This window comes from Epinephelus lanceolatus, chromosome 24 (genome assembly GCF_041903045.1).
Source record: "Epinephelus lanceolatus isolate andai-2023 chromosome 24, ASM4190304v1, whole genome shotgun sequence".
NCBI lineage: Eukaryota > Metazoa > Chordata > Actinopteri > Perciformes > Serranidae > Epinephelus > Epinephelus lanceolatus.
The window spans coordinates 4,953,600-5,075,495 of record NC_135757.1 but is presented as its reverse complement, the minus strand read 5'-3'; the positions used below and the strand labels follow the sequence as shown (position 1 = coordinate 5,075,495).

General features: G+C 41.6%; 1 protein-coding gene across 2 annotated transcripts; it reads right to left on the bottom strand.

Annotated features, from left to right (window-relative positions):
* Positions 1-8,224: 8,224 nt before the first annotated feature.
* On the bottom strand, positions 8,225-78,848 carry LOC117250046 (activin receptor type-2A). Of its 2 annotated transcripts, XM_033616012.2 has the most exons (12): positions 77,888-78,848; positions 48,047-48,254; positions 44,624-44,754; positions 41,244-41,398; positions 29,148-29,171; positions 20,002-20,145; positions 18,431-18,574; positions 11,368-11,513; positions 11,155-11,269; positions 10,487-10,625; positions 10,264-10,394; positions 8,225-8,788 (listed from the first exon to the last, which is right to left on the bottom strand). In XM_033616012.2, the coding sequence occupies exons 1-12, from the start codon at positions 77,940-77,942 to the stop codon at positions 8,594-8,596; spliced, it is 1,587 nt and encodes a 528-aa protein (XP_033471903.1). In that variant the 5' UTR covers positions 77,943-78,848; the 3' UTR covers positions 8,225-8,593. The 2 variants fall into 2 exon arrangements, with proteins under 2 accessions (XP_033471903.1, XP_033471904.1); XM_033616013.2 differs by lacking the exon at positions 29,148-29,171.
* Between the last annotated feature and the right edge of the window lie 43,048 nt (positions 78,849-121,896).

Below are 121,896 nucleotides of genomic sequence, written 5' to 3'. Positions count from 1 at the left end.
GATCAACCCGATTGAAGGACAAGTGTGATTCTGTCAATGGAAAGAAAGAAAAACAAACATCCACAATCTAAAAACACATTTATTTACATCACGTGGATCACTTCAGCTGATAAAAACCACGGCCGAGTCACAACGCTGATCAGGGATCAGTTTAGTCTCCTCTGTGATGATGTATCCAAGGTTTCTGGAGGGTTTCTCTGCTATAATACTTTCCTCTAATTCACTGAGAGATCAGAGGTCGGCGTGAAAACCCCTGCAGCTGGTAAAAACTCACTCTAGCGGGATGCTTCCAGTTTCAAATTCCAGTCTTCCGTTTCCTGTCCTACTTTCACATCTTTTAGTCAGTAACACAAAATGTACAGTCACATGTATCAGGAGTAAAGAAACAACAATTTTATTTTACACAACCCACTGAAGCTTCGTGACCAAATTAAAAATGATCAGTTTCTTCCAGCCTTAAAAAAAACAAAAAACAGAAACCATGTGAGCATCATCGTCGTCAGAGGCCGCGTTGGCAGATCCTGGATCAGCGCTGCGACTCGAGAGCCTTGAGAAATGTGGGGTCAAAAACGCTTGTAGTGTTTTTGGATTTTCTGTAGAAATTTCAGGGCCTGGCCACCAGACGGGACAGTCTTGGCGGCGAGGTCATTGGAGTTCAATGTTTCCTCTAAAATTCTTATCAACAGTGGGAAAAGGAGGAGATTGAGATGCTGGAATGAAATACCTGTAGTGGGTGATTGCATTTTCACATGTGGAGTATTGCAACTGATCTTCAAGAGCTTTAGGGAGTCTTCAAATTTCAACTGTGAGGGGACCCGAGTGGGCGCCCTGTGGGACGCCCTAGTAGTTTTGTTCTGCCAAGGAACCCTTAAGTGCTTTCTTGGATGCCTTACAAAGTACTCCAATGAGCCTCTAGCTTTTAGCTTACACAAAGCTCAACTTAAAGTCATTTTCCGCATCGTGAAGGAGGAGTTTTTACGCAGCCGGGTCGAGCCTGGCTGCAGTCAAAACACAAGAAAAGTATAAATGAATGTAGAGGAAACACTGAAGTTCAACACGCACTTATAAAGATTCAGCTCAGAGTATATAGTTGATACAGGTATTTATGTTCTCATGTCTGTACAGATCCTAGACTGCTTAAAATAGTGGGGGCAACAAGACACAAATGTTTCACTGGTAGTTTATATGCACAGCAATGTGAGGTGCTGGGCTAGAGGAAGTCGAGGTAGAAAAACGTAAAGCCTGCACGCTGAGGAAACCCATTCATGCGCCTTTAAAACAACAATGTCAGGACCATGTTTAGATTGAGCTGAGTCCGAATAGTTTTACTAAGATAGTGGGGAAGCAACAAGGTTTGATTGGACTGACAAAATGGTTGCCAAGATTGTCTCCAATCGCCTAAGGCAAGCGTTTTAGACGAAGACCAACAGAGCATGGACTCACTTGGAGCTTACGTTGGCCAGAAGCAAAAGTTGTCCCTTATTTTGGTACAGTAGGACTGTGAAGTTCAAATCCTACCTGGGAGCTTTACAATTAAAGGAATAGTTTGGATCTTTTGAAGTGGGGTTGTACGAGGTATTTATCCATCGTCAGTGTATTACATACCGCAAAAACGTGTCGGCACACCCCTAGTTTGGAGAAACAGCAGTTTCAGACACAGAAGCTAAGCAATGTACTAAAAGCTGTTGCATCACCAGACTCCATTGACAAAAACAGTGATTTAACATGGGACATGATGTAACAGCTTTGGCTCCCCTGTGGAAATCGCTGTCTGACAGAACGGTTAAGAGGTGAAAATATCGCATACACTTAATCTGATATTGATTTTTTAGGTGTCTAAAATACATTTTACTGCTGCTTTGAGTGGCCGTCATGTAGCACCCGCCCACGGCGTAATTCACCATTGTTCCCAGACTCTGGATCTAGAGTCAACTTGGAGGGTAGGGTGTTTTACCTTAACTCCAGACCCTACGTTCGGAGGATATATAACGGACCAGATGTCTTAGTTAGTTGGACCCAAGAGCACTGGCGTGCAAGTGGGTGTGTCAAGCTTGTGGTAACGGTCCCGACTGTCCTTGGGTCTAGAAGGGAAGACCCAAGGACAGTCATTCCCGATGACATTGCTTCAGCAAGACCCACTACCTGCATCAGGGTAGTATCCTCACGGTGCCTGGGGTATTCACCTGAGGGGTGGGCCGAATGTTAGGAACTCTACAGGATGCAGTTAAGTGCGTTTGTTGAGTCTTGTGCAAAGGTCGTGTTGGCTTTTGGCGCGGAGAAGCACAAGATAAGATGGCGTGAGTAACTATGACTCTCTAAAAGTAGCGTACACTTAAACTGATATTGATTTTTAGGTGGCTAAAATATGTCTTACCGTGTCGGTACTGCCTGCTTCTACAAACTGGGGCGTGCCGACTGACATCTACTGTAGGTAATACACTGACGATGAGTAAGTACCTCACAGAACCTCACTTAAAAAAATCCAAACTATACCACAACAAAATAAAGCACAAAATTTGCCTGTACTGTTCTGTCTCTCTGGTTGGACCATAAGATTAACCTGCTAGTTGATTGCCCTTAGAGCAGGTACTGGTTCACGTCTTCAGCAGGCTGAACTGAAAGGCGCATGAATGGATCTCAGAGTGCATCGGCTTTACTAGTTTCTACGGCGACAGGGCACAATCACACGAAACCAGCCAAACCCAGAGCCCCCTAAAGTTACACAGGGCCGGGCTCAATCCACCAAAGTACACACAATACTGGAATCCAGGAGTCTGAAGAACATTCATTCTCGGTCGTTTTTGTCCATAGACTGAATAGAAAGAAGCACGTTACAGTTTATATCTTTTCTTTTTGAATTAATGAAAGTATTTCCTGAATTACAACTGAACACCCACCCCCCAACCCCCCCTAACAACAACAACAACAACCATAAATCGTGCCAACTCTTACAACTTTATTCCGAGTTGCACCTGAGCTCCGATCCCCAAAACCTCAGGCCTGTAAATTAAAAAATAAATACAACATATCAATATGCAAGGTCACGGATTAAAAAAAGAAAAAAAAAAAAAAATTAAAATGCTACAAGTTATTTGTGTGTGTGTATATTGAAAGTCACTCCTGCAGCTGATCCTACAGAGGTGTAGGGTAATTTGCGGCACTGGTTGCATATAACTTGCTAGAACTTAGAAAAGCATAGTACTGAATCCCTGAATGGTATTTGTCGGTTTGGGTCGGTTTCTCAGGCGCACGTTTAAACTCAAGCTGTTTAACACTGAAGATGTTCCACCGTCTACCTACAGTACTGGGAGGTGACCGCCAACCAAACGCTGACACTGTTTTTTTTTTGCTGTGGCTGACAAGTTCGTCGACTCTATCAACCAATTTGGCAACCAACATTTGGAGGCTGTTTTTAAGATGTACTTGGCTGCAGAAATACTGATGAGTTTTACAATTTTGGACACAAACTCGGGGACACAAGTGGTAATACTGGTGTTTTTCCTTTGCGTTATCGCTGGTTATCAAATTGTCTTCCAGATCGAGGCGCACTCCACTGCCTTTTTTGTTGAAGCCTGCCCCGATCAGACAGAGACTGATTTTGACTAACTTTGGAGCGCAAGATCAGGGTTCGACTCCCGGTCAGGGCGGGGCAACACATATCCAGTGTGGACCCTTAGACGAGGTTCTTAATGCTGCTAGCCTACCTCAGAATGACTGAAAACGCAAATGCAAGAGTCATATCGGCCTTGGATGTCGCCCAGGTCAGCAAGGTCTGTGTCAGGTGTTGAGGAACCGGGGTTTTTAATTGTCTGCTGCCGTGGTTCAGGCTTGGAAACTGCAGATTCACATAGGGTCAGATCTGATCTTTTGGGACGAATCAAAGCTTCATCATGGGATCCTCAGACAGAGGAGAAATCATTGGAAGTCCAACCAGCAAGTCCAGGAGCTTCCTGGATCATGGCTGGTTTGAGGCTTATTTTAGGATGAGTCGGGACAGTCTGGCTATTGGCTGTGAATCGTCGGGCCTAATTACAGTTGGTACAACGTTAGAAAGTAGTCGAGGCTACAGTTTGTTCAGTTATATCTTGGATTTTGCCTGGCAGGGCGCAATGAACATGAGTTGATAGCTTAGCACAAACCATGTACTTTACCACCTCTTAATTCATCTGATCGGTCAATGGTAAAAAACGGCAGTGACGTCCGGCGCTTTTCCGTTCTGAGTAAAATTCTTTTTTCAACTCGAGGCGTCCTCCAAAAGTAGTGCAAAAGCAGTAAGCAAAACGCTGCCAAAACATGCTCTGTCTGATCAGGGCCTAACAGAAAATCTTCACAAAAGATAAAGCATCATGGTAAAAATTATGACACCTCTTTTTAGCCTTATTTTCCATCTTGTCAGTCTCGAACTTGACAGGAAATACGGGAGTTTACTCCAAGAAATAATCCCCCCCAAACCAGAACTTTTTGAAGGAATTTTTTACATTTTAAAATTAAAAAAAGAACCTTGTGATGATTTTGGTTTATTTGCCACACTTTCTACCCCGAAGAGATCCCTGCGAGTGAGGTAGTGCTTATTGAAGGGCTGCTGGAGTTTGCAGTACTGATCGTCCCTGACTGTTTACGCTTCACGAGGACCTTCGACGATGGCTGTTCTGAATCGGAAACAAAAAACAGCAGCAGCAAAAGGAAGCAATATTGATGCAAATATTGAACTCGTGCTACAAATAACAAGATGGCTTTGACTTCCTTCAGGTTTGCTGTGTTGTTGCAGTAGTCTCGTCTCGTCTTTCAGAGGTCGAGCAGGAAGCAAACAAGGAACTTTTGTTTGAGCTCTTATAGTTCCTGTGATATTTGGTGGTAAACTGCCTTTTGTTCGTCACATCAGCTGTTAGTTTTCGTCTAGTTTGGCCCTGTAAAGTCTGAAAAATACTGTTGTTACAAAACTGGAACTAATACAGCATGTATGGCAGAGTAGTTGGGGTACATGTAAGTGCTCAACAAATATTTAGCTCAATTATAGACTTGATGTTTGCTGTGCAGAATGAGGATTTGCTTTGACTCCCCTGTCCAGAATAATCACAAATCAATTTCATGTTCCTTTGCTCTTATTTCATCATGTACTACAGTACAACGTTAGCTTAAAATGCTAACCCTGTTAAAAAGAACTCATAATTATGAATCACCCTGAATGTGAAATGGTTCTGTAGAAAGAAGCTTTCTTCGTGTTTTACTCATTTCCAAACGCAGCGCTTGATTTTAAAACGCTTGATTTTAAACTGCCTCCTGTGAAACCGTCCCAAAGCTTGAGGAGAGACTGCAGGTCTGCCGGCACCAGTGTTCAATGTCCCTCAGAAGAAATAAAGACTCAAAAATGTCGCTGTTGCCTTCGCAACAACGACAGATACATCCGTTTTGCCTGACATCTACAAGAGTAACTAATGTGGATACGTAAAAATGGCACCAGGATGAAAGAGAAGAAAGAGAGAGGCCTCGTCTCGACTCGTCTGACTGCAGTTAGCCACGCTGACACTAATTTCAGCTCTGCGTGGGGAAGATAAAACTGCACCTGAGCGGCAGATTATCTTTTTTATTTTACTGATTTTGTGAAAACTGTTGAATCTGAAGAGCAAGTTGCATCTAACTCTGAAGGAGGACATCGACATTTTGATTTAGACGTCAGTATCCGTTCAATCTCCTACATGTGAACGTGATTTTTATTTTATTTAATATACTATTTAAAATAGGTAAAATCTTAGTTCGTTGTGCAGCTGCGTGTAATCTATTGCTTCGCTCAGAGCCTTCTTTTCTCGCTGTCACTCTGTTTATCGTAAGACGGCTGCTGCAGAGCTAACTGTTAGCTTCACAGGGTTAACGGGTTTAACGAGAGAGTCGAGCAGTGTTGGTGTCAGTTTGTTGGGACTGTTAAAAAACTCAGTGTTGGATGTTAGCCACTGCTGTTGAATTAGCTCAGACGTTAAACTGACGACGAGAGCAGCTCTGGAGAGGGTCCGTCAGTGCTGCGTCTCACCTGCGTAACAGCAGCAACAGAAAGTTTGCTGGTTTTTCTCTTATGTTTACTTTGAATTCATGGTTTAATCAGCTCATTGAAGCCTGATCGTTCAATAAATAAGTTTAAATTCCTGTTCTTGCGTTAATATTTTATTTCAGAGTACTCTTTAATAATTTGAGTACTTGAATATCGTAGTTACTTTAAGAGATTAGACCGGAGTTTAAGCCGCAACTAATGATTATTTTCATTATCAATTCATCTGTCATGATTTTGTTGATGAACAGGTAAATCGTTTTGTCACAAGCCCAAAGTGACGTTTTCAAGTGGTGTTTTATCCGACAAACAGTCAAAAAAAACCAAAGCCATTAATTTTATTGTCATATCACAAAGGAAAGCGTTAAATTCTTGCATTTAAGAAGCACAAAACCAGCAAACATTTGGTTTTATTGCTTAAAAAATTTGAAATTACTAAAAAATGTATTCAGTTATTAACGAAGCCGCCAATTAATTTACTTCTCAATCGACGAATCAATCGATCACATGAGGAAAATAAGTCGTGTGGAGTAATGTTGGGCCGACATTTTAGTTTACAAAAGTGGAAACACTAGTTGGGTTTCCATCCACTACAGTTATGCTAATATTGGGAGTTGGTTCTTTAAGACGAATGATGCTACGTCATCATTTATTATCTATTAGCTGAATCTGTTTCCATTGTATTTAGCTGCATTTACCTGTTAACGTTACAATACACCAACTTTTCCACCTTCCCAAGCAACTGCAATCCAATTCTTGGCTTTTCTGCTCACGTTTTTGTATGTGCAAATTGAAAATGTGCATAAAAACAGGTGCGTGGAAACACCTGCTGCAGCTAACCTGCTCTCAGTCACAGAATTAAATAAACACCTGTAAAGAGACGGGCAAGGTTCAATTAAAAGCTGATTACAGACTGTTTTCGAGCATGAGAGCACGGCTAAACCGTCACAAGTCGAGACGAGGCGAGGAAGAGAGAAAGAGGAAGCGTGAGAATCAGCAAGAGAGAGGAGGTACTCCAGTCTGAGACAGGTGTGGATGAGGAAGAGGAGGATGTGAGGAGGTGGTGAGTAGCAAAGATTCCTGAGGTGTATCAAAAGAGAGCAGAAACTCTTGATAGTAATCCAAAAAAAAAGAGATGTGTGCAATCAAATCAAAAGCAAGCTGGCTCAGCTAAATACAGGTATAAATCCGAATCAGGGCTGGGTACCACCGGGAAAAAACTGCACTTCAAATCTCCTAAAATAAACATGTCAGGTGATCTACTTGTTAATCTGCTTTTTCACAAAAGAGTTTGACGACCTCGCAGCATGTGTGTGAATTGAGTTAGTCGGTACCCAGCGCTAATCCGGAGAGATATAAATACAAATATTCTGTATATCCAGATCTCACGGCCAAAATGAGTCTTGTCAGCGATAGGTATTATTACTCCGTTGACAGTTGACACGGCAAACCAAAAACGGAAACTTTAAAAGACAACTTCATCATGGAGGGGGGGGGGACGCTTTTTTTTTTCTTCCCATTATCAGAAGAGAAATAAACAACAACAAGGATTATTATTCAGTCGTGAAATCATAAAGACTGAGAAAGGGGAGGAAAAAGGGAGAAACACTTGGTGTGTGTATGGCCATGTGTATCGAGGCTTTGCTGACTACATTACCCATGAGCGTCACGGCTGACAGCAGGTTGTTTGGGTGTCATGGAGAGCCGAGGTTGTGAGCTATGACTGTGATACAGGGAGAGGGACTAATTTAAACTGTGTCCATCTGAACTGAGGTATACCTGGTTGAAGGAGGTTTATGGTTTTTTTTAAATCGTCGTAATGCTTGAAAATGGACCCCCCCCTCCCCCCTTCCCCCTCACCCCTTTAAAATAAGCTTGATTACCAAGTTGTCTGGGTCCATAATACACTATGTACAGCAGCATTACACTATAAACATTCAGAAGCCGTTGCTTATTGGCAGAACGATAGTCGTTTCTTCAGAAAAAACGCACACGAGAAAACAGCAAATGTAGAGAGCCAGGTGCTCGTCTTTTTTCTTTTTTTTCTGTTTTGTTTTTTACACTAAAATGCACTGTGAGATTTCTCCGCCGGGTCTTCTCTCTCCGTAGAAAAACCGAGCACAACAGGTCGCCCTCCTGTGTGTGTGTGTGTGTGTGTGTGTGTGTGTGTATGTATAAAAAAACAATACATGATAAAAGTGTTGAGTGTCGTCGTCGTCCCAGCATGTCAGCACTGTCACTGTCGTTAATCCTGAATCGTTTTGCTCGGGATGAGAGAGTTGTTTTTAAAATGTTAAAATCCTCAGGCACACATATCAAAATGAGGTGGATATCGACCGATGTGGTGAGGTGGGCGCAGGGGGTTTCCTGAACGCGAGTAGCGGCCCGCACTTAAAAGAAAAAAACAAAAAGGAGATAAAAACGGAAAGAAGGAACAACAACAACAGAAAAAAAAAAAACACAACGCCAACCAACCAGGGTCGGCTGCTCATCCCCCTCGTGTTGATCCGTGTTTCTGCTGGCTCATCCGGCGGCGGACGGTCGGCCGGCCGATCATAAGCTGGACTCCTTGGGCGGGAGGTCCACGTTGGTCACCATGGTGACGACGGTGACGATCTCCTCGGGGCCGATGACGGGGGCTTGGCGCTGCATTTGACCGATGCGCTCCTCGACGCAGCCGGCAGACAGGCGAGCCTCGGCCTCGTGGTCCCAGCAGTCCTCGATGGTTTCGCAGAGCATGGCCAGACCCTGAGAGACAGAGCAGAGGGTCAACGTCACCGCCTGACAGAGCGGCACGAGGTCCTATTTTGTTGGTTTGGGCTTAAAGATATTTTCTGGGGATGCAAAATGACTACATGATTTATTCTCCTCAACATCTTCCTCCACGACACTGCCTTAAAAAGATATCAAATACAAATCTGTTTGCACCACCTGATCTTAACTGTTACTGGATTTTACATCGGTTGCACCACCCAACCTGGTCTGAAATACGCTCTGTCTCGGTCTCAGCAGTGCAGGCGTTGCTCAGACATTCGTTCACGAGGTCTTTACAGGGAGCCGAATTAGAGGCCGTACACATGCCGTGTCTTTAAACGCCTGGAAAACGCGAAATCGGGCGCTACCTTTTTCTTTTAGCCAGCTTTCAGGAGAGCGGCAGCAGGTTGCTTCTGAGGTTGCTAAGTAGCCTTAACAAGCACCGCATCATAGCCTGTTTACCTGAAATCCTGAGTGCAGAGCTGATCTTCCAGTGAGCGCTATTTGTAAGTGTGTATCAGGCGCAGCTGTCGCTCTGACGTTTGAGCGCACTTGCCACGCGTCTACATTAAAAACAAAGAATTTGAGGGTGCAAAAACACAGCATGTGTACAGCCTCTTATCCACAAAGGTCTCTACCTCTCCGAAAGAAATGGTGATTTAAACCAGTAAAAACACTGAATACAGCAGTTTTATGTTAAAACTCAGTGTTTCTCTGATGCTGTTGGGCTGGTTTTGGAACGGCTGTTAGCCCAGTTCCCGATAATGTGCGCTCGTTCTTTCCTCCGATAACTCAAGATCCAGATGTTCAGGAGATTTTTACTGAAAGCCGAATTATCCAGAGAGGTTTCTTCCTCTTAAAAACGAATGGACCGGGTGATTGAAGCCAGTAAGAACGCTGAATTCAACACTTGCACTTTAAAAATCGCTGTTTCTCTAATGCTGTTCAGCATGGCAGTGGCTGTAGCTAAGCTGTCGCTAACGTTAGCTCAGCTTGTTTCTCTGATAACTTCAGATCCAGATGTCCAAAGACTAAAATCCATCACACGGCTAAAACATATACTTAAAAAGGAGCAACAACGATGTGGCTTCAAACTGGACAAAAAGTCCATTTATGACACGCTATGGCAACAAAATAACACCGGTTGTGTCCTCAGTTCAACTTACAGATTTCTCTGGGTTTGAATATTGTTGGAAGCACTGGCGATAATGTAGGTACGCAATTCGACACGACATACAACGTTAGTCTGGTCGATTTAAGACATTTTAATACAGACGAGTTATATCTTTAAATCTAGGTGCTGCAACTGGTGAAACTGTTAGGTCGGACTTGGAACACCACGTTACAGTCGACTCAGTTGTTGGTGCAACCTGATTATATGACTCAAAATTAAACAGATTATTTAAGTGAATCAAACCAGTGACCGTCCAGCTCGACAGCAACAACTAACGAGTCCTCTCGTTGCTCACCGGATGTTTCTGCCAGCAGTCTCGCAGAACGGGCCGCAGCTTCTTATGAACCACGACCTCCTGCATGTCCTCCAGAGACGGATGCTGACCCACCTCCTCCTCAAACGGGAGCATGTACTCGTCCACTGGGCCTGTTGTGCACAACCACGTGTCCAAAAATTACAAGTAATCTGGAGTTACATACAGTGTGCGTTAATGAGGACGAATTGTTTCTCTGCCTTACCATCAGCGGCAGTGCATCGCGCCGCCAGCTCCCAGAGGACGAGGCCGAACGCGTACATGTCGATACGCAGGAAGGAGTCGCGCTGGAAGTTGATGGCTCCCTCCAGGACCTCAGGAGCCATGTAGCGCCGCGTCCCCACCTACAAAGGCAGCAGTGTAAACGGTCAAAGGTCAGCAGCGGGACATGAGCAGAAAATCAAGCACAGGCAGCGAGGAGGAGGAGGAAACTCATGACACACTTCACAGATGGGCTGACACGGCGAAAAGGGATGCGTGTCATCGAGGGGTGTGTTACTGCTTAGTCGGCAGATACATCAAGCTGTGTGTCATGTAAGCTGATCCCTGTGTGACACGGAGCTGGTGAACTGGGAGGTTAAAAGTGTTTGAACCACATTATCCTGATGTTTCTCTCCTACACATCGTCACCTACAGATGTTTGCAGCTACTTAGACATATTTTACACACCTTTGAGGCCAGTGTGAGAACAGAACAAGTCCAGATTGCTGATTTGTGGCCCACGCTGCCACCCTAAGGCGCTGTCAGGTACTTCCACAAGTCAATATTTATAATGGTGACTCAGTAATATTCCCTACAGCACACAGGAGCATGTGGATGCCAGTTAAACCAACCTACAAAGGCAGGAAACATAACTTTATCTGTAAACCGTACCTGTCCGTGTGTGTCCCCCGCAGATTTCCCCGCCTCAAACTTCAGGGCAAGGCCGAAGTCAGCTATGCAGGCTGTCAGATTATTCTTCAGCAGCACGTTCTTACTCTTAATGTCCCTGAGAGACAGAAACAAACAAGGGAAACACCTTCAGTCTAACACATCTCTGACGGTACAACGCCAGGAGGTGTTACAATGATCCCAAGCTATCGCAACCTGTGAGCGATGGAGGGCTTGTGTCCGTCCTTGTGTCCCGGGATGTCTTCATGGAGGTACGCGAGGCCGCGGGCTGCCGTCTGACTGATGTGGCAGAGCTCGTTCCACGACACCACGTTGGCCTTCAGGTAGTCTGTCATCGAGCCCTGGGGAATGATGGGAAAAGATGTGTGAATAAGTTTCTCTTTTTTTATTCCTTCATGTTTTTTTTTTAAATAATTTTCTTTCTTGAAATTTTTAGGGCACACATGAATCATCCGTTCAGCGTCAAAGTTTTAAAGCCTATTTCTAAATAGCCTTCTTAAAGCCTATGACTCAATGCATGGAGTGACTGAAAGAGAATTAAAGTGACTATAAAAATTAAATAAAAAAGACATAATAAAATAAATAGATGAATAATAGTAACACCAGCAATACTAATGACAATAATTAATATAGAAAAGGACATATATAAAAATAAATAAAAATCTAATAAGTAATAAAATAAACAAAAGTAATAATAATAAATATAGAAAAATATATATAAAAATAATAAATGAAAATTAAATAATCAATAAAGAGAATTAAATAGAAAGATGGTAGCAGTGATACAAAGAATCGAAGTAATAAAATAAATAGAATAAATAATAGTAAGAATAAATATAGAAGATAAATAAAATATAATAATAAATAAAGAGAAAAAAATAGAAAGATGGTAGCAGTAATACAAAAAATCTAAGTAATAAAATAAATAAATAAAAGTAATAATGATAATAAATATAGACAAAGATATATATAAATAAAATAAAATTAATTAATAAATAAAGAGAATAAAACAGAGAGATGGTAATAGTGATGCAAAAAAATCTAAGCAATAAAATAAATAAATAAAAGCAATGATAATAATAAATATAGACAAAGATATATATACAGTACAGGCCAAAAGTTTGGACACACCTTCTCATTCAATGCGTTTTCTTTATTTTCATGACTATTTACATTGTAGATTCTCACTGAAGGCATCAAAACTATGAATGAACACGTGGAGTTATGTACTTAACAAAAAAAGGTGAAATAACTGAAAACATGTTTTATATTCTAGTTTCTTCAAAATAGCCACCCTTTGCTCTGATTACTGCTTTGCACACTCTTGGCATTCTCTCCATGAGCTTCAAGAGGTAGTCACCTGAAATGGTTTCCACTTCACAGGTGTGCCTTATCAGGGTTAATTAGTGGAATTTCTTGCTTTATCAATGGGGTTGGGACCATCAGTTGTGTTGTGCAGAAGTCAGGTTAATACACAGCCGACAGCCCTATTGGACAACTGTTAAAATTCATATTATGGCAAGAACCAATCAGCTAACTAAAGAAAAACCAGTGGCCATCATTACTTTAAGAAATGAAGGTCAGTCAGTCCGGAAAATTGCAAAAACTTTAAATGTGTACCCAAGTGGAGTCGCAAAAACCATCAAGCGCTACAACGAAACTGGCACACATGAGGACCGACCCAGGAAAGGAAGACCAAGAGTCACCTCTGCTTCTGAGGATAAGTTCATCCGAGTCACCAGCCTCAGAAATGGCAAGTTAACAGCAGCTCAGATCAGAGACCAGATGAATGCCACACAGAGTTCTAGCAGCAGACCCATCTCTAGAACAACTGTTAAGAGGAGACTGCGCGAATCAGGCCTTCATGATCAAATAGCTGCTAGGAAACCACTGCTAAGGAGAGGCAACAAGCAGAAGAGATTTGTTTGGGCCAAGAAACACAAGGAATGGACACTAGACCAGTGGAAATCTGTGCTTTGGTCTGATGAGTCCAAATTTGAGATCTTTGGTTCCAACCGCCGTGTCTTTGTGAGACGCAGAAAAGGTGAACGGATGGATTCCACATGCCTGGTTCCCACTGTGAAGCATGGAGGAGGAGGTGTGATGGTGTGGGGGTGTTTTGCTGGTGACACTGTTGGGGATTTATTCAAAATTGAAGGCACACTGAACCAGCATGGCTACCACAGCATCCTGCAGCGACATGCCATCCCATCCGGTTTGCGTTTAGTTGGACGATCATTTATTTTTCAACAGGACAATGACCCCAAACACACCTCCAGGCTGTGTAAGGGCTATTTGACCAAGAAGGAGAGTGATGGAGTGCTGCGGCAGATGACCTGGCCTCCACAGTCACCGGACCTGAACCCAATCCAGATGATTTGGGGTGAGCTGGACCGCAGAGTGAAGGCAAAGGGGCCAACAAGTGCTAAACACCTCTGGGAACTCCTTCAAGACTGTTGGAAAACCATTTCAGGTGACTACCTCTTGAAGCTCATGGAGAGAATGCCAAGAGTGTGCAAAGCAGTAATCAGAGCAAAGGGTGGCTATTTTGAAGAAACTAGAATATAAAACATGTTTTCAGTTATTTCACCTTTTTTTGTTAAGTACATAACTCCACATGTGTTCATTCATAGTTTTGATGCCTTCAGTGAGAATCTACAATGTAAATAGTCATGAAAATAAAGAAAACGCATTGAATGAGAAGGTGTGTCCAAACTTTTGGCCTGTACTGTATATATGTAAATAAAAAAAGTAAATAAAATAAAATAATAAAGAGAATAAAATAGAGAGATGTAATAGTGATGCAAAAACAAAGTCAAAAATAAGTAATTAAAAACACATAAAAATACAATAAAATAAAAATAAAATGATATAAAGAAACTACAAAAATAATTACTTAATAATAAAATAAAATAAATAAATAATAACAATAGCAATAATAATTAAAAGTAGAGTCATAAATGAAATAAAATGATACAATAGAAATACAAAAAAATCAAAGTAAAAAAAATAATAATTATAAATAAATAAATGATAGTAAAACAGAGATATGGTATCCATGATAGAAGAAATCTAAGTTAAAAAAAAAAATTAAACATAAATAAATAATAATAATAAAGGGATGAATAAAAAAATATTACTGAAGTAAAACAGAGGTATTTGTGACAGAAGAAATCTCAGTTTAAAAAAAATCTAAAAAAAATAAAAACTGTTTAGAGTAAATAAAAGAAACAACACAGGACAAGAGAGAAAATTTACAAAACCATACTTTTTCTAAAAGGAACGGTATATTTTAAAATGTACATCCTTTTTGTATCCGTTTTCTATATTCATCAAATATATTTAAGTACTTGTTTTCTTCCTACATCTAGAAATGTAGTTGATGATACCCAAAAAGGTGATTTAGTAAGTATATAACAACTGCTCCACAACATAAAAGTGATGGCTGGAGCAGGCACCGTTTCCATGGTAACAGCAAATGGATGGAAAGCCACTAAAGCATGTGGGTAGAAATATTTTCCACAAGGGGCTTCACAATAAAAGCCTCGACAGGAACACATAGCCACAGTTTGCTTGATTGCGTTCAGCACTGAAAATTTAACGTTGATTATCACATTAATTTTTTTTCTTTAAATTGATTCTGGACTTTCAGTGAAGGGTGACAGATAAATTTACGACCTGCTGAGTGTCCTCTTAAAACCACAGTGGCGTCCTGTGGCCCTCCGCTGTCAGCGAGCCAGCTGCCTGCACATTCGTTGTCCCTGGTGAATAATGGCGCTCTGATATATGCGATTCATTTATCTGCTTGTTGTTGTGGTGTTTGATCGCTGTTCTTTAATCTCTGTTTATCAAGGGAGGGTTTGCTGAGAGTTGCTCAAATTTCCTGATAGTTTTGTGCTATGATACCTCACAGAGATTCATCTTTCATCACCTGACAGAAAAACGGGTTATATTTGTTTTAAATGTTGTAAGACAGAAAAGAGATTTCAACACTTATGTCCAAGCTGCATCTGCTTCTTATCCTTTATGCATCTTTGTTCTTGCGTAATGTATGTCAATATGATACAAGGTCACTTCTGGCAAGGCCAAAGACAGATGTAGTTGCTGGAGTCACCACTAGAGGGCAGGCAGCTCCAACAGATGCAGCGAAAACATTCAATCTGATCACCTCAGTTGTTCTGTTTTTGGGTAGATGCTTTCCAGTATGCATGTGTTTACACCTGGGTTTGTTCAAGGGTTTCAACACTGTGTTAATGTCTCTTAAATTGTTAAAATACAACTGACTAATTAGGCGATATCCCTTTAAATAGACATGAATTGGCTGATATTAATATGCAAACACAGTCCAAGATATGACAGATTTAAGCACAGGGAGTTTCGGAGGTGGCTCACATCCTCTAAAGCAAGCCGCTGCACGCTACGGATACAGATGCACCAAACACCGAGGCATAAATCAGCTGTCAAGGAGCTCTGCAATCACCATTCCAGCTGTGTTGCACCGGCGAAGGTTCAGCCCAGACTGACGCGGCCAACATTTTGACACCTGCTCTCGAAAAATGGCAGGAAGGAAAAGCGATTTGTAGGTTAAAGTTTAAGTAATGTATCCTCTCAAGACTTCTGCTTTCAGAGTAATTACAGTGCATGCTTGACAGGGCACTAAACCGTGTTTCTGATATATTGCCGGCGCTATGACCTTTCCTAAAACTCCTTAAAAACTAATTTCTTCTACTTGGAGAGCGTCTACAAATCGGAGGAGCACTTGGGTTAAGTGGCATGCTAAGGGTTGTATTGTTGGGTTAAAGCGTCACCGCCACGCCCACAACCTTTAATTTTTCAACCTTTATTCACGCAGGGAGGGTCTCTTAAGTGCGGTGATTTAAATTCTTGGCCTGGCTGGGAAATGTAAGCAAGCGGAGCGTACGAGAATCGCTCTCCACTTCGTCGGTAATGACCCTCAAAACACAGAGGCACTTTAAGGCCCAAATGTTACATTGAGGGCAAGTGAAGCACAACGGGGCGAACACAGCACGCCTTCTCTGGAAAAACAAGGCTTATAGAGGAAAGAAAAACATCATGGACGCGTACATATGCAGCACGTATATTGTAATTATGGACTGGCTCCTGAGGCAGCACACAGAATCAGTACAATGTGGAGGTTTCACGCATGTTTCCAACTTTTACAACTTTGTTAGCCGCCTGTCCTCCAGGCTTTAAAAACCATCTACAACATGAGACGATCTAAGACGATGATACACCTGTTTACATGGACACAAACAACCTGGTTATTCGGAGACTGATCAGCCAAAACATTCAAACCACTGAATAACGCTGATTGTTCTGCTGGGAAACCTTTGGTTCTGGCATTCATGTGGATACCACCTGACATGTTCCACCCACTCAAACACCTTTCCAGCTCAAGGTGTCGCCCCAATCTGCTCAAGGATTTTTGTGATGTGCCGGTACCCCAGATGTACCCCTAATCCAAGGTGGTGCCTCCTTGGATCGGTCTTGAACCCTCGACACAGGATCTCTGGGAGTGTCCTGCAGTGTCTGGCACCAGTGCGTTGGCGGCCACAGATGCTCATTCAGATTGGGATCTGGGGAGTTCGGAGGCCAGGTTGACACTTGTGAGGTCTTTGTCACATTCCTTGGGCCGTTCCTGAGTGATGTTTGCAGTGTGGCATTGTGCATTATCCTGCTGGGGGGCCACTGCCACTGGGGAGTACTGTTGCCATGAGGGGGGGGTAATTGGTCTGCGACTGTGTTTGAGTGGGTGGAAGATGTTTGGTGGTATCCACATGAACGCCAGAACCAAAGGATTGCATGCAGCGCCCCTTCTTCCCAGACGGTCAGTTCAACATCTGTCTGGTTAGCATGAGCTAACGCAGCAGCAGTGGTTAACCGCAGACACTGAGACGTGAAACGATCCCAAATCGGCTCAACTCCATACTTAAACAAGTTAATAATTGTAAGGTAACATTCGGCATACGATGCTAACAGTTAGCCCTGTCATTGAGTGTGTGCAGGCGGATTCTCAACGGTAGTGTTGTGTCGTTCGCGAACGAATCGTTCAAAAGAACGAATCTGTTGAGTGAATGTACTGAACTGAATCACTTCCGGAACTGATTCGTTCATTTCTCAGTTCAGTTGAGCTCAGCAGCAAATGTGTAGGCCGGGATTGGAACTGCCGATTCGGTCCGTGCGAACGATGAATCACTCGCGAGTTGCGAGGCAGCCAGAGTGCAGGGAGGGACTGCAGTGACGAATCACTTGGTGAACAACGTAACCCTGATCCCTGAGTGATTCAAATCATTTCTTCTCAGGGATACACTTTCATAGGGACCGTTTTCTCCAAGCTAACGGCTAATGTAGCCAGGAGTCAGGCCACATGAACACAATCACACACCTCCCCACTGTTTTAACAGACTTAGTTTCCAGATAAACAAACTTAAAACGTTAGGCTGGCCAGTAATGAGACTCACCAGTGCAGGGCAGATGCAGCAGCAGCTCAGCTGTGTATCAGTTCAGTGAGTCGGACTAGGCAGTACACAGTCAGGGCTCCTCCTACCAAGCACTGAACGATTTGGTGACCGAATCTTTTGACCGAATCTTCTTAATGAACTGATTCTAGTGATTCAGTAACATCTAAAGAACTGCTTTGCCCATCACTACTCAACGCCAAAACACAACAGCAACAAATGCCTTGCGTGCAGAAAACACGCCCCTATCATTTTCAATGTACAGCCCCACGGCACTTCACACCATCGTCCTATTTCCAGCCTCGCCACCTCCGGAATTAAACCCTTGAAATCTGGAGCGACATCACTTTCCATGTGCTGTTTTCAGATACCTTTTGTAAGTATTGAAACCTTTGAACAAGCAAATTGGTGCAATTTCTTTCAGAATAATGGGGAAAAAGGCAACGAGCAACTTATTAAGAAATGTCCCACAAATCCTCAGCCTCGTGTTGAGGTGGTTAAAGTAAATCTATTCATGTAAAAATGGGTGAATACAGTCATTAAATTTCATCTTGCTACAGCAGAAAAGAGTCATGCTTTGCTTTGCTGTTACCACAAAGCTCATTAAAGCATTTTGTTTCCTGCGTCGTGTAAAACGTTCCTCTCACAGCGCTTGTTAAAAGTCCGTGTCCAACACCTCAAAACTGAGAATTTCTTATAAAACAAAAAATGACTCAATAAATCAAAGGAATAAATTTAGCAGGTTGCTGGTGGTGAAGCTCCAGCCCGGACAGCGTTACCTTGTCGTGGTAGGCGGTGATGAGCCACAGCTCCAGGTCCAGGTTGTTGTTCCTCTTCTCTGCGCCGATAAAGTGGAGGATGTTGTCGTGCTTCATGCCGCTCACGCTGAAGATCTCATACTCGTTCTGCCAAGAGAGCTTGTCCTGGAGAGACGGAGAGAGGCAGATGCAGATGTTATTACTGTCATAGAGTCACCCAGTTTGCAAAATAATCAAGTATAGCTTGTTGGGATGTAACGTCACTGTTTGGTTCATTCCCCGGTTCAGAGGTCGTGACTCATGGGAGAAAAGTATTGCATAAAGAAACACTTTACCAAAAGGCAACAGGTCTAAAAAGCATCTCTTGTGATATAAAACTGAAAACACCGAAGTAGGGAGGAGAGTTTCGATGAGTTCCACCTTGGCCATATTTAAACATTCAAAGCCCATCAAGGGTATGCCGAAACACCGTCCTCGTTTTAGACGCAACACTTTCTCTGATGCAGCTACCGACTACCGGGAATCTGAAAACAGGTCTTCCAGCTCTGACACTGCATTTGTGACGTTAGTTCGGAACACGTTCTCACCACAAACGAACCGCACCAGAGTTCGTTTGTAACTGGACCGGACCACCTCTTCAAGAAGGTCTCGGTCCGGTTGTTTTGGTGGCACACCTGCCCTGACAAACCGCACTGAGTGGGCAAACGAACTTGCAATGATGCGAGCGCACTAAAGAACTACACATGGCACACCTACATCCTGCCCTCATCATCAACACGATCTGCATCTCCAGATACTTGACTTTAATTGGTTTGTAGACTATCCTCTCGTATCCTCTCAGAAAAGGGTCGGAGTCTGAGTTTATGAAGTCGTCTTTTCCTCTCCCCATGTGGTACCGCTGCTCATTTCGTTATGCTGCATTGTTCGTGGACACACTGAAACCTACGCTGTACATCTACCACCCCTTGACAGCTTTACTGCTTATTTCTCCTCTGCTCTGATCGCCAACACCTGTCAGCTCACACACACACGACTCACCACTTGGCAATCACCTGCACAGACCTCCTGTAATTGGTGCAAAAGTCCGATTGCACCATTTTAAAGGGTGTACGCCAGCCAAAGGACAAAATAAAAGTTAATGACTTATTACTTCACTTTAATGCACAAATACATGATCCATTACTGCTGATAAAGAATTTATTACAACTTAAAAACCCCTGAAAGTAAGAGTTAAAGAAAGAAGTACCAACAGACACGTTTTTAAAGACCACTGGCCTTTTTTTCAGGCCAGGTGTGAAGTTATGACTACTTGTGATGTGCGTGACACACCGCTGGGTGATTTAAAAGGCAGCTGATAGCAGTTAGCAGCTAACTCAATGTCCACAAGTTCAGTTTTCACACCACAAATGAACCAAACTGTGGCTCAGTTTGATCCACACCAAGGCCACCTCTTTCTGTCGGACCAAGGTTCACACCTGTAATTTTGGTCCACAAGTGAGGCAGGTGTGAAAGGGCGTTAAATCTACGAGCCTTTCGTTTGTCTTTATCATCCACACATTTCACAGAAGAGCTCAGAAGTCAAAATATAATACCTGAATGGGGAAGATCTTAACGGCGACAAATTCGTTCAGCAGCTGCGCCTTCCACACGCACCCAAAGCGCCCTCTGGCTTTCACCTCGATCAGCTGCAGCGGCTTGTGCCCCAAAATAGGGGACGGGGGTGACGGCCCGGGATCCTGTAGAGAGAGGGCAGAGCAAAAAGACAAGAGGACAGTGTTATTCTTTCTTCCTTTTTTTTTTTTTTTTTTGCAGGGCATTAAAATAGCATTGGCTTATACTGAAGGTGACCGGGCTTTTGGCTCAGCGACAACGTGCCTGAGGAGCTTAGGCCAGCAGAATCACTATCATCTTCACATCTTAAATCACATCTCACATTTATAGACTCGCTTTTATGTGATGATGTTGTCTTTAAATATTTTTCTCTTGCAAACGTACTGTTGTTTTTTTTTTTTTGCTTTATTTGTTTTATGGCTCTGTTGTTTGTTTTATCTGATTGTTAAAGCACTTTGGGAAGTCTGGTTTAGGAAGTGTTTAAGTTTAGCCATATTGTTATTGCTCTGAAGTTTTTTTGGCAGCGGGGACGCAACATAGCGAGCAGGGTTTGGACTCATTCCTTTTAAATTCGATTAAACCCCTCAGGGCTGCATTTGCTTGAGTTTACAGAAGCGGGATGGTGACTGGAGGGTTGCCAGTTTGAATCCAATGAGCCGCTGAGGAAAACTAGGCGAGGAAAGATCCAAAAACCTCGACTACCGCTGAGCAAGGCACATGGATACAAGACTTTAACATGAATAAATATGAAGCAGACTTATCCACATACATAAATGGTTAAATTAAAACACTGTGATGAACCCTGACAGGTCAAACCTCATGCGTGCGCTGTGTGTTCACGCTAATCCCGTATAAACAAAAGTGAAAGCAAGGAAGCCAAGTGTTCCAAATCCAAAGTAGGTTAAACACAGCTGGTGATCGGGATTAAGCTGATCACTTTCACATGTGACTTCACAGAGAAGGACAGAGTGCTAGCGAGGATAGAGAGGAACACAGAGGCAGAACGAGCGGGGGGAAGGTTAAAAAGAAGCATGCAGTGAGGGAGTCACATTTCCAAGGGATAAAAGGTAGAGGAGAAAGACTAGCACATGACTGATGGCCTTTGATGAAACTAGATATGCTGCTGTAAAATCTCGACTTTACTTCCATGCCTCTGCGTCGCTGTTGTCAGTAAAAAAGAAAGAGCTTTCCCCCTGCAACGCCATCGACGTTCATGTTTTTACTTGAACCGAGGGCTTACAAAGGTGCTCGATAAGCCGGAGCAAGTTTCAAGACCCTGAGGCCCACACAGGATCCACTCAAACACCGTGATAATATATCAAAAGCACTTGTCAATCCCAGTCTGGTTTCTTTTTTTTAACTTCCCATAAAATGCCCCATTTGGTGTGCCACTGATACGAGCCAAAGACAAGACAGAAACAACCCTCACACCGACGAGTTCTCTTTGGCTGTGTGAGGTATAAAAAGTACATGTCTGCACGCGCACGCACACACACACACACACACACACACACACACACACACACACAGGTACTTAATTTACTGTCAAGGTTTTGGCACACACCCTCTCTTAAAGACAAACACTGGAGATATCCAAGTGTTTTAACCGCCTGCCCTGACAAGATTATTGTGGCAACAGGAGCAAACTGTACATCATTTGGGAGCATTTATGGGTTTGATTTTTATCAATTTGAAACTTTACACCTGTGAACTTGTGGCCTTTGGTTTGACTGTAAGAGAAAAATGGCTGGGATGCAGTGAATCTTTACACTTCAATTGGTGTAATTCACCAAACAGAAGCCATAAAGACCGACTGTTGTGTCGCCTCACGTCAACCTTGTCTCGGCCAAAAAGCTGCACTTGAACACACCACAAAGACGACAGCTAACAGCCAACTAGCATGCATGTTCTGCGAAATAACTCTCCATACCAGAAGGCGGCAATAGTCTGTATTTTTCATTAAAAAAATCGAAGCTGGAAGAGCGACAGAACAAATTTAAGTGATATTTACCGTGTGTTATTAACCGTTTCGCTAAAGAGCTCAATGTCTATAAAAATCATCTTGACTTTAGCTGTTTGTTTACTTTTCTCACTTCTGTTTCTTTTCTCATGTGCTGAGCTGAACTGCCAATCACTGACCGACAGGCTACACCGATTTCAACAAGTTGAACTGGTCGAAAAAAGCAAACAAGGGCCAACAATGAATGGTAAAATGGACTTGAACCTGTACATCACCTTTCTAGTCTTCTGATCGCTCAAAGCGCTTTTACACTCCAGAGGTACATTCGCCTATTCACACACACTGGTGGCCGAGGCTACCGTACAAGGTGCCACCTTCTTCTCAGTTTAAACACACTCACACACCAAAGACACAGCCACTGGTAGCAATTTGGGGTTCAGTATCTTTCCCAAGGATGCTTCTACATGCAGACTAGAGGAGCCAGGGATCGACCCTAACAGATGCTCACCGACGGCCCGACATGGACAACCAGCCAACCGCCGGCTTGGTGTTAAAACGGTCGCTCGCACAAACATAGGTAATCACCACTCACCACACACGCATCTCTCTGTGTCGCCACTTCAGACTCAAGAAAACAACTAATTTTTCCGAGGCCAACATTCAGTCATTAGTTTGTCTTTAACTTCGGCCACATCTTGGTTTACATTAAGTTCCTTACTAAGTGTGCTTCCAGCCAAAGCGGTGGCGGTGGCGTTGTTGTTGCTGCCGTACTTTCTGTACTCTTTTGGGCTAGTTTCTGTCCTGGTGATTAACGTGAGCTGTGAACGTGGAGCCTATTTTGTTTGTTCTTTTTAGTGATTCATTTCATACTTCTGTCAGTGTTATTTCTGTCTTAGGTTCTGCACTCTTAACACCGAAGCCATTGGTGATCCTGCGCAGTGTCCACTCCAAGCTAGCAAGCTGAAAAATTGTAATCCAGTAGCAATCTGTTTCCTACACCGGGCGTGAGAATGGTTACAGCAGGGTATAAAGCAGCAAACGTTCGTCATTCTACTTTGTTTTCAAGATGGATAAGACATAAACTCAACCATGTCGTCTACGCTGTCTCGACTTGAAGCTTCCGTGTCCTAAAATCCTTCGCGATCCCATTCCCCATCTTAAACAGTTTGAAAATAGTTTGAAAGTTGTTTCTGTAGTCAGTAACAGACAAATTAAACGGACAAAACATGAGGCACAGACAAATGCAGATCAAGTTTTGTGAACTGCCCTGCTGATATAGTTTGCTTGTTTTACATAAATATGTAGTGTATTACCAATAAGTTGTATAATATTAGTTTAATTTGAGAGCTGCTAGCATAGGCTGGAGACTTGTAATCTTGTAAATATCTAATACTTTATTTACACTGTGTTAATGCTCCCTGGGGCTGATGAAGTTTCATCCCATCTAATCTGTTTTTGAGGTTGTACTAGTACACATCACTGTGGTAGCAGATTAACAAGCTTTGTAGGAATAAAGGAAAAACACTTTTGTTTTTTTTGGTTAAAAAAAAAGAAAAACAAGGAGCAGGGTGTCTGTGTCTTTCACGAGCTGCCTGGCAGCGCAAGAGGGGGAATAGAGGATTCGAGTGGCAACGGCCGTGTTTACTTAAAGCCCTCTCCCTCTAACAGAGAGCTGCGAGGCAGACCTGCTGTCTCTGTGCGCTGCTTTCACACTGAACGCCAGCCAAATGACGGGGAAAATTACCCACGACGGTGCAGAGGTTGGATTACAGCTCGAGCGGCCCGAGCAGCCCCAAAGTTGGCACCTTGGAAAACATCTTCAGGAACACATTGTGCTGAGGAAAACAACGAATGTATAGTTTCACAGGAAGGTTTCTCTATGTCTGTTTTCAATGCTGTTTTGTATATATGAGAATGGACTTTCACCAAGGAGGAGGAGCTGAATTAAAATAAAATGCTGGTGCCTTATTTGTTCTGCTGGGATTAAGGTGAATATGGGTGGTTTTAATATTGTCAAGTTTATAGTACTCCATTTATCTCTGTGTCCCTGATTGTGCTTTATGTCTCTTACCTGACCCATTTAAGAGTCCCCGATATAAGAAATAATAAAATCCAGGCAAGGTGAGACAATTTGCAGATTTTAGGCCGTCATCCAACACTCATTTCCCCCCAGTCGACTTTAAGTGTGACAGTAAAACGTGCTCTGACTCTTTGATTACCAACACTACAAGCATCAAACACAAACAAGTGCATCACAATGAGAAACTGTGACCTGACAACAGACACAAAGAGGATGTTTACATCCCCAGAGAAATTAAATATGACAGGGAAGTGGAGGACCTGAACGGTATACCTGCTGTGACTGTGGAAACTTGTCAGTGAAAATGGGGTAACACTTGTTATTGAAGGACTCCCTTTGTGCCATTACTGTTCTGTGTGCGCAAACGTGACCAAACCCAATTTTGGTGCATTTATTGAGCTCGCAGTCCGGAGCGATTGTTATTCTGATCATGATTTTGTGGAGGAAAAAAATTAAGGTATTATCCAGAGACTGTCTTGTCCGCCACAGTACAAGCAGTGCTCAGTGTTATGTAGCAATTTATTAATTTGTCTGCATCTCCACACAGATACCTGTGTGTTTATTGTGCTCCGTAATTGAAGAATTTTTAACTCTGGTCACAATTTCGATGAAAAAAACATCATTAGAGGAGCTGTTTTATCATGCAAGTCATACATGAGACTGCAGAAATGTAACAGAAAAATTGTGGCACATTTATTGTGTGCGGCGGGGCAAGGTTCACGATTTAGATCCGAACATGATCATCAAAGGAGCATTTAAACATGCTGGTTGTTGGTAAGTTGCGGAATTGTCACAAAGACAAATTGTAACCTTGAAATTGACCGAGAAAAGTTTCTGTATTTAAAGGTTAAGTTCCATATTTTTCTACCTTGGACCCAATTTTCCCATGTTTTCGCATTGAATCGGTCGAGCATTGAGCGAGAACACTGCCACCACTTGGGGCATTTTTGCACAGTCACTCCACATCCACTAAAAGTATATGTTTTTGCCACTGACAGGCTCCAATTATTTTTCTAAAGCACCTTTCCCACTGCACAAAAAACCCGCTAACACCTGTTAACGTTTGGGTTTTGTGCGTAATGGGAACGTTTCCAATCGGCATTCACATCCATATCAAATGACTCTGCAGTCGTCTGGGTATTTATCAGCTCCGGATCTGATCGATGTTGATAGGAATACAACATTCTGGTGACCATGCTAATTTTAGCCCCTATACCGGCAAGATGCTACCGACCATCTCCACCTAAGCAGCGCTCGACCATCACTCCAAATTAGTCAGCACTGAGTTTGAAAGAGAGACTGAATAAGTAAGAGATATAAAAAGAGAAGTAACCACCGTAACGTTTTCACTGGCCTCCATGCTGCTTTCTACTGTTTACGAACCTGTTTTCTGAAACAGAAAGGCTAACAGGCTAACGCTGCAGAGCTGAGTCACAGCTCTAGTCTACTGGCAGTGGGAAAGGAATCTACAGCCTACTCTTAGCGGGTTTGCTCGTGTTTAAAAAACCTGCGTACACGTGCTAATTTTGTTCATACAGCGATTTAAGTGTCTGACAACATTATGGAAAGGATCCCAACAGAGATAGACCTTTTCGTTTAACCAGAAACTGCCTCTAATCACCATTGCCAAACCCACCAGACTCTACTTAAACAAACAGCAATTTAATCGCTGTTAAACACTCTTGATTCAAGTCAACAGAAACAAAATAAAACTCACAAAAACCATATCTGTTCGCCTTTTCACTAGGCCCGTTTTCACTGAAGAAGTTCCTGGTATTATTTGGGGGGCAGGAATTTCACAGGAACGTCTTCTCGCTCGGCCCTCTCAACCGCCGTGTCTCCACTGTGCGGCGGAGTAGGAGGAAGCTTCCTGTAAAGTTACCGGGCTCTGGATGCGACATAATCGTTGCGCGACTATTTTGACCGGGGCGACGCAGCAAAGAAACAAACAAAGAAGAACAACAACAAAGAAGTACGAAGCAGAAGTAAGAAGAAGAAAGCAGACATGAGAAAGACGATTATCAACATGGAAGGAGCTGAGGTGGTTGCTGGGTTTCTGGCGTGTCTCTTCGTTTACATGGCGGTGGAAGCTATGAACGAGAGCTGCTGAGTTTTAAAAATGCCAGCTATTTTGTTGCTTTCTGTTGAGGTCACATCCCGCCTTGAGTATATCCAATCAGCACCAAGTAACCCCCAAGCCCCAGCCAGATGTTTTTCGGGGCCGTTCTGAGTACCAACTCCGAGGCAGGGACTTGTTTAGCCCCTGTAAAAGTTCTGGAACTCTGTCCTTCGGGGGTGGTTCCTGCGGTGGAGACACCCACCAACGGCCCCGGCCCCGTAAAATTACCCCGAAGTTCCTGCGGTGGAAACGGGCCTACTGTTCCAACAATCACCAACTTGATTTGGTTGAAATTAACCCTTAATTCACCAAGTTAGATGTGAGAATACGCTGCCTCTACACTAAGGATAGACCGTTACATCGGCCGGCTGATATATCGGGCCGATATTTGAGTTTTTTACTTGTATCAGCATCGGCCGATACGCGCGTGGGTTCGCGGATTTATTTTTCCCTAGCACTTTTTTTCATTTGAAAGTATGTGGTTAAGTTGAACAAAGCTGTTGAATCCTACTGTGTACAGTAGTTGTTGTTTTATTTATGCTTCAGCTTAAATATTTGTTTATTTTATAAAGACATTACTGGAAGATTTAAGAGCACTGAACTCTTTTTTTATTTGAATGTATAATAATAATAATCTACCTGTTCTACCTCAACTTTCCATCTTGTTTTAGTATTTTTTACTGTTCAATAAATGTTTCTTATTTTAAACTTGAGACCTGGAATATTTGTTATCAGTGTAATTTTTTTTTTATGTAAATTGAGGGAGCAAAAGCAGTATCGGCCCCAAATATCGGCTCAAGAAAATCGGCAGTCCATAATCGGTCATAAGGGTGATGGAAAAAAATCTGTATCGGCATCGGCTCTAAAAAATCCATATCGGTCTATCCCTACTCTATACACGCTAAAATAACTGTTTATTTAAATGGAGTCTGGTGGGTTTGGTGATGGCGATTTCTGGGCCATTTCTGGTTAAACAAAAAGGATCTTACTCTTTAACAATAAGGTCTATCTCTGTAGGGATCATTTCCATAATGCTATAAGACACTAATAACAATCGGAGCCTGTCAGTGACAAAAACAAGCACTCTTAGTGGATGTAAATTGACGGTGCGCTATTCTTTCACTCAATACTGGACCAATATCAAATTCTAAATTAGTCTCTTGACTCAAACAAAAGGAAAAAGGGTCCAGGTTGAGAAACACCAGACTTACCCTTTAATGCTCTTAATGATTAAAGTCATTCTGATTCTGGTGACGACGTGGTTTAGAAATCAGTAATGGCTGCACCGTCTCATCTTTTCCTGTCGTGTTACAATGAAAGTCATCGGTATGTTGCTCAAATGTCACCGAGACAAATTCCTGTGCATCCATTGTGCTTAGTGAAATATGTGGCACTGACTCAGATCATGATGTGCATGAGAAAATGATCACAGAAGGCCTTTGTCGTGCTCGACATACCAGTGCTGTTCAAGGGTACAATGCAAGTCTACAGATAGAAGACCAAGGCGCATTCCTGCACAGTCACAACGCCAGGCAACAGAGATGACCGACTCTGACCATGATTCTGATGTGAATGATGACTGATGGATTCGATGGTTATGGCCTGATCCCCAGTACCAGCAGTGCAGCACGTTACAATGCAAGTCGTCAACATGTCGACAACTTCCTGGCATTTGAGATAACCCTGATGATGATGGGGCTGAAAAACAAGTTATCGCCAGACTCTTTTCTTTCTTTGTGTCTGCATTGTTTCTGGAAAACTCTTTGTCTGTCTTCCGGGCTTCGGCCTGACAAGGCGGCCCGGCCCAGCCAGGACCGGCCTCCCTCGGGAGTCACTGGATCCCTTGTCCGATCGCAGGGCGCCGTGGCCTCAAACGGGGGCGCATTACACTTAGTCAGCAGACCACAGGAAACAGGAAAACAGAATCTGCTGCTTCACGCCGTTCTTCCCAACCCTCAACCATCTCCAATGGCCTAATCGGATTACACCTTCATCTATTACATCAGAACGGGTCCTTTCGGCCTGGTTTGGTCTGTTGTGGGTTGAGATGCAGATACAGAGAAATAACAGAATCCAAATGCTAAGTTAGATTTTTAGAGGGATAACACGCAGCTATTCTGGACTCCAAACCTCGTATCTTAAGGTCATATCTTGTTGCTGATATGAACATAAAACCTGAGCTTATATAAAACACAAAAACTTGTTGACATGACCTTAAAAAGAGCTGACCTGGAAAACTGAAGTGACAATAAGCCCGGGTTTAACTCTCCCAGAGAGCCTGGCTTTTATTCAGTGAGCTACCCACTCTTCTTTTTTTTTTACATGAGAATTTTCTGTGATGTCTGCAGCCATACTTCTCCTCCAGTTTGATAAAATTTGAGCCAAAGTACATTTGCAAAGGCTTACGCTCCTCTTGTACTTAAGTAATTTACACTCTCTGACTTGAAAAATGTTCCAGGTAAGTGGCAATTCTCCTACTTATGCAAAATGTATCTGCACTCCTCCTCAGTCTGCATAGAAGATGAAAAAGCATGCCGCAGTTTCAGTTTCAAACACTTCTGCTTCGTCTCTCTCTGCATGGGGAGACATGGAGAGCCATAGGTCTCGCAGATACCGTTCTGGAAACTGGGTCACATCAGACACAATACGTTACATAAACATCACAGGTGGACATTCATACAAAAAAGGGGGCTGCATTCGGAGCCGCGTTGGCCACTTTCCACCATGCACAATACATTTTCAGCAGGGAGCACAAAAGACATCCATCCATGCAATAAACCCAGGCAGAAATAAAAAAAAAAAACAACAACAGACAGAAATGAGCTACGAACCGAGTAAACAAGACGCTGTCGAAAAAGCAAAGAGAAGAACAAAATAGTGGTCTGGGATTGAGGTGGAGAATTCAAGCTCTGAACCCAAAAAGGGGGGAAAACTAATAGTGTTTCAACTTCAATTGAACTGCTCTTACCTCCACCATAATGTGAAAGGCGTGCTTGTTGAAAAGGAACATAAGAAGCAAACAGAGAAATTATTTTCTGTCAGTTAGTGGATGAAATAGAGGCAGATAAAAGGCAGGAGATGATGGGTCGTCCCTGAACAACCTTTTGTTCTTCGTACTCCAGACCAGGGCTCCGAAAGCTATGGTTTGGGACACATGAAGGACAACAGGTGTTTGTAATCCCACATGGATCATAGGTGTTAATAAGCATGACACCAGAGGCAAGATGGTATATTTTTGGAACTTAAAAATGACGCTCCGAAGCAGAGCAACTGAAAATGCACTGAACAATGTGTGAAAGGAACAGAGAAACTCTTCCTGGATTGCGGTGGAATTAAACAAACAAAAATGCAAAGTTCAGAGCGACAGCACCCTGATGACAGACGCATGAGTGGAGCCACAAAAATCATGTTAGACACAGAAATGTTGGGTTACGGAAGTGATGAAAGCCCCGACTGAGGAGATTAACACAGAGCTCAGACTGTATGAAATCAAACACCCAAAAAATACGTCTCTCAACAAGGACTGGGTAACGTTGGCTTTATTTTGATACCTTACTTGAAGGAATATGTAAATGTTCTTCTGCAGTATCTTGTAACATGATATATGTCCACATAAAAATGTCTACATCTGGCAAATTTACATCAGGAACTATGTGATTGAAGAGCACCTTTTGTTTAATACTAAAAAAAAAACTTTTTATAAGTCCCCCTCCACTCAAAAATACGGGAATGCCACAGCGTTGTCTCGCGTTAAAGCCGACACACGAGGCAATAACAGTAGTGAAACTATGTCTGTATAAAAGGGACAGCTGGCAGGACAGTATCATGAGCAGCACGAGTGTGAAGTTTTGATGACGTCCTATATGTGCCACCCACCCTAAGAGATTTAAAAGGTAGCAGCTACCATCCATCCACCCATCCATTTTCATCCGCTTATCTAGGACCAGGTCATGGGAGCAGCAGGCCAAGCAAAGCACCAAAGACATCCCTCTTCCCCAGCAACGCTTCGGGGACAGCTCCTCCTAGGGGACCCCAAGGTGTTCCCAGGCCAGATGAGATATGTAATCCCTCCAGTGTGTTCTGGGTCTGCCCCAGGGCCTCCTACCAGTGGGACGTGCCCAGAACACCTCTAACAGGAGGATCCTGATCAGATGGCTGAACCGCCTCAACTGACCCCTATCGACGCAAGTTAACAGCCATTAATGTCTGCAAATTGGGAAAACAATGAGGTGTGGGAGCTCCTTACCCTCAGAGCAGAGGACCAGATGAGCCGTCATATAACAGGGACGGTAAATTATTATTACTGACACGTTAATGCCATTGTTATTGTTTATAAAGCGCTGCCAACAAGTATGTTATATGTCACACTAGAGGCCAACGGCACTATAGCTCTGAACTATACTGACTTCTATCTGTGCCAAGTTGTGCACTTCACTAAAGATCTCGCCGGACAAACTAGATAGGGTACTTCACTAATTCGAAAGCCAATTGCTGTCGAATACAGAAACACAAATCAACATCGACATGACAAAAACAAACCCTGAGACCTCCAGTACAACGCGCAGAATGCGCAGTTTGGGATTTAAACCAGACCCTGTAGCTTCCTTCTCGGGCCCGACCAATTTATCGGCCGGCCGATTTAATAGGCCGATTATAGCCATCAGAAAATAATCGGCAATCGGCGCCTTTTTGCACCTCATATTTTTGATTTATTTTGTGTTTGTGTTTCTATTTTTGTAACGAGTGTTTGAACTATATTTAAGCCATCAAAAGCAGGTTTTTTCAATTGAAAAACGTAAAAATTTAATCGGCTGATACATTGGTTATCGGATTTTTTTATTCCATAATATCAGAATCGGCACTGGTCCCAAAAAATCCGTATCAGTCGGGCCCTACTTCCTTCCACTATCTACCAAAAACTCCATCACAACCATTAACACTGTGTCAGCCACTGCCTGTTAACACTAGTCATCTTAATGTGCACTGCTCTTTCACAAGTCAACCTAGCATGACCACCACTTCTTTTACTGTTACGTGAGGGCTAGCATTAGTATTTTTACACACTTTAAAACGTGTCTGGAGGGCGACTTCAAGTTCAAGGAAGACAAGTAAATGTTAGGTGAAGAAAGCAAATTGAAGTCCCTTGCTCTGGGTCTGAAAAAACACAAAAAGGTACGTTTGTCTCGACCAACTCATAGTTTGCTCCTTAATGTTTAGATTTCACTGGCATGTCACATGGTAACACATGTGCATAACAGCTGCCCAGCGAGAAATAAATCACAACTGCTGAGAAGAATCTGTTACAAAGGGGGCTGTAACAAAAAGTTCAAAGCTTCGGATTCTTCATACAGTCATTTTAATCTAGACTGTGTTGTATATTGTATTATTAGTCTAATTATATTCTTGTGGTGGCTGCTTTGGACTGTTTCCATTTTGTCTGACATGTACATGTAGTTATACAATAGCTCCAGAGTGTTGTGAGGTCCAAAAGTCAAGAGTTAGTGAAAAGAGACGGATGTAATAATTTTCAAAATTATCTTGCTGCATTCAGGCTTTCAAAAAATGTTCATTGCGGTCAAATAATAGTTTGCTCTCCTGCTCTGCTCTCCCGCACACAAAGGAGGGCACGTACCTGTATTTGCAATCTAACATTTGTTCTTTAAAGACAGTTGAATTAATTAAAAACAAACTAAAGCTACTACTGCGTGCTGCGATTGGCTAGTACTCGTCACGTTGACATGTCAAGGTCAGAAGCAAAGAAGAGGTCATGGTTCAGGCATCTACAAGCCAATCTTGGATATTCTCGGAGTTTAAAGTGGTAACTTTACGAGAAATAACTCGTAAATGTACCCCCAGAATGTCAGGTGATGTGTCAGGTGACAGCAACACAACCCGTGGAAGGATAACTTTGGTGGGTGACTTACGCACAGGAGACTCAGCCCCATGTGAGACAACACAAAATGCCCGAAAATATTCACCCTGGTGTAAACAGCATCGTTGGCTGTGGACACCTGGGCGCTAATAGCATGTACCAAAAAATTAAAAGACTCAGTTATTTAATCCGATGACTCACTTTATTCAAATTGAGGATTTTATTCAAAGGTCCTTTCTTAGGATGACGATGTTATAAACTATGACAGACATTCGAAGCTTCTTTTGAAAACCTCAACAGAATAAAATGACAGCCCTGTTCATCTAATTTGAATCTCCTTTAACAACCTGTGCCAAAAGCATTTCAGGGCGGCAGTCTGAGGCAGTCTAAGGTTTTGGGGGCTTTTCAGGATATTTGGAGTCCGCTGGCCCATTAGGAGTTCTTTGGAAAGCTGCGCCCAGACAAACAAGATGCAAGTAGCTCCATAATAAAGCAATTGATGAGATTTTGGTCAGAATCGATCCGCGAGATGGATAGAGATAAGAAAACAGGGTCCAGGTCGAAAAAACATCCAGACTTATGTTTAAGTGCTCCCGAGCCTCTCCGTGTGAAAGCTGTGGGTCTGTGTACTCAGACAGAATCAATTCCAGTTTGCCTCCACTTCGCACTGTGGTGTGAATAATGGAGACTTGGTGGCAAATATGCAGTCCATGATGGACCGCCATCATAATGACATAATGACACTGTGCAATTAAGTTACTCTGCTGCGCATCATTTTCTGCATTTCACACTGGATTTCATCTTTTTAAAAGGTTGCAGAGTCTTAAAGCGAGCGCGCAAGATAATCAGACATGCACTCTCTGATGGGATCAATCCGCCGCCTTCTTTATGAACTCCACCCAACACCCCCACCTGCAGCCGGTCCCAATGCAAAGCTGACGACTATATGTGAAGGAACAGCAGTAGCTCTTTTCACAGGGTCGGTTCTCCGACTTTCTTCGGTGCCTTGCGTGGTTAGATTAGAGGACAGAGCCGTGATAATGAATCCATTAGTGATCATTAAGTAGGAACAATTTACTTTTGCATCAAAGACTGCATGTTTCATTACCTTGCTAAGAAAATAATGTCAGCAACTTGATGTATTATTTTCCTCTGACTTGACTATGAACTCTTGAGCTGCAGAGAAAAACAAAAAACCGAAAGCATGGAAAGTTCTGGGCTGATAGTTTGATGAAGATAAATAGATCCTCCTTCTGATCGGTGTTGCCAACTCCGTGACTTCCCTGCCAGATTTACTTTTCAGATCCTCTTAGCAACTTTGCTTCTTAAGCAACTAGAGACAAATTAAGCAGAGACCATCAGGACAAAGCGAAAACTACATTATACTGTTATTTATTCCCATGCAGCCTGCCCAGAGTAAATGCAGTCTAAGGCCCTTATCACACAGGACGCACCGCACTACCTTCTTTCTTTGTATTTGACAGTAATCAGTATCTAGTTCCCAAAATGTTGAGGCAGAGGGTACTTGCTGCAGCTCTGGCAGATAAACAGAGATCTGTGTGGGTACATGAGACCCTAAAAAAGAGGGTGGGTCATGGGGAGTACCACCAGTTGGTCCAGGAGCTTCTCCTGAATGATGGACATCTCCAGGCAAACTCAGGGACAGTTTGACAACCTGCTGTCTATCACTGGGCCGTATGGTTCTGGGTATCCAGCAACCACTACCACCAGTTTCTCCTCCATTGTTTACCAACTGTAAACTTGTTGTCGTGACCACCACAGAAGGCCTGCATCTCGAATCATCCCTTTGGACAATGGGGAAAAGGCAGAGAAGACGTGGGGCACAACAATGCCCACTGAATTGCAGGCTACGATGTATGTCCATCAGCGTCAAAACAACATCAGCGTGCGTCAACCAACTATGACGCTGTAGTGGTAAGATGAAAACAAACCTCGCTATAGTGGCATGTATGTGTCGAAAAAAGTCGGAATAATAGGAGGATGTGGATGCTGTCGTGGCTGGGAAAAAGAAGCCAACTTGGCATGCCAATTTTGCAGCAAGTGCTCGAAGTATTAATTAGCATCTGCTAGCATTTAACATTAGCGCCATTTCATGGTGCATTTCTATCGGTTGTTAGTTGACGTAGGTGCGATGAGTTTTTCTCCAAGTTGCGTTTTGCTCATCCCTCTCCTACACACCTGTTTATAAACAGATGTGCAAAGTATTCCTTCGTTCATCCCAAATTTCGGACACTGTCAGAATTTTATCCCAGGCTGTCTTTGATTGCAAGACCGTGACAACGACCATCCTCTTACTATGCGATGTAGATTCACGACCAAAGATATCGTCACGTTTCTTTGACGTTGGTCACCTTTCGTCTGGGACAGCCCAAAATCACACGGTGTATAACGTACAATCGACTCCATAATTAGCTGCTAACAAATTTAACTACTGATTAGTTGGTGGCGTCATTGGCTACCATTGTGTCGCTGCCCGATTTACTTACTGCCATAGCAACACCTTCACGATCAAAAATCCCTTCAGTGCCATTGACTAACATTACAGCAACATCTACAAAGCTGACTTTGCCTGGCATGGGAGCATCTGAGGACAAGGCATGCTGGCTCTCTGGATGATGAAGACTCCTCTCGTAACTTAGTTAGCTTGTTAGCTAACTACCTTAATGTTAGAAGCCATGAGTTGCAGGAAATAAACACTGGCTGCGACCTGCATCAGGAACTGCCATGTCCTTTGTTTCACCAGAACTCGGCTAAATCCTGGAATACCGGAGAAGTTCCTCAAAGCAGAAGTGTACATGTTTGGCTCCGATCGGACTGCAGCTGCTTGTTTTATAACATAATCACATTCCTCCTTCTTTTAATTAGAGCTTTAGATTAAATGTGCGCAACGTGATGCAGAGCTCTGCCAGCTTTAAAGGATGCAGCATTGTTTGTTTGTTGGCACATAGCACATGTCAGGGCACAGAGAACAAAATCATCTATTCCTACCAACACCTGTGATAAGCAGCGGTAACGACTTCCCATACACACAGAGCTCTTTAAAATCCAATGGGCAACAAGTGTGAGCAATTTGTTGCTGTCACATTAAAAATACATGACTAAGTGTAGTGCATTATGCTCTGATAAATGCAGTGGAGGACAGAAACAAGCATGATGAAGCATAAATGAAGGTCCAGCCTGCGAGCGAACTAAATCTATAAAATATCTTCTGTTTTTGAAGTTTCACTGAGTCGCTGAAAGTTGATATGAAACATAATGATGAGTTTTTTTATGCTGTCTTGTTAAAAATACAAATTACAGAAAAATTATTCAAATTTCATCTGACAAAGTGTTTTAACAGAGTTAACACAGTGAATGGCAAAAAAGCTGGACACAATTTATTAAGTATTGTTTGGACAATAGAGAGTGGCTTTTAAGGAATAGTTCTGCATTTTGTGAAATACGCTTGACTGGTTTGGTGGCCAAGACTCGCAGGAGAAGATTGAAACCACTGTCATGTCAGTGTGTTAGGAATGGGATTAGTTTAATTTAACGACACGGTTCTCTTTTTATTTCATTTTATTTATTTTTTTCCATTTTATTTTATTCTATTTCATTTTATTTTAACATTTTTTATTCATTATATTTTAGTTTATTTTTTATTTTGGGTTATTTTATTTATAATATTCTATTTCCATTTTATCTTTTATTTTATATTATTTTATTCTAGCTTATTTTATTTGTTACATTTGATTTGATTTGATTTTAGCTTATTTTATTTATGATATTTTATTTTCATTTTATTTTATTTTAGCTTATTTGAGTTATTTTATTTTATTTTTCATTTTATATTATTTTATTTTGGCTTGTTTATTATTTGATTTTATTTTTTATTTTATATTATTTATAATATTTTATTTTTTATTTTATCTTAGCTTATTTTATTTATTATATTTTATTTTCATTTTTATTTCATTTTAGTTTATTTTATTTTCATTTTTATTTCATTTTAGCTTATTTTATTTTTATTTTATATTATTTTATTTTAGCTTATTTTACTCATATTTCATTTTATTTTATTTCATTTTAGCTTATTTTATTTATGCTTATTTTATTTTTATATTTATCGATGTACTTATTTTTATATATTTTTTTTTCCTTTACTTGGGATCATTTCACAGCAGCAGTTTACATGGTCATCTTCAGTAATATAATTTTACAGAGTGATCAATCTTTTCAGCTCTTAACACTGTAATTACAGAATACAAAAATAGGACACAGCGTTTTCAAATGAGATTTGAAATTAGATCTAGGTTTTATTGTATTGTGAGATTATTTTTGTTCAAAAACATTTGTTACCATAAATGAATATTGTCTATCTATGTTTTTTTGTTTGTTTGTTTTTTTAGGAAAAACCTGGACAGTGTGTCTTTAACAGCAGGCGTCTCTTATTTTTCAAATGCCATCCTGTTTTAGAAAAAAACGCCAGAGTTCTGATATATGTGAGACTTCATCAGGCAGGTGTTTCACGGCCTAATTCAGTAACCTGTGCTGAAACAGACTGGTGTGTGTTTTCACTCTCAGCAGTGTAAGAATCACTAGAAGCCGTCCTCCATGACTTTGCGAGAGTGAGCTGTTTGAGTGATCGTCGGAGTCACCTCTGCTTTTTTTAATACAGCCTGTGGTGCGACACAAAAACACATTCCTCAACAACACCCCCCAAAAAAAGAAGACGATAGAAATAAATCCCTCCTCATCCTCCCTCCTGCTGCATCCATCTCTCCCTCCTCTTGATGGCTTTCTCCACCTTCCGTATTGAAAAACCCGGGTTAATCAATTACAAAACGAGCTGCGGACGCCGGAGCGACTGAGTGTGTATCAGATAGTGATTGCAGATACCTTTGTTTTAAGTCAAGAGGCGGGTGGGGTTTACTGCATCACCTCCTTCCAGAGACGCATACGAGCTGACTTTTAAACACAATCTTGTACGAGTGACCTCCTTTCCTCCTCCTGTCTTTGCACACCTACTCATTCATGCATTAAATACTTATGCACACGCACACATGATTATACACATCCGGCATGACTTCATTCCCTCCATCCCGGCTATTTGATTTCATTTTCCTCCCCTTGTGATTTTATGAATATTTTAGCTCTTTTTTCCTCCGCTGTCATTAGTTATCTGATCCGCTCTTCTTGGGTCGTGATGTCGTTGTTATTTATGTTGCTTATTTATTCATCTGTCTGTTTCCAGGTAAGGCGTTTCATAAGCCTCTTAGCGCTGTTGTTTTTCCGACACACATTAGCATTTGTTTCCTGATTGTATTGTGTCACTGTCTTTTTATCTCTTCCCTGCTATGCTTTAGCACTGTGCAAATACAATAACTAAGTTGAAAGAATTGCATGTCTTTCCATGCTCCCTCCCCCGCACTCCCCGCACTCCCCACCCACCTACCCACCCACCCACCCACCACCACCGCCGCCGCCATCCTCCGAGGCAAAGCTGCGAGCGTCTCTGTGTTTAGTTTTGTTTGCCTATATAAAGCCTCATCAATAATGCAGAGGCCCCTGACTCCTCTTCCATACGGTGGAAGCTCTGCATGGGTTTTCTTTTTCCCCTGCTGCCGAGCAGCGGAGAATATAGCCGCGCTGCCGTCGGGTTAAAACCGCCGCAAAATCATAGAAAACTAAATGAACCAGGAAGTCAGGAAAAACAGCTTTATTCTCAAGTCATGCAAGAGCGGAGATTTGACTCACAAAGGTGATGAAACTGGCCGGATCAAGTGAAGACATGAAATGATCAAAAGTGTAGATAAGAGTTTTTTTTCAACTGAGCAGCGTTGGAAAAAGCCTGATGGCGATCACAGCAGAATAGGAGAGGAAGAAAATGACTGTGAATAAATGAGGAGTAATAAAAGGTGAACGGGTGCGCGATCAGATGTGGGTCAAAGCTCTATTTTGTAATTATTTCACCACCTTGATTAAAAGCCACTCTGACACGATATGAACCATCTCAACTGAAGTCTGCTGCTTCAAAAGCACATCTGAGGAGAAGAAAAGAAGGCTCAAGGAAAAAGAAACAGACAGAATCAGGGCTCCTCTCATCGCTCTACACAACTTTGAAAGGAGAAAGTGAAAAAGCAATTATCCCGACGTAAACTCTCCGCACAGTGTGTCTGTTCTGGCTGACCGTAGCTGTGTCCCTCTGCTGCACGGGGCGGGAAAGGCCAAGGCCGTTTCAGCCCGCTGAGAAACTAGATCAGTGGTAGAGTTGAAGGTTGGTTAAATAGAGGAGGCAGTGTTTCTTTTACTGTATCTCTGCAAACTCTGAACAATGCAAGTCTTCTTTTTCACAGCGGCGACTAACAAGCGTTGACTCAGGCAGGAAATACAAATCAACACAATCAACCAGAGCTGAAGGAGAGATTTTCTGTCACCATTTTTAGTTTGTTTTGAAGTTTACAAGGGCGGCTTTGTCTTGGTCAGGGTTCCTATGACTTAAGGCAAGTTGGATTTAAGATATTTTACGATGTTTTTTATGCCGCTTGGAGTGACATTTAATCCTCTGAGTGTGATAGATTCACCACTCATTCCTCTGGTGCCACCACATGTGTTCGCACAGTGCATAACGTATCCTCTGTTCGCTTCAGTGACACTGAAATCAGAAGCCTTAGCTTTCTGCTGCTAAAAGAATACACGTTCTCGCTATTGTGGTTTTTATTTTAAGTTGATATATACAGGATGATGCAAACAACAATCCCCCACGGCTACTGTGGGGAAATTCCTTGGGGAGATCATGTAATATGTAAGGTAAGGTAAGGTAACATGAGGTAATGACGAGATGACAGGGAGGACAGAAGCCTCAGCTTTCTGCTGCTGAAAGAATAAACGCTCCAGATATTATGGTTCTTATTTTAGATCGATTTAAGCAGGATCGTGCTAGTTTTTAAAGGGTTAGCAAAAAATTTACAATGACCAAAATTGAAGAAAAAAGCAAACAGACATGAACCAATATCAAATACTCAAGGTTAGGAATGTTTTGCCTAGTTTTAATTCAAGGTTCACGCATGTTTTCATAGACAAAACTTCCAACTTCTCCTTTTTCGTGACTTTTTACGCACATGTAATAAAGATTTTTTTTCCCTTCAAACACATCAGACTCTGTCTCTATTCAAAGATAATTTCAGCTAGCCGGCATCCATGAAGGGAGACGAACCAAGGCAGAAAACAAACGACAAAAATGTACCTAATGGTTCACTGAACGGTGTTCCACATGGACGCGTGTTGGAGCTATGTTAAGTTGACAGCTGCAGGAAATTAATTTGCTGTTATGCCACATTACATGGAATATTATTGTAACTATTTCATTATACACAACACAATTCATTACTTTTTACAAAAAATTTTAAGAATTTTGACTAATTCCATGACTTTTCCAGGCCTGGAAAATGTGATTGTGAACTTCCATGACTTTTCCAGGTTTTCTATGACTGGTGGAACGAGGGATGCGCGCGATTTGTCATCTAAACCACAACTGAAGAGGAAAGCAAACAAACACGAACTGATATCAAATACTTCAGGTTAGGAATGTTTCGCCTAGTTTTTTATTCAGGGTTCGCGCACGGTTTAATGGACAAAACTTCCAACTTTTCCTTTTTCTTAACTTTTCAAACACCTGTAATAAAGATTTTTTTTCCCTTCAAACACATCAGACTCTATCTCTACTCAAAGATAATTTCAGCTAGCTGGCCTACATGAAGAGAGACGAACCAAGGCAGAAAACAAACGAGGAAAATGTATGTGATGGTTCACTGAACGGTGTCCCACATGGATGCGTGTTAGAGCTACATTAAGTTGACAGCTGCAGGAAATTAATTTGCTGTTATGCTACATTACATAGAATATTATTGTAACAATTTCATTGTAAACAAACAACATTTAAAAAAAAAAAAAACTTGAAATAATTCTGACTAATTCCATGACTTTTTCCAGGCCTAGAAAATGTGATTGTGAACTTCCATGACTTCTCGAGGTTTGCTATGACTGTTGGAACTAGGGCTGCGCGCAATCTGTCATCTAATGATTAAAACGTCCACCCTCTCGCTAGTTGGAACCAGAAATAGTAGTCATGTCATGCAGCCGCCTGCCACTAGTGGGTGCTACAGAGCCGTCAGACAGCAATGTCTCGTACTCCAGCGGCATTTAAAATCCAACATGGTCGTTGAAGATTGTGATTAAAGGCTTCAAAGACTTGGGACAATGTTTCAAATACTTAACAATAAATTGTGCTAAATTCTGAGTGTTTTCTGAGTGTTTCCCTTTTTCAGACTAGTCGACTCGTCTTAATTAAAATTTTCGTTTGGTCGACAGGGAAATTAGTTGCCAGGAACGTTCCTAGTTGGAACCCTGTTTATTGTAATATCAAAACTTGACGTTTCTGTCTCCTGGCAGAAACGAGTTTAAAAGACCTGGGAAATACTTGGTGTTTGCTGGCAAGTTTTCTTGCCGATTTTGTCTCTCCCAGATGGACACATAATATTATAGTATAATATAATATAATATAGTGTTGTGGATGTTTGTACCAGCTTTAAAGAAATTCCCTAAAGGTGTTCTTGAGATATCGTGCTGAAAAGAATGGGATGTACGGACAACCTGAAAACATAAAGCCTCAGAGGCATGAGAATAGATATTACCAATTATTTTGAGAGATTAAAATGCAACATCAGAACAAAACAATTCATAAAACCCTACCTCCCATGTCTTTGCAATTTAAAAACAATGATTTAAGACATTTTAACACCAATGATTCAATGTCTTAAGGATCTGTAGGAACCCTGTTCCTCTGTTTATTTCCAAGTTTCTGTGTTTGCACTTACAGTACGTGTTTCCAAGAAATAAATCACTGGCGACGCAGGCGAGGAACTGGCACGTTTTACATTTCCCCTTTGTTTGCAATTAACAGATGAAGTGGGACGCAGTGGCCATGGCGGCTGAACAGACAAGAAGAGAAACTCTAACTGCATCAGCAGCAACTTCGAGGAAAGAGGACACCACAGTCCCACGCCCGCCACGCTGCCTGATTGACAGGTGACCTCTGGAAACACACTGCAGTGATGAGCGTCGTGGACCAAAGATGGAGACAGAAACGTGGTCATGAACTTGGAGCATTTTTAAAGAGTCGAATTTTCTTACATGTGTCGGGACGAGGGCCGCCGGGTAGGCCAGTTTGTGGTGTCTCCACATCCAGAACGAGAAGAGGACGACCGCGGCCAGGCCTATGATGGGAACCAGGGAGTAAAGCAGAGTGCTGAAGAGCTTGGGCTTCTGGGAAAATGGGTTGGAGGTGGCTGTGGGGGGAGAAGAAGAAGACAAATTACAAGACAGCACTTGCTAATTTCATCTTTATATAATGATGAATGTTGTCAAGGTGAAAACATGAAAGAAGAAAGAAAGAGAAGAGCATGTCTGATATTCCTGACATTGTGCTACATCATCTCTTAGTGCAGCTCCTACCCTGCTTACAGCTTACTGTGCTTAGGAATCATATCAATGTACGCACACACACACACACACATGCACACACGCAGCAGGATTAGCAAATCCATCTCGTGACATAACGTAGTCCGCCTGCCAAAAATAGCAGAGCTCTGAACTGTGTCCGACCCCTGTAGGAGTCGCCGGGTGACGCCTGCTGGCTCAGCCTGTCCTCCCATCACAAGGTGTGACAGTCTGATTCGGCAGTGCTGTCAGAAGCACTGACGTTCGGACGCCGACCGCCACTGTCGTCCTCGGGGCGGGGCTGAAAGGGAGGAAAAGTGGAGGGGAGGGCCAGTGGGGTTGCACCAGCTGCATCGCGGGACACTCGGGGCATTTGTCAGAGAGCTTTTCTCTACAGGGTGTCTGCAGGTTTCAGAAAGTCACATTTAAAGGAATGTGAAGAGACAGACGGGCCTGTTGGACAATTTAGCTGGAAAGTGATGAGTGCAAGGACACCAGAGTTTCTACTCAGGGGTGAGCACACAACAAAATATTATCGGCTCAAGGCAGTGGCATCATTTTGCATTTGGAATAGTCATACCTGCATAAAGCCGTGCACACTAAGAGCGATAACGATGTGAGCATCCAAACAGTGGCACCAAGGACACAATTCAATCAATTCAATTTAACGCTGCTGCTCCAGCACATCATATCATACATATATTTATCATTACATATTGCACTTTATTGCCTCTATGTGTGTCAGTCTCTGAGGCTTTAGAAAATGCGCACTATCGCAGGAGGAATATTGTTGACAACACAAGTTGGCAGCTTAAGGAAAGACTTGTTACTACTGTACGTTTATGAGAGAAACAAAGTACAAAAACAGAAGGATATGTGTTCATGAAATTCTTCAAGGACTAAAGGAGTTACAGATGAAAATGATGCTTCTTTAATGTGAAATTTGGTGCCTAATCTTGCGTGTTTGTCATCTGTCATTACCACTTGAGTTAGAATAATTTTTAAAATGACATATTTAGCTATCGTTCTTGGTGCGGACGACCCTTATCCCCTGCAGTACTCCTCTGAAAACACCCTGGAAGCCTCATTATGGTCAATTCTGTGCTAAATAACGTTGTGCTGTTCTGTAGACATTCACTGGTAATAAGTTTAAGTGCTTTGGGCTGAGGAACTCTTTTTGCCGAACTGCACCCGCAAACCGTATCACCGAGCAGAAGGAAGAGTGCATCTACTCATGGATGAGAGGCTTGTGCTCATAAGAGCACAAGATGTTAACATTTATGACATCGTCCTCTGCTGAGCTGTAACATTAGTTAGCTTAGTGCCGCTAGCAGTAGATGCACGCTTCCTTCTGCCCAGTGAAACAGTCGGCGGGTGTCGTTCAGTAGAAAGAAAATAGTTCCTGCATGGTCACAACAAGGTCTGTGGATTATCTTGAGTAACCCGGTCATGACTTCTGGAAAGACACACTGCTGTTGAGTTTTTCATGTGTGTTTTTTAACGCTTTGAGGACCACAAGTCAATCGCCATCTTGTTCTGTTAAGGTGCGGACACACCAAACCGACATCAAAGAACTAGCGGCGATGAAAGCCAACTGTTGCATCGTCTACGTCGCCTCACGTCGCCCTGTGTCAGTTGCATTTGAACACACTACACGGACTACATCCGACGGCCAAGTAGCATGTATGTTCTGCACCTGCGTGAGAGAGAGCGGAGTGAGAGAGTGGTATATCCTGTCAGCCGAGGGGTTTCCTATCTGTGCAGCCGAGCACCGCAGCACCTCCACGGACTATTACATCCAGACGGTCCCGGTGTTTCCTCCGCAGGCTCCACTTCACTCAGCTGCCCGATAAACCCGCTGCTTCTTCCCACTTTAACCTGAATAACAAACCAGGGCTCGGTGCTCCGGTTGGATCCAAACGGAGAGCCGGGGCTAGCTCAGAGACTAGCGGAGGCTAACTGGCTGTGCATCCCTCCGTCATGCTGCGCTAGCCGCTCCCAGCTAGCCCCGGCTTTCTGTTTGGAGAGGCGGGGATAGCTGGGAAGCCAGCAGAGGCTAAATGGCTGTGCTTCCCTCCAGTCATGCTCCCAGCTAGCTTCAGTTTGTTATTCAGGTTAAGTGGGAAGAAGCAGCGAATCTGTTGGGCAGCTGAGTGAAGTGGAGTCTGAGGAGGAAGCACCGGTTAGCCCCGGTTTCACTACAGGCAGATTCACTCGCTACAGGGGCGAGGGAATAAAACCTGAACAGCCAATCAGAGTGATCTCTCTCACCGACAAGCTTCGCCAGCAATTAACATGCTCAATCGGCCGAAAAGAAGCTGACGTCGAAGGGCCAACGGTGCGGGACACACCGCAAAAACTAGGGCGACAGGCGCTCACCGACAGCCCGACTTTGGTTGACGGCCAACCGTCGGCTTGGTGTGTCAGGGCCTTTAAACATGAGAGAAGGCAGACATCTCAACGGCTGATATCTCCAACACTCGGCAACTCACACCAAAACTATCTAGACTGATAAACCGCACTACAGGACTGGGTGAACTGTCCCTTTAAGGCTTTTTGCTTACATATTTGGCAGCAGCTGATATTAAGAAGCACAAACACAGACTTAACTGCCACATTTTCACTGGATTCCACGAACCGAGACATAAACACGTCCTAATATATCATCGTTCTTTTAAATGACAAAATGTTGCTCCAGGTGAGAACATCCGCACCTGAACTCTGGCTGCACCGCACAAAGCACAAGACCTGAACACCTGTAAGCTCGGGAGCTGGCAAATATCCAGAGCACAAGTGCCTTATATTACACTCTGTGGAGGACTGTCTCTTCAGAGTGAAAGCCTGGATGTTGTGTCAATGTTTGGAGATGATGGAACTTGAGAAATACTTTTCCCCGCTCCTGTGTGGGAGTGTTTTTGGAGTGAATGGTGTAAACCTGAACACACAGATAATATAAGAGATTTTAAGCTCAGAGAATCAACTGTAGGTGTGGCTGCGATACAAACCTGCTGTAAACACTCAATGTTTGTCATTTTCAGGAGAGAACTGCAGTGTGCATTTTGGACTGTACATACTGTAGGCGGTTGAATGGTGTGGGTCGCTCTGCGGCGCTTCAGGGGCGTACAGGAACCTCTCGTTGCACATGTTGCCTTCACAGCAGCAGAAGAAAACGTCTGGACTCTCCTTCCTCTCCACACACTCGTTACTGCAGAGGACATGGAGGTGGAAATTAGAAACAAGGAGCCCACAAATCTCTCCTCCTCTCTGCGCCGTGCAAAGGACGTGGGAGCAATTTATTTTATTTAAGTGCGAGTGAGTGCACACACACACACGCACGCGCAAAAACCATCATCTGCATGTGCACGCACGTGCTCACACACTTCCCTGTGCACTCACTGCAGAAGACATGATGTCTTCTAAAAAGCATCGACACACACATTTGGACCATACACACACTCACAGACACTCTCCTCCTTCCTCTCTGCCGCAGAAGACATGAAAGAAAAACATTTATAAAATAACTCCCACACACGCCAATACACACACATGCAAACAATCACACACACTCGCTCTCTCTTTCACACTCACACAGTCATCAGATAAAAGCCAAAGGAAGTGGCAGCCGCCCTCGACTTGCTCTGGACTCTCCAGGGAGGCGAGGCGGCGCCGTCTGAGCAGAGGTACCCAAACTGTGCGGGCTGCAGAATCTACAGCAACTTTATCGCTCAGGAATCAAAGGAAAGCACAAGCAGAACCGGCTCAAACCAGCATCTGGTGCCAGGTTGATGTTCCAGCGAGGAGGAAACTATATTAACACCACGCATTAATATGTTTGCTGTTCTGGGGTTTTAACTGGATGCATTTTCAGCAGAGATTCACGCAGACATTTAAATTCCGCCTAGCAGGTAATTAAAAATGCAGCCTTGTGCCAGTCATTCAGGTGAGGACGCACACTGAGGAACAAAAATGTGCTCAAGGTGATTTAAAGTCAAGCCCTTGTCATGATGTGCTGCCTTTGAGAGGCTTGAAAGGAGCGCACAGCTTTTGAGCAAGGCTGAACACTAATTACAATTAAAAGTGCCAGAATGTTCATTTGCGTGAGCTCGAGGGCAAAATTCGGTTTATTCAATTGTTCCTCAATGTTTCTGACGACAGTGTGAGGAAAGGACACCACATACTTCCCATAAAATCAGCCGCAGAGATGTGATATGTTTTCATACTGCAAAGGGCTGTCTGCAGGCTCATATGTAGCCATGACAGTCGACAACGCTTCACATCTTCTAAACATCTTCATTATGATGTAATTCCTCGACCATTCGCGCTATTGATGTAAATTGAACGGATTCTGAAAGCTGAGAAGCTGAAAAGACGTCATTACTTGTGGAGCAGGGGAGGGAAGTGAGCACAGCAGGAGGAGAGTGACAGCTGATGAGGAGAGTGCAAGTTTGAGTGATTTAGTGGTGTTTTAACAGAGTTCTGGTGGCGTTCGTTTTCTTTGTAAATAAGATTTAGTGTTGTAAATAATAGTATTTGTGTTTTTTTGAGAGCTTTTGAGTTTTTTTTATGCCATGTTTTTGAGTGTTTTTTTTTGCCAATTATCCCCGGTTGTCTTTCACAGCGTGTGTGATGTCATCGGGTTATTCTTGTCCTATTTTTATTACTTTCACTATTATCTGAGTCACTGTCAGAACTGTGTGTGTTCATGTGCCAGCCGACATGTTGCTGTAGTCACCTAAAAGCGTCAGCAGATGGCAGGAGCTACATTTGAAGCGCCACACGTAAACTATCAAGCTACTATATCTTCCACAGGAAGTTCTGACAAATGTTTCAGAATAAAAGCCTATTTAGAAAATGGAGGGATTCTCTCAGCCGAGGTTATAAGGGGCTTTTAATTTGAAACAAGTGTTGAGTTTGAAATGACGGTGCGATATGTTAACTTTACAAAGACACCGGAGCGGATAAAAAGTAAATATATAAAAACACAGAGGGATTAATAAATGAAGCTGGGAGCCTCTGCAGTTGTGGTGAGTAAAAGCCCCGCCGCTATTTGTTAATGTTATTACTTTATGTCCGACCGTGAGAATGTGCCATTGTTTGCTAGCTTGATGCTAATGACAGTAACGTTAACTCAGCGGGTTGACAAAGTGCCTCTGCTGTTTCACACCATCATTTCCCCCTTTTACTCTGTGTGGTAACATCCCTAGAGGAAATATTAAAAACGCTGGGGTGTTGTTGTCATACAGTTGTCTACGGCAGCAGATCGTTCTGTGTTTCTACTGGTCAAAGTGACGGCTGTGATGGGAGAACTGGATCTCAGTGAAGGGCAAGTGGTCCATAACTTTAATTTTGGAGACAAAAAAATGTAGGCTTAGCGCCCTGTGGTCCATTGCGTAAAAAGGAAATGTGGAATACTCAAAAGTACTTTAAAAGTGCTTGAGTTACTTTTCTCAGGGAGTAGCGCAGTAAAGTAACTGGTTACTTTTTTAAAAAGTGACGCAGTAACATACTTTGATTACTTTTAAAGTAACCCTTACTCAACACTGGTAACAGTTTTGTAAATACTGGAGAAGAAATGTCGAGGAGGTCGACGAGGGACAGGAGAGTCCCGTTGAGATTTGTGGATGAGGAGGATGGACCTGTGGAGTGTAATCATCTCAACCACAGTCAGTAATACGGTTTGTATGCACTGGATATGTATTTCCAGCTTCATTACAATAATGTTTTTCAATATCTAGTGTAAATTTTCCTACTGGCTCGTTTTAGAATCGAGAATCATTTTATAATCGAAATCGTTGCCCTCGGAATTGGAATTGAACCGAATCGTGAGGTGCCTAAATATTCCCAGCCCTAATATATGGACAACCCAAAAACATCATGGCGCCTTGGAGGCATAAAAAACTGTTTATTTCTGACTGAAAACAAGCGAGAAAAGTTTTCAAAATAGACGTGGTCAGCAGCTGAACTTTGTAAGTGAATAGGATGCATTATTTTTTCGACTTCATTAATGATCCTGCACGTGCAAAACACAGAGAAAAAGTTAAGGACAAGTGATAACTACACTGAGGACACCACTAATACTACACTACATTTGAAGGAGCACAAATTCAATCATACTATTATGTAACAACCTCTAATATAAGTCAACCTTCTTTTACCTGAAAAACATCTTTTTCTTTTTCAAAATAACTGCTTCAAAAGCCTTTTAACTATTTATAATTTACCACAATTCCCTCACTAATATCTGTTTTATATTGCTGTGTCGCCAAAAACTAAATTTTACAAGATTACACTTGAACACATCATAAGAGTGTTTTCCCAGGACTATTTCTTTCTGAATAGAGCTTGAACACATCATAATGTACTGCAATGCAACCCATGTTTGCGGTTAGTTTGGCCACTAGCTGCTAACTGCTAACAGCTAACGTTAACTAGCTCTCCTCCTGCCGGTGTCAACACAGATTTGTTGTTCACTTTTTTTCCTGTTGCTTCCTGCGTACCTGTCGTAGCAGTTGACGTCGTCCAGCCAGCAGCCTTGCTTGACGACCTCCACTGTCCCCGAGACGTTCTTCCACGTGGCGAAGCAGTGCCGCCGCTTGTCTTTCTCGCCATAGCAGGGCTCGATGCCACTGCGGTTGGTGCGCTCCTTTTCCCAGCTGGAGTTGTAGTAGGCACACTCCTGCGTTTCCGAGCGTCCCAGGATGGCACCTGGAGAGGACAAAGAAGGGCCATCTTTAATTTTGATTTGTTGAGGTGTCTTTTTTTGCGATAAAGGTTAAAAATATCAAACACTTTGTCAGGTGAACTCTTAAAAAACTTGAAAGCAGCTTTTTTAATTTGAGGATTAACGAGACTGTTGCTGGGAGATGAAACAGTTATTATGTCTCCGCTGTCACCGACAAAGAAGATAATTTATTTTTGTTTCAATAACCGGTGGAAGGACATTTCTTTACAGCCTCAAAGTATATGATAGAGTGAAGTCGTCAAACATTTAGTAATAATAAAATTCACTCCTGTGCTACTTTTTATCAGAGTTCCCAAGTGCTTCAGAGTCGATACTCCAATGAAAAATGAAAGCTTTTTTAAAATGAGCAATAAAAAACCATCCAGGCCTGACAGAGGAAATAAGGTTACAGAGGGACACAAAGCAAAGCGGAGAAACCAAAACCCTGCTCCACCGAGCCAATTGACTTCCCTCCCCGCCAAAATAAAGGGGACTCTGATTTCCTGCTGGATGAACGCAGGCAGCAGGTTCTCGCAAACCGATATCCAGGGAAAAATACTGCATGACAGCTTGTCAGTTTAGCGTTGCTGCTGCCGCCTCTCATCACCTGTCAGAGAGTTAGTCCAGTTTAGACTGCTGACAAGACTGAAGATAGTCAGCCTCCGCTCACTCGCTCGCTTCCAAGCGCTGCAAGCCAAACAGTTCAGACACATAGGAAACCAAGATTGCTTCCTACATATTGCTTTGTTTGCGCTCCCGAAGGTGCAATAAGTAGGTTTGTGTCTCAGTCATCCGAGTGCACTGCCCACTGCTCAATGCCATGAGAAATCTCAGTCCCTGACCCAAGAAATTTTAAAGCTGCTTTTTTTTACTCCCATACTTATCAAGGTGATAATTTTCTTGCTGCTGAAAGTCACACTTCGCAGCAGCTTACTCCCCTCTGTTGTGAAAATGTGACTTGTTTGTGTGTTGAACGCATCATCAAACTCTGGAAGACGAAGGCAGTGCATGTGTCAGATGGTTATGAGCTCTCAGTGCCTGCAGCCCTCATCATACAACATGTGTTTTATGATTAACTATGTATGTAAATGGCACATTACGCCAGGTTAATCTACTGTTTATGGTCTCTTAAGTCTGTCTATTTTGAGTCCCAGTGCGTAGGGTTTAGTGGCATCGTAAAGACACCATAGAAACAACATGGTAGTGGGAGAGGAGGTGGGAGTAAGTCACACATGTGCAAGTCATAAGTGTGTCTCGAGCCTTGAGCAAGACTCGGGTTACAGTGGTGTGACTCAAGCAGGTCAAGTTGAGTCCTTGCTATTAGTCAAGCAAGTCACAGGTCAAGTAGTATGAAATTCTGATGATTCGACAGTAGGGCTGCAACGATTCCTCGACGTATCAATGAGTAATTGACCACTAAAATAATCAGTGACTATTTTAGTTGTCGACTAATCGGTTTGGGTCATTTTTCATAGAACTCTTTGGCGTGAGTACGAAACAAGACATTAGATGACATAATTTTGGGGTTTGGGCGAGACAGACAGACATTTTTAGTTGACTAATCGAAGAAATAATCGACAATGAAAATAATCGTTAGTTGCAGCCCTATTCGACAGGCGGTAATTAGCTAAAATGGGACGTTCACTGTCCTTTCTTTGTGGGTTTGTAGTGATGAAGTTGGATGTGGTGATCATGTCTGATTTTTCATCTTACTTCCGTCATCAACAACATAATCCAAATTGAATCCAAATCTTATAACTGTTGGACTAGACTCCTCCATAAAAGCTGCCTCACACATTAACCTATCCTATCCTAACTGGTCGAGCCACGGAGTCCAGATTTGTCCTTCGTCATCATTTCAAGGTCCAAGCATTTTAAAATATTGAAAACAAATGTAGCTGAACCTGTTTGAAAATGATTAAAATGAATAACTCATGGTACCAGAGGCGATGTGAAGCAGCAGAGCAGCCCTGTGGGTGTTTTTTACATTCCACATTAAAATAAATCAATCAAATCAATGCATCCTGTTGTTGAGACGATTCAGTTAATTAATTCAGTGCCAGTTAATAAAGCCTATACGCTTCCAAACCCTACATAACCAACTGCATTGCCACTTGGCAAAGCTCAACACACGCAGTGAAGCTGGCGGCAACCACACAATGCAAAGACAGAATCTGTGTAGCAGGTATAAAACCCCGCTTCGACCCATGTATTTTGGCTGTCAGTCATGTCTCAAGTCATGAATACCAAGTCAAGGTCAAGTCTTGTCTTTAATCAACGTTGGTCAAGCAGTTTTAAGTCCTCAAATGAGCGACATACGCCTGACTTGAGTTACATGACTCATTCTAAGGTAACTAAAACACAACTTAAATCCAGGTTATGAATATTATCTTTCATTTCTGCCAGTAGACGTCCCGAAATCCTAAATACTGGACCTTTAAACTCCATAACGTCCATTATATTTGTGTCTGAAGTGTTAAAATGCTGAATTTAAATGCTGCCTTTTTGGTTATGATGTTTGATTAATGACGTTTGGGATCTACTTACTGCTTCGATTTAGCGCTCATCATGAAAAGATTTAAGGAAACCCTCCTGTGCAGAGATATCAGGGCTGTTAGCACCATTTTTCTATTCTTGCACTCATGACCGTACTGGCTTGTATTTATTGTTGCTTTTAATGTCTCAAAAGCACGGCATAATTTAGCCGAAAAGTGCAGGACAAATAAAGAACAAAGCTCCAATTTATGTGATGATTATCCACTCTCCTCTGCCAGTGAAACAAAGTCGCAGAGGAGACATGTCCTGTCCGCCCTGACCGTGTCTCCGGTCACAGATGCTCCCAGAAATTAGGGCTCGGCTTGCGTAATGGACGTTACCTTTAGGAAGATGATGTATTTCTCAATAAAATGGCTGCTTAAGTAAAGCCGGTTAATGCCAACCCGGGCCCCGGAAGCGCCGCAGGTCTCTTTTCAACGGCATTAACAGCTGCAGATGGAGGAGAGCGCAGAGTGGCTACTTCACCGGCAGACGAGGTCACTCTGCCTCTTAGCAGCGCTGACGGCATTTTCTCTCGTCAAATCCATTTCCCGTGAAGCCCCAAACTATTTCACAGCAACAGGTGCAACTGTGAACTGTTGCCTGTGTGACCGCGAGCAGAGAAATAGTCTGGGCTGATGAATGAGCGGAGCCCCGGCGAGCGTACAGACACACAAAGGTATATTATATCTGCAAGTGGGAAAAATGAGTTTGCCCAAACGTGCAGATATAATAACCGCAGAGGGAGGATGACATCATCTGACGTGTGGTTGATGTGGTTTAAATTTCACTCCTTTGAAAGTGCCTTTAATCAATTTCTAGGTGTGTGTTTAATTGTGCATTTTGTTTAATCAAATAAAAAACATATTTCACGACAGCTGACAGCCCCAAATGAAAAAAAGCTCTAACTGATTTTTTCCATCACAAACATCTACCAAGTTGCCCTTTAGCAAGGCACTCAAATCCTTAGCAGGGATTAGAAGAGAAGGAGAGATGTAAAGTGTTTGCATTGACTACAACTAACAAAATAAACACCATTAAGAGTACAATTCAAACAGTAACTCCTGAATTAAACTCAAGTGTTTAGATATCCCATCATGCCTTGAGGGTGTTGCTTTCCTTGAACTACAGATCACCTTAGAGCAACAAAAGATAAGGAAACAGTTTGTTTTCTTTGGAGCACCTTGTCCTCACGTAACTTGCTCTGGTGTGATACTGCTGCACCGTGATGCGTGCTGTGACTCTGTCTAAAAAATGAGGTGCAACATCCCCGGCAGTGTTTGGTAAATTCATCCACTCCATCAGACTCTTCAGCGGTTTAAGTGTCTGTTGTTTGGCACCCTGCTTCTATTCTTTCTATTCTTCCCACATGGAAATGAATGCACCGTTCCCTCCACCAGCCCTCGTGGGAGCTGAAGGCGATAATTATGGAGAGGTATGCGGAGGTAAAGCGGAAGGTTAGCTCATTAGCCACTTCTGGTGTAACAGCATTAGCCATGCTAGCGCTGATCCCCGTGGACGATACATCGAGGTGCTTGGCATACGCATTTCCATTTTACTCGGGAGTGATTTACAATGAATGCGGCAGGAAGGATAAGCCAGAGTTCCTGTATCAACTTCATTACACGCAGCTCATAATAATGAGTGTGTAGAGCAGAGAAAACAGGTGAAGAAAATACTGTATGTTTCTGTTGCTGGAGACGTGATGTAGGAAGAATAAAACCAAGATAAAGTACTGATTTATTCAGAGTTTATTGCCAAAGTAAGGCCGAGCAATAAAACGATAATGACGATTATCTCAATATATTTTCCCTTGACAATAACATAAGAAATGTTTGACATAATTAAGCTACCCGTACACCAGGCAAGAGGGCACGAAAGCACCTTAAATGCTGGCTGCCACCCCAGAAAAGTAGTAGTAGAAGACAAGACCGGGCACCAAGCTAATGTGTGCCATTTAGGGTTGCATACTTATACTTGTGCGTGAGCTCTATGCTGTAGCCTACAGACCTGGCCTCCGCTGTTGTGAGCATTTATACTTGCGCAGTGGTGTGTCTATGTCACTTCAAAACGCACCGGAAACACACAATAAACACACATTAAACATGTCTTAATGGAGACAATTTCAAACACAAGTACACAAATCAGCTTCACTATAACTCGCAGCATTCACAGACAAACACTTGTCTTTATCTGGACACATTTTCCCCACAAATACAACATGCTAACGTTATTAGCACAAGCTTATGGCATTTTACATTGTATAAATTAGCCTACCAGCTAGCGGACTTTTCCTCTTCTCATATAAAACCAGGGTCAACAGCAACATTTAACAACGGTCACGGCACATAATTTGGCTCCATTACAACTCACAAGGTTCACTGACAAAACAATTGTCTTATACTAAACACGTTTTCCCCAAAAATACAACATGCTAACGTTATTAGCACAAGCCTATGGCATTTTACATTGTTTAAATTAGCCTACCTGCTAGTGGACTTTTCCAATTCTCATATAAAACCAGGGACAACAGAAACATTTAACAAAGGTAACGTTACAAAATTTGTCTCCATTACAACTCACAAAGTTCACTGACAAAACAACTGTCTTATACTAAACACGTTTTCCAAACAAATACAACTAGCAGGGATTTCTGCTCATATAAAGCCAGGATAAATCACACACAAGACTTAACATGATATTTTTGTGGAGGCTTTACTGTCTTATCTGTGAAATTAAAATAAAAGCTTTTTTTACTGAGGGAAATGTTGTCAGCTTACAAAAACAGACAGGAAGTCTGCGTCGCTGCGACGTGTAGTTACATTTCTGGGGAGGTGCACGTCAGGCTGTGGCGTAGGGATGAATTATCTCAAGTGCAACTCAGTTTTATATGGTATATGTAGTCTGGGGTCTCTGCTCTGTCAATACTGAAGACCTCTGTTCGATTATATTTATGGTGTCCACCATGCTTTGAGAAAAGCACTGAATCTACTTGTTGCTTCAACAGAAACACAGCTCCTTCCTCTGAGTGTACACCTGTAAAATACACGCTCTAAGACAATCTTAAATGTCTGTAAAATGACACTAACCTGATGTACTTCTAAACACGACATTACTCAAACCTAAAAAGCAAGACAAAAAGCCTGTCATCTTCTATTCAGCCAAGGCAAGCTGCAACAGCTCTATTGATAACGCCTCCGTTCAGGTATTACACCGTGTGAGAAAGAGCTGCGAGCCATGTGAACTGCAAATAGAGTGCTCCGTTGTAAATACAGCCGTTAAGAGCTCAAATCAATCACTTCTCTGAAACGAGGTGACAATGCAGGCCGGCTGCCTATAGCGCCGTGTGCCAAAGGTGGGCAAGAGCTGCCTGGCAGTATGGCGGATATGAAGGATATAAAGCAGAGAAATCAATCTTCTGACTAAGTCGCAGCTCAGAGTTCACTAAAGCGGATAATGTCAGCGAGTGCAGAGCCTACACGAGCAATTGTGCAAGGACATACAGTAGGGCTTCCACCCACAAGCACACATCCAGGCAATAAAGAGAGAGGGCTCTTTGTCTCGGAGAGATATTTCACGCATGGAAATGTCAAACATGTGGCACAAGCTCACTTTGTTTGTCATAATGAGGTTTGTTGGAGAGAAAGATGGGGAAAGAAAGCCAGTGTTGGGTGACTAAAGCCGCGTGCTGTCAATGCAAGGTCGTTCTCTTGGTGATAACGATTTTAATATACTTTTAATTCATCGTGGCGCTCAAAAGAAATGTCAGTGTCAAAACAAGAGAATGAAACACATGAGACAAAAGAGGGAAAGCAAAGGAATGAGAGAAAGGCTAAACTATTTATTCTTAATCAACGTGACTAATTAATAATGATGGCTGATTGTGAGGTCATGCTGGAAGGTCAGCTCACAGTGAGGCTACCTCTGAAAAAGACTTTTTGTGATGTTTAATTTATCGCCTCCCTCAAAAGAAAAGCTCAGACTGTCCTTTGCTTCATAAAGATGAATATTTGCACAAAAGCAACGAAGAAGAAAAGACGAAACACAATTAGTCAACACCTTAAAGAATGCATGTTTCTCCTTCCTACGTGGTCTCCTTTCTTCTCGTGAAAAGAAATGACCAAATAGCATTTTATATCGGCTCCTTTCTCTCCTCCAGTCATACGGGAGATTTATCAAGGTTAACCGCGACCTACTTTAGCTGCGGACATTTCAGCAATGCCTCTCCTGCAAAACGTCTAAACACCCGACCCACTTCTCAATCCACTGGGGATTTCTGAAAAACTGCTTCTCACCCCCTCCTCACCCCTCGCTCGCTGCCTGGTGGCTCTGAAAATTCACTCTGACATTTTAAATTTTTACATTTTGGGCATTTAGCTGATGCTCTTTCCCGCAGTAATTAAGCTCCCAAACTTGCAGGAAATAAACTATAAGGGTGCAAGAGGCACAGAACAATCTGATAAGGCAATTAGATCGGATTTTTTAAAGAACAATTAGACGGCAAACAGAGGATGTGACTCACTAGAGAGAGTGTAATACGAAGATGGAAAAGATTGCGAACTTGGCAGAGATGCTGCGACTGGAGATTACTGATTATCTGCTGCCGGCTCTGAAAATTCAATCTTTTGTGCAGCAACCAAGAGGTCATGTTAGGTAGAGGCAATTCTGAGAACCTGAATCTGAGAGTTGCAGTGGAGGCCCTGATACCCAGAGCGGGACGCACAGGGTGATGCTTTCCTCTTTGATAGTGAGATGCACTCAGATAGACCCGAAGGCTGACAAATAGCCAACTTGCTGCTGGCCCGGGTTCACCTGAAGCTTCAAAAAAAAGGAAACCATATCCACGAAATTGATTCAGCCTCCCAGAGCTTAAATGTTCAATCACGGTGTTCGCCGAGCGACTTCACAGCAATGCCGCGGATAATTAACCAAATTACAGTCTGGAAACAAGCTGCACAGGTTGCTGTTATTAAACAACGCTGGGATGTGCCAGCTAAAAGAAGCCATTAAAATTACTTTATTATACTTCTCTATTTATGTTTTTGTGTAAAATGAAACAACTAACAAGCTCTGAAAAAAGGCCAAATTGTCAGTGGCAAGCTTGTAGGAGTATCGACAGTAACACGAGTTTATAATGCTACGAGAGACGATTTTAAAAGACAGTCATGTAAAAGAACATTTTGGTCTCTTATGTCCTTTAAAGAGGACCTATTATGCTCATTTTCAGTTTCATACTTGTATCTGTATGCACCCTCTGTCTGAAACTCTCCATTTTAGCACCTGTCTCTTTAAACCCCTCTCCCGAAAAAGCCCAGTCTGCTCTGATTGGTCGGTGTTTCCAGGCCTTCTGAATCTCTACGTCTCTGCATTATCATTACATTTTTACCATGCAAAAATCACACATAAAAGCTTCAAAACACAACCAGACAAGTTCCAACAGGAATATGATCTGGAATTGGGGTAAAATTAACAACATCGGTAACTGAGATTACATGTTTTCCCGGATGTTAGCATGTAGCTACATGTAGCAATGTATTTACAGCCGGGGAATGACTGTAACAGAAAACAGCGGCAATTTCAACCATGAAAAATCACCAATATAGCTTCTAAGCCAAAATCTAACACTACTGGATGTGTTCAAGCGAAGATAAGATCCAAATCAGGGAGAAATGACCAACAACAGCGACCAAGATTACATGCTTCCCGGATGTTAGATGTTCATGTTAGATGATACATGTAGCAGTGTATTTGCTGCACTTTTTCTTGATAAAAAAAATCAGTAATAAAAGCTTGCTACTGTTAAAAAATATCGGATAAAAGCTTCAAAACACAACCGACATGTTCCAGCAGGGATATGATCCAGAATCGGGGTGAAATTAACCACATCGGCAACCGAGATTACATGTTTCCCTGTCTTTAGCATGTAGCTACACGTAGCAGCGTATTTGCAGCCAAGGACTGACTGTAACAAAGAGCAGTGAAACTAACTACTGTTAAAAATATCCAATAAAAGCTTCAAAACACAACTGGACATATTCCAGCAGGAATACAATCCAAAATCCGGGAGAAATTAACCACATCGGTAAGCGAGATTACATGTTTCCCTGGTGTTTGCATGTAGCATCGTGTAGCAGTGTATTTGCAGCCGGGGAATGACTGTAACAAAGAGCAGCAAAACAAACTACGGTTAAAAGCGTCCAATAAAAGCTTCAAAACACAGGGGTGAAAATAATATCAGCAACCAAGACTACACGTTTCCCTGCTGTTAGCATGCAGCTTCATGAAGCAGTGTATCTGCAGCCAGGAAATGACTGTAATGGAGAACAGAGGAAATTCCTACTGTTAAAAAATATCCGATAAAAGCTTCAAAACACAACCAGACATGTTCCAGCAGGAATATGATCTGGAATCTGGGTGAAAATAATGATATCAGCAACCAAGACTACATGTTTCCCTGCTGTTAGCATATAGCTTCATGTAGCAGTGTATCTGCAGCCAGGAAATGACTGTAATGGAGAACAGAGGAAATTCCTACTGTTAAAAAATATCCGATAAAAGCTTCAAAACACAATCAGACATGTTCCAGCAGGAATATGATCTGGAATCTGGGTGAAATTTACAACATTGGCAATCAAGACGACATGTTTCCCTGTCTTTAGCATGTAGCTACATGTAGCAGTGTATTTGCAGCCGAGGGAATGACTGTAATGGAGAATGGCAGCACTTTTTCCCGTGAAAAAAAAAAAAAAAAAACAGCAATAAAAGCTTCTAAACTAGACATGTTCCAGTGGGAATATGATCTGAAATCAGGGAGAAATTAACAACAACGGCAACCAAGATTTCAAGTTTCTCTGGCATTAGCATGTAGCTACATGTAGCAGTGTAATTGCAGCCGAGGGAATGACTGCAACAGAGAACAGCGGCACTTTTTCCTGTGGAAAAAATAGCAATAAAAGCTTCTAAACTAGACATGTTCCAGTGGGAATATGATCTGAAATCAGGGAGAAATAAACGACAACGGCAACCAAGATTTCATGTTTCCCTGACGTTAGCATGTAGCTACATGTAGCAGTGTAGGCTAGGTAATGTAAACACTTGCAGTAATGTGCAAGAAGTAGAAAAACTGTTGGACACAGTATTAAGAACAGTCTGAAGCCTGAGGTGTCTGCTCACAGGGATTACTTTTACATACATTTATCACATTATTTGGAAGTTTGGCCATGTTTAATAGGAAGATCCGATATTCTATTATTATATATACGACAGAAAATGAGGAAATGCCTAATTGCTTCTATTTAAAGATGGGTTTTGGATGTCTAAATATTTCTGAGTTCAAATGCGTACTGCATTGAAATACAGCATTATTGGTTGTTTCCATTTCTTTCTCTCACAACTATTTCTCCTCTTAGCATTTCCTTTTATGAGACAGTTAAGTAGCACGAGCTGGCACAAATTTACTTTCTTGTCCAATGACATGCACTCACTCAACCACCACTTCAATCCCAAACACGAGGCAGACTTCCAAAGAGGAAAGAAAAATCACAAGGGAGAGCTACATCAGATCCTGTGTATTAGCACATGTCTCTTTATTAGCAGAGTGCGAGGGCGACAAGGTCGGAGCCACGCAGCAGAGACGGTTCTGGTCTGATCTGCGGCCAGGGCCAGTGAGGTGCATGCTGGGTGGGAAATGACCACCAACCACCTGCCAAACGTTGGAGAAATTTCGACTAAGTCACTCTGGCAGGTAGCCAGCTGACGCCTGGGGGGGTTTGTTCTCTCTACTCCAAAACTAAAGCTGGCTGGAGAAACAGATAAAGTGTCTGATTAATTTAGGAATCCTTGAGCTTGTGTGGCAGGAAAAACACTTTTGTTCCTCTGAGTTTTAACGGCATCGCGGGCTCTACAGAGAGAAACAACATCTGCCAACGAGGCTACATTTTAGCCTCACAGTTTTGAACACATACCATATCTTTACATAAATATATGTATACTTGGCCTGTCTCCATTGCCAGCTGTCTTAACACCACAATGATTCAACCTGTACTGTTTATTTGCTTCCTTCTACATGGGAAGTACTGCCTTCACGTTTCTGGTTTCACTGACAGGTGATCTCCGGATTGGAAACGCCGCAGCAACAAGCTCCAAAGACAGAAAAAAAAAAGAAAACGACAGAAAAATAATACAGGTGAGTTTATTATCGGTCAATAATTGCATTACAGTGTGACATTTCAGACTGGAGAACTGTCCATCAGGCATGTTTTGCCTGACAACTGCAGAGGAATACAGGAACTAATATCCAATTTCCTCTCTGTGACTGGTCACAGGGGCAGGCTGTGCTGCACTCTGCTCTGTAGCCTCATAATGAAAAGGCATTTTGGCGGGCTGGGTCTGCACTCGAAGTAGGTAAACAACTCATTCATCAAGGCTTTTTTTGTGCGCCTGCCAGGAGCAGGGATTGTTCGTTATGATGGAATTTGTTTTAAGGATCAACTTATCATCTGCGTCCAGGCAGAGATTAAATAGATTTGAGGTGATGTATGGTTGTTCGGGGCGCTGGTTTGGTGTGGGAATATGTGCGACCAGCACTAAAAACAAATGTGAGTGATGATTTTTGAATAGTGTTGAATAAAGAAGTTAGGGCTGGGGCCAGGGGTCGAGATGCTGTCTGCAGAGCTGGCCTCCTGGCTTCCCAGCAGTACTTGTTGTTGCTCCTGATGCAATTTGACACTCCTCCCCCACATAACTGACTGAAGACACAACTAAATACAGCTTGTGCGTGTGTGAATAACTGCATACATTTAGTAGAAATCTGCTAATCATAGTAGCGCTAACACCTTGCTGCACCCATTGAATAAGAGCAGAAGTTTGTGTCTGAAAAAAGTCTCCCAATTATTTTGTACATGTGCAGCGGAAGAAGAAGAAGACAGTCAAGTTTAGACTGTGTGTGTATCGGAGAGATATAAAGGGACTGGAATTGAGAGATTTGACATGGCTCCAGGGTGAAGTTGGGTTCAGGCAACAAATTCTGTAAGCTGTCAGGATCGGGCTACAGCTCTTATCAAACCTTCTCCGAAAGGTGGCTCATTAAACAGGTAAATAAATGATACTCACAAGTTTTTAGGGATGAGAATTCAAAAAAGCTACAAGCATTCTGTTACAGTCAGTAATCCAGTATCACAATATGAATTTTGCGTATGATATTAAAAATTATACCAGTATTATCATGAACGAGATGATATGGTACCCCCCTAGTAGATCCTCTTAACAGGTACTCTCACACTACTCTTGCTGTGTTTAGCTATGTTAGCTGTTAGCTCTGTTAGCGCAGTTAGCCAAACACACCACAGGACTCCGCTGCCCACCGGCTGCTAACAGCTAACAAGCTCTCCTCCCAATGCTAACAGAAGGAGACGCGTTCAGTCGTAGTCAGTGCCAGTTCGCGTTGCCATTTGGTTAGCGATAGTTATAAATGACATTACATATAGGGTGATTAGTTGACTAATCAATGACTAATCAACTATTAAAATAATCGATGACTATTTTAGTAGTTGACTAATCAGTCTGAGTAATTTTTCATAGAAAAGTACTATAAAAGTACCCCAAAATACTCTTATTGCAGCTTCTTACTGGGGCCCGACCGATTTAATCGGCCGATTATAGCCATTAGAGAATAATCGGCAATCAGCCAAAAGTTGTAAAAGTATTTGAAAATAATAAAATGTTCTTCCTTCAATTTATATCTTGTAATGAGTGTTTGAACTATATTTCAGCCATCAAAAGCAGGTAATTCTGGGGTTTTTAAATTGAAAAACGTAAAAATTTAATCGGCCGATATATCAGATATCGGATTTTTTTATTCCATAATATCGGAATCGGAATCGGCATCGGCCCCAAAAAATCCATATCGGTTGGGCCCTACTTCTTACGTTCAAATATTGGCAGCTTTACACACTCTCCCATGACGGTGAACTAAAACCCTTTGGCGTGAGTACGAAACAAGACATTAGATGACATCATTTTGGGGTTTGGGAGAGACAGACCGACATTTTTCAACATTTTAACACATTTTTCGATAAAATGATTAGTCGACTAATCGAGGAAATAATCAACAGATTAGTCGACAATGAAAATAATTGTTAGTTGCAGCCATATATACAAAAATCCATTTCGTCCTGGGGAAGATCTCTGTTCATCCCAAACACATTTTCTGTTGTCACCAGGACGCTGGGAGAGCATTTGTCTCGAGCCGCGGCTCGCTGGCAAAGAGTAACGTTTGCCATTTTAGTAGAATCATGAACAAAAAGGAACAAGTGAATTAGGATATCTGTGGATCTGTAACATTAATTGATGAAGACTTGCTTTTTTATTTCGACAGGTGATCTCATTAGGACATGTCGTCCCATTCTCAAGAGAGACCTGATGAAACTTGGGGTCACAGACTAACTTTCTGTGGTCACGGGCCATCAGGCGATGGTTAACGTTGAACCCTGAGGAGCAATAAAAACGTGCATCCTGATGGCACACCAACAGGAGCAAAAACATGGGCACCTCCGCTTTGAAATGCATCCTGCCACCTGCCTTCAGGGCAGCTCCTGGCTGTTTTTACACCGTTTATAGCCGTTTGATTCTCACACGCATGAGGGGCCAGGGTCATCACGAGAGACCACTGACCCACGATGAGGTTACCGCTATCTTAGAGCCGGCGGCGGATTCTCAAGTCCCGCTGCACTGCGTTTGATGAGAAGTTAGTCATGGTGCTTAATCAGTGTTTTTGTGATGTGAGAGCTTCGTCACCCCTCAAGTATCTGATGGTGATAATCATAAAAATGATTATAGAGGAGATGTGGGGAAAATAATAAGATGGATTTGTCTTTTGGATTAAATTATGTAATTTAGTGGAAAATGTGGCAAAGCTGCATAATTTTATATATTTTCCCCAGCACTGGTGGTCATCTTGTTGCCGTGGCTGAGTGAACAGAGAGGTAACAGTCTGTGCACAGAGACGCTCAGACACTATTTTACAGTGGACAGTCGTTTTACAGAGCGGCCTGGTTCTCGCTGGAGTGCTACATTAACGCTCAATCAGATGGTGTCGTGACATGGCAGGGGTGGTCGGGTTTGGCTCGGGTGAGCTGGTCACAAAGACCGCAGTCTTTCCACGGCCAGGAGGAGGGACACTGTGAGGGAGGGCGGGCGGGGGGGCATTAAAAACCACAGCACTCAGCAACTGAATCCAATCCCTTTAATCCCCGCTGGTATGCCCGAGCGACAAACGCCCATTGGTCTCCACCTCAATTAGCGCTGATGGGGCCGGTTGCCGGACGGGTCAGGAGAGCGCCTGAGTCTCTCGCCGGGAATCGACGCCCACTGTACCGTTTGCACAACGAGCACACACTCATGCCCCCCCCCCCTCCCGTGCGTAATGGGCTGCAGTCGCCCACTGCATACCGTACATTCTTTACAGGACGAGCAATTTAAAACTCCTCGTTATCTCTCGCAGGGTGCACTGTAGAAGGATCTGCAAAATCCCCCGGCTCCCCCTCAATCCCCTCTGCGCTCGAATTGTTTGGATTTATTTGAAGGGTGTGTTAAGTGCCACTTGGGCTTAGAGCTGAACCGTGTATTGAGTTTGCAGTGATATTGCAATATCACAAAGCCTGCAGCATGGGCATTTCAATTCATTTTTATAAAACAACCAATCAATAAGTGAAGAATGGAGGGGGGACGGAGGGAGGCGCACGGAGACTGAGGCTGGCAGACAAACCATTATATATATATACTGTAGGTGGAGATTGGTCCTTTGTGAATCCAGTCCAGTTCACTGAGAGAGATTTCCCATAATCCACTGCTGTAAAGCTATTGAATGAGCCTCAAGCACCCATCACAAGGTAATGCAGACTTAGACAAAAACCTTTAAAAACAGTATCACCATTCATATCACCAATACCATTATACTGTCAAGGTTATCAAAATATGATACGGTGTTCAGCTCTCGCAGCATTGCTCACGTTGGGAAACCAAAAGAGGCGAGAAAGTCTTGGAGACCTTAAAGGTGTACAGAAATACACTCGGTGGTCAAGGTTAGCACACACTTGATCACACTGCTGCTGCTGCTGATGTGTGTAACTAATGCGCCGCCCCATTCTGAGTCATCTCACGTGGCCCCCTCCAAGACACGTCGTCTGCCGTTCAATTACGTCCACTGTTTGCACTTGCCCGGCTTCACATTTGTACAAGGCAAACCAATAAATGTTGGGAGTCAATAAATCCCCCTCTTTCATCCATCCAGCCATCAGACGACCTCGCTGACTCCTGGCTCATCTTTATATTTAGTGTAAACTAATGACACACACTGGTCACGAGGCCCCTCGCAGCCAAAATAAAACACCAACACTTGTGTATTTTTAATTGAGATTATATTACAGATGCAGTAAGCTAAGAATCCGACTCCCCGGTGCGGAGAGTAACCACAATGTATCTGCAGGGTTTATAGTTTTGTTTATCAATACCAGTGATGACTCAGTGATTAGCAGGCGCTGCTGAGATTTCAAAACTCTCCCTCCTGTCGATACTGCGCAGGAAGGGAAACTTGTCAACCTACCAATAGTTTCAAGGCTGAACAAATCCCCTCGTCACCTCGCTGGAAATTCAGATAAAGGATTGAGCTAAAAGTGAGCCACCAGTGTCAAAAGACAAGTCGGCTACAAGAGCTGAAAAGCCTTCAGTATTCAAGGCTCAAGAACAGAGTGATTGGCTACGTTTACATGCACAAAATGTTCAGTTTTCTGCCTTTATTTTAACCATGCATAGTGTGATTAACATGCCCTAACTCAGGGTGTCTACAGGCAACAGACAATTAATTAAGTTATGCTTTTTGAGACATATTCAAGACGATTTTCAGATGAATCATATCTTCTTATTCAAGCATTGCAGGTAAGTACAAAGGTAAGTAACAGAGGAAGGTTTTATATAGAGTGAGTTAGGTTAATCTACATTTTCCAGCAGGTAAATGCAAGTATGAAGTACAGTATTGGGTTCAGTGGTAGGTTTAAAGACTTTAAGAAATGTGGACCTTTGGATCGAATATTTGTGACAGTTAAGACCTCACAATTCGAGATGTACCGATACCACTTTTTCCTTCCCGATACCGATTCCGATCCCTGAACCTTAGGTATCTGCCGATACCGCGTACCGATCCCATACCACGCGTAAAATAAAAATGGATGGGATATGAGTTGTTGTATGTCTCAACTCCTAAAACTCTATGTATCATAAAACGTGTCATAAAACTTTTTTTATTGTTATTATCGAGTGTTATCCAAGACATTTTAAAGGCTACAGTAGAATGCTTTTTAAACTCCACTCCGTTTCCATTTCGTTTGCCTGTAGCGTGCATATGCGTAATGACCTGAGGCATTACGTGGTATCGGATTGGTCGTAGGCTGTACTTGCCGATACCCGATACCGCATTTTAGGCAGTATCGGAGGCATTTCCGATACTGGTATCGGTATCGGTACAACTCTACTCACAATATCAAATCTAAGACTATTAAATGACTTAAATTCGGCCTAATATTTGGGGACCTATGGACGCCCTTTAACATGTCATTTATCATGTCACATCTTTGCGTCAAGTTGTCCTCCAATGGCTGAGATGTTCGACTTTTCGTTCGTCATCTTTCATTCTTCCCACCATCTTCTTGAAAAGGCTGACGTTGCGATATTTGTGCGTTTCTCCTTCCAACCAGAAATGTGGGCATTTGGGGCGTGCATCTCGACCCCACAGCTTTGCAAACTGTTAGCGAGTTAACGAGCAAGAGGTCGCGTGTGCATATGCCCCATTTAGAACTTAGAATATCCAAACGATATATGCTGTTTACGTGACCTGAATCAAATTTGGAATATTGCAATTGTCGGAGTAGAATATTAGTGTGTATGTACATGTACACTGTGTCCGAAACTGCGTACTATGCACATTGCCGACTATACTTCTATCCTTGGAGAGGAAACGTATATCCTGGGAATCACGGAAATGTACTTGTTTTTTTAAGTAACTTCAGGTCATATTTTAAGCAACACCAAATGCAACAAGGAGATTATAACTTGACCACTTTCGTGTATTATTTCTTGGTATTAATAAATATTATTAAAGCAAAAAAACGCCATTTAGACCTGGACTGTCTAATTGAGACCTTAGTTTGGTTTGTTTTGGTTTAGGCCTAGAACGTAAGGCTGGGCAATATGTCCTGAAAATTATATCACCATATTTTTAAGCTATATCTCGGTACACAATATACATCTTGGGATTCTCCTCAAAGCACTTTATTAATGCTAGGACTGGGAGACTAAATCAAACATAACATTGGTTCGGACATACTAAAAAATCTCCCATGCTGTTTTAGCATACTGTCTAACATGTCAGTATGGAATTTCGGACGCAGCTGTAGCCACTTACAAGCAATCCTATCACTCCAGAGTTCAGCAGACATTCCTGTTGCATCTCTGACCTGGTTTACTACCTTCCTTTTGTAAATATGTTATTTGTGATGATTACAGGACAATAAATGTCAGCCCAAAGACCTGTTGATGTTTCTGCAGGTCACATGGCTGCTGCTCGATGCATCCTAAATGACATTTGAGGTTTATCAGATGGTAACGCAAAGTGACAGCAACAATAATGGCCGGATAAAGAACCCGCAATATCACGAGCAAACAGTGTTCACCCCGGCCCGCCGAGTGCCCGAGACACTATTACCCTTTAGTGGTTTTGGTGATAAGAGGTTAGAGCGACCTTCATGACAGTGAGGAATCTTGGCAAGAGACGGACGAAGAGGAGGAGGAGGAGGAAGGAGGGAGCGTAAAGCAGGCAAGGACCCTCGAGAGAGCCTGAAACAAGAGCATGATGAATGTACAGCTCGCAGTTTTTAATCAAGGATCAAAGCAGGGCCTCTCCGTCTGAGCAGCCAGCCTGTCTAGACTGAAACTCTCCCAAGCACATAAAGCAACATCTGCAGGATGCATTAATTACAGTAAAGGACCATTCTGGACCGTTCTCCGGGGTACTGACACATCAAGTGGTCTCCACTAAGATAAAATAGTCCTGTATATATGAATAGTTTTATCCAAAATGCTATTAAATCTATATCTTCAGACTCCACGAGCTTAAGTCCATCACCAAGTTAAAAAAAAAACCCACACACTAAAGGTGATGTTGTGTCTTCAACCTTGGACTCACCGTCTTCCTGATCATTTGTTTTAATTTGAGTCAGTAATGGTTACAGGGGCAATTCATCGACTTCCCATTACAGAGGTGCGCTCAGCCTGCATTTACATTTTAGGCTTTTAGCTGATGCTCTTATCCACTGTGACTTACAATAAGCTGAGCCGGTAGGGTTTTGCTCAAGGACGCCGGCGCTGACAGGATGAGCACCTGTAGCGGATGTCGAACATGTGACCTTCTGGTTAGAGGATGGACTCTGTGGCTTCTCAGCAGCCCCACTGGCACACCTCTCTCCTCCGACTGCACAATTAATCAGGTACAGTCACAGATCATGAGTATAAAATCACTGGAATATTTTGCCCCATTGAAGCACATGGTAAGCCATATTCTTATCACTCTAAGTAGCGTGTAATTTAATTTAGACCCACTGGATCCAAAACAAACAAGACTTTTTAGTCCTTTTTTTTAAGATGCAATAATGTCAAAAAAAATTATGATCTAATCTCTGAGAGCCCAGTCCTCTGCAAAAAAACCAAATGCTTTATCTTGCAAGTTTAGCAGGGCTTGAATAATTTTTTTTCTGTGTGCATGCACTGGTGCATTCAAAATTACATGCACCAATGTCCTAAAAATAAAAATATAAAATTTAAGAAGCACTAACATCCCATATGAGGAGGTGTGTCCTGTGTTGGGTATTAAATTTCACTCGCTGAAACATTATTTTCTGTTAAAATATTCAAGTAAAATAAATGAACTACACATTAATAATGAAAATAAATGAGCAACATTGGAACAGTTAAGTGTAACTGTTTTAAAAAATCATAATTTTTCTGCATGAAGACGTTAAAAATAGTTTAGTTTTGTGTTATTTAAACAGTAAAACATTGGTGATCCTTAAGTTGGCCCCCCAGCAGTTACACAGAGGGCTGGGAGGTGAGCTCACCGTCCTCCTGCTGCCAACACTGGGTGAACCTGAGTAGGAAGATGCCGCTTGGTAAGCAAGTGAATGTCGGTTGGACATCTAACTTAAAAGTGACTTTACTGCAGAGCGACAGCTTCCCAGTTTTAGCCCTGCGACGTTATCGGTTATGAATTTGTTTTCCACCACATGTTGAATGTCTATAAAATGGATGAGTGGCTTGAGAGCGTGCGAAATGTGTTAACTGCATGAGTCTTTAGGCCAAGAAACACTAAACAGACATCAAAGTTCTCGCATCATGTTGCCCTGTGTCTCGGCCAAAAAGTTGCACTTGAACACATCACCAAGACTACAGCTGACAGCCAATGAGCATGTATGTTCTGCGCCTGCATCAGAGGAAATAATTCTCCATGAAAGCAGACGGCAGCAGCCTGTAGTTGTAATTCAAAACGGGAGCCCAGATGACTATCATGCAGCTAGTTAGCCAGTTAGCATGTTAGCAATACAATCCAGTGTTGAAAGAAGAAAGCATATTTACTGTGCACCTGTGAACGATAACACGACCCATCACGAAACGTCTGCAAAAAGAGCACAACGGCTTAAAAATCTTATCCTAGTTTGTTTCAGTCTCATCTTTCTCAACTTTAGCTCTTTGTTTACTTTCCTCACTTCCATTTCTTTGCCTTGTGCGCTGAGCTGAACTGCCAGTCAGAGTGATTTCATTCCCCAACGAGCTCTGCCGTCTCTGGCACCGACTCAACATGCTGAATCAGCTGAAATAAAGCAGACAAGGACCAACTTCTTCGCATATACGTCTCCTACTCGAGCCCTGACAAGTGAAAAGTAGTTTGAATTTAGTTGAAAATTTAACAAGTTTAACAGGCTGCCCTCTTGGTCCATGCTACATCCTTGCACCATCATGAAAGTCGGGCCTGTTTTTCCCCTAATCCTGCTGACAGAACCAAACCGAAGCGAAAACACACATACCCCCCTTGGCAGATGTGATAACGGAGTCTGATTATCATGTGATTAATAACTATGCCTTCAGCATTAGGCGGAATAATAATCAGGACCAGAGACAGTGCAGCTCAAACAATCTCACTCTGTCTTCTTCCAAGCCTACACCTCTGCTTCCTCCCAGGAGGTGAACGCTGAATTAAATAAATATGTATGTTATTTTAGTCCCTTTGCTGCCCCTACCACTGCTGTTATAAAAAGATCCAGAGCCTTACAGCATTTGCAAATAATCCCCTGCGTTTGCTTTGACCTGTTACGAGTATCTCAGATTTACTGCATCAGCCTGGTGTCGGCCTCGCACTAAACAGGCTTTCAAATGATTTCCTCTAATTACTTAACCTCTGTGGTGCTTTTCCAGTGTATTGTCCTGTGTGGCAATACTCAGCCCAGTGATACCAGGAGCAGGTCGGAGCAAATCGCTGCTGCTGCTGCTGCTGCTGCTGCTGCTGACAACGAAAATCCCCTCAACAGCAATTATGGTGTTCTGATGATTCCTAATTGTAGTGAAAGTTTAGATCGTCATTAATGTGGTGAGTGTGCTTCAAGAGGCAGCCTTAGGCCGCTGAGACCTGTTAATGCGTCATTGTGTGATTTTAAAAAGGTTACCTGCCATGCCTGTTACACATGATAGATACCATCAATCAAGAAGTTTCCAGTGTAGTTCAACGACCAGAGAAACTTCCCCAGCACGTAAACAAACAGAAATAGTGATTGTAACTGAACTTTCCAAAGGTTGCCTGCACTGTGTTTCCTTTCCAGTGTTATTTAGTTTCATTAATGCCTGTCACATGCAAAATAAGGGAGATTAAGTTGACTGCAGTTGATCAAAATGTGCAAGAAAAGTAGAGAAAGCTTCGGCCTAATGTTCGGGTCGACAGCAAACTCCAAAGTCCTTATTTATTCGGTGATTTTCATTGACTTCTACCTTAAAAACAAATCAAATGAGAGACTCCTGCATCACCAAATGCACACAAAGCCCATCCATGTTGCTTGCAGTGCACGCAGCACAAAACACCTGGCCATGCTCTAATTTTAGGAGGGTCATAATTCCCCCTGCCCAGATCTGGCAACGTGCTGTTTTTGGTCACCATTTTACCACTGTGAGCATGAACTAGTGCAGCCCTTTGTTTTTATGATGTTAAAGCACAGAATGATACACGGCCCTGGAAGGGAGCAGTCTGACTAGTTGGGCCCGCTGGGAAATCGAGGCTACATCTGGCCTTAACAAATACACCTGTGCTTTTGGAGCCTAATGCATAATTCAAGGGAACATATTAGAAATAGATAGGGGGGAAAATGGGACAGAGCTGGTAGCCGGCCTCTGACCGCTCCAGGAAACACCCAAAACACTGCAGCAGAAGGGCACAGGATGGCGAGGGAGAGTGGTTTAGTCATAGTCAAAATGGTTTCAATGGGGTGAATTACAAACCTTGTGTGCATTAAAGGAGACCTGTTGTGCTTTTTACTTGTTTTCTGTCATACGTATAATGTTATAATGTCGGATGTTCATCTCCGGGGACACTGCTGCTCCATGTAGCTACATGCTATCATCAGGGAAACATGTATTCTTGGTTACTGATGTTGGTCATTTCTCCCAAATTTGGATCCTATTCCTGCTGAAACATGTCTGATTGTGAAGATTTGGGTTTAGAGGCTTTTGGTGGTGATTTTTTCACAGTAGAAAGTATTGATATACTCTGTTACATTCCATCTCCGGCTGCAAATATGCTGCTACATGTAGCAACATGCTAACGTCGTGGTTGCATATGTTTAATTTCTCCCCAAGTTTGGATTTTATTAAAGTTATTTGAAGGGCCCAGACACACCAAGCTGCTGGTCAATGTTGTTGGTGAGCGTATGTTACTCTAGTTTTTGAAGTGTGTCCCGCACTGCTGCTATTTGTCGGTTCTTATCGCCTGCTTTTTGGTCAGATTCACCATGTTCAATCGGCGGCAGAGCCCGAGAAATCCCTCTGATTGGCAGTTCAACTCACAAGAAGAAAACATGTTATATAAGGTATGATTTTTAACGATTGTTTTAGCAGAAACGGTTCGTAACTTTTTCGTGTTTTTGTTCACAAGTACACGGTAAATATAATTTGTTCTTTCAACATCGGGTTGTATTATAAATGTGCTAACTAGCATCTTGAATCCCTCCTGTCGGTCTTGCAGTTTCCCTTTTTGAATGACCAAGACAGACTACCGCCACTTGCTGCATGCAGGCTTCGAATGTAAGTGCTAGTTGACCGCTAGCTGTAACCTTTGTAGTGTGCAGCTTTTTGGCCAAGACACAGGCAACATGAGACGACAAATAAGTCGGCTTCTCGCGCGACAAGACGATGTCCGTTTAGTGTGTCTGGGCCTTAAGATTTTGGTTTAGAAGCTTCAATTGGTGATTTCTACCAGTAGAAAGTGACATTCGTCTGCTACAAGTACTGCTACATGTAGCTACATGCTAACGTCAGGGAAACATCCCCGATATCCGATCATATTTCTGCTGGAACATGTCCTGTTGTGAAGATTTTATTGGTGATGTTTCACGTTGGAAAGTGCCACTAAACTGTTACAGACATTACCCGGCTGCAGTGATGGCGCACAGACACAGTAGGAACGTTTCCATTACAGTTTTGCGCAAAATAAATGCGATATTTTGACAATTTCGATAAAGTACAATTGCGGCTTGCAGGTGTTTCCATTGAAAGGTGTTTGACATCTAAGCTGTAATTCTCTTAAAGCTCTGTCTCGCGGAATTGCGGAATTCTGGCAAAAACAAAATGGACGTCCAGAGTCTACTCCGTAAACTTTTTGATGTTGGCAATGTGGTTTTGGTTGCATCTACTGCTGTTGCCGTGACCATTTTTAATAAAAGACGAAGGCAGCGGATGATTGGAAAAGAGCCCGTCTGGTGACGTAGTGGGGTCGCTTGATGTGTTAATGCGCTAAAAGTGTTCCCACTACACTTTTGCAACATGTCTGAAAAACCACCTCATGAGAGCGTAAAAACTTCTTAGCGATATTTGAGAGGTTTGGCGAAATTCAGGTGTTTCCATTACCTGTTTTCTATTGCGCTATTTAGGTTTTGCGCATTTCTAGGGGTAATGGAAAGGCACCTAGTGATACAGAAGACCTGCAAACGCTGACCAATCAAAGTGGACAAGGCTTTTTCGTGAGGGGGTCTTACAGAGACAGTACAAGGAAAATAAAGTGTTTTTTGAACATTAAAACATGTAAACGTGTTCTAATAGAAACCAAAAATACACGTATGAACCTAAAAATGAGCACAGCAAGTCCCCTTTAATCAAAGCACATTTTCTATTGATTTTACGATTTTGAAAGCAGTTACACGTGTTGCACAAAATTACAGACAAAAGGGCAGCCTTGGGCCACATCACCAAAGAAGCGAGGCTATTTAAAAAATTCAAAATGACTGCCAAAAGCTTCACAAATAGCTCCGATGTTCTCCCTTTCCACTCTTTGATAGAACCACTTCCAGTGCACTTGTCATGATTTTAAACTCTTTAAAAAGTAAATAATCCACTCAGACAGCCAGAGCAAACATTAGTTTAGTCAGCTGTGAGGACAGTTTGTATAAGCACAGTTTGTCTTTATCGGAGCTCCAGATTTCTAACAACTGAACATAGTGTTTCTAGGTTTTTTCGTTGGGAAAATGCGTCTAGAAAGGGGTGTCATTTGCCAAGTGACGCCGCAGGCAACGTTTTGACCTTGACTGAACAACATTGAATTTGAATTGTGCTCAAATGGTTAACTAACAGAAACCATGCAAAACATATGAATCGATCGTGAAAGGCCTCAACTTTTAAGGTCAAGCCTTTTTGCATCGTGCATTTATTCACATTACAGCATCGACTTTTACACTTTGAGGTGAGAAGCCTCACAAAGCTGGCGCCCAATGATACATCTGTAAACCATAAAACACAATCTCAGGGAAAAAGTGTGATAATTAATTGCGTTCCTCTGCAGGGAGGTCAGAGGTCAGGGTCGCCTGTAAAACACAGAGCGTCTTGCTAGAAAAAACATCAGCGGCAAGGAGCGCTTGGTGCCTGAGAGACTTAACCAACTGGCCCAGTTAATGCAACTGGTAAATGTTAGTTTTCTCCAGTTCAATGGGACGTAACACAGAGAGCCAGGTCAGATACCGTTTCAAGTTGATGTGTAGCAGAGTTGAAACTGAATCATCAGATATGTTGTGCTGCTGAGGATTTAAAAAAAACAACAAAAAAAAAAAACAGAGCTGCTTCATCCTCGCCATATTGATGTAACCTTACACTAGTGTGCAAGGGGATCAATGTCTGTGTGAAACTGCTGCAGTGTACAAAAAAGGAGGCCAAATGTGAAGGCAGAGCATGAGACTTGATTCATCCATCTATCACCCTCGCTGCTGGATATATACAGAACGTTAAACATCCCTTAAATTAGCAGCAAAACACGACTTTTAACACCAGAGTGTGATCTCTGCAGCCACGGCTTGATTGCTTAAGTTGCATTCACATCATGTCAGAGGAGCAGAAACAGGCCAGAGTCTTGTTGCTTCAACTTGGACCTATTTATACTCATTAAATCGTTAAAAAAATGAGATGGTCAAAGGGTCAAAGAGTCTTATGACAGGCAAACGCTGCTGTAATCCACCGTATAAAACACACAGCAGATAGAGCTTGCTTGTAGTGTGCATGATTGACTGTGTCAGCACGGATGTGATTGATCATTTGGGGTTATTATACATGTGTTGACACACTTCTCCGATTTCTGACACCAAATGGGGGAAAGAATTCACCACATCTAATTTTCTAACAAGTTTCTCTGCCTGCAGCACAGATTCACGTTAAATCTGACAGGATCTGAAGGTGCTATAACTTATGAGACAGCGCAGTAAATATTTATCTATCTGTAGTTCAGGTTCACATGAGGCAGGGAGCAGGGCGCCGAACCCCAAAACTGCTCCAAGAGGGGCCATACTATGGCTGACCCTCGCTACTATGAAATGCACGTGTGTGTGTGTAAAAAGGAGGGATACGCAAAGAGGTAGATTTCAACATCTTTCTTTATCGATGCTGCATTTCAAACAAATGACGTGAGTTGCACATCCTGCCCGCCCGCTGCAGGGCTGCATTATCAGTTCCCTGGAAGTGAAATCTTCCTTTCCAGTTAAGCAGAAGAGAGAAAGGTGTTCGAGGTAACAAAACACACACACGCACAAGAAGCCCATTTACTATCCTGTCACATCAACACTTTGGCAGACAACCTTGACCCGCCATGTGTTACAGCAGCATTTACACATGCCAGCATGGATCAAAACACCGGGCAGCTGCTGTATGCAACACTAAACCAGGTCAAATTTCACATCCATGCCTTTTTTATTTGTGAATACGGACACCTTCGAGTCCAGAAATAACAGCGTATTACAAAAGCAAGCCACGTCTGGTTTTAAGGCTTAATCAGGCGATGCTGACGGGTCATAAATAAACAGTCTCCCATATACTGCACATAGCATGCTAATGCTTAACAACACAGATATATCAGGATCTAATTGATTAATAATTCACCTCATTCATTAGAAAAATACTTAGCATTAGCTTGGCACAGTTTCTTAAAACATTAATATTTAAGGTTGCAAGTAGCATGATCTTAACGACTACTTTTCCTGACGTTTAAACATAGACGAAAGAAAACACTGTAAAAACTGAGCACAATTTAATCTATAAGGTTTAACGTTGTCTAGGTAATAAGAGCCACGTGACATCGTTAATCGCATTTTTTGACAGCTTAATCTGTTGAAACATGAGGCACTTTGCACCGTGCGTTGTAAATATCGCTCACCATCCTATACAAATTAAAAGTTAACAGTAACATCTAATTAAAATTCTTAAGGAATATAAATCTTTCGGAAACATGCCTGATTATTACAACAGCATTTTTACTGGGTCATTGCAATCGTATAAAATCAGAGTAATTTCAATCCTAAATTTAACCGACTAGTATCTCTGGTAGGGCTGCAACGATTAGTCGACTAATCGATAACTTATCGACTATTAAAATAATCGGTGACTAGTAACACAAAAGGGACCAACGCTGTGGGACAAAGTGCAAAAACTAGGGCGACAGAGACTCACAGACCGACCAACGTTGACCGACAACAAACTGTTGATTTGGTGTGTTAGTGGCCCATTTTAGGAATGATGTATAATAGTTTTTCAATGAAAAAAAGAAATATCTAATTTTGATGTATAGAGATTAGGGCTGCAACGATTAGTCGACTAATCGATGACTAATCGACTATTAAAATAATCGGTAACTATTGTAGTAGTCGACTAATCGGTTTGAGTCATTTTTCTTTGCTAAAAGTAGTAGCGACCCTACATGTTTAATCATAGACAAATCATATCAGATTTGAACTCTACTGAAACATAATTTTAGCTATGGGGGGAAAAAACTAAGAAATAATGGTCAACAAAACATTGTCACTGGGGCTGCAACAATTAGTCGACTAATCGATGACTAATCGACTATTAAAATAATCGTGACTATTTTAGTAGTCGACTAATCGGTTTGAGTCATTTTCCATAGAAAAGTACTAGAAAAGTACCCCAAATTCTCTTATTGCAGCTTCTTACGTTCAAATATTGGCAGCTTTACACACTCCCCCATGACGGTGAACTAAAACCCTTTGGCGTGAGTACGAAACAAGACATTAGATGACATCATTTTGGGGTTTGGGAGAGACAGACCGACACATTTTTCGATAAAATGATTAGTCGACTAATCGAAGAAATAATCGACAGATTAGTCGACAATGAAAATAATTGTTAGTTGCAAGGGAAGCAACGCTGAATCGACTAGCCAACTACCGTAAAACTCCAACTAGTAGCCCGGGCTATTATTTGCTTAAATCAGTGAAATCAACAGGCATGTATTTGGGACAGGCCTTTAATTCCTTTCACGCAAAACTGTTGCTCTGCAAAGATGTGAAAACCAGGCTTCAGATAATATATCAATTATAAATCATTCATAAATGTTCAAGAATGTTAAAACAATACTCAAAACTTAGATTAAGTTTTATGAAAAACTCTTTTGATCTGAGGACACTTACGGCCTAAAGTAAGACGAATAACTTACAGGGTAGTCGCGAAATGGACGCATAATTTTAGGTAGCCAACAACCTGCTTTTATACATCTGAAGACCTCCTATAGAAAAAATTAACTGCTTAGCAACCAGACCAGGTCTCTAATTTAGACAGGCCTTTATTTGTTAACATGTGTAGCCACAGCAGGCTAGTAAGGTGTTTAATTGTGACTAGGCTTTTAATTGAACTTGTACGGTGATTGCACATATTCCCAATTGCAATTCACAATTACTTTATTAACTATCTCATTATTCTCCAAAGTGAGGTGTTAAATAACAAGTGTTTTGTCTAAATAACAGTTCAAAATGCAAAAATATTCAATATACTATTATATAACATGAACTTTAAGAGGAAATATCAACATTTAAAGTGGATAAAAGGATAAAATTTCAACTTTTCCACGACTTTATGAAGACCCATAATAAGATTTCCATCAAGATTCCCAGTGTAGAACACAAACAGAACTGTACAGTACATTTTTCTCCATATGTAACATCATTATAGGGGATCTGCAGACACAGAGCAGTAGTGGAAGCTGACTGTTCAGTTGGCTCTATGGTTAATTTGTTGGGTTAAAGAATGCTATGTACCTTCGACCTATTACGCTCACACAAAACCAAAGTGTGCACTGGTGCTCCGAGTGACAACTGAACGCCCGAGGCGAGCCATGTGAATTTCTAAATCTCAAAAATGCAGTTTAAAAGTAATATTGAGGCAAAGGTATGGAATCTATGGGATTCATGACGCTACATGTTAAATCACCCTGTCATATTGCCGATCTTGCCCCACTTGTGCAGCACCACTCAGACACATATGATCCAAACTCTGTTCATTAGTTTGAATACATTTAGTAGTTGACAACTAATCAATTCATCGATTAATAGTTGCAGCTCTGGTGTCAAATAATCTCCACATAGTTTAAGTCTGCTGCTTTCCTCTGTTTCATATCACAGTAAATGTAATGAAAATGATTTTTTGATTGCTGGAGATAAACACTAACTCACCTGTCTGGTGAAATGCACACCAGCAACAGAGTTTAATTTGAACGAAATAAAAAGACAGTGTAACTTGAGTTGTTGGTTGCCAAACAACTGCAGCTCTCACAAACGGGATCCTCTGCATTTTCAAGCCTCTGAATCAAAAATCTCGACGTTATCTGGAATATTTTGGCATGTCGCAATAGGCCTCATCAAATAAAACCACTCTGGGCTAAGTGCCCTGCCCTTATCACAGGTTTCTTGGTGTCGTCTTGAGCTGTGCCAATTCAACTTGGATTTCATGGAGGATTATTATTCCACCTCGAGTAAGAACCATTCATTTCCCCACTTCAGACGGTAATGAGCGAGTGGAATAATCATCTGCTGCGCTGTGCAATAAAGACAGCACCTGGCTTACACTCTAACCAACCCCAACTATTACCGCATTTGAGAGGCCTTTTAATTTCTACTCAAACACTCAAAGACACCCCAGGGCTCGCCGTAAAAGGACAACTCCACTGCGCGACTTGAGATTTTATTTTACCTTTTTCCATTTCTCACGTCTTAATTGGAGCAGGTTGGGTGTTTTATACGCCCGGTCAGTCACTTCCAAACCGGTTTTGTTGACTTGCACGCACACGCAAACAATACATTTTTAAATTTCAAAAGATACTCCATGCTCTGCTTAAAGTAATCTGAGTACAGGGGGGAAAATCCTGCCTGAAGGTCTGATTTTTCTTTTAGAAACGAATCTGTGTGGTTGCATCAGGCCCTGCCTCCTGTCAATCACTCATGCACACCAACAGATCATGCAAAGTGAGGCTATTACTACCTGTTAGCAGCACAGGCTGACTATGTGTCACCTTTCTGTCATGTGAGGAAGTAAACATCACAACAAACAGAGAGATTATAATCTCCGTTTCAGTTTCCCTCCCTGCGTGTGGACTCAGATGAACACTGCCTGGTCATTCAAGTACCATTTTGGTGTTATGTGAGGATAGGCTGTCTCATCTGGGGGAGGTGGAGCAGGCTGAGCTGCATGTAACGAAACATCCAGCCCACAGCAGTGATTTTAGCACTGCATGTCACATATAACAAAATACCTATGCCTTCAATGCTCCGCAAGAAGAATCGCACTCCTGGATTGACCCCTTTACAGCTTATTATCACCTCGCTGACCCCGCTGACATTCATTGTGCATCCACCCCTGGGAAATGAGGACACATAAAGAATGTCCGCCAGCACCGAGGCTGAAAATTGCTCTGCTGCTATGAGGTTTGACACTTAACAGCGTTATAATAAACATCGTAAACAACTGAATGTGCTGTAAATAGGCTCAGCCCACCCACACCTAGTTCCCCCTTCCTTCTCATATCTGAATCAAACTTCCCATGACCTTTTAGCCATTATACTTGTGCATCATTTCAGTAGTGATGACTGAAGATAAAGGCTTTTTAAGAGCCTCTGAAGGCAGATTTGTTACTGCTGTTATTATGATTGAGGAAAAATTGGCACACAAACAAACAGTTCATTGTATTCTGCTATTAAATAAAGCCTAAAAAGCCCAATGTGTGCTGGTGTGAGCCCCTAAAGGTCCCCAGGCCCCATCTTAGGCTCTCTACTGACATCTGCAACATGTACAATGCATATCCACACATGGAGGATGCAAAATAAAGGCATCCATAATGAGGCAGAGTGTGACCCCCCCCCCCCCCCCCCTTCCCACAGGGTTGCATTGCACTCTGCAGAGGCAACAATAAGCATTACAGTGGGTTCTCCACAGCCATGCATAACCCCCCCTCCACACCCACCTGAAGAGCAGGAGATGAGGAAAACGGCGAAGGCCAGTTTGGTGGCGTCTCCCATTTTCCATCCGAATCTGATCCTCTGTCTAGAAAGAGAATAAAAAAACAAAAACACCCCAGAAAATATCTAAAAAACGCCTCAGTCAAATTAAATGTCTTGCTGCTCCAGAGAGCACTGTCTCTGCAGAAAGGACATCTTTAAAAATGTCAATATGGAAATCCAAAATATCCCAGGTAATGCAAGTCCATAAAAATAACAGGGGGAGGAAGGGGTGAAGAAGAGGAGGGGTGGTTGGAGGTATTTCCAGGTTTACAGACAAGCAATGGAGGGCGACTTGTTGGCATTCAAGCCGGAGCTGTCATGTACTTGCCAGGTGTGCAGCATTGTCCTGAACAGACGTGTTCACCTTTGTCTGTTGGTGTCTGACCTGTTACCGTGAGAGCAGCGGAGCAGGGAGCCGAGCCACAGCCGGGCAGGGCTAACATCCATCGGACTGGAAATCAAGCGCACTCCGCTCTCAAATCAAACTTCTCCTCGGCAGGCTCCGTCGCATAGCTTTAAAACGTTACCAGCGGCGGTGAAATCAGCATTTCTAGTCTCCCACCGCCGCCACGGGAAGTTTAAATCATGTATTGCTGTGGTTATATTCCGAGTGGAAGCCTCAGTTTCGTCCGACAGTCCGGCGGGGCTGCCCGGCCACAACCGGAGCTCCGTCCGCTCCAGCAGGGAAACAAACAACCGATTACGAGGCTCCCTCCGGTGGGTTAGCCCTCTCCAAAGTGGGCCAAACAACCGTCCCCCGTCGAAATGACTCGGATGAACAAGCGGGATAACTATCAGATGTTAGCAATAAACCATAAAGCTGCCGTTAATCCGTGTGGCTAATGGAGCTATCGAGTTTAGGACGAGCTGCTTTTCCCAAGTCTGTCTCCTCCTCGCCTCCTCTGGTCGGGACAATTTCAAGATGGCGTCATTGGCCCGCGTCAAATCAACAGCAGTTATATATGGAGCTTCCGGTGAGGCGTTTCAAAATAAAATGGTACAACGGAATGTGTGATGGGCATTATTTTAATTTTATTTTATTTTATTCTACTTTATTTATTTATTTTACAATCTATAGTGATGGGGCATTTAATTAATTATTTTTTTAATAAAAACAATATACAATATTATTGCAATTTTAAATTGTATTGTAACTGTAAATTATGTCCCTAAAGAAAAACTTTGTCAGCATCTGTTTTAAGTCTGTTCATCTCACTTTAGCCATTTTTGTCCGGCAGTAAAATCTATCTAGTAGACTGAAAACGCAATTGATTACATTATTCTAATGGGCTACCTAAAGTTTAATTTGTATTTGTAATATTAATAATTTATTCAATTAAAAAAAAATTAAAAGCATTTTAAGTAATTTCCATATTCCAGTATGTGTGTCAAATGTGTGTCAAAAAAGATCAAAACACTAATGTACAAATAGGAATGTAAATTGGCAGATAGCGGAAAACAAGTGCAATTTGAAATTAATTTATTGAACAACCAGGTCAATTTGTCTATTAAACCAACTGAAATGTAACAGAGAAAATTCTCTACTCTTACTACATTTTTATTTATTTTTTTAATATAAAAATACAATTTTAGATTTAATTAAATTATATATTTTGTTGTTTTGTTTGTTTGTTTTTAGGGATTTGCACCACATCAACTAAGATGGGTCCTGTACTATTACCTAGTGACATGGCCCTGTGTACAAATCTTGTTTTATGACCACGATTACAGTATAATTATAATTTAAGTAAGCAAAGTGGGCAGTTTTTCATTTTTATTTTAAACAATTAAAATTCTATTAATTTTTAAAAGATATTTTTTTCTTTATTTAATTTTTAAATATTTTTTTATTTTATTTTTCTATTTTGGAATTTACACCACATCAACTAAGATGGGTCCTGCACTGTTACCTAGTGATATGGCCCTGTGTCCAAATCTAGTTTTATGACCTCAGTATAATCATATTTTAAGTTAGCAAAGTGGGGCTGTTTTTTATTTTTATTTTATACAATTAAAATTCTATTAATTAAAAAAAAATCTTTATATCATTTTTAAATATTTTATTTTATTTTTCTATTTTGGAATTTGCACCACATCAACTAAAATGGGTCCTGCACTGTTACCTAATGATACAGCCCTGTGTCAAAATCTAGTTTTATGACCTTCACTAAAGTACAGTTATATTTTAAGATATAATAAAGGCAAAACAGCAAAGCAGTAAAACAACAAAAATTTCTATGAATTTTTTTTTCAATTGAATACAATAAAAAAGACCATTTTAAAATGTACGTTAAAAAAATTAAGCACAATTTTAAATTCAATAAAATAATTTTACAATAAATTTTCTTGTTTTTAAATACATATTCATTCAAATTAATTTTTTAATTATAATTATAAAAAATATTAATTCATAATGGAGGCGAAACGGCAACATTTGGGGGCTCCTGACGTGTCTTATTTTACATTAAACAATGCGTTTTAATTTTCTAGGCAAGGATTAACCACCTCTAATCAAATATATATAGAGTCAATTTAGCATCCCTTGTGTCACATTGTGTATTTTCATTTTGGAGGCAGAATAGCTCACTTCCGGTATCAGCTCGGCCCATTTCCGCTACCTTGATGAAACAGCTTTACGAGATGGGGATTGTTTTTATTCGGGAGGGCTCCTCGTTTTGTGCTCTGGCGTGTGCCGTACAAGAAAAGAGGGGCAGCCGGAGTCTGTCATCTTTTCAAAATAAGGAAAAGCCCAGAAATATTGTTTACTATGTATCACATGTAGTCACAGTTATGGGATGTTGCAGGCATGTATTAATAAACATACGTCCAACATATACAGCAGTCATAAAGAGATGCTTTATAGGAGATGTTAAACAGCATCCACAGTCAGTTATAGTGATATTTTTTGAGGGTGAGACCATAAAATATATCATATTTTAAATAAGCAGCGTACACATAACATGTAGGCTGCCACCTATGTAGGTCACCACATATTGCGCTTCCATATAGCCCCATGCTGCACTATGTGCTACTATACTCTCACATATCAGATTTCAACATGGGTTGGGTGCTCAGTGATAAATGCTGAGAATACCATGAAGTACAGATATAGGCTTGGCCCATTCCCAAATCTGCATGACACTAATCTCTCTAATAGCCTGGAGCAGATCTCCAACCATAAGCGCTGCTCAACGATTAGGAGGTCAAAGGTCTCGGGGGATTTCTCTGCCAAGCTGCAAGCTGAGTCACCTGTTCTATATCTGAGTGTTGGCTTTCATCTTCAGTGCAGCACACGGACCTGTGCGTGGCCTAATGGCTCCAGCTTGAGGCACTAACACAGGCCGGGTGAGGAGTTCAGTTCCTGTAGATGTTATTCCCCTGGCAGTGATTTTGACCTTTCATCACAAATGAACTCTCTCGCTCTCTGTAGATGGAAAGAGCTCGGCTCTGTCCAGGAAATGTGGGGGATGTTTATCATTTTAAAAGATTGCTCAGTGAAAAAATATTAGAAACATGCATCCAAAAGCATCTGATTACATATCAGGGCATTGTGGTTATGCTCACCAAAGCACTGTGAGATTAGATTAGGTTAGATTCCTTTGTCTTGCGTCACAAATGGTTAACTAATTAAATTCCAGGAATTTAGGTTGAACCCTGCACAAACTCATGCATGGTCTTCATACTTCACCTTGCTGCAAAATGACCACCCAGTAACACAGCCTTCATCATCAATAGGGATGGTTCTCATCATCTGTGTGGGAGGCTGTGCACCGAGAAATGGTTATTTCACCTGAAAGAGGGAACTGTCAATTAGAAATATAAAGCAGGGTCATAACAGTAACGCAGCAGCATCAAAAGCTGTTATGCTACACTTGTTTTCAGAGACCTTCCTCTGCAGATATCATATGAAAGAGAGACCTTACCACGTATAATCAGATATCAGTGTCGACTATCTCTGAAATTATACAGAAGAGTTTTCTGCTTTATTCACAATAAATGAAAAGCAGTAGCCAACATGTCACCGACTGATCTGAGATTGTGGTTTGGTTTTTATTTTGTCTGTTTTCAATTCTAATTTATAGAGCTACATCTTTTTTTTAAATTTAATTTCATGTTATTTTAATCTATTTTCTGTTCTTTTATTTTCTTTATTTTCTTTTATTTTTCTGTTATTTTCTATTTTATTTTATTTTCCTGTTCTTTTCTATTTTATTTTATTTTAATCTATTTTCTGTCCTTTTATTGTCTTTATTTTCTTTTATTTCTCTGTTCTTTTATATTTTATTTTATTTTAATCTATTTTCTGTTCTTTTATTTTCTTTATTTAATTCTATTTTTCTGTTCTTTTCTATTTCATTTTATTTTAATCTATTTTCTGTTCTTTTATTTTCTTTATTCTATTTTATTTTATTTCAGTCTATTTTCTGTTATTTTTTTATTTATTCTATTATTTTTTTTCTATTTTAATCTATTTTCTGTTCTTTTATTGTATTTTTCTGTTCTTTTATTTTCTTTATCTTGTTTTGTTTTATTTTAATATATTTTCTGTTCTTTTATTTTCTTTATTCTGTTCTATTTTATGTTAATGCATTTTCTGTTCTTTTATTTTCATTATTTTATTTTTATGTTCTTTTATTTTCTTTATCTTGTTTTATTTTATTTTAATACCTTTTCTATTATTTTATTCTCTTTATTTTATTTCATTTTATTTTAATCTATTTTCTGTTCTTTTATTTTCTTTATTTTATTTTAATCTATTTTCTGTTCTTTTATTTTCTTTATTTTATTTTATTTTAATCTATTTTCTGTTCTTTTATTTTCTTTATTTTATTTCAATCTATTTTCTGTTCTTTTATTTTCTTTATTTTATTTTATTTTAATCTATTTTCTGTTCTTTTATTTTCTTTATTGTATTTTATTTCATTTTACTTGAGCCTCCCTGACTGGCAGGAAAATGCAGAGACAAACACAAAACATGTAAAAAAAAAAAAAAAAAAGTACATAAAAAATAAATAAATAGCCTCCTGAGACCCAGAAGATTCTGAATATATAGATTTTTATTTTATTTTATTATATTTTATTTTTTTGACACCCCCCCCAAAGCGAAAAATATTCTTACTTGAGCCTCCCTGATTGATCGGCAGGAACATGCACGATTCTTGCTCCACCATAAATTAGTTGTCAGATTATTCTTATTTTTTTATTAATATTTTATAAAATGACCCTCAGATCAATCTTTCCCACAAAACATACATTTATTTACACTAAATTTGCTGAATACAGCCGTTTCAACTTATGTTCAGAGCGATGTAAGTGTCCCATACTGCACTGCGTCAGACTAAACTCTGCAGATGTAAAGTAAAATAAGCCACACTGCAGTTTGTTAGTTTTTAATCACAGTTTGACAGAATCTTTAAAACTATAACACCACTCCACACAATTATATTACAGTGCAGTAAATGAATATATTGTATTAATTTCTCAGGAGACGCAGTATTCCTATTCATCCATTTTAAATGACCCACACAATAATTCTTATATTTTTACGATCTTAGAGAAAATAAACATCTCTGGAATCTGTCTGCAGCATTATACTCTCCGTCTGCTCGTAACCATGACACTGTTATCATCATCCGACCTACGTTAACCATGAGTTTAATACCAGGAGCATCTTATAGCAAGACACCCTTTCAGAGGAGGAAACACGATTCTTCCTCTGGCCTTGCTGAGACTCCATGATGCGTTCTCATGTCGTCATTCAGCTGTTTGTCTCTTTCTAACTTTGCTGCGAGGTCACTGAAAGCACTGCAGTGATGCAGGTAAATATAGTTATAGAAGGAGAGTTCCCTGAACTGTACGGTGAAGTGTTTTCTTCTTCAACACTTGTTTGTATGGCTGGTTGAGAGTGACAGGAGAGGCTAGGCCTTTCACTTTGATACAAAATGGAAATAAATGCTGAATTAAGGCAAGTTTTCAACAAGAGAAAAGTCAAGTTTAGTCTGACTGACCCGGAACATAAATAAAGTCCAAACATATGATCAAAAATATAACATCTTATACACCTTTGTGTCTGTGGAAAACTTTGTGGCAAACAGAAAGGAACTTAAATCATGCATAGCCAGGGATGGAATTACTGAAAGGGCCAACCGCGCACTGGCCCAGGGGCCCAAAATGTTAGGGCCCCCCTGGCCTCCACTTGCAAAATGTCACTTAAATGAACACGTACTGACCAGGAAGAGACCCAAAAATGACCACAAAGAGACATAAAAAGATGACAGTTAGATGCAAAGGAGCTACAAAGAGACACAAAGCAACTACAAAAACAGGCAAAACACCACAGAGAGACACAAAACAACTGCAAAGAGACTCAAAATGACCACAAAAAGACATCAAAAGACCAGACTTAGATGCAAAGGAACTGCAGAGAGACACAAAACAACCACTAGGAGACACAAAATAACTGCAAAGAGACTCAGAATGACCACAAAGAGACACCAAAAGACCAGATTTAGATGCAAAGGAACTGCAGAGAGACACAAAACAACCACTAGGAGACAAAAAATAACTGCAAGGAGACTCAGAATGACCACAGAGAGACACCAAAAGACCACAAATGCAAAACAGCTACAAAGAGACACAAAATAACAGCAAAGAGACTCAAAATCATTGCAAAGAGACACAAAACAACCGCAAAGAGGCGCAAAATGACCACAGAGAGACATCAAAAGACCACAATTAGATGCATTTCAGCTACAAAGAGACACAAAATAACAGCAGAGACTCAAAATGACTACAAAGAGACACAAAAAAACACACAGAGACAAATTACAACCACAAAGAGACATCAAAAAACCAGATTTAGATGCAAAGGAACTGCAGAGAGACACAAAACAACTACTAGGAGACACAAAATAACTGCAAAGAGACTCAGAATGACCACAGAGAGACACCAAAAGACCACAATTAAATGTAAAACAGCTACAAAGAGACACAAAATAACAGCAAAGAGACTCAAAATCATTGCAAAGAGACACAAAACAACTGCAAAGACACACATTACAACCACAAAAAGACATCAAAAGACCAGACTTAGATGCAAAGGAACTGCAGAGAGACACAAAACAACCACTAGGAGACACAAAATAACTGCAAAGAGACTCAAAATGACCACAAACAGACACAAAACAACCACTAGGTGACACAAAATAACTGCAAGGAGACTCAGAATGACCACAGAGAGACACCAAAAGACCACAAATGCAAAACAGCTACAAAGAGACACAAAATAACAGCAAAGAGACTCAAAATCATTGCAAAGAGACACAAAACAACTGCAAAGACACACATTACAACCACAAAAAGAAATCAAAAGACCAGACTTAGATGCAAAGGAACTGCAGAGAGACACAAAACAACCACTAGGAGACAAAAAATAACTTCAAAGAGACTCAAAATGACCACAGAGAGACACAAAACAACCACTAGGTGACACAAAATAACTGCAAGGAGACTCAGAATGACCACAGAGAGACACCAAAAGACCACAAATGCAAAACAGCTACAAAGAGACACAAAATAACAGCAAAGAGACTCAAAATCATTGCAAAGAGACACAAAACAACTGCAAAGACACACATTACAACCACAAAAAGACATCAAAAGACCAGACTTAGATGCAAAGGAACTGCAGAGAGACACAAAACAACCACTAGGAGACACAAAATAACTGCAAAGAGACTCAAAATGACCACAGAGAGACACCAAAAGACCACAAATGCAAAACAGCTACAAAGAGACACAAAATAACAGCAAAGAGACTCAAAATCATTGCAAAGAGACACAAAACAACTGCAAAGACACACATTACAACCACAAAAAGACATCAAAAGACCAGACTTAGATGCAAAGGAACTGCAGAGAGACACAAAACAACCACTAGGAGACAAAAAATAACTTCAAAGAGACTCAAAATGACCACAAACAGACACAAAACAACCACTAGGTGACACAAAATAACTGCAAGGAGACTCAGAATGACCACAGAGAGACACCAAAAGACCACAAATGCAAAACAGCTACAAAGAGACACAAAATAACAGCAAAGAGACTCAAAATCATTGCAAAGAGACACAAAACAACTGCAAAGACACACATTACAACCACAAAAAGACATCAAAAGACCAGACTTAGATGCAAAGGAACTGCAGAGAGACACAAAACAACCACTAGGAGACACAAAATAACTGCAAAGAGACTCAAAATGACCACAAACAGACACAAAACAACCACTAGGAGACACAAAATAACTGCAAGGAGACTCAAAATGACCACAGAGAGACACCAAAAGACCACAAATGCAAAACAGCTACAAAGAGACACAAAATAACAGCAAAGAGACTCAAAATCATTGCAAAGAGACACAAAACAACTGCAAAGACACACATTACAACCACAAAAAGACATCAAAAGACCAGACTTAGATGCAAAGGAACTGCAGAGAGACACAAAACAACCACTAGGAGACACAAAATAACTTCAAAGAGACTCAAAATGACCACAAACAGACACAAAACAACCACTAGGTGACACAAAATAACTGCAAGGAGACTCAGAATGACCACAGAGAGACACCAAAAGACCACAAATGCAAAACAGCTACAAAGAGACACAAAATAACAGCAAAGAGACTCAAAATCATTGCAAAGAGACACAAAACAACTGCAAAGACACACATTACAACCACAAAAAGACATCAAAAGACCAGACTTAGATGCAAAGGAACTGCAGAGAGACACAAAACAACCACTAGGAGACACAAAATAACTGCAAAGAGACTCAAAATGACCACAGAGAGACACCAAAAGACCACAAATGCAAAACAGCTACAAAGAGACACAAAATAACAGCAAAGAGACTCAAAATCATTGCAAAGAGACATAAAACAACTGCAAAGACACACATTACAACCACAAAAAGACATCAAAAGACCAGACTTAGATGCAAAGGAACTGCAGAGAGACACAAAACAACCACTAGGAGACACAAAATAACTGCAAAGAGACTCAAAATGACCACAAACAGACACAAAACAACCACTAGGAGACACAAAATAACTGCAAGGAGACTCAAAATGACCACAGAGAGACACCAAAAGACCACAAATGCAAAACAGCTACAAAGAGACACAAAATAACAGCAAAGAGACTCAAAATCATTGCAAAGAGACACAAAACAACTGCAAAGACACACATTACAACCACAAAAAGACATCAAAAGACCAGACTTAGATGCAAAGGAACTGCAGAGAGACACAAAACAACCACTAGGAGACACAAAATAACTGCAAAGAGACTCAAAATGACCACAAACAGACACAAAACAACCACTAGGTGACACAAAATAACTGCAAGGAGACTCAGAATGACCACAGAGAGACACCAAAAGACCACAAATGCAAAACAGCTACAAAGAGACACAAAATAACAGCAAAGAGACTCAAAATCATTGCAAAGAGACACAAAACAACTGCAAAGACACACATTACAACCACAAAAAGACATCAAAAGACCAGACTTAGATGCAAAGGAACTGCAGAGAGACACAAAACAACCACTAGGAGACACAAAATAACTGCAAAGAGACTCAAAATGACCACAGAGAGACACCAAAAGACCACAAATGCAAAACAGCTACAAAGAGACACAAAATAACAGCAAAGAGACTCAAAATCATTGCAAAGAGACATGAAACAACTGCAAAGACACACATTACAACCACAAAAAGACATCAAAAGACCAGACTTAGATGCAAAGGAACTGCAGAGAGACACAAAACAACCACTAGGAGACAAAAAATAACTTCAAAGAGACTCAAAATGACCACAGAGAGACACAAAACAACCACTAGGTGACACAAAATAACTGCAAGGAGACTCAGAATGACCACAGAGAGACACCAAAAGACCACAAATGCAAAACAGCTACAAAGAGACACAAAATAACAGCAAAGAGACTCAAAATCATTGCAAAGAGACACAAAACAACTGCAAAGACACACATTACAACCACAAAAAGACATCAAAAGACCAGACTTAGATGCAAAGGAACTGCAGAGAGACACAAAACAACCACTAGGAGACACAAAATAACTGCAAAGAGACTCAAAATGACCACAGAGAGACACCAAAAGACCACAAATGCAAAACAGCTACAAAGAGACACAAAATAACAGCAAAGAGACTCAAAATCATTGCAAAGAGACACAAAACAACTGCAAAGACACACATTACAACCACAAAAAGACATCAAAAGACCAGACTTAGATGCAAAGGAACTGCAGAGAGACACAAAACAACCACTAGGAGACAAAAAATAACTTCAAAGAGACTCAAAATGACCACAAACAGACACAAAACAACCACTAGGTGACACAAAATAACTGCAAAGAGACTCAAAATGACCACAGAGAGACACCAAAAGACCACAAATGCAAAACAGCTACAAAGAGACACAAAATAACAGCAAAGAGACTCAAAATCATTGCAAAGAGACACAAAACAACTGCAAAGACACACATTACAACCACAAAAAGACATCAAAAGACCAGACTTAGATGCAAAGGAACTGCAGAGAGACACAAAACAACCACTAGGAGACAAAAAATAACTTCAAAGAGACTCAAAATGACCACAGAGAGACACAAAACAACCACTAGGTGACACAAAATAACTGCAAGGAGACTCAAAATGACCACAGAGAGACACCAAAAGACCACAAATGCAAAACAGCTACAAAGAGACACAAAATAACAGCAAAGAGACTCAAAATCATTGCAAAGAGACACAAAACAACCGCAAAGAGACGCAAAATGACCACAGAGAGACATCAAAAGACCACAATTAGATGCATTTCAGCTACAAAGAGACACAAAGCAACAGCAAGGAGACACAGAATAACAGCAGAGACTCAAAATGACCACAAGGAGACACAAAAAAAATTGCAAAAAGACAAATTACAACCACAAAGAGACATCGAAAAACAGATTTAGATGCAAAGGACCTGCAAAGAGACACAAAACAACTGTCAGGAGACTCAAAATGACCACAAGTGATTCAAAAAAGACATAAAATTACGGTATGAACAAATTACCTTGGAGAGAAAGCATACATATCACCAAGACTCGTCAACTCACACCAAAATGACCTAGACTGATAAACAGCTCTACAGGTAAGAGGGAGGATATGTGTTTTTGAGTTTGGGGGTGAACTGTCCCTTTAAAGCGGCCAGCATACTCAGAAGTGCTTTGGAAACCCTCACACCAGTTATTTCTGTATCTTTCGCCACTGACTCTACACAGTATAACCTGACCCTGAGGTTGGGAAAGCTGTTCCTACAATCATACTAACTGTCAGGCGTTTTCCTTAACACAGCCAGCTGTGTAAAATGAAAAGAAACAGAGCACACATTAGGAGGCATCCAGCCATGACAAAGGGATGACTTGCATTACGCTCGTGTGGAGAAGGCGGCCTGGCTTGTGCATCTATCTGTCTTCCTTTGAGTGGGGAAGACCTACAGTTCTGGCCCTGGAGATTTACCGCCCAGCTAATCCCATTACTCAACTATCAGATGCCAAATCCCCTCTAATGGCATTACACGTGCCAGAATTACGTATGATGATGCTTGCTAATGAGAGCTCAGCAGATATACCTTACTGGAACCAGTGGCCCTTGTGCACAGAGTAGCCCCATGGCTCTGCAGCTTAATGGACTCAGTATTGAGTGTTGAGGGAAGTCAAATTTATCGACAAAGTGCTTTTAACAAAAAGCAGGTTGCTTGCAAAGTGCATTGCAGAGCAACAAAGGATGTAAATACATCTAAAACTGCGAGCATACGCATCGAAATGTTAATAGTTGAGGGGAGAGATGGTGTGTGTGTGTGTTTGTAATGTGTGTGTGTGTGGCAGAGAGAGCTGCAGGACAGCGCCAAGGACAAGTGGACACTTTAAGATGCAAGCATGAATGATGAATGGAAGGATGGAGTTTCCCATACAAGCCTCAAATCAGGCTGTCACGTTCTCGCCTGCTGCGGCGTTCCAAGAGGTCGTTCTCAAAAGGTGATGTGTCCAGTAAAAAAGATTTTAAAAATTCATATGCACATACAGTTAGTGTTGTCTTTGGTGCTGTGGCGCATCAGCCCAGGGTGAAAAACACTCGCAAAATCTTATTTTGTCTTCATGCAGCGATGCAGAAATGTACTCAAGGGTACGGTCAGGACACCGTGACATGTAGGTCAGGTGTTAGGTGACTCTTTAATATGTCATTTGGGAACAATGAGCATTAATGTGCTGCTATAACACACTTAAAGTCAAAGTGAAGCTCTAGCTGGGGACCAAATTAGAGGTAACACAAGGGGAAAATGCAAAAAAAAAAATAAACATAGACTGAATTAATATTATGTGTATTATTATAAAAACATAATTTATAATGATATATAAAATATTAAAATCTCAGTTGCCATGCACATCATCAAGCTGTGAAGTGTTTGCTGAGGTTTTTAAGGAATGGCGGAGGCAATAAATTGTAATTTTAATTTCAGTCGTACAGTGTTTTTGTTCCTAATTTCATACGTCTGAGGAAAAACTTGATATTCCCAGTGGTCTCGTCTTTCTCCTTTGTCACAAGGTAACAAGGTAATATATAGAGGTGGAAAGTCCCTACAGGGTGGGCGGGAGCGGGGATCGATTGGTCAAACAGACCCCGGACTTTCACCCAGGAGACTGCTGTTCGCTTCCTGTGTGGATGCTATTTTTTAAGATTATTTTTTGGCTTTTTACGCCTTTATAAGATAGGATAGACTAAGTGTAAAAGGGTAAGAGAGAGAATGACAAGCAGCAAAGGAATCGAACACATGGCCACTGCGGCAAGGACACCCACTCTACCCACTGGGCTACTGGGCACCCCTTCTTGTATGAATGTTGAGCCAAGCCATTTTGTTCTTTTGTCAGCTTATTCACATGCTTCTGTTGCATAAGGACATAAATGTAAAACGAGGTCATTGTAAGATTATTTTGAAAGACCGTATGCCTCTAATGAGCAGAAACTGTGCATTTCCTGTGAAAATGGAAGTGTATTTTGAAAAGACAAAATGCACGTAACAATCATATGTTGAGATTGTGTCCTGGAACAACAGACGCAGGAGGAAACCTTAGGCGTCACATGTAGAAGTGAAAGTCCACTGACAAAATATTTGATGACTTGGAGATGCTTTGCCATTACAATAGCTTGCAAAACTGTGAGCTTTCTAGACGTCGACAGCAACATCTATGGTGCTGTTGCCGAGCAGTGTTCTCTTGACTAAACCACCTGAACGGCTATACTCATGGATGGATTACTGAACAGGCCTACCGATCACAGGCCAGGGGGCCCAAAGTGTGAGTGGGCCCCCTGGCCTTCACTGGCAAAATGTCAAATGAACACAAAAGAGACATAAAAAGACCACAAAGAAATGCAAATGCACTACAAAGAGACAAAAATGACGAAGAACCGACACAAAATGACCATGAAAAAAACCCACGAAATTACCTAAAAAAGACTCAAAATGACTACAAAAAGACAAAAAACAACCACAAGGAGACACAAAATGACAAAAAAGACACAAAATGACCACAAAAAAAAACACAAAATTACCTAAAAAAGACACAAAATGACCACAAAAAAACACAAAATGACCACAAAAAAAACACAAAATTACCTAAAAAAGACACAAAATGACCACAAAAAAACACAAAATGACCACAAAAAAACACAAAATTACCTAAAAAAGACACAAAATGACCACAAAAAAAAACACAAAATGACCACAAAAAAAACACAAAATTACCTAAAAAAACACAAAATGACCACAAAAAAACACAAAATTACCTAAAAAAGACACAAAATGACCACAAAAAAAACACAAAATGACCACAAAAAAACCACAAAATTACCTAAAAAAGACTCAAAATGAATACAAAAAGACAAAAAACAACCACAAGGAGACACAAAATGACAAAAAAGACACAAAATGACCACGAAAAAAACCCACAAAATTACCTAAAAAAGACTCAAAATGAGTACAAAAAGACAAAAAACAACCACAAGGAGACACAAAATGACAAAAAAGACACAAAATGACCAAAAAAACCCCCACAAAATTACCTAAAAAAAAAGACACAAAATGACCAAAAAACCCCCACAAAATTACCTAAAAAAAGACTCAAAATGAGTACAAAAAGACAAAGAACAACAACAAGGAGACACAAAATGACAAAAAAGACACAAAATGACCACAAAAAAACACAAAATTACCTAAAAAAAAAACTCAAAATGAGTACAAAAGGACAAAAACAACTACAAGGAGACACAAAATGACAAAAAGACACAAAATGACCACAAAAAAACACAAAATTACCTAAAAAAAACCTCAAAATGAGTACAAAAGGACAAAAACAACTACAAGGAGAGACAAAATGACAAAAAAGACACAAAATGACCACAAAAAAACACAAAATTACCTAAAAAAAGACACAAAATGACCACAAAAAACCCCACAAAATTACCTAAAAAAGACTCAAAATGAATACAAAAAGACAAAAAAACAACCACAAGGAGACACAAAATGACAAAAAAGACACAAAATGACCACAAAAAAAAACACAAAATTACCTAAAAATGACACAAAATGACCACAAAAAACACAAAATTACCTACAAAAAACTCAAAATGAGTACAAAAGGACAAAAAACAACCACAAGGAGAGACAAAATGACAAAAAAGACACAAAATGACCACAAAAAAAAACACAAAATTACCTAAAAATGACACAAAATGACCACAAAAAAACACAAAATTACCTACAAAAAACTCAAAATGAGTACAAAAGGACAAAAAACAACCACAAGGAGACACAAAAGGACAAAAAAGACACAAAATGACCACAAAAAAACACAAAATTACCTAAAAAAAGACACAAAATGACCACAAAAAAACACAAAATAAGTACAAAAAGACAAAGAACAACAACAAGGAGACACAAAATGACAAAAAAGACACAAAATGACCACAAAAAAACACAAAATTACCTAAAAAAAAAACTCAAAATGAGTACAAAAGGACAAAAACAACTACAAGGAGACACAAAATGACAAAAAAGACACAAAATGACCACAAAAAAACACAAAATTACCTAAAAAAAACCTCAAAATGAGTACAAAAGGACAAAAACAACTACAAGGAGACACAAAATGACAAAAAAGACACAAAATGACCACAAAAAAAACACAAAATTACCTAAAAAAGACTCAAAATGAATACAAAAGGACAAAAACAACTACAAGGAGAGACAAAATGACAAAAAAGACACAAAATGACCACAAAAAAACACAAAATTACCTAAAAAAAGACACAAAATGACCACAAAAAACCCCACAAAATTACCTAAAAAAGACTCAAAATGAATACAAAAAGACAAAAAAACAACCACAAGGAGACACAAAATGACAAAAAAGACACAAAATGACCACAAAAAAAAACACAAAATTACCTAAAAATGACACAAAATGACCACAAAAAAACACAAAATTACCTACAAAAAACTCAAAATGAGTACAAAAGGACAAAAAACAACCACAAGGAGAGACAAAATGACAAAAAAGACACAAAATGACCACAAAAAAAAACACAAAATTACCTAAAAATGACACAAAATGACCACAAAAAAACACAAAATTACCTACAAAAAACTCAAAATGAGTACAAAAGGACAAAAAACAACCACAAGGAGACACAAAAGGACAAAAAAGACACAAAATGACCACAAAAAAACACAAAATTACCTAAAAAAAGACACAAAATGACCACAAAAAAACACAAAATAAGTACAAAAGGACAAAAAACAACCACAAGGAGAGACAAAATGACAAAAAAGACACAAAATGACCACAAAAAAACCCCACAAAATTACCTAAAAATGACACAAAATGACCACAAAAAAACACAAAATTACCTACAAAAAACTCAAAATGAGTACAAAAGGACAAAAAACAACCACAAGGAGACACAAAAGGACAAAAAAGACACAAAATGACCACAAAAAAAACACAAAATTACCTAAAAAAAGACACAAAATGACCACAAAAAAACACAAAATAAGTACAAAAGGACAAAAAACAACCACAAGGAGAGACAAAATGACAAATAAGACACAAAATGACCACAAAAAGATGCATAACGACTACAAAGAGACACAAAACCATCACGATGTCTGTGTGTCTTGCTCCTACATGTATGTAGGATGATAGTGGGGGCCTTTGCGTATCTGTGCCCATGTTTTCATAGAGTGCCTACGCGTGTAAACGACTTTCCATGTTGTAACCGTGAGCTTATGAGTTTATTTGAAGGCAGCAATCATTCATCACGTCATGCAGTGTTGACTAGAAACAGTTTGCGCTAACTGTGAAGCTGCTCTGCTAGCTAACCATAGACTGTATGTAAAGATGGACGACATCTCGATCGCCCCCTGGTGGCTGGCTGCAGTATAGGTCATAGACTTAATACACAGTCTGTGGTGCTAACCGGCCTCCATTCATCTGGAGGCTCTCCAGCAGATGTTTGGAACCTGGCTGCAGGGATTTGCTCCCGTTCTGCAACAAGAGCGTCAGTGTGGTCCAACACTGATGTTGGGTGATCAGGCCTGGCTCACAGTCAGCGCTCAGGCTCATCCCAAAGGTGTTGGACGAGGTTGAGGTCAGGGCTCTGCGCAGGCCAGCCAAGTTCCTCCTAAAGAGAGAAAACCTTGTCTTCCTTTACGGACGCAGCTTTGTGCACAGGAGGACCGACATGTTGAAACAGGAAGAGGCTTTTTCTAAACTGTTGACACAAAGTTGGAAGCGTTCTGTTGGACTGAGGTCTGCACATGCTTTTGGCCATGAGATTACATATATCTCCTACTTCCCACACTCGCTTCGATCCAGAAATGTTGCACGAGGCTTAAAATTCACTTTATGGATATTCCTCCAGTTTTCTGTTGTGATACTAAACAGACTTGGAGATTAACAAGTTGTTCTGCACACATAAAGGCTGCGGAGGAAACATGCAGCCGAGCGCTTGAGCAAAAATAGAACCAAAGTCATATTAAAGAGACAGTGAAGTAACATTTCCTACAGTTTGCATTCCACCAGGCAGCGGTCCAATATCTAACCAGCAGCCAAAACCCTTTCTGAGACTCTTCAGCATCTTTCTGGAATGTGCTCCACTAAAACTGAGCATTGCTCGGGAAGCCCCTCGCGTCTAATTGAACACTTGTGATTAAAAAGAATAGCATCAGCAGGTAGTTTAGTGGCCGGGCAGCGTGGCTGGTGTCGGCTCTATCTGCACAGAGGCTCTCCAGCTGAAATCAAAGCCTCTCTTTTTGCTCTTAAAGCGCCCAGGAAAATGATTTATACGCCTGCTTTCGGCTTGTCGCGATGCCACTCAGAGCGATTTATCTTGTCTTGGCTCTGGCTCTGTGTAGCAGGAGCCAGCCAACCTCCCCCTCCCTCCTTTCTGTTGTTTCAGCATGAATGATCTTTTCCATTGACAGCTTTGTTCATCCCTGCAGGCAGATCTGCACCTGTAACCAAAGCCCGGTGGATACCGGCCTAATTACCGTTCTCATCTGGCACCCAGCTGCCTTCCGTGTCCTCGCACGAACCCATACAGCAAACCACAGAAGAGGAGGCATTAGCGAGTTTAAAAATGAGCCTTCATCCCCGTAGCTGCTGCGTGCGAGCCGTGTATCTCCAAGGCAGCACTTATGGAGGAGGCTTTTCAAGGTTTCAAGGTCAGGGGGACGCACGGAATCAGCCGAGCAAGGCAAGAACGCACTAAATCTACAGTTACATCGTCAGTCGTTGACGACACTTCACGCTTATGTCATGCAGGCAGGTATCACTGCCCTCTTAATCCCCATCGGCCTGCCGTGATCTGTGCAACAGCTACTGTTTTTACACTGAGACATGCGAGAGCTGTCAGCAGCCGAGCCTCGCAAACATCAGGCTGGCTGGAGGGTGAGAGGAGCTGTGCGCCAAAGGTTGATGGGTTCAATCTCAGGAAAAATCAGTGCAACAACACAAGTTGGATGCCGGTGTCATACATGTGGCTGTGTGCGTTACGGAAACAAGCATGCAACCTTCTCCGCTTGAATAAAGGTCACACAAACATTGTTTTCCCTACTGGAGTAAAGATTTCAATCATGGATGAACGCGTTGAACCAGACCACATGATGACGCATGCTGCAGAGATGCACATTGTATGGTACAAACTCGACGAAGGACAAACTTATTGTGAAGCTTACAGCTCCGGCATCAAATGCTTTTCATTAATTTTGCTCAGCTCAGTGCCGTATGTGCTCAAATCAAGGCCTGCCGCCGCAGCATTTATATGCAAATCTTGACCTTTGCCAAGCTGTTAGATGAATACTGTACATCTTCTTGTTTTCCCTCCCTTTCTTATCCACTAAACACTGGTCAGACTTGCAGAATCTCCCTTCCTATGATCTCTCCCTATGATCAGCCGCTCAGAAAATGGAGTTTGATGTTTTGAGGTCGAGTTTAGGATCAGTCACCAAGCAGGCGAGCGCTTCTGAACGCACCTCTCCTGAAATACGACTTCTTCTCCTCTTTACTTTCCTCTCCGAGGGGACTTGGGGGGTGACGTGGCGCTGACAGCTCCAAATTTAATACACAGCGGCCCATAAATACGCGTCGGCATGACCAGGCTAGTTTGAAAATAACACCACGGTGAAGCTGAGGCAGCCCATGCTCCGAGCATGACGTGACTCTTATGCAATCGCACAATGAGGCCGGGATATTTGGGGAATGTAACTCAACACCCCGAAACCTTTATAGACAAGTTGTTGCCAACGTTCAGGAGGGCAACTGGCAACTGTCCATTCCCAAAACAATTCCAAGCAGATCTCAAGGTTGGACGTGGAAGTTAATGGAAACCCATTTCATGATGTGGAAAAACTCTTCCAGGAATCAATATTTGTGGCACTTCATTAAAGCTTCTTAAGACATCACACGCACGTTGCTTTTAAAGAATAATACCCAGACATTTTAAAAATTAAATAGGCCTTGGACTCCGAGAGGCAGTGGCGTAATTAATAAAGTGATCTTAAATTCTGTGTTATTTCTCTCTTCTTTGTCTGATGACTCAGTTGTCAAAGTAAAGGTTATCCCTGCTTCCAGTGGTTTTATAATCTGCTTACGATGCTCAGCAGAGGCTACGAGTTGGATCCATCTGTGTTTGGCTGGATTACATTAAAGCAGGCTGAGTTTTACTAAAATAGCACAATTAACACGAGCTAACGCAAGAATAACCAGCTGTGTTGACAAGACTTGAGGAGCATCACCTCCAATCTTGGTGTCTTTGCATTGGATCACTCTGGTTTTATAATTAACTCTTTTCACAGCAGTCGTTTTCACATGTTACAGCAGGTGTAGCTGTTAACTCTGCTCCAGCTGTTACTGCAAGGCAAATGTATTTCATTGCACAGGTCTGTAGATACATTTAGTGTGATAATTCTCTCTGGTGTTACTTTTAATATTCTAGGTTAAAGGAAAACTTATTCCCCTTACTCACCCCGTCCATCCATCCATTTTCAACCGCTTATCCGAAGCTGGGTCGCCGGTGCAGTAGGCTGAGCAGTATTCCTGACACACCAAACCGACATCAAAGAAGTAGCGGCGCAAAAGCCAACTGTGTCAGCTGCATTTGAACACACTACACGGACTACATCCGACGGCCAAGTAGCACGTACGTTCTGCGCCTGCGTGAGAGAGAGCTTCTTCCCACTTTAACCTGAATAACAAACCAGGGCTCGGTGCTCCGGTTGGATCCAAACGGAGAGCCGGGGCTAGCTGGGAGCAGCTAGCGGAGGCTAACTGGCTGTGCTTCCCTCCGGTCATGCTGCAGCTAACGCTCCACTAGCTGCTCCCAGCTAGCCCCGGCTCTCCATTTGAATTCAAACGGAGAGCCGGGGCTAGCTCAGAGACTAGCGGAGGTTAACTGGCTGTGCTTCCCTCCGGTCATGCTGTGGCTAACGCTCTGCTAGCCGCTCCCAGCTAGCTCCGGCTCTCCATTTGAGCCAGGGATAGCAGGGAGGCTAGCGGATGCTAACTGGCTTTCCTTCCATCCAGTCATGCTGCGGCTAATGCTCCGGTAGCCGCTCCCAGCTAGCTCCGGTTTGTTATTCAGGTTAAAGTGTGAAGAAGCAGCGGGTCTGTGGGGCAGCTGAGTGAAGTGGAGCCTGAGGAGGAAACACCGGTTAGCCCCGGTTTCACTACAGGCAGATTCACTCGCTACAGGGGCGAGGAAATAAAACCTGAACAGCCAATCAGAGTGATCTCTTTCACCAACAAGCTCCGCTGCTGATTCAACATGCTCAATCGGCCGAAAAGCCGCCGCCGCCGAAGTGCCGACGGTGCGGGACACACCACAAACTAGGCTGACAGATGCTCACCGACGGCCCGACTTTGGTCGACGGCCGACCGTCGGCTTGGTGTGTCAGGGCCTTAACAGGAGGCACCCAGGAGGATCCTGATCAGATGCCCGAACCACCTCAACTGACTCTTTTGATGCGAAGGAGCAGCGGCTCTACTCCGAGCCCAGACATCCTTTGCGGGAAACTCATTTCCACAGTTTGTATCCACTGCTATGATAGCTTATTGGTAGATTAATGAGTGTCTTGTGGGTGTGGTTTAGGCAGGTGGCAGGAGGCGGGGTCAGCACTGGTTGGGTTTCCATCCACCTATTTTTATTCGCATTTTCAACAATTGCGAAAAAAAAACCCCACCAATTTGAAAAAAGGCCGAAATATCGCAAAAAAAGTTTTTACGCTTGAAAAGGGTGGGAAAGTCAGCGTATCGATATTAGGAAAATGCGACTTTTGGCAATGGAAACAGATTTAGTGAATAAACAATGACGTAGGCTACCGGATCCTACTTCTACTTCACTTCCGCTCCACGAGTCCAGAGTCAAAAAATGGCGGCAGAGGAAGGGAGCGTGAGATATGTCAACACTGATATGAGTGTGATGAGAGCTCTCGCAATAGCCAAGAAGTTCCCAAGGAATCTCTCCATCTCGTTGTAGTCATGGAAGTTGTTTACATCAGTTGTGGACATGAGACGCTGTCAATGACGTCATCTCACGGCACCCTCTTACTCTACGGGTGTTCTTTTGCATTTTTATTTTTATTTTTCATGAGAAGCATCACCTACTGCTCGACCTGTTGACTCCTAGTACTCGCAAAACAATAATGAATGGAAACGTGCATAAATTCGCATTTTCACAAAATCCGCTTAAAATTTGCGCTACATTTCGATGGAAACCCAGTTACTGACGTCACACTTGGTGGTTGGTGGTGATGACTCATTAGCCGCTACTAGCCGCACCTGGATGGAGAGCTGGAGAGGCCTTTGAGCTGAGTGCACGCCACAAGGGAGATACCAGAAGCAAGACATTCTGAAGACAAGAGACTGAGAAAGTGTTCCTGTAGCGAGCTGTCCGGCCGACTGGTCCGACACCCGGGGTGTCCAGTGGAGTCGTCTTGTCCGAGCGAGCTGGACGCAAGGAGCAGAAGCAGTGGCCTCAGATAGGAGAGGTCGCACTCACCCAGGGACATCCACGTCCGCTGCAACACCTGAGAGAGACATAGCAGCGTAACACCGCGACCTCATTCTTTCGGCCATTACCCATAACTCATGACATTAATGTGAGTGTTGATCGAAAGCTTTGCCCTCTGGCTCAGCTCTCTCTTCACCACGACAGTCCGGCACAGTGCCTGCATCACCGCCGACGCCATGTGTGAAGCGATCGGAATGAAAGCCAGCACCTCCAAGTCTGAGGCCATGGTTCTCTGCCGGGAAACGGTGGATTGCCCCAAGCAAGATACTTCAAGTACCTCAAGTTTTTCACAAGTGAGAGTTAATGGAGAATCCAAAAACAGAGGAAATTCCTGATGAATTGAAGACATAGCAATTTAACAACAGCAAAACTATAATGAAATGTCCGTTTACAAACTCTCACACAACTCGTGCATCACAATCCAAGTCGCATGCTCTTCCTGACGAGAAGCGGGGCTGAAAGTGAGATTTATCTATACTTTCTTCAATGCCAGACTCCATTGACAAAAAGAGTAATTTTACCTCACTGAACACAGGAGCTGCTGGTCTACCACTGCCTCGATTGGTAGTTTTTTTTGTGTCATTGTGTGACTTTGGTAAAGCCGAATTAACCCTAGAAACATCATAGTCACGCAAATAACACACAAACAAGGTAGCGATAGACCAGCAGCTCCTGTGTTCAGAGAGGTAAAATTACTATTTTTGTCAATGGAGTCTGGCATTGAGGAGAGTGACGATTAAAGCCCGTTTTAGACAGGAATTGTGCAAATTTGCAGGAAAGCCCAATCAGTCTTTTTTCAGCATTGGCAGTGTAAAAACAAAATCGGGGAGTGCAGCAAAATGCCGCCTACCTACTTTTGTTTATACAGAATGCACCTTTTTCGGGGCAATGGGGGGCGTGAGCAAGTAACAAAACGTGTAGCTCAGCGTGTGACGTAAACAGTGACGTGGGAGGGAAGCCGCGGCTGGTCAGTCCTTCAGCGATTCTCTCATAAGTCGGCCCGTTCTTCACCGTCCCCGTCATCTGACGGTTAATGGCCTCTTCGTTTGTGAGGACAAGGAGGGCGCGCAATTCCTTGTCTCCCCAGTTGCTCATCTTTACAGTGTCTGTCAGGTTTGCGTTTCCCTCTTGCTACTAGCTACTAGCTTATCCACCGCCAGTGGGTCGCACGTGCGGCGTCATCAACAGCTCCTCCCACAAGTCATCAACAACCAAAAGGTCTGAGGCGGAAAATTGGGCACCTCGGATCAACTTGCCAATCCGGCTCTGTGTGTCTAAACGCTCGCAGCTTGCCGGCAAAACGGCCCAACATTCACAGAAAATCTTGCAGAGTAAAAGGGGCTTAAGTTTCACTTTCAGGTTCAGTTTCCGGAAGCACTGAGCATACGACCGGATAAATGCGAGTTGGATTATACTGCATGAGGATGTTTAGATATAGTTCTGCTGTTGTTAAATGTGGACCCCATTTACTTCAATTCACTTAGAAATTTCTCCACTTTTGGGTTTTTCCTTCACCGTGCAGGCAGGCTAGAAAAACAAAGTTGTCTTCGCGATTTCGGTGTAACACGGGCTGAGCAATTTATACACAAATAATCATTTTGGGGTGAATATTCCTTTAAGATTTTTATGATGACTGAAACAACCACCTTGTAGCTGAGGGGATTTAATTCAGTTTTGGGTGTCGTATCCTCTGTGACAGGGCCATAAATCTGATGAGGTGCCAATCAGCTATTACCTCCTGTTACGCTTGTTCACAAGGTCACACAAGGTCAGACTGGAAACACGTACGGCATCATTATGAGGACAAGTGAGCCGCCTCACTGAAACCCCTCTTTGCTTATTTTTGCTTTGTGCTACAGCAGCGTTTTCTAAAACCAGACGATGTGACGTGATGCCGCCACGATTAGAGACTGCGTCATGGTGGGTTTCCTCTCCGAGGTCAACATGTTTACAGTGGGGTTATGGACTTGTTTGTCATGTTTTTAGACACGGGGGAGAGCCAAGGAACATTTTGGCGCGCAGGCAGACGATAAGTTTCATCTGCTTTTGAACTGTGCATGTCGTCAGTGTTATACAACCGTGTTTATTGGGTTAGGTAACTCTAAACTGAATATGGTCACATAGGTTTCTCTACTCTTTATAATGACACAGCATTTTCAGAGCGTCATGTCATCTTAACGTGACGTGTTATGTGTGTGTTTTCTTGCACTTTCGACATAGTGAGCTTTATTTCTTCAAAGGCCCGCGCTCTTATTCTGAAACAGCTGTATGTGTGTATGTGTATGTGTGTGTGTGTGTGTGTGTGTGTGTATGGTCGTTGTCTTCACATCCACTCGTCATGAGAAACTCACTGACCACATGTTTACACGACTAAAAGGGGATGAATTACAGTCTCCTGTTTGTGTCCAATCAGACAGTACAGAGGTCTATTCAAAGTGTCATCGCTGGCTTAATCCCTGCAGTGTGTGTATATGTGTGTGTGTGTGTGCAGTCGTAGATAATAGCTCCGGCCTCTCTGAACAGTGTGACAGCACTCAACAGCTGTACGAAGCTCTGCCAAGGCCCTCCCCTGTCTCTGTCTGTGCTTTTGTCTCTCCTCTTCTTATTCCGTCTGTCTGTTTGTTTCTGTGTCCTTCTCATTGATTCTCTGAGCAGAGTCTGCACTTTTAGTTTTGAGGTTTTGATTTTGCTTTTGAAGAAATCTAAACTTTCTGCGTCTCCATCCATCTCTCCTCCCGTCCTCTGTTGCCTGCCTCGCTCCCTCTCTCCCTGGATAAGACATTGCTGTTATCATGCAGCAGATGGCTGCGCTCTGCCACCCCCACTCCCACAATGCACTGGGGCCCCATGTGGGAGTTAAACACAGGCAATAACATGGCCTCTGTATACACACACACATCACCTGTACTACTATATACAGTTGCATTTACATATCCATCCTTGCGAGAGGTAGATGGGAGGGAAAACATCGACTCCACACGTCTGAGTCCAGAGTTCAGTACTTTCTCTCAGCAACATGCAGAAATCAGAGATGTTTCCATGCTGGGAATGTTAATAACAACTCGCCTGAACTCGGTTATGAATGCAAACATCATCAAAGCGTTGGTCAGATTTCAGAAATAACATTAGCTTCACCTTGTTGCATCCTCAACACTGTCAGTTTTCAGCACAGTCTTTGTCGTTCCATCTTCTGACTGCTTCATGAATTAATATGGAGGCACTTGTTGCTTCCTTTTTTTGTCTTTTTAAAGGCTCTGAAGAGTCGTGACAACACGAGTCGAAACAGGCGACGACTTGCAATGCACCGTTCTGCAACGTTCTAAAAACCTGGCGCATCACACCAATGCAACTAGATGAGATGGTGTATCATTGCTATGCAACAACTCTCTGTACTTCTGTTCTGATTTGCAGCCTTTCAGTCTTATTTTGTGGCTGAATATAATTTGAAGCTTCTTAAAATATGAATGAGGATAGTGACAGTGAGAGACTGGCTACAGCTGCATTTGTAGTGGTGATGAAACCTGCACACCATGAGGACGGAAACAGAGGGCTCAGCGGGGACGACTGGCTGTTCAAACAGGTGACGTGCTTTAAAACCAGTTGCCGGTGATTTGAACAGCTGAGTTGCAGGTGACACCATCAGCCGACTTAAGTCAAGCTCAGACCTGCCAGTTCACACCGCTGCAGCTTTTCTCTGCAACGTTCCAAAATGACCAATGTCCCATTTCTACGCCTTAAATCTTCCACTTGGTTTTGAGTGCCCTCGTTTGCGAGATAACCCTTGATGAGGGAAGTGAGGAATATTAAGGTAGAGATCTTTCCCTAAGAAATGAGACACCACTTCATGCAAATCAGCGTGGCTGCAGTAGCGACGCTCGGCTCCAGCGCTTGTGTTGTGGCGTGTGCTATGTTTATTCTTCTCCGTCTGATGAATCAGCGGAGAAGAAATGCTGAAAACAGGAGGCGCCTACGACGTCTTCTACTTGTTCAGGTAAGTCGATTTGTTTAAATATTCTGACGCTGTGTTCAACCGAGTTGCTGATGAGTTTACGCTAGTCCAACCATCTGTTGTTTGTATAGCCTACAGTCCGATTGTATGGCAACAAATTGTTGCTGACTTCGTCTTCCACTTCGTTGTAAGTGTGGGTCGGACTGCCTTGGAATCTAGGGCGGGTTTTAAGCGTTGGAAACCACTTCCGCTACCTCAGCTCTGTTTTGGGACACCACTAGCCTAAATGTGAACGCGCACAACCAAGTGCAAGTGGGTATTTCCAGGGGAAATGTGGGTACTGGGAGAGGGCCTTAGTCTTGTCGCAAATCTTTGGTCTGATCCTGGAGCATCCTGTTGCTCATGCTCCGAACGCTCAAGTGCACATTATAGCAATGATCTATGATAATAACTAGATACTGGACTCCAAGATGGCACATCTTCAGTCCAATGAGAAGTGCTCCCCTGGTGAATACGCCAAAAAACTCTCTGAATTCTTGGTTTACTTCTGTGGCATGCAGCCCATTGAATATGCAACCTAGTCTCTCTCAGAAGAAGTCGAAAACTGGTGCTTGGTCAGTGACTTCTGGTGTCAGACACCAATGAAAAAAGCTGTCCTTTCATGTCAGCATGATACTTATGTTTGACGGTAACCAGCTGCGTCAGAGGGAAACATGGCAGGACAACAACGGAAGATAAGGCAGCGGAAGTCTGAGTAGGGCGGTGGGAGTCGCGACCGACTTTCACCTGGGAGGCGGGTGTTTGCTTCCCTTAAGAGTGCAAAGCCAAGCCCTGTTCTTTTTTTCCTAAACCCAAACACGTGCGTGTCTTGGAACCATGTGTTTGTTGTTGAAAGAAACCGACATAGTGCTTTTATTTTGAAAGAGACTACATGCAAACTGTACATCACCTGTGAAAACATAAGTGTATTTTGAAAGAAGACAATGCATGTAACAGGCAGAAGTTGACGCGGTGTCCAAGAACTTCAACATAAACACACACAGGGTACCTTGGACGTCATGTTTCCATGCGGAAAGTCCATGACCAAGTAATGTTTCTCCAACTGGTCTTGCACGCAAGTTTCCCCTTCCCCCTCTGGTACAATACTGGGGTACACAGGTACATATATGTACAGTTTCTTGGTTTATTTCCATCATGAATATGGACTACAGGTGTGGCATGTCACATGACTTCAAGATGGCAGCTTTCTGTCATTCATCACAAGTCTGAGGAAGTGCTGTGGGCTGGAAACGTCACTCAAGATTAAAATCCTTCTAAACGGGAGCTACTTGGTGTGCGGGCTTCTGTTTTCTATTTAGCCGTGTTCCCCTTCGACCCATCGACTTTAAATTGTGATGATGTCATGGGGCTGTCGAGCACCGTGTTGCCTCCCTCTCCTCCTGTAACAAGCTGGGTCATAACTAGACCAAAGTTCAGTACGTCCATCTTTATACATGATTCAATGCCAGGAATGTCTGCAACAACTTGCTTGAACTCTGTGTGATATCAGAAAATAACAATAAATCTAATAAAATAGTTTAAGTGGTTTATCGAGCAAAATACGCCAAACATTCCCTGGATTCCACTCACCTAAAATAAGATAAATTGCTTCTTTATCATTGCAAATTGAATATCCTTTGGCATTGGACTGTGGGTCAAGCCTTTCAATTTCAGAAACTAAAGTGCTCCGTGTTGTGCTGCGAGTGAATGTCCGCAGCTTCCTGCTCGACTGCACTCCCATAAGGATTTAGTTGTGCTGGAAAGGAGCAGCTTCATCTTGTTTTGGAACCAAACTCCTCGCTTGGCATTTTTCTGTCAGAGTGGAGGAGGTGAAGGGAGAGAGGGAGGGTTCTCGGCCCAGAGACATCAGCGGTGCCGTTGGCGCCACTTATCTCCCCAGGATCTCCCAGCTGCCCTGGCATTTCCTGAAACGGGCCACACACTATCAAGCTAAACAGATTCAAGGAACCTTTGAGGAGATGCTACGGGGCAGCAACAGAAAGATCATGAACCACTTTGTTCTTGCTTAAACAACTCGGATCTGGGTCTAAAGAAACAAACAAATGTGATAATGATGAGTCATGCATGCCAGTATATAAGGTCCAAGAGTGTTTCTGTTTTCAGCAGACTAAGGTGTGTGTGTACCAGCTTGTTTTGGATCCCAACAGATCCTTTTTTTCAGAGTGTAATTCATTTATTTCCACTTTCCCACTGGTGTATCTGATGCATGCTGTTGTGGTTGGGTAAAAGCTTGTTATCGCAAACTTGTCACCTTAAATCAAAAACACCTACTGTTTTTTTTCGTGGTTGTTGTGACCACTGTGCATTTTTATGTTCTGCCAGCTTTGAGGGCTTGTTTCTGCAAACCACAGATATGTTACAGTTGAAGCTCTACGTTTCTCAACAGTGCTATGGTGAAGGTGGGGGTGGGTATAGGCACATAAATCACTTGGTTATGGTTATAAAAAGATCATGTTTGGTGGCACAAAAGCTGATGGAAAAGCAGGGATGGGTTGATGAAATACACCCAGGTTCAGTGGCTAAAACTCTGCAGGGAAACGCCACAATGTGTCTGTGAAAAACACCCAGGGTCGGTACCACAAAAGCTCCTGGGAAACACTGCAATGTGTCAGGGAAAAAAAATCCAGGTTCTGGTGGAAATGCCATGATGTGTCAGTAAAAATCACCCAGGTTTGGTGCCAAAAATACTGCTGGGAAACAGTGTGATGTGTCACTGAAAACCACCCAGGTTCCATGGCTCAAACACTGCGGGAAGCATTGCAATGTGCTGATGATAAACACCTAGTTTGTCGATGAAAAACAACCCATGTTTGGTGGAACAAAAGCCACTGGAAAAGCAGGGATGGGTCGATGAAATAAACCCAGGTTCTGTGGCTAAAACTCTGCAGGGAAATGCTGCAATGTGCTGGTAAAAAAACACCTCTAGGAAATGCCAGGATATGTCTGGAAATGCCATGGTATATCAGTAAAAATCACCCAGATTTGGTGCCACAAATACCACTGGGAAATGCCTCAGTGTGTGGCTAAAACACCCAGTTTTGGTAGCTTAAATGCTGCTGAATTTGCCACCATGTGTCGGTGAAAAACAGCCAGGTTCTGTGGCTCAAATGGTGCTGGGAAATGACGAGATATGTTGATGAAAAACACCCTTGTTTGGTGGAACAAAAGCCACTGGAAAAGCAGGGATGGGTTGATGAAATACACCCAGGTTTAGTGGCTAAAACTCTGCAGGGAAATGCTGCAACGTGCCGGTAAAAACACCCAGGTTCGGTGCCACAAATACCACCAGGAAATGCCTCAGTGTGTGGCTAAAACACCCAGTTTCGGTAGCTTAAATGCTGCTTGAAAACCCTGCAATGTGTCGGTGAAAAACACCTAGCACCCGAGGAAATGCCATGTGTAGAAAAAAGAAACCATCCAGGTTTGGTGCCACAAATACTGCCGTGAAACACCATGATGCGCGGCCAAAAACACCCAGGTTCAGTGGCTCAAATGGTGCTGGGAAATGACGAGATATGTTGATGGAAAAACACCCTTGTTTGGTGGCACAAAAGCCGCTGGAAAAGCAGAAATCGGTCGATGAAATAAACTCATGTTTGGTGGCTAAATCTCCGCAGGAAAATGCTGCAATGTGCTGATGAAAAACAGCCAGGTTCAGTGGCTCAAATGCTGCTGAGAAACACCTCAGTGTGTTAGGAAAAACATCCAAATTCTGTAGCTCAAACCTGGCAAGAAAACGCCACGATAAGTCAGTAAAAACCACCCAGATTTGGTGCCACAAATGCCACTAGGAGATGCCACAATGTGCCGCTGAAAACATCCAGTTTTGGTAGCTGAAATGCTGCTAGAAAATGCCACGATGTGTCAGTGAAAAACACCCAAGTTTCATGGCTCAAACGTCGCAGGGAAACGCCACGATGTTCCGCTAGAAACACCAAGGTTCAGTAGCTCAAACTTTGCTAGAAAGTGTTGCGATGTTTTGCTGATATACACCTAGGTTCTGTGGCTCAAACGGCACTGGGAATCGTCACGATGTGCAACTCAAAACCCCTAGGTGACAACCTGATAAACAGCATAACAATATACTTTAATGTGCTCAACCTGTTTGTTTCCTGATATGTCAAAAGCAGGATGGATGCCATCATTAGACGGGGAGTATTAAAGTGATCCACAACCTGGCAAACATGATATTGATGCCCATGCTGTGTTCTAATCACTCTGCGTCACATCTGTGTGTCACTTAAATGCTGTGATATTTAAATACACGTGTTTTCATGTTCAGATTTGATGTCTACCTAAATGGTCCCAGAAAGAATAATGTGTTCAGTGTTGTTGCCATTGGCAGAACAATTGCTGCTCGACAAACTGCAGCCTCTGAAGGCTTAAATGAGAAAGGAACAACATGTTCTCATCACGAAAATGACTAAGTATGTTTGCCAGTGCCTGTGTGCCATTAATCATTTACACGTGCAGTTTCTTAAGTTAAGGTCTATTGGTAAATTTGGGCACCGAAAACTTTTTTTTTTATGTTGAAAGATCAGGTTGACGCTGTCATTGGAAATGCAATCCAATTAAAACAATGACTGCGTCTTGAATGCTGACATCACTACGTGGAATTTATGGGCTGTTTTTTTTTTGGAGATAGTCACGATGACAGATTAGGGCATCATGGTGCCTTACATTCCCAACAAGGCCTCCTAATTAAATGACTAAATATGTCCTCTGTACACGTCCTCTGCAGCAGCATATAGACGTGTTTTCTGATGATGCAAAGTTGGAAAAGATGTCATTCCTACTTGGGCAGAAGCAACAGGTGTTACTGAAATAACATAGGGGCAGCCTTTTGCTTTGGGCTTGGCAATAAGAAAGGGTTGGTCTGTAGGTTTGGGCAACAAAACTACTTGGTTAGGGTTAAGAAAAGATCGCAGATGTCACTAAAAACCACCCAGTTTTGAGTTCCACAAACGTGGTAGTAACAAGAGGTCAGTGGTTGGAAAGGCATCGGTGTGTTGCTACAAAACACTCGGCTTTGAGTGGCTCAAACGCAGGGCCGAAAAGGAAGCTGAAAAACATCATACGTTATGTTGTTTGTTGGTCTTAAAGGGAAATTTCCATTTATTTCAACCTGTCTCCTATCGTCCTAAATTTGTTTCAAGTGACTAGTGACATAAAAATAATAGTTAGCATGTTAGCCATTAGCCTAGATACAGCCGGAGCGCATAGTAGCGTCAGACCTGTTAAAACGTAAGTGAACGGGCAACCTTCAAGTGCAAAGTTAGTCCACTAAACAAGCTTTTTTTCCACAAAGACCGCCTCATATCGTTAGGATAAATGTCAGAGAACATATAGAAAACGACATGTAAATGTGTTGTCTTAACTTACCGGTGTGCTGCCATGTTTATTTTATGTCACTAGTCACTTGAAACAAATTTAGGACGATAGGAGACAGGTTGAAATAAACCGAAATTTCCCTTTAAACACTGCTCTTCTGGGTCAAAGTCCGATGTTTTTAGGCTAACCCTAACCCTACAAAAAGCACCAACGAAAGTACTTGATTATAGTTTGGAAAAATAGCCAAGGATGCCAAAAGACACCTGGCTTTGAGCGGCAGAAATGTGGCCAGCAAGGCAGTGTTTTGAAGCTAAAAAATACCGACCTTTGAGTGGCACTTGGGTCAGCGGCTAGGTTTGGGCAACGAGACAACTTGGTAAGGGTTAGGAAAAGATTGCAGATGTCACTAGAAAGCACCCAGCTTTGAATGCCACAAACGTAGTGATAAGAAAAAGTCAGCGGTTGGAAGGGTAGTGGTGTGTCGCTACATAACACATGGCTTTGTGTGGCACAAACGTAGCCGAAAAGGTGCAGTTGGTCGCTGAAAAACATCAGAGCTGATTTGTTGGTTGTAAACACTGCTTTCCTGGGTCAATGTTCAACTTCAGCTTGTAATATGCATTTTCTTCTTTTAAAATACACTTCCGTTAAACGCCCTACATAGGCACATGGTTGGGTTTTGGAAAAAAGATCAGGGTTTGTCTTTATAATCTTAAGGGACACAAACACCTTTCTCCCCGGTGAAAGTCCATGTTTGTTGGACCCATCCACCACCGCTTCCACCCACCTTACTCGGACTTCTGCTACCTGAACTTTTGCCATCATCACACCTGGTCCCCCCTGATGCCGCCAGGCGCTGTTAAACTATATCGGCAGGGGGCAGCTATCCTACCAGCATTACAGGATAGCTTTCTTCATTGGTTTCTGACGCCACAAGTCACTGCGTACGTGCCAGATTTCGACGACTTTGGAGTGAGACCGGATTGTCACAAAACACTTGGCTTGGAGTGGCACAAATGCGGCGGTAGGAAGAGGTGTGTTGCTACAAAACGCTGTAACCAATGTTTGTTGGTTTCGAACACCGCACTCGTGGGTCAAAGTCCGATGTTTGTTGACCCCATCCACCAGAAGACTTTTATGCTCTTTAAACCACACCTGTTACTCTGAGCGTCTGATAATGACGCAGCTGGATTTACATTGGAGTGGTGTGTCCAGCACAGATGCTAAATGGTGCCGTCACTGCCATTATAGTAACCTCGGACAGTCCCCAAGCCGAGGGGCGAGTGAGACCAGGCTGGATGATGGTAGTATGGCTCTTCCACTGCTTCTTGGACAGGAACCTTCAGGGGGGATCAGCCTTGTTTGGAGCTTAACCCCAGCTGAACTCGTGTGCTTCAGAGTACAGCAGTGGGATCCACATTCCCTCAGAAACAAGCCAGGCGGAGCAGGCGGGGAGGGGATGAATGTGTGCGACAAATTGGCTCTATTGAAGTTATTTGCTTCGTTTAGAGAGCTTGCGAGCATACATCACAGGAGGAGAATTTAATAGCGCCACATAAACTACCTCTGTTTGTCTCTTGTTTACTCTTGTTTACTTCCTTTGGCTTGTTTACCGTCGCACACGCCGACACTTTAAATGCTTATTTTGAATCCACCAAATTATGATTAATGAAGCGTCTGAGCTTTTGGCGCTTTAACACGGTTTAAGAATGATTTTTGAATGGGCTTAGAGAAATAATGACACTTAAACTCTCTGCCTCACATCCCTGCTTATCTCTTCATTAGTGTCACAATCAAAAACAAACTTTTGAAGGCTGTAAACACATGAACACATAGCGAAATCTGAAAAGCAAGCCACACACACACACACACACACAGGACTCTGAACTTCACACGTGTACACACACATAAAGTAATGAACTTTAGCAAGCCAGCTATGCACAGTAAGACAATTCCAACCCCTTGCACACTCTCACAGCGCTGCCAGCACAGCTTGCCATTAGCCCAGGGTTGTCTGACTCCAGACGATGTTTCCAATCTCTCACACCATCTGCTCCTCGCCTCGGCGCTATCGAAAGGAGGAAGAGTGCAGCTTCCTCTTCCTCCTCCTCGTCCTTTCTACGAGGCTGGCCATCTTGTGTGGAGGTGTGAAAGCTCTGGGACATGATACCCCTGAAAATATTAGTGATAGTAGTGCGTTTCCATGTGAGCTATTGTTCCCTGAAGAGTTGTCGTCCTCTAAGATTCTCTTATTTTTCGATCTGAAGAAGCTCGTTGTAATGTCACCGGCACGACAACCCTTTAAAAGCACACAACTCACGCAATCGATAAAACACTAAAGACAGGACACTGAAAACAAAGCACCATTAACATAATAGATATTTGCAGGTAATAGCGCAATACCATCAATAACATTTGCCATTAATTTCCTGGAAACGAAGGATTTTATTCCTCTGGCAGGAATGTTAAGAATAGCTTTCAAACTGCCAATATTCACTTGTCACCTATTGACAAATGTAGGTTTTAATGGTGATGGTGTGCATATGAAATGATGCACATGATGCATATGCTGCAGAGCCAAGACGGACAATAAAAGTTCTGCGAATCTGAATAAATAGATTTACATTGCTGTTTTAGTTTTCATGAAGCCGCGTGAAGGCACAGTGGAAGGCCTCAGCATCCATGCGCTCCTCCTTCAAGGCTGAGGACTGAGAAATGAGAGGGATGCTTTCTGCAGAATATAAAGCAGAGGACGTGATGCATCATGCCAAGAGCTGACAGAAATACTACATGAATCATATGTGGTGATGTTACACAATGTACTTTTTCCCTTTACTGCATGCGGCTCATTTTCACACGGCCTCGCTGACGTAAGTGGCTTTCATGTCGCTTTATCAATTTCTCCTGCGTTCGCATGTACGGATAGTTATTTTCTAACAAAGTCCAGTCGTGTGTGTCAGTTCATCCTTGAGTCAAAGTGGATGTTTGTGCCAAATTTGTAGATATTCCCCAAGGTGTTCTTGAGATATCGCATTCTTCGCAAGAATGAGATGGACACATGGTCACAGTGACCTTGACCTTTGACTTCCAAATTCCAATTAGTTCATTCTCGAGTCCGAGGGGACATTTGTGCCAAACTTGAAGAAATTTCCTGAGGGTGATCTTGAGATATCACATTCACGAGATTGAGACGGACACAAGGTCACAGTAACTTTGACCTTTGACTACCAAATTCTAATCACTTTAACCTCGACTCTAAGTGGACTTTTGTGCCAAATTCGTGTTCTTGAGATATTGGGTTCATGAGAATGAGACAGATGAGGTCACATAGATTTTGACCTTTAGACCAATATCTAATCTTCCCTTTATGTCAAAGATCCTTGAGAAAGTAGTCGCAGACCAGCTGTGTGATTTTCTCCAGGATAATAATTTATTTGAGGAATTTCAGTCAGGATTTAGAGTGCATCATAGCACTGAGACAGCTCTAGTTAAAATTACAAATGACCTTCTGATTGCTTCAGACAAAGGACTCGTCTCTGTTCTTGTTTTATTAGATCTTAGTGCGGCGTTTGACACAATTGACCATCAAATTCTACTGCAGAGACTGGATCACTTAATTGGCCTAAACGGTTCAGCACTAAGCTGGTTTAAATCTTATTTATCTGATCGTTTTCAATTTGTTGACGTTCGTAATGAATCATCCTTACGTACCAAAGTTTGTTTTGGAGTTCCGCAAGGTTCTGTGCTCGGACCAATCCTATTTACTCTATATATGCTTCCTTTAGGTAACATCATTAGAAATCACTCTATAAATTTCCATTGTTATGCGGATGATACACAGTTGTATTTATCGATGAAGCCAGAAGAAAGTAATCAATTAACTAAACTCCATAACTGCCTTAAAGACATAAAAAATTGGATGAGCACCAATTTCCTGATGTTAAATTCAGACAAAACTGAAGTTATTGTTCTTGGCCCCAAACAACTCAGAGACTCTTTATCTGATGACATAGTTTCTCTAGATGGCATTGCTCTGGCCTCTAGCACTACCGTAAGAAACCTCGGAGTAACATTTGATCAAGATTTGTCTTTTAATTCTCATTTAAAGCAAACCTCACGGACTGCATTTTTTCATCTGCGTAATATTGCGAAAATTAGGCCTATCCTGACCCGAAAAGATGCAGAAAAATTGGTCCACGCTTTTGTTACCTCAAGGCTGGATTACTGTAACTCTCTATTATCAGGTAGCTCTAGTAAGTCCTTAAAAACTCTCCAGCTAATTCAGAATGCAGCAGCACGTGTACTAACAGGAACTAAGAAACGAGATCATATTTCTCCTGTTTTAGCTTCTCTGCACTGGCTCCCTGTAAAATCCAGAATTGAATTTAAAATCCTACTGTTAACTTATAAAGCTCTAAATGGTCAAGCTCCGTCATATCTTAGAGAGCTCATAGTGCCATATTATCCCACCAGAACACTGCGCTCTGAGAACGCAGGGTTACTCGTGGTCCCTAAAGTCTCCAAAAGTAGATCAGGAGCCAGAGCCTTCAGCTATCAGGCTCCTCTCCTGTGGAATCATCTTCCTGTTACGGTCCGGGAGACAGACACCGTCTCCACATTTAAGACTAGACTTAAGACTTTCCTCTTTGATAAAGCTTATAGTTAGGGCTGGCTCAGGCTTGCCCTGTACCAGCCCCTAGTTAGGCTGACTTAGGCCTAGTCTGCCGGAGGACCCCCCTATAATACACCGGGCTCCCTCTCTCTCTCTCTCTCTCTCTCTCTCTCTCACTCTCATCCTATTACTGCATCTTGCTAACTCGGCCATTCTGGATGTCACTAACTCGGCTTCTTCTCCGGAGCCTTTGTGCTCCACTGTCTCTCAGATTAACTCATATCACAGCGGTGCCTGGACAGCGTGACGTGTGTGGTTGTGCTGCTGCCGTGGTCCTGCCAGATGCCTCCTGCTGCTGCTGCCATCATTAGTCATTAGTCATACTTCTACTGTTATTATACACATATGACTATTGTCACACAAGTATACTGTCAGATATTAATACATACTTTCAACATATTGTACCACAGTAGCCAGAACTATAACTATAATATTATTACTTTCATTAATGTTGTTGTAAGCTACTGTCATTACCTGCATCTCTGTCTCTCTCTCTCTCTCTCTCTCTCTCTCTCTCTCTGTCTCATTGTGTCATATGGATTACTGTTAATTTATTATGCTGATCTGTTCTGTACAACATCTATTGCACGTCTGTCCGTCCTGGAAGAGGGATCCCTCCTCAGTTGCTCTTCCTGAGGTTTCTACCATTTTTTTTCCCCGTTAAAGGGGTTTTTTTTTGGGGAGTTTTTCCTTATCCGCTGTGAGGGTCTTAAGGACAGAGGGATGTCGTATGCTGTAAAGCCCTGTGAGGCAAATTGTGATTTGTGATATTGGGCTTTATAAATAAAATTGAATTGAATTGAACCTATGACCACAAAATTCTAATCAGTTCATCGCTGAGTCCAAGTGGACATTTGTGCCAAAAAGGCATTCTTAAGGCATTGCGTTCACAAGAATGAGATTGACACATGGTCACATTGACCTTTGACCACCAAATTTCAGTCAGATCATTGTTAATTCAAAGTGGACATTTGTGCCAAATTTGACAAATTCCCTTAAGGATTTCTTCAAATATTGTGCTCATGAGAATGAGACAGATGAGGTCACACAGATTTTGACCTTTAACCTATGACCACAAAATTCTAATCAGTTCATCACTGAGCCGAAGTGGACATTTGTGCCAATTTGTAGAAATTCCCTGAAGGCATTCTTAAGACATTGCGTTCACAAGAATGAGAAGGACACAGGGTCACAGTGACCTTTGACCACCAAATTCTAATCAGTTCATTGTTAAGTCCAAGTGGATATTTGTGCCAGCTTGAAATAAAATTCCCTCAAGGTGTTCGTGAGGTATCGCATTTGAATGAGATGGACACATGGTCACAGTGACCTTGACCTTTGACTTCCAAATTCCAATTTGTTCATTCTCGAGTCCGAGGGGACATTTGTGCCAAACTTGAAGAAATTTCCTCAAGGTGATTTTGAAATATCGCATTCACGAGAACTGATGGACACAAGGTCACAGTGACCTTGACCTTTGACTACCAAATTCTAATCAGTTCATCCTTGAGTGCTAGTGGACATTTGTGCCAATTTGTGGAAATTCCCTGAAGGCATTCCTAAGGCATTGCATTCACAAGAATGAGAAGGACACACGGTCACAGTGACCTTTGACCACCAAATTCCAATCATTTCATCGTTAAGTCCAAGTGGATATTTGTGCCAAATTTAAATAAAATTCCCTCAAAGTGCTCTTGAAATATTGCGTTCATGAAAATGAGTCAGATGCAAAGCAACAGTGACCTTTGACTATCAAATTCTGATCAGTTCAACCATGACTCAAAGTGGACGTTTGTGCCAAATTTGAAGAAATTCCCTCAAGGCGTCCTTGAGTCACCATGTTCATGAGAATGATACAGACATAAAGTCACAGTGACCTTGACCTTTGACCACCAAATTCTAATCAGTTCATCATTGAGTCCAAGTGGACGTTTGTGCCAATTTGTACAAGTTCCCCAGGGTGTTCATAATGCCTTCAGCCACAACTATCGCTGGCCCAGAGGCATAAAAATCCCCATGTCAGCAGCATAATAAGTCATTTGTTTTCATTTTTCTTCTTCCAGGTGTTTGATTTCCATCTTCCTGTTAAAAATGAGGGTGACAGGAAAAAGTGTTGTTGATGGTTTTGAGGCACATTTAGCAAAACTTCAAGGCCAATCTCTTCTGTTATATATCAGCCATGTGCAATGCTCAGAACAAGCTTCTGCAGTGAGGTGTAATTTATTTAGCTCACCTTCCCTAAACTTTTAATTCACTTAGTGATTTCCTATATTCCCCAGAATGTCCTGCAGCAAACCTTTACGGGACTTGAACCTGTTTAAACATTTAAACTATACATCTATCCTGCCATCAGTCTTGTTTTCCTGCCCAAATGTCCTTTCCCCCCTATCAACTTCCTCCACCTCCTGCTTGGGGACAAACGGTCGCTCCCAGGCCAGCTGGGAGTTGTAATCCCTCCAGCAGGTCCTGGCTCTGCCCCGGACTCTTGGCCCTCCCAGCCGGTCAGGAGCAGAGCAGGCAGCCAGGAGGCACAGAAACAAGTCAACCATTCGGTAATTGTTCTTTGTCTTGAATAAAATCATGCTTTACTGGACTTGTTTACAAGCTGTTGAAGGTGGAAATGGAAACTGGAAAGCCACAAAACATCCAACATCGAGACATCTTTACTGAGCTTGTAATGCTAGATGTAGCTGTCAGCGCTAATAGAGAAAAAGAGACTGTTGTAATACTTTTCCAAAAGCCTCACTTGTCTTGTAGATCCATTGCGCGGAGCGGCCAGTTTCATAAAGAAACAGTAAACTGTGGGGATGTATGAGGACTCCCCAACATCACTCCAGCTGGTTTATGATAATCTGACCACAGGGAGCTTTATCAATGTATTTTGCATTTTGTTTTTTGTCTAAAAAGTGTCTCAAAAGGGTCCTATTATGCTTTTCCTTGTTGTCTGTCATATATATAATAGTACAATACCGGATATTTGTGTTAAACAAGGCCAAAGTTTAACCCCTGTAGTATAAAATTATGACTTCAGATCATTCTGAAGTCTGTTTCCAAGTTTTTTCTGTGTTTGTGTCAAGCTGGCGTCAGCTACTGATGAATTTCTTCATTATTTACAGTCATCTGCTGCAGGCATGCTACTGCAAGTGTTCACGATACATACACTGCTACATGTAGCTACATGCTAACGTCAGAAAAACATATAATCTTGGTTGCCTATGTTATTTATTTCTCTCTGATTTTCGATCATATTCCTGCTGGATTATGTTAGGTTATTTTAGGAGCTTTATTGTTTTCAACAGGTAAAAGTGCCACTATACGCAGTCATTCCCCAGCAACCAGGACACTGCTACATGTAGCTACATGCTAACATCTGGGAAACATAAGATCTTGGTTACTGATGTTGTTATTTTCTCCCTGATTTCAGATCACAGTTGTGCTGGAGCATGGCCAGTTGCATTTAAAGAGTTTTATTGGTGATTTTTGATGACAGAAAGTGACACATTTCTGACTGTAAATACACTGCTACATGTAGCTACATGCCAACATCTGAGAAAAATGTAGACTAATCTTGGTTGATGATGTCGTTAATTGGCTCCTGAATTTGGATCATATTCCTGCTGGAACATGTCTGGTTGTGAAGATTTTGGTTTAGAAGTCTTAATTGGTGATTTTTATGGTGATTTCATGATTTCAAGTCCACTGCTACATGTAGCTACATGCTAACATCTGGGAAACATATGACCTTGGTTGTTGATGTTGTTATTTTCTCCTCGATTTCAGATCACATTCCTGCTGGAACATGTTGGGTTATGTTTAGAAGTTTTTATTGGTGATTTTTCACAGTAGAAAGTGCAGCTATACGCCGTTACGGTCATTAGCAAAATGCTACATGTAGCTGCATGTTAACGTCAAGTAAACAGGTAATCTTGTTTGACGTGGTTAATTTCTCGCAGATTTTGAATCATATTCCTGCTGAAACATGTCTGGTTGGGAAGATTCTGGTTTAGAAGTTTTTATTGGTGATTATTCAGGGTGATTTTTTTTTTTTAAATTTCAAGTCCACTGCTACATTTAGCTACATGCCAACATCTGGGAAGTATGTAGGCTAATCTTACTTACTCTTGTTTTTCATTTTTTTCCAATTTCAGATCATATTCCCACTGGAACATATCCGGCTGTGGAGATTTTGGTTTAGAAACTTTTATTGGTTATTTTTCACAGTAGAAAGTGCAGCTACACACTGTTATGTTCATTAGCACAATGCTACATGTAGCTGCATGCTAACACCAAGGAAACATGTAATCTTGTTTGCCAGTGTTAATTTCTTCTTGATTTTCAATCATATTCCAGCTGGACCATGTCTGGTTGAAAAGATTTTGGTTTAGAAGTTTTTATTGGTGCTTTTTCATGGTGATTTCATGATTTCAAGTTCACTGCTACATGTAGCTACATGCCAACATCTGCGAAACATGTAGGCTTATCTTACTTGCCATTGTTTCTAATTTTTTTTTTCCAAATTTTGGATAATATTCCTGCTGGAACATGTTTGGTTATAAAGACTTTGGTTTAGAAGCTTTTATTGGTGATACCTTATGGTAGAAAGCGCAGTTATACTCTGTTACAATCATTAGCACAATGCTACATGTAGCTACATGCTAACATCAAGTAAACATGTAATCTTGTTTGACGATGTGGTTAATTTCTTGCAGATTTTGAATCATATTCCTGCTGGAACATTTTTGGTAAGAGTTTTTATTGGTGATTTTTTTATGGTGATTTAATTATCTCAAGTCCACTGCTACATGTAGCTACATGCTAATGTCAAGAAAACATGTAATCTTGGTTGCTGATGCTGTTAATTTCTCTCCGACTTTGGAGCACATTCCTGCTTGAACATGTTGGGTTATGTTTAGAAGCTTTTATTGGTGATTTGTCACAGTAGAAAGTGCCACTAAACTCTGTTACAACCATCAGCACAATGCCACATATAGCTACATGCTAACATAAGAGAAACATGTAATCTTGGCTGCTGATGTTGTTCATTTCTCATGGATTTCATATCATATTCCTGCTGGACCATCTCTGATTGAAAAGATCTTGGTTTGGAAGTTTTAACTGGTGATTTTTCATGGTGATTTCATGATTTCAAGTCCACTGCTACATGTAGCTACATGCTAATGTCTGGAATACATGTAATCTTGGTTGCTGTTGTTGTTCATTTCTCTCCGATTTCGGATCATATTCCTGCTGCAATGTATCTGGTTATGAAGACATTAGCTTAGAGGCTTTTATTGGTGATACCTCATGGTAGAAAGCACCGCCATACTCCTTTAAAAGGGCTTTTTTGGGAGGTGAACTTAAAGATACAGGCACTAAAATGGAGTGTTTCAGAACATGTTCAAGTACAAGCCCAAAAATACAACTATGAACCTGAAAATGAGCATAATAGGTACCTCTTCATTTTCTAGAATCCTGACCAAAAAGATAGAGAGGGTGAATCTGAATCGCTTTTGCTCTCCTCTGTTTGCTGCTGGTGGTGGTTCACTGAGTGCATGTACCTTACAAAAAGCACATAAGCCGATCTCAAACCAAAAAGAAGTGAATCTGAGGTTGGGTTGGGCACATTCAGTCCGCAACAAAATCAGGTCCTTGAAGTCAACACTTGAAATGCCATCTTCACAAATTTTCTCCAAAGGTTTCGTCAAAGTGTCGGCGTGCTTTTGTGTTGCTATTTCATTTCACATTTCTGTTCCTGGTGGACAAAATCAGACATTTTGCATCAGTGTTTCAGGCGTCTTTATCAAGATGAGTCATAGAGTAAAGTCCCGACCTTTCACAAAGATTAGGAGATAAATCATTACTTATATGAAATCCCCAAATGAAACAGGCCCCATGCAAACAGGGCTTTATAGAGAACAACTCAGGATGCACGTGGACGAACAGAAATCTTCCACCATTCTCATCCTGTATGCTGATGTCTCCCTTTGTCTTCTGGAAACAACCAATCCATTAGTATCTGTATTCTACATGCAGACGTCGCTTTTCTCTCCTCCAGCCTCATTTTTCTTGTTTTTCCATACCCACTGGTTTATTTCTCCATCAGTCCTTTTTCAATCCATTATTCTCTCCTCCATTTTCATTTTCTTTGGATTCTCCTCTTTCCTCTCTTTAAGTATTTACCTGTGTCTTAAAGCCATCTATCAGCCGCACATATCCATCTTTGTGAATAATTTATAAACGCAGACTCTTTCTCTCTTCCTCTTTGCTCTTTCAATCTTATTTTCCTGTGTCTTCCTTTTTTAATAAATGCAGACCCCTCTGCCCGTCTCTTGCTCTCTCCTTCTCTCAGGTTAATTATTGCTTTTTCTTCACGAACGTGGCTCCCGCTCTCACGTTTCTGCCGCCTTTGTCGAGCTCGTTTTTTCTCCTTTGTTGATGCATGCAGGCCTCCATCTCATTTCTCTTTCTGTGCAAACGTGTCTCATTTTTCCTGCTTTCAGGCTCATTTTCTCTCTGTCGTCATGGATGTGCACTTCTATTTCTCATCTTCGCTCTTTCTCTTTAAATACAAAGCAAAACAATGATTTTTTTTACCCCTCCTGATGTTGTTTGTTTGTGTGCTGCTGCTGTTATTGTTCCTCCTTTAATTTCTTCTATTTCCAACTTGTTCTTCCTCGATCTTCATAGGTGCAGACCCGGGTTGGTCTTTTATTTTATTTCTCATTAACTCTGAAGGCTTTGGTTTTTATTTACAAAGCTACAGCATGTTCCAAGAGACTGTGCGAAGACTGCGGCCGTCAAAATTGGTTCAGTTTGAAATCTGTGTAGCAAAGAAACTTCACATCTGTACCAATAATGTATCTGAAATATACGTAGCGCCATTTACGTCAATATTAAGTACATACAAACACAACTGCTATGATGACTTGTTGCTTACAGAGTCTTTGTTTGTCACTGTGTTGTTGTTGTTGCGGTCATATGGACAGTACATTTCTTCGATGCTTGTTGTTTTTCTTATGCTGCACCAGAACTGCTCTTCCAGGACAATAAAGATTTATTGAATTGAATTCAATTGAATTGAATAAATGAATATGTGCATGAAATAAATTCATAAATAAATGTGCCTATGAAATAAGTAAATAAATAAATATATGACAGTAAAATAAATAATTAAATATGTCTATGAAATGAATGACTGAATAAATAAATAAATAAATAAATAAATAACCCCAGAAATTAATAAATAAATGTACCTATGAAAAAAAAATATGGCCATAAAATAAATCCTGAAAAATAAATAAATTAGGCAACAGGTATACAAATAAATAAATAAATAAATAAATAAATAAGCCCAGAAATTAATAAATAAATGTGCCTATGAAAAAAAAAAGGCCATAAAATAAATCCTGAAAAATAAATAAATTAGGCAACAGGTATACAAATAAATAAATAAATAAATAAGCCCAGAAATTAATAAATAAATGTACCTATGAAAAAAAAAATGGCCATAAAATAAATCCTGAAAAATAAATAAATTAGGCAACAGGTATACAAATAAATAAATAAATAAGCCCAGAAATTAATAAATAAATGTGCTTAATAAAAAAAATGGCCATAAAATAAATCCTGAAAAATAAATAAATTAGGCAACAGGTATACAAATAAATAAATAAATAAATAAGCCCAGAAATTAATAAATAAATGTGCCTATGAAAAAAAAATATGGCCATAAAATAAATCCTGAAAAATAAATAAATTAGGCAACAGGTATACAAATACACAACTAAATAAATAAATTAATTAATTAATTAATTAATTAATATAAATGAGTCAATATAGTTAATGAATAAATAAATAAACAAATAAATACTGTAAAAAAATTAAAAATAAAATTTATATTTTTCAAAGGACTAAGGACTATTTTTTATTTATTTCAGGGTACTTTTATTTTTTATTTTTTAAAAATCCACATTTATTTATTTCAGGGAACATTTATTTATTTATTTATTTGAAAACAAACAAACAAACAAACAAACACAAGAGGGGACTGAAGCTTGCAAAATGAGTTCTTCATTTATTTGTTTAAAAGAGCCTTTTATACATTTTTATTTTTTCTCATATTGTCATTGGATATTATACTCTTTTATTTTTGTATATTTTTTTATTAATTTCAAATTGATTTTATTTGCCTCAGTGCAATTTTTATTGCGAACACTTTGTAAATAAAGTTTATTATTATTATTACTTCATAAAAACCTAT

Excerpts from the sequence above, each read along its gene's own strand:
- LOC117250046 (XM_033616012.2), bottom strand. The coding sequence starts at position 77,942 with ATGGGAGACGCCACCAAACTGGCCTTCGCCGTTTTCCTCATCTCCTGC. Across the intron at positions 18,575-20,001 it reads TTAAGATCTTCCCCATTCAG|GACAAGCTCTCTTGGCAGAA; the intron begins GTATTATATTTT and ends CCGTCTCTCCAG. Across the intron at positions 11,514-18,430 it reads TCACCGCCTACCACGACAAG|GGCTCGATGACAGACTACCT; the intron begins GTAACGCTGTCC and ends ATCATTCCCCAG.